The sequence below is a fragment of the Pinus tabuliformis genome, chromosome 2_1 (genome assembly GCF_031772625.1).
Source record: "Pinus tabuliformis cultivar Carrire ecotype Pingquan chromosome 2_1, CPIR1, whole genome shotgun sequence".
Lineage (NCBI taxonomy): Eukaryota > Viridiplantae > Streptophyta > Pinopsida > Pinales > Pinaceae > Pinus > Pinus tabuliformis.
Window position 1 is genome coordinate 752,344,750 of NC_142299.1, and position 144,179 is coordinate 752,488,928.

Here is a 144,179-nt window from a genome sequence, read left to right on the forward strand (position 1 = left end):
TTATCAACAGATGAAGCAGAAAAATGAACGTTCTAAAGTAGTTTCTACCATGAAAAAGAGGAATTTTCCACCAAACAAATATCCAAAAACCATGCATGGCAGAAACAATCGACAAAGAACTTTTCACTACAGTGTTGGGGATACAGAGAGGCACATTACTACAAAAACTTCCCACAGAGAGCTCGGACCGAGCAACTTTCTAAGATGCAACAAGACTCTACGGTAGGTGATATTGCAAGGAGCATGCCCAGGATCAATGCAGTGTTCGACGATCATCAGGCTGACAGTCAGCCCACCAAGATTGAATGCGAAGGTATGATTGTTGGTCAATCTGTTTCTATTTTATTTTACCAAAGCGCTAGCTTGAGTTATGTTAGTCCTAAAGTGGTAGAACAATGTCAACTGCAAAGCAGTAAATACAAATAGTTGTGGCTAGTTCAACTAACTACTGGTACGAAATGGAAGGTGGCAGCCAAAACAGAAAATTTCCCTATTATAATTTGAGGACAGCCTATCCAGGTGAACCTGAATATTCATCTCTTAGGCTCATACGATGTGTTAATAGGGATGGACTGGCTGGAAGTTCATTGGTCCTTAGTAGATTGCAAAGAAAAGTCCATAAGTGATCTTACTGGGTCGAGACAGTGGAAGGAAATTCAAGGAATGAAGAAAAATATCAAGTTGCGCCTTATTACAGCCAATCAACTCAGAAAATGTATTAGAAAAGGGTGCTAGATTTATGTTCTTCAGGTAGGGTACAACAATGATAAAAATAAGATGACCTCTTTGGAGAATATTCCTATAATACAGGATTTCTTAGATGTGTTCCCCGAATCTATTCCAGAATTACTGCCCACGCAAGACATTGACTTCAAAATTGAACTAATGCCCAGTGCAACCCCTGTTTCAAAAAACCCTTATCGTATGAGTGTTCCAGAATTGACTGAACTCAAGATGTAACTGTAGGAGCTATTGGATAAAGGGTACATATGCCTAAGTGTGTTTCCTTGGGGGGGCCCAGTGCTATTTGTATGCAAGAAGGATGGAACCTTACGATTATGCATCGACTATCACCACTTAAATAAGCAGACCAAAAATAACAAATACCTGCTACCCTGCATCGATTACTTATTTGACCAAGTACAGGGAGCTAACGTGTTCTCAAAAATCAACTTAAGGTTCGGATACCATCAAATCTGAATGAATGATGAAGACATCTATAAAAATGTGTTCTGAACTTTTTGCAGACATTACGAGTTCGTGGTACTACTTTTTGGCCTTACCAATGCACCAGCCACATCCATGAGCATAATGCACTGTATTTTCCAGCCTTTTCTGGATAATTTTGTATTGATTTTCATTGATAATATACTAATATATTCTAAGAACCAAGAGGAACATGAAAGGCATTTGAGAACAGTGCTACAGATTTTGTGGGAAAACCTACTGTATACAACGTTCAACAAATGTGATTTTTACAAAGATGAAATTCAGTACTTGGACCATGTTATATCAGCAAAAGGAATAGCTGTGAATCGAGAGAAGATGAAAACTATTATAGAATAGACTACAACGAAAAATGTCGCCGACATAAGATCCTTCTTAGGCTTCGTAGGGTACTACCATCAATTTATCAAGGACTTTTTGAAAATCACCTTCCCAATGACTTCACTTCAGAAAAAGGGATGGGCTTTCCTTTGGACAGTGGAATGCCAACAAAGCTTTGAGCAACTAAAAAAAATTCTCACAACTGCACTGGTGCTAAAGGTAGTGGATCCAGAAAAATCATTTGTAGTATGTACCGATGCAAGTAAACAGGGTGCCAGTGGAGTACCAACTCAAGAAGTAAAATCCATTGCATATGAGTCACAAAAGCTGAAGGATTATGAACAACGTTACTCTGCCTATGATTTGGAGTTGACTGCAATAGTACATACACTAAAGATATGGCAGCGCTATCTCCCTGGGAAGAAAGTTTTGATATTAACTGACCATAGAAGTTTGACAAATTTCTTTAACCAATCCAACTTAAATGCTTTCCAGGCCATATGGACTACATTTCTGACTGAATTTGACTTTGACTTGAAACACATCAAAGGAAAAGAAAACCAAGTAGCTAATGCTCTAAGAAGGAAAATACATTATGTCTATGAGTTACACTTCAATCATGGACAATCTAACCTACCAGAGGTTATCCGGGAGGCTCCCCTCAAGGATATGGAATATGCATTCTTATGGCGACAAGCTTCAGAAGCCCAGGAAAGAGGGCAAGAAGGTGAGTATGCAATTAATTCTAATAAAATGTTAACTTTCAGAAATCGAATTTATATTCCTAATCAGATTTTCGTGAAGTAGATGTTACTCGATGAGTTTCATAGGAAACCTTATGCTGCCCACCCAAGGTACCATAAATTGTATTCTACTATCAAGAGATTTTATTTCTAGCCTGACTTAAGAAAATATGTGGTAGAATATTTATCTAGATGCTTAGAGTGCTAGTTAGTGAAAGAAAAACATGAACATCCTGCGGGTCTATTACAACCACTACCCATTCGGGAATGGAAGTGGGAGACCATAACTCTAGATTTTATTACAAGGCTACCTCTACCAGAAAGAAACACAACTCAATCATGATGGTTGTGGAAAAGCTAACTAAGATTGATCATTTCCTCCCCATAAAATCCACCTACAAAACAATAGAGATTGTAGACATATTTATGAGAGAAATCTTTCAGCTACATGGGATACCTCGAGTGGTGATCTCTGATAACGATGTAAAATTTACATCCGCTTTCTAGAAAACTCTTTTTGCAGGACTGGGAACCCAAATCCATTTCAGTATAGCTTACCATCCATAGATAGATGGTCAAACAGAATGAGTAAATCATGTTGTGGAGGATATGTTGTGCATGTTTGTAATGCAACAACCACAGAAATGGGAGGATTACCTCCACTTGGTAGAATTCACCTACAATAATGGGCATCACGAATCTCTGGTTATGAGACTCTTCGAGATACTTTATGGGAAAAAGTGTTAAGTACCCATGGATTGGAATAGTCCAAAAAACAAATTAGCATTGGGTCCCAACATGCTAGTAGAAATGGAAGCTATAGTTAAGAAGGTTCATGAGAACTTAATAGCGACATAAGATAGGAAAAAGGTGTATGCAGATAGGAAGAGAAGTCATAAAGAATTTCAGCTAGGTCATCATGTGTATCTAAAAGTGAAACTTCGGAAGAAAACCTTGAAGTGGAAAGGTTGTGCAAAATTGGCACCCCGATACTATGGGCCTTTCCAAATTTTGGAACAGATTGGGCCTGTGGTATATAAATTAGCACTACCAGGCCACATCTGAGTACACAACATCTTTTATGTGTCCTTGTTAAAAAATTAAATTTACGACCCTCAACATATTATTAACTGGGAAAGTATTTAGGTAATGATGATAGAAAAGTAATATGATTAAAGGATTATTATTTTTGAAATGTTCTAACAATATAATGTGAATGTGTAGGTAGAACCCAAGGGAGAATTCATGGCAGATTCTCTTCATATCCTCGATCAGAGAGAAACCACCTTAAGGAGGTGAACCATCATACAAGTTAAAGTGCAATGGAAGCACGCTGGCCTAGATGAGGCTACCTAGGAGGAAGAGGAGATCATGCGAAAAGCTTATCCTGCAATGTTCACATACAGGAAGAACACCAGGGATGGTGTTCCTCTCGAGGGGAGGGAGATGTAACATACGACAAGATATCATGAGTTATTTTCACCTAGTTTAAAATTGCATTTATGTTTTTCTTACTACTAAACTATTGGGCCTAAAAAATAGCCAGAACAAATACTGTTATTTATTATTTTAAAGACTTTTGACATATTATTAAAAGAAAAAAAAAAGGAAAAACAGTTATAACAACTCTTGAAGCAGTTGGAAATAGTTGCCACCACTTTTCTCCAAAAAAAAAAGGAAAGGACAGCAAGGGGGTGGAAGGAATTTCGCATTGAGCTAGGTTGTGATACCAGTGAGAATATTTCATTTTGATGGCAAATAGTTGAGTGGGTATGGGATTTAAGGCTGGACAGTAGTCTTGACGCCCAAGATACCCGAGTGTGTTTATTCCAACTGATAGAAACAAGAAGTGCTCGGTGGGTGAATGTGGCCGTAAATGCTAGGTCCATGGATGGGTGGTGAAACCTTCCAGAAGGACTATTTATTTGCATGAAACAAACAACTAATAGAAAATAAGTAATCAAGGAGAAAATTTAATTACTTCTGACAGTTAAATTGGTATGCATTAGGCGTAATGACCTCATTTCTTGTCTTAAGCTAGATGTTGAACAATTATGGGAAATATTTGATTACCAGACTCATTCACATCTTAGAGAAGAAAATAGATGCATAGTATTCTGCTACTTACACTATTCTTTTTTTCTAAACCCAACAGTTCTATAGCACCTGAACTTATTTAATATATGTTGTATAAAGAAGAAAACTATTGTACTGAAGTAACTTGAATTTATTTAATATCTACTATGTAAAGAAGAAAATTAATTTACTGTAGAATTGTGGACTTATTTAGTATATGTTGTATAAAAAGGAACAAAACTACTACTAATATGACAATAGAGTTTCAGTTTCTATCCATAAACTGTCAAAATATAAATAACCCAGAATGGAAATAAAATTATACTATCTATACATTTATACCACTTTACTAAAAAAAGAATTAAACGAGATTACAATGCATTCCAAACAAGAAGGTCCACAACCTTATGTAGAAATATTTTTGTGGTTAACAGGAGCGATACCAAGAAATAAACTTATACACATTGATGCAAATACTGAGTATACTAATACTCATTCCGTGCTAATACCACTAACTAAATTAATATCACATATATGCCAGACCATTCATAGGTTTATTGCAAATCAAAAACAATTAAAAAATTATAATCAGGAGAAGTAGAAATCTAGGAGAAATTCAAGAACTGAGATAATATATATATTCTGAAGTATTTCTTTTTCCTAAATTTTGGGACTTCATAAAAACTAAAATAAGAATGTCATTACAGCCTACTGGGTAAGGGCCGAGGCTTGGCAGCAGTCCATAACCTTCCCAGCACTTATTACAAAAGAACAAAGTGTTCACAAAACCAGAATGGGCAATGAATGTCATAACCATGCTAACAAACAGTTTGAACAATTCAGAAGTACTCTTTAAGCTCTAGTTGTGAACCCAACTGGATGCATTAATTCTCTAACGTCCATTCTCTAAGAAACCCTCGCAAACTTCTGATTGTGGTGAGGGTTTGATTGTGCCAAAGGCCAACAAACTCTCCCACCCCATTTTGGAGTCGAGCAAGCATCTCAGACAAGTAGACGAACATTGGAGAAAAGGTAACCAATCTATAGAGATCAGATAGGCTTGGTTCAAGTTTATGACTCTCGAAAGACTCTTCAACCAACAACAGGATCAAACCATACCTGCGAAAACATCCAAATAAACTATTGAAACCAAACCTCAAGTTAAATAGCAATAGAGAATGCTTAGACAATAGAAAACCAAGGTAGGGATTTAGTACTTGAGGAGAAGGGCACCACTGTTGGAGCACTAAATGCCTAGAAAAAGAATAACCATTATCATTAATCACAAATCAGAGACGAGTCTTAAACCATAAGGGTATTCGAATCAGAAAGAACCTAACCTCAGTGATAGAAACACAATGTTGTTTGGCTCTCGGGGTAAGATTCCAAACTGTCCATCAGACCATACCTATACCAATGTTATATTAAGCTAGGAATGAGTAGGTATTTGTGTTTCCAAGAAAAGGGCAGAGTGGTTCACTTACCTCCTTGTCTTTGTATGAGTTGTTGCCTCTCGAAACAGAAAAACCTTCACTCAGGAAGAGGTAAAGCCTTACACCATTGTTCTTACCCTGCGCGCTAACAAAGTACTGTCTCCACCTCACAACTGTGTAGAATGAGATGAAAAATCATAATAGGATTTCATTTCAGATTAAATGCCTCTGCCAATTCACTAGATACTGCGTACCAAACTTACCATTGCCTTAATCACCAATCAGAGGAGCCATGACCTCTATCGAGGTGCAGTCAAGTGGCACACATGTACATGGCTTAAATCAGATTGTCGTGTAGGAACCATGTATGTCATGTAATCCCATTAACCGTGCCAAGCTAGGAGTCATTCATGACCCTTCCCATTCGTTTACACGCCACCTAGATTGGGTTAAAGTGACACATAGGTTGGATAATTAGGGAGGATAAGTAAAACTTTTTATTATTATTATTTATTAATTATTTCGGGGTGTTACAGTCAGTGTGAGTTTTCATTCGATACACTTGAAAGGAAATAGATCCATTAGAATGTCATGTGACAAGGAGACCTAGAAAAGGAATGAATGTGTATTCCACTAACTCCATGGTAAATTGGATATGTGAAGAGAGATTGTGAAAGTGGTTAAGGCATGAGAAATAAGAAATCCATGTGGCCAAAATATAAAAGTATTTTCAGCAAATCAATACCAGCATTTTAGCTTGTTATGCCACGAATAAATTTTCTTTTACATATTTCAAAATATTAAAATAATCCATATTAAACAGTAAATAAATATATTAGAACCTTATCTGAGAGACCTATTAAAAATACCACATCGTTTAATTCTTCACTCTTCTTACGTAAGATGCATTTTATTTACTAAAAAATAACTATAGGTTACATATTCATTTTATATTGATGTAATTAAACTTTATTATGATTTTATTTTGTCATCGCTATATAATCTTTTTCATCCTATATTTATTTAGTTAAAAAAGATCTAAAATATGAAAAAAACGGTTTACACTTCAAGAGATTTATTTCCTTTTGGAATTTGATAGATATGGGATTAGCCCCTCTGACACAGAAACACATGCATAAATAGAGAGCCTGTGTGAAATCCATGCTCATTGTGAAAAGGATTATAAATCCTCTTCATTTGTAATGACATAATAATAAAATGTTTTAACCATAAGAATATTTTTATCTTCATTAAATTTATATAAAACATACATAGTTCACAATGAAGTATTTTATTTAAGATCCATATGGTTCATCTCAATATTATTTTTTTTACTCTATGCAAGCTAAAACAAATTAGCTCATATAAACAAAAAATTCAGTACATAGTTTAGCCATACACTATCATTTAGATTTACAAAAAATGGTCTCAAGTATTTTTTACCATCTTCCTATAGAATAACATGTTCAAATTTTTAGAAAATGTAGCATTTGCAACATAGCTAGAGTATCATTGAAAGCATCAAACCACAAGAAACTAACAACAAACATTAATCAACTATTAGTCGAATGAAGTAATTGGTACCAGATCTTTTGCACTCGACCCCAAGGGTGCAGCTAAAGTGTTTATGCATGGGACATGGTGCTCAGGTTGAGCTATATAATTTCCCATAGTTTCCATTTTGAACCTCATATTTCATTACTTACTTTTCACGCCTGCAATGTTTGCAAATATAATGTATCGAACTTGTCTTTATATGAGAATTATTGCAGTCAAAGTTTTCATCTTCAAATAAGAGAACAGAGCTTCCAAGTACTATTTTTTCTTACCTCTAGTATGACCGGGGTTTGAAATCATCTACCCAAATTCCTCTAGTAACTTCGAGTTTGAAAGTGTACGTCTATCTCTAGCTACCATGTTTTCTAGCGTTTGAATATCACCACAAATATCAATGGGAATGGCTAATTTTAATGCTTTATCAATCTCCCATGATTGTTGTTTTGCACTATTGTGACCCTTGGACTCTCAACCATCCCCGTCTTCTCTATATTCTCATGCAGTGATGTTTCACAGTGACTAGATGAGAGGGGTTCGTCAAAAAATAGCCAACTCACATTATACTATGAAAGGAACACCAAGGTCCAAATCCCTACTGGAACCAAAAGAGATGAACTCTAGGATTGTCAACCAAACTAAGATAAAATGTGGAATAAGAGCTCAAAATGGAAAATACTAAAAACACGCATGGTTTGAGTACGCCGACTACTAGCCTACCCCAATGTTCAAGATCAAACTCTAACTAACCTTAGATCCCACAATTAAACCAAAACACCGAAGAAATAATCTAGGTCCCATTACCATCACTCAAAATTATAGGAAATCCATTGAACTAGACCCTAAGAAACAAAACAACTACAAGATAGAGGTGTCTCAAGAAGTTGTGAGTTAGCCTTGGGAAAGTGAGGTCCACCTTCTATGTGCAAGGAGTGGACGATGTTCCAAGAATTTCATAAATGATGACTACCCTCATACCTCTGCTCTCCTCTATTAGTGCAACCTTGAGGTTTCAATCCCTTTCTCCTAGTACTAATTTTCTGAGATGCTCGAAATCGTTGTTTAGATTTCTTATAATATAGAGATATGCTTGGTAGATATGATTTTTCAGGCCCTCACTTAAAGTTGGGAATCCACCACTATTATTAAACCAATTACAACTATCCCTTATGTTTAAGCTCCAATTTCACAAATTACATACCCAAATATTAAATCATTGATACGGGATTGATTCTCCACAAGGAAATCACTTAACTAGTATTGTCGCTCCCCCCATGGCTTCCTTTATCAATCCACCAACGCTCCTTAATAGCTTCTATTTGCATGGGGGTGGCCAAGACACCCCCATACATTAATGTTCCTCATATCATTCAGTCACCAGAGTCATGGACGTGGATAACCACACCACCATTGTTCTTGAGCCTCATCCACATCGAGGATAAATTGTCTTTATTAGTATATTTTATGTTTATTTGTGTGTTTGTTTTTGCATGCATAGAATAAATATATAAACATGAGATAAAATATTTATGTTTATATACTAACACTAAATTAGTTTTTTTATCCATATTTTTAAGATATTAAATGTTACATGTCATGTTAAGAATTCAAGAAATTACAAATGACTCTCATGGCTTGAATTAAAAGAGATAAGAAATCAATCTCTCTCTCTCTCTCTCTCTCTCTCTCTCTCTCTCTCATTTGTTGAAATATTTTTCCTTATTAATGATTTTTTATGTGTCATGTATCTACACATCTCTCTCTCTCACACACTCATTTGTTGAAATATTTTTCCTTATTAATGATTTTTTATATGTCATGTATCTACACATCTCCTTTACAATAAAATATGAAATATGGACATTGAAATATTTTCTTCATAACACGCATAAAAACACACACACCACATGTGAAGTGAAAAAATAATAGATTACACATCTTCCTCATAAGCCAAATTAGATATATTTTTTTAATTTTCAATGGAATTATCTCTGTAGATAAAGTTATGTAAAATTAAGGTGAAAATTTTTCAAAGAGAAAATTAAGGTGAAAATTGAAGTAGTTTATTTGTAAAAAAGACATTTAAATTTTTTATTACTATTTTTGAATTTTTTAATGTAAATTTTATTTTATTATTTTTAAATATAACTTTAAAAAACAATATCCCTTCCATTGGACTATAAAATACCACTTAAAATAATAATATTTATTTTAAAAATATATTACACCACATTAAATAGAATATATTACTACTGTGGCTTAAACACATTTGGGTCATGCTTTTTGAAACTATAAATTAACCCAAATTTTTACCCAAACTAACATATTTAAAAAAACAACAACCAATCTATATTATGCCTCATTATTAAATATATTAAAATAATATTCACAAAATAATATTTAATATATTGATTTTGTTTTTAAAATTACTCTAAATATTATTATTAATACTATAATAAATTATTGCCCCGCTAAAATTTACTATACATTTTCTCAATAATAACATCTAAAAATTGATACTAAAAACTTCAATTTAAATAAAAGTGATTTTACTTATTTAATAAATATTTTTATAGTTTATAATTAAATAATAAATTAAATACTTGAATTATGCTTTCATATTTTCTTAGGGATTAAAATAATTGAAATTTACAAAATAAAATCATAAAAAATGAATTTCATTAGTCATTTGTAATAAAATATATAAAATAAAAACAAAATTTTATTTAAATTTATTTTTATTAATTAATAATGATTTTAGTAATTTATAATTTAATCATTCAATTTGGGTTTGATATTTTTTAGCGAGTAAAATAATACAAAATTACAAAATGAAATCATAAAAAAATTGAAATTACTCATTATAAAATAAAATAATAATAAAAAATGGACTTGATTTCCGTACGAACACACTCGCACTGTCATCTATGGTTAATTTTCGTTCTCCTGACATTTCGAGACCCGGAGAGGGACCATATTAAAAGTCTCCAATAGTTGGTGTGTTTGCGGACGTCTTTATAAATATACATAGTCGTTTCTCTACATCATGGGGGGAAACCGTCAGTACAATAAAAACGGTGAGTGAGTGGGCAGCGCTGGGATTTGTCGACCTTACCTATATTCTCTAAACAGTAGGCGAGCTTTCTTGTCTGAGAGGCACTGAGAGCAGACACTGAAAGTCCAGAGATCATATGTAGAAACATTCAGAGAATCCATGGCTTCCAAGGGCGATCAGAAGAAGGATAAACCCAGATTGTTTGGAGTGGATCTAAACCTACACTGCACTAATTTCAGCCTTCACGAACACACAGCAACCTCATATTTAGCAGGCGAAATTCGTGCAAACGAGCAAGGTCATCAGGAGGTACCAGAGCTAACGGCTTCTGCTTCTAAGAGCACAAGCACCGCCCAGTGCCCTAAAGCCCGCGTCTTTTCTTGCCGCTATTGCTCGAAAAAGTTCTGCAGTTCTAAGGCACTGGGAGGCCATCAGAATGCCCATAGAAATGAGCGAACTGCAAGCAAACCGAATCCGATTTTGAAGAGCCCGCCAACTAACAGCTTTCAGTATCCTACTGTTGTAGGGCAGCAGCAGACTTTCAACCCCAGACTTTCTCACAAGTTTGAGCTGCAGAGAGTTGACCTATCAAATTATCGGCCTCACTTCGAGCAGTCGCCGCCCAATCTTCACGGAAACTTTTCGTCAAGTTCTCTATCTACTGTGAAATGGGCCAGAAATGGAATCGAATTGGTGTCCAGCTCAGTATCGTCTCTGAAAACGCCCAGAAATGGCCTCGAATTGCCGTCAAGCTCTTTTCCTTCTGTGAAAAGGGCCAGAAACGAAGATTATCGGCCCAATCTTCACGGAGAATTTTCGTCCAGTTCTCTTTCTTCTGTAAAAAGGGCCAGAAATGACATCGAATTGGTGTCCATCTCTTTATCTTGTGTACAAAGGTCCAGAAATGGCCTCGAATTGGCGTCAAGCTCTTTGCCAGAAACGAAGATCCTCGGCAGCATAATACAACTGATAATACAGAACATGCCGAGCTTGACTTGTCTTTGCATCTTTGAATCCTTCAAAATCTTATATTCTTTGATTACGTTATGGAACATTTAAAATTTGAGGTTCCATTCCACTACCCAGACTCGCCATGAACTCTTATATTCTTTAATTGCATTATGGAACATTTCAAATTTGGTGTTCCATTCCATTTACCCAGACTCGCCATGAACTCTGTACAGTGCGGTTGAACGTATTCTTTGTTATGATGATATAATAAGTTTATATCATAACCATATTCTTCATATCATATAGTCGGCTTTGCCATATAATCACTAACATGGGGCACTGGGATTTCAGAATACTCCATTTTCTGCATCGTCCCATAGATTTCTCTGAGTTTTGCCCATTAAAAGTTTTGAAATTCAATGTAGAAAATTTTAAAAATTGTCATTCTATACTTGATTTGTTTTAAACAATTCCAAAATTGAAACAATAGAAAAGTCAACTTTTACATTCGATTTTCCTTAAGCAATCCTAGATGGTTAATATGATATTGGTTATTTTCAATTTGCTTAATAAATAGTTAATATGATATTGCTTATTTTCAGTTTTCTTAATAAATAATAACGAGGTTGAGTATAGATTTAGCTGAGCTTTCAAAGCCTCCACCAAATCTCTATTTATTTTGGATAAGTTTGAAAATTGCTCCGAAATTTAGTTTATTTTACATAATTTTGAAATTTCATATTTACATATACTCGTTTATGAAATAGGTTCCTTCAGATTTGCTCAGCCGATCATTTTTAAAGTAAATAAGAGATTTTATCTTTCTATATATGAAAATTATAATATATATACACTTATCCATATATTTTATTCTTAAATTCATATGGATGTATTTTGAAAGAAAAAAAGTTAAATATTACTTACTATATAATATTTAATAAAAACTTGTAATATTTATCTTTTTATTAATATACAATATTTTGAACTGGTATATGTGTTTTTGTATAAAGACGTGTAAAATGGTTTTCTTTATAAATTTAACCTCTCAATTATTTTTTATCTTTTTAATTGTTTAATAAATTCGGTGTTAAGGTCGTAGAATAGTATAGATTTATATCCGTGATAAGGGTTTCTCATTTTAACTAGTTGAATAAAAAATTACTTTTAATTTAAATATGGATTTTTAATCTATTTAAAACGTAAATGAAAAGAATAAATGTAAATGGAATTACTTTTAAAATTAAATGTTTAAATTTTCTTTTAAATAAAAATTAGTTAAATTCATATCAAAATTTGCAACCTTATGCAACAATTACTCAAGAAACGGAGTTACAATATATTCTCATTCTTTTGAGCTTTTTGAATAGCTTTTATTAATGACACATTTAGAAAGAAAAACTAAGAAACCAAGCTCCCCCCAATAAGAACAAGGAGCATGAAGTTCCAAAACTAAGTATTTCATTTTTTATGCCCACTGCGACACAGGAGCATACTTTAACAAATTGGACGAAGGAGCATACTTTCACAAATTGCTTGCACAAAAAATGCAGAACCAAAACATTTCTATAAATTACTAGAAGATGGCCCATCTCTTGCCCCCCAAGATTTAGGACCACAATTCCTTCTTCTATGATATTTCATGCTTCTTACTGTGGGTGGAGAGGAATGCTTTGTTTTATGCACATTTGAATATGATGGAGGAGAAGAGGAAGACTTCTTCCTAGCCACCTTACCAGTTTCTTCATCTTTTAATGTAGGAGAGACCTTTGGGGGAAGCTTCCCTATCACCAGAGTTTTCCTTGGAGGGTAATGATGTGTTTCTTCTTCATCATTCAAATCAAGAGGAGCCTTTGGAATTAAATTTGGTTGATCCCCTTGGGCTTCAATATTCTCACCTTCTTCCTTTGAAACATTCAATACTTCAAAGCTATTCGTGGAAATTAGTGCATGCCTAGATTCAACCTTACATGTCAGTTGTTTTTTACTTCCATGCCTCTTATGTTTCCTTTTAATGGGAATGAATCCTAGTGTACATTATCCTTGCTCATTATTCAGAGGAGGGAGCTTTGAGCAGCTGAAGCTTTTACATATCTTTTTTCAAAGTGTCCATATGCATGGCATAGATTGTGTTATCCATGATAACTCCTAGAAATAATTTTTAGTTTCATTAGTCATCATAGATAGGGATTTTATGTCTAGGTTCATGTGAAACCTCTCATAAGGTACATTTAGTGTTTGATAGGGTCCTCATAAAAATAATAGGTCATAATTCCATTGATTTGAGGTTATCGTTTCATAATAGACTTGTATGACATTTTTACGAACTTTCGCAGCAACTCCATTTAAGCAAACCCAAAATTCGCTACGAAAGTCCCTAACACTTTCGTAGAAAAGTAGTCCATCCTTACACTTTTCTCGCTACGATAGTCTGTTGCTATGTAACCATTTTATTTTAAATGATTGTTAGTGATGTCAAAGTTGTACTGAGTCATTATACGCCTTTATTCGTGTGTCCTCTGCTCCTTTTCATTCACCCTTACCTCTCATTTTCCCCTTTATATCATCTGTTGCTATCAAAAAGTTCATAAGTGATGTCATTGAATAGGATTTGCGCTATCAAAACAAGTTTAGTCGTGGTCTAAGTGAGGTCTAGGTGTTCACAAATTGGTTTGCAGGTGAAGAGGAAGCAACTCACAAGAAGCTCCTGACTTGTTGATAAGCATGGCAACCAGAAAATAATACAAAGGAGGTGTTGTAGTACGTTATGAGCCCACAGATATGAAAGTTCTTGAAGAAGAGCTAGATTTTGTACAGTCATTTGCCAATGTGGGACGTTTAGGATTTTTCAAAAAATTCTATGGTTTTCATGCACAAATCACTAAAGACTTTGCCATCAATTTCATAGGGATTGGCACGAAGCTTGGCATCTTAAGATTCAATGTCTCTCTAGACACCATTGCTCATGCTACTAAAATCCCAAGGTAAGGGGAAACATGGTTTAAAGTCTAGAAGTTCCAACTACATAATTGTGATGAATTTTTGAAGGAAGAACATCAAAGGATTGGTATGATAGCAGGCATCTCCAGAACCTGCCTGAAGGAGCATTATTCCAAGTTGTTGATTGTTATTCAAAAGTATTTTACATGTGAAGGAAGGTTGCATATGGTCTACCAATACCAATTCAAGTTGTTGCTCCACTTCATAGGTAAACAACCCTTATATATCCCTTTCTATCTCTTAAGAAGTCTAGGAAAAATGGCTAACAAGACCTCTTATACTTTGATAAGACCATGATGAAAAACACAGGTACTACATGTATCTCTTAAGTAGACTGAACAAAGATTGTCTTACCTTTTTAATCTTAAGTGGGTGTGAATTAAATGTTGCTACCCCCTCTAGGATAACTCCTAAATCTAAATTTACAACCCCTAGAAAAGGAAAGAAATCAGCAGAGCAACAACTAGTGGCAGAGCAGCATGTAATTGAAGCTTCCACAAGTACTAAAAGGAGGATGACCAGAAGACAGAGTAGAGAACGGAGTACAAAGAAGGGCAATGTAACTGACATTCTATAAGCTATAGACACTGAAGAAATTCTAGTTGAACAACTTGTAGAAGTGACCCAAATTGAAACCAAGAAGAAAAACAAGAGAGCTAAGAAATTAGACTTTACTCAAGAAGAACATGGTTTCATTTTTAGGCCAAGGAAACCTGTCAGAAGATCAATGCAACAAGTTGAAGCGATAAGTGAAGCACCATTGGACAAAACAGGACCATTAAAGAAACCATCAAATAAAAAGAAAGGCACGGAGGTTGTTCATGAAAAAAGTGAAATAGAGATCCTACAAGAATAGTTAAGGCAGGCCAAAAAAGAAATTATCAAGACCAACCTTGATTTTCATGAATACCAAAATGAAGAGTTAAAATAGATAGATTTTCATGATGAAATTGTAGACAAATCTAAAAAGATAATAAGGACTCTGCCTTTGCACAGAATGCTGGAGGATATGTATAAAAGGAATAGTTGGTTACAAGAAAATAGAAAAAGCTTATAAGGAAAAGTCACAGTACTAGAAACTCAAATTGAAATGATCCACGTTGAACTCAAAAATAGAATCCTCAAGATTATTGTTAAAGTAAGTGCTACTCCATGATATGGTAAAGTTTTTGATTTTGTCTTCACTATAGCTAAATTAGTCAACTCAGACATATATATATTCAACGTGATATTAGGAGTCATAAGGAGGCATTAAGAATCATGAAAACTAGAAAAAATCAGAGTTTTGGAACTTTCATAGCAACTCCCCATAATGAAGCTGAGAATTTGCTACGAAACTGCTATAGCTTTCCATAAAGGTTAAGGCTGGTCTAAACTTCAACAGAGATAGTTCTAAAGGCCTATGTTTAGGTTATAAACATCAAAGAATACCTCAGAAATAGAAGAGAGAGAAAATAGGTAACGTAAGGGTGTTTTTTGAGGTTTCTACCAAAGTTTGCTACAAAACTGCTAAAAACTTTGTTTTTTGCTACGAAATCATAAAAACTTTGTTTTTCTGTCTTTTTGAAGATTTTGAATATCAGACATCCAAGCTCTAGATGGATTACAGATCATAAAGGGTGTCCACTTCATCATGTTGAACTCCTATTTTTCATGATGCCAAGTCAGCACATAGCCACATTAGCATAATAGCTAGCTCATTAAGATAGTCAACACAAAAGAAATTTAATTGATATCTATGAACATGTTGAAGGTGTAATGACAGTCCAGCAAATCTAGCATGCAGTTGGGCTTGGTTATCTTCATCAACAGAAAATGGTTATAGCTTTAAAGCTAGTAGAGTCCTAGTTGAATTCTAACTATGTAAAAATAGAAAATCCCTATGAGGACTCTGTTAGTTAGAAGAAAAATAGGAATAGGTCTCTTAAATAGTGGATCAAATTTGGCCCAAGTGGCAAGATAATGTAAAGAGATATTTTCTCTATAAATAAGTAGCTTTTCGACTTTGAGAAGGATTGATGGATAATCTGATGTACTGACCTTATGTAGATTTTGATCCTTTTTAATAGAAAATTTGCAGCAATTATGTTCTTGTACCTGAGATTCATGTCATGGCTTTCATGTGTTTTTATCATGTTGTTTCCAGCTTTACATAGTATCTTAATTACTTGGAAATCTTGTTAAACTGCTCCAATTTCCTTCATTTATTGTGTATGGTTGTGGATGTTAATTTGATATTAGTTTCAAAGCTATAGATGCCTCATCTTCTATCAAACATTGTTTTTGGCCATAATTTGTTTTAATTTGACTCCATGCCCAATGGTGGCAGTCATCACATTTTTCTTCACCTACAAAACCACAAAAAGAGATCACAGTTAATCATCTGTGGTTTGAATTGTTTCAAGTAAATTTGATAAGTGTTTTTTGAGAGAGCTCTCTCAGATTGAAAGGGCTAACTTCCAGTTCAAGTGGTATGAAATAGTTACACTAGGTTAAAGGTTGATATTAATATATTTCTAGTCCATGACTTGGAGATGAGACCAACCATCTAGATTTAGATAAATTTTCTATGGAGGCCTTTCGACAAAATCAATTCCCAAACATATTTAGGGAAACGAATAATTGTGTCCATGATCCAAATCATAGGATATAAATCTGCCCATTCTACCTCCAGTTTCCTTAAAAATTCCTTCACCTCAACAAAGGAGAGGGATAAACAAAAATAAGATCTACATAAGTGTGGATGAGATTCCCATTATAGGATTAAATTCTAGAGACCAATGAGTAATAAACAGGCCTTTTTTGCCCATGAAATAGGGATCTAACTCGCTCTATATCTTCCTAATTTTCAAAGAGCAATACATAATACCCATTTCCAACATAGAAAATGCTTTGTGATTCATGATTTTCCCAATTGTCAATGACCGAATCTTCAAAATCTTCAAAACTTAGCCACAAAACCATGAACCTTCCCATTAAGCCTTTTTCCTTCAAGAGCACCGCTTTTCTTCTGATTAGGGCATAAGCCCTAGTTTGAAAGAAGGGTATTATTTTTCCTTCTTCACAAATTTAGTTGGGGCTCACATTGTGGATGAACATTTCTAATAAAGGCACCGATAGATGATCACATATAACATCGACTAGTAGGTTCGTCTTCAAAGTGTAGAGAATGTAACTAAACAAATCCATGGATCTCACATTACCTACAAATAGAGAATTAAAGCTTCAATAGCTCACAACACCTAAAAATGAGATTCTAACAACGACAAGTGTTTCACTGCAAAATACAGAAAGTACAACTGAGTGAAAATTCAAACATCTATGTGAAAATTCAAACCCCTATGTGGCATTAAGAGTGAAAATTCGAATCAACCAAATGTATTTATCAATCAAGCAGGTTAAATTCCAATCAGATTACGTTGAAATCATATATACACTTTGGTAAATGATGGAACCGAGAACCCATAGGCAGAAGAATCTCTACTATGAAATTTTGTGGCAAAGAAGTTCCATAGAAGTCAGACTATACCTTGAAGGAACATGTGAAGAAGCAGGTCACATTAGAAGAATGGAAATATCTCTAAAGACTCATTAAGAGAAGATGCTGAAAATGGAAAATAATCAATGAAAAGTTCAATATCATTGTGAAGAACCACGGAAACCAAAATACTAAGCACTATAGGTAGGTATCCATGAGGTATGTATGATATTTTTTATTTTCAAGGGTCCATCATAAGATGTAGTAGGGTTGAAGTTATGGATTTCTACTTTAAGAAAACACTAGTATTTAGAAACCCTACTCTTAAGGTATTTGTTCCCTATGATATCTACGATTTGTTAGATTTTCTAGGGCATGGGATAAACTTTGGAATGACGTAAAGAGAAAAGAGTATTCCCTAAGGTTTGAACTAAAGAAAGCCTAAAATGACCTCTTGACTGCAAAAAACTCTAGAAAATTAACTTGACATCATGTTTTAGTATCGTATTTTGCTTGGAGTACTTGTTAATCAGTATTACAAGTACAAAAATTAAAAGATGGATGGGTTGATCCTTTGAAAGGCATGATGAAAGAAGGGAACTATATGGACCCTTAGAGACTATTCATGATATAGATGGAAAAAAATAAAAATAAAAGATGAAAGACCTCTGCCATGATTGAAGAATAATAGAATAAATCTTATTAAGAAGGTATCATGGTAAGCAAGAGCTCATGTCATAGCTGAAGTAAAAGTATACATACTGGTAGCAGTCATCATAGGACAACATAGCTCATGGTAACCTCAGTATAAGCAAGTCATCTAGTTTATATCCCATCATACATTATTAGAAAGGAGAATTTATAGGGTAAGGATGTTCAAGATCCTTCATAGGAATCTTCATGAGAAGGTTCATCTCTTTGAAGAAGCAAGTGTCTCGCTAAGAATACCACCTTGAATGGGATTCACTATTTGGACGAACGATGGTATGATGATAAGGGAAGGTAGCATGTCAAAGATGATTGAATCACTCTCAATCAAGGACAGGAAGCTATTGAAGGAAGTATAGATGATTAGAAGAAGAAAAGAGGTATGTATGCATATGTTCAATGAGTCAAGTCAGTTCATTATATAATCGATACAAAGAATCCATACTCTATCTCAGGAGCATGAACAAGGGAAAATAATCACTTTCATTAAAAGGATGCATGAAGGTATGGGTCACATATTAACTAGATGAAATCAACTTAGTATGTCCTCATAGGTAATATGAGATGGTTGAAAAATTCAAGGAACTGTGATTGGGATTTCCTAGAAAGTAATATGCGAATAAAGAGAAAGAAATATATCATGAATAATTAAACTACGGAGAAGGAAATAACCATCCAAGAACTAAAATGATTTAGCTATGATATCTCCATGGGAAAGATATTAATATCCCGATGAATTATAAAAAAGGAGACCCTGTACATTGTATATATTTTTTGAGATGTGTCAATATGTATGCACGATGTTGATGCAAACAAATAGATATCATGATGAAAGACCATTATAATGGTAATTTTTATTTAATGTTCATTTTATATTTTTGAACAGTATTTGGATGGGCTTATGTAGGGCTACAAGGGGAATGACAATAGAAGTCATCTACAATTGATATTCATGTGGTAGGATGAAAGAACTTGAAGGAAATCAAGGCATCAAGTAGGTAGCAAGGAATGAAGGAGGGCCAAATATGAACTAATGAATCACTTTATGATGAAATACAGATTAAATGACTAACATAATTCATGCTTGAAATTAATGGATGATATGTTCCCTATGAAGAAGTCCCAAGAGGATGTAGGTTCCATAAAAATGACGAAATTCATGATATTGAAAGAGAGAGTCCTATAAGTGGTTGGTTGTCCCATGATCTCCTCCTAGAGAGTTGTTGGAAGCAAGTCCCTAGCCAAGTGGGAACTTGGGAAATTCCTTGCTTAAAAGGGAGAATGGATAAATTCCTTTTATAGGAATGGGTAAAATTTCTTCATTAGAATGGAAATATCCTCCCTGATTGACAGGAAGATATAGACACATCATTCTTTTCCTCACATGGGAAGAAATAATGGAGGATTCGGTAAGCATCTAGAATCCAAAAATCTTTGAGGATGTGCTAGGGAATATAAGATGAGTAGTTGTGAAGGAAAAATATTATTTTAGGACTCGGAATCCAAGATAAATATATTCCTGGTGGAACAACCTCTGAGAGAACCCTGGTTGGGTATGCTCCAAGAGAGACAATAATAAGGGGTGTCTATAAATCATTAGTCTTGCCATCATTGTTCTTTGATCTTGTGGAGGGATAAAGCAGTTAGTCAAGGCCTTTCTATGTGACAATTCTGGATGATATGATGCTAAACAGATGGGTTACCAATCCGACTCTTCTTATGAGAATTCTTGATATTGAGAATGTCTACGTACCTTGTATGGATTATGAATACCTCCCTAATTAAGAGTGTGTGTTGAAATATGTAACTAGGTTTGGTCTTCATAATGACATATATAATCATGATTTATATAACTGATGTAAAGAATATATATATATATATATATATATATATATATATATATATATATATATATATATATATATATATATATATATATATATATATATATATATATATATATATATATATATATTAGTTTGTTATGCTTCAGCCATGGGTTTCATGCTGAAGGAATTTTATTGTGTAGGTTAAGCTACCATTGTGAGCTCTCTGGATAGGTCATTGAGTCATTTTCATGTATTGAAGACCCATTTGGGCATGTTACATATTGCATAGAATATTTTGTTTGAGTCAAATAGAGTCAAATGATTCTCCAAGACTAAGTCGAAATGCAAGCTACAAGTCAGCCTCATGACAATGATAATTTGGGTCAAAAGGAAGTGCCATGAAGACTATAAAAGGAGAGCTTGACCTCATTTGGCAGGGTATCTCTTACACTCAGGAAACAAAATTAAGAAATTTAAATTAGCGAAGAAAATAGAAGGACAAGTGAGGAAGAAAAGGCATCTATTGAGGACAGATTTTTTGGCAAAAAATATTTATACGTTCAGACTGTGGATAGGGAATCATCTATCATCAAGAAGAAAACAAAAGAATAAAAGGAAGCTGAGATAATTAGCTGAGAAGAGGACAAAGATAAAAATGTTTTGGATTATGCTTTTGGCTCAACCTATTCACATGTGTGAGAATGACATAATTTCATTTATTGTAACAGAATCATAAAGTTACAGTTATCATCAATAAATGAGTTTTGGGGTAAAAAGAAGTCTCATCTCAAGCCAAGTTGCCAAGGATGCAAGGTGAAGAAAAGCAAAGAAGATGGAAGAGGTAGTTGATCATGTTTTTCTCTCATGTACTATCCTAGGGTTTCTGAAGAGATAGAAAAGTTGCAGGAAAGAAGAAGCCGAAAGTTATAGTCAAGGTTCTTGTTGGGATATGGTACCCTAGGGTGAATTTTGGGGCAAAAGCCCAAGTTTTGGGGCCGAAAGCCCAAGTTTTGTTGTATAAAATGTGAAGTCTTTGCAAGTTGTGATCGCAGAGCACATAGATAGTTAAAGTTTCCTAAAGGGTTTTACCGTTATTTTATTTAAGTTAAGTCAGATTTTGAAAATCTACCCATGGTCCATGGACCATGGGATTGTATAAATAGGAGAGTATTAGAGAGCCTAAGGCACGGTAGGATGATGAAGACGAATGTAATGGGTCAGTAAGGGTAAGAATGAAGAAGTCTTAAAGTATAAGAGAGGCTCTACAACCATGTGTGCAGAGGCCTAGAGAAGAGTTCGCAGCTGAGTGCGTGGACGCTTGCAGCTGAGTGCGTAGGGTAGTCTTGAGTCTATAAGCAGAACTGAAGCATAAATAAAGAGATTATTCCAGCAATTCTTGTGTTTTGTCTATTTACTTCTATTTATATGAATGTACCTTATGTTATAATGGGTTTATGAAGTAATGGTGTATTAATGCGCAACTTTACACGATTGATATTGTTACATGAACACGATTACTATTAACTATTTGCGCGAACATTATCTTATTGTATGCGGAAGTTATTAACACTTAAGCTGATGCAAGTAATTACTGGTTTAAGAGTAATATTTGATGCGTGTTAGTAGACGATTCACATATTCAGGGTCCACGAAAGATAGTCGTGAACGTTCATGGAGGTATAGAAGATGATTAAGGGTAGTTATATCGATAAGCCCTAAAGGCTTATCGATCTGTGCAAAGGCAGATTTAAGGCACAAAATGACATCATGCTCATCTTTGGGTGCAGAAACTTGGTTCGAGAATCTGCCCATACTGCTTCGGTAGAGATTTTAGTCCATGCTCAACGAATTGCTCACAAAAGTGCCAGTAGTGTAGGGATTTGTTTGGCGAAATTTACTGTGAACCTGGTTTAGGACCCATTAAGCCAACAAATGGTTCTATTGTTGGGACCGAGATCTACATAAAAGAGATGTGTGATGTCGCATCATTGGAATTAAATAAAGAAAAAAATTGAGAAGTGGTTGGATAAAAAGATTCACGAATTCGTGGCACAAGAAAATAGAAATTCGCACCTGACGAAAGGATAGTGGTTGGATAGATATCTATACACAGAGATACACGAAATTTTCTATTGTTCCTTCCCGATCAAACTATATGAGTGAATCACTAAATTAGCAGATGGCCAAGGAAGGTGGAGGCTTGATAGTCCAATAGTGTGGACTCCAAAGCTAGTATGGAGATTGGAAGCCTCTAAACATAAGATCGCGCACAATGTTGATCACTGGCTTGATCGTGTCATAGGAGGATTTGAGACAGAATTCACGGCCGATACCTCATTTAGCTACAGTGAAGCAAAGTGAAAATTCTTCAAGGGACCGCAAGGTAAGTATTTAAGATCTTTGAATATTTGGATTAAGATGCTCTCGTGTGAAAAGTGGGTTATGCCATTACCTTGATGTTTGGAGCTATGCGAAGTTGAAAGTTCTTTAGGGATAGAGGGAGAACATGCCTTAAATATAGCCCGTTAATTGAGCCTCTTCCAAGTGCCGATGAAGGAGAAGCACATGCTTCATCATATACCATTGTCCAGTTAATAAGGCAAGGGTTCCCATGAATACCCCATTCGCCGACACCACCTCCACAACATACATCTTCTCCCACACCACCACCACCTCCATCGCCACTCAATATGTCTAATATGATGAAGTTGCTTGTTTTCAAGGGTTTGGAAAATGAGGACCTAGACCATTTTCGGTTTGTGACGAAGGCTGGTTGGAGAGCACATAATCTTACAGATGATCATATGAAGAATGTGCAGTTGGTTACCACTGTATAGGATCGCGTGTTAACATGGTACATTAAGTACTGCACAGATAACCTGATGGCATTGTTGGCAGACACTCAGACCGCGTTGAATAAGCAATTTAGTAGGCCCAAGCCTGAATCAAAATTAATCGTTAGATTCAAGGAAATCATGATGAGGCCGAGTGAAACACCCTCGGAGTTGGATCAAAGACTGAAGTGCCAGATCTGCGAAGCTAACATGAATCTCACTGAATGGAAGCACTGTGAATGGTTTGTAGTGTCACTCCTACCTCACCTAAGGGTTGCCTTATCATAGCAAAAGATTGGGACCCAGGTAGAAGCCCTAGATGTTGCGATGAGATTGCATGAGACACTGATTCAAGACGCTACTTTCGGAGTTTAAAAGATTCATGCAGAGTTGCGGAATCTTTGCCTATATTTCCAAATCTTGAAGAAAGATAGAGCAGCTCGGCCAAAGGCACGTGAAGAAGTTTAGTGCCTAAAGTGTAAAAGCTAGAGGCATTATAAATATCACTGCCCTGTCTTTGTGAATTCTATTGCAGGAGGAGGGCTAATGCCTCTAAGGCCAGAAGCTCAAGCAGGGCCAAGTATAGGGCCTGTGCTATGGTGTGCTATTTGTCAGGTAGCTAGAAAACATGTAATAGACAATTGCCACTTGTTGCAGAAATTTGTGAAGACATTGCAATAGCTCTTCTGCGAATTCTCTAAATCAGTGGGTCATGATGAGCATAACTATCGTAGCTATGAATTGATGATGGAAAGAATGATGGTGTATCGAATGCAAAAAAAAACTCAGCCTTTGGATCAAGGTGCTGGGGGACTGTGTGAAGGATATCAGGGGCGCGGACGAGACCAAGGAGGAGGAGGACCTGTGAGAGGTCAGGGACAAGATATTTGCTACAATTGTTGAATGGCAGAACACTACGCACGGGAATGTACGATCCAGACGTGCCTATTATGCCGATACTGTACTCATTTTGACCACGCAATATAAGACTACCCTGTATTAATAGCTAAGATGCAGGAGAAGAGGGATTTACCTCAGCAGCCCACCCAGAACCTACAAATGATGAGGGATGAACCCCACAAAGAGGATTTGAATGTAAATATCTTGTTGCAAAGTGAAATGAAGACTAGTGAAGATAAAGGAAAGCAACCGGAAGAAAGTGATTGGGTCTGCAAGGCTCCAAAAAAAGAGGTTGAGTTTGACTTGGAGTGCGTGAAAGAGACATTCATGGAAGGAAAGAAAATCTTCGTTGAGGCTTCTACCTCAAGAAGTCAGGACAATCTATCTGAAGAAGTTGACCCCTCCATGCTTACTACCTTCTTGGAGACCTGTATGAAGTTGCTACACGATAGCAAGGCCGTGAAAGGATTACAGGAGTTGATAAATAAGTGTGCTGGTAAATAAAATGATCCTGAAGGACCTCGCATAGTAAGAAAAATTGGTAATCATAAGGCGAGAACAAGGTGTGAGATGAGGCTCACTGTGCAAATAAAAGAGTATGAAATGGATCAAGTTATTTTGGATCTTGGGTCAGATGCGAACATTTTTCCTAAATAGACATGGAAAAGAATGGGGAGACCTATGCTGCAGTGGTCTCTGATTCAATTGAGGATGGAAAATCAATAGAAGACTATCCCTATGGGGAGATTCCAAGGATTAATAGTAGATATTGAAGGCGTAAGCACATTGGCTGATTTTGAAGTAATAGAGATTGTGGATGACAATAATCCATACCCCACACTCTTGGGGATTGATTGGGATATCAACATGAATGGGGTAATCAATCTAAATAAGAGTACAATGTCATTTAAGAGGAAATATCTCCACATAGTAGTACCTTTGGACCCTGTAGAAGGAATGTGCTATACTGAACCGGTCAATGATTATGAGGAAAGCAACAATGATTTGGACTTGATCTATAAAATAATAGGGTGAGATCAAGATTGGGTTAATCGAACTAATGATTGACGTATTGCATGGGACAGCGAAATTTTTGTTGGGTGTGGAGCATGATTATCTTCTGTATTCAAAGGTATTGCCACATTAGACCCTAGTTCGAAATGAGGCGGCAACGCCGCTCATAAAATATTCACTGCAAGGGGGGTCTAAGAGGGGGGCAGCTGCGACCTTTGGGGAGCCCCCCGTAGCGGGGGGTTTTGGTGGCAGCGCCCCTGAAGCTAAAAAATAGATGTAAAATTTCACTGTAAAAGTATAGTAATTTCTAGTCAATCTGGGCTGTTCATTAGGCGGATGATCTGATGATAGAACTTTTGTTTAGTTTAGGATTTTTTTTCCCTAGAAGGAAACCCCTATTTTTGTATGAGGGCATTGTATTGAGGCTGTGTAAGAGATGTGTATTCTGTGAGCGAGAAATAGAGAGGTGAGACTGTGAGAGAAAATAGAGGATATTACAGTGGATCTGCTGTAGGTTGTGTCTCTTCATTTTGCTGGATAATATAAAGGAAGGACTGGCTGTTCAGGGTGGACGTAGCCCAAACTGGGTGAACCACGTATATCTGTGTCTCTCTGGTTTATGTGTTTTTTCTGTTTATATTTATGTAATATTATATGTGTTCCATTGCTCTATAATATATAATTATCTAATAATTTCTTGTACATTAGATTCAGATGAGGTAATAGAACACTGGCAGAATAGTTTGCATGAAGTATCTACGTTGCGATATAATATGATGACTAAATCGTTGCGATGTGTATCATTGGAGGTAAGAATTTTTCCCTATTGTGATGGTCTAACTGATGTAGATAAATTTTTGGATTCATTTGAAAGGGAGGTGAATGAGAAAGATAAGCAAAAGAATTCAGTGTCGGTACGTGAGTCACCGAGGAAGCATGCCACTACATAGGCCTAGAGGAAAGAAAGCTGAGCGCGAAAGAGAAGGGGAAAGTGGTGGATATGGATGGTGAGGAGGGCGCGGAAGATATAGACCTTGAGGGGGTGGATCCCATCTCTAAGTTTCTTGAGTATATTCCTCCATGCAAGGGAAAAGTGAAGGTCCCTAAGGACTCGAATGCAAGATAGCTCCTCCTCAACACACCCTTGTTACCGGAGAACACAACCTTCAAAGGTCAGTGCTTGGCCCATATCTTGCACTTGAAGCAAGAAGATTGGGATTTGGCAGACCCTGAGTGGTTCCCCCACCTGGCTACATATGCCTACATGAAGAGGGTCTTCTGTAAAGAATCTAGTGTCACCATATTGGACCCTGTGGAATGGATTTGTGGAGTAAACATGTCAGGGTTGCTAAACCTGTTGTGGGTGCCCCACTACCATCACTCAAATGTTAACCTGATCGTCATTAAGTAGTTGTTGTGCTTGATGCATGATGGGTGCTTGTGGGTAAATGTGTCAATCCCCATCACTGATATGTTGATCCATCAGATCATGTTATTGCCACACTTAGGGTTAAATCTAGCCAAGGCATTTGGCATTAAGACGAGCGAGCACAACCTCGCTGAGAATATGAAGGAGAAGTTAAAACTAGTCAAAAACTTGCATGGGTACTGGATTACCTCAATTACTGACCCCACAGTGAAGGTTTCCACGCAGATTATATCTGGAAAAGGTTATGAAAAGTGTAATGTAGATGACATGTCGGCACCAGTGGTTTCCTTGGCAGCACAGTGCGCGGATGGTGCAGGTATGTGTGATTCCAAGAAAAAAGTGGTCAAGGTTCCATTTGAAATGAACTCGAAAGTCACAGAGTCAGAGTTTAAGTCACAACCTTCAACTCCGCTAGAGGTCAAAGAATAGTGCGAAGCCATTGTGAAGGATGGAGTCATAACAGTGGATGCCATGGTGTTGGATTGCACTGTGCTCTTCGAGAAATCCATGCAGGTAGTCACGACTCTGTAGGAAAATCCTAACCTGTAGAGGTTAAACACATAAGCCCGCCAATTTCACCAGTAGTATGATGAAGCAAGAGTGACAGTGCACACCATCGATATAGCACAACTATTGGCCAAGTTGCAGAATGTGAAACAACTGCTTGAAGGTCTACATTATTTTTGCCAACATTCAGGAGAAGTGGATGAGCCTGTGGAGCACGCAGCCGAAACTCAAGGAAGACAGTGCATGACTGGCAACATAGCAGCTGGTGGAGTAGATCAAACAGGTAGCCACATAGAGCGCGGTTGAAATACCAGTGGCACAAGTAGAGTTGCGAGGTCTCCGCAGTAAGATCTCCACACCAGTAAAATGACTCGAGGGCGAGTCACAATCTTTATGTTGGGGGCCTATTGGGATAAGGTCCCCTAGGGTCAATTTTGGGGCAAAAGCCCAAGTTTTCAGGCAGAAAGCCCATGTTTTGTTGTATAAAATGTAAAGTCTCTGCAAGTTGTGGTCGTGGATCACATAGATATTTAAAGTGTCATAAAGGGTTTTACCCTTCTTTTATGTAAGTTAAGTTCGATTTTGAAGATCTACCCATGGTCCGCAGACCATGGGATTGTATAAATAGGAGAGTCTTAGAGAGTCTAAGGCATGGCAGGATGATGAAGACGAATGTAATGGGTCAGTAAGGGTAAGAGAGAAGAAGTCTTAGAGTAGAAGAGAGGCTTTGCAGCTGTGTGCGTAGGGGCCTAGAGAAGAGTTCGCAGTTGAGTGTGCGGACCCCTACAGCTGAGTGCGCAGGATAGTCTTGAGTCTGCAAGTAGAACTGAAGCATTAGGAGAGAGATTATTCCAGCAATTCTTGTGTTTTGTCTATTTACTTCTTATTTATATGAATGTGACTTATGTTATAATGGGTTTATGAAATGATGTTGCATTAATGCAGGACTTTAAATGATTGACATTTTTACATGAACACAATTACTATTAACTATTTATGTGAATATTATCTAATTGTATGCGGAATTTATTAACACTTAAGCTAATGCGAGCAATTACTGGGCTAAGACAATTCTTTGATGCACGTAAGTAGATGATTCACATATTCAGTGTCCACGAAAGACAGTCATGAACGTTCGCAGAGGTATAGAAGTTGATTAAGGGTAGTTATATCGATAAGCCCTAAAGGCTTATCGACTTCCCTAATGGCATAGTTAGGGCATAAAACAACATCACGCTCATCTCTAGGTGTAGAAACTTGGTTCTAACAACCCCCCGTACTGCTTTGGCTGAGACTTCAGTCTACACTCGCAGATTGATGTCGAAAGGGCCAGTAGTGTAGTGATTTTTTTGGCGAAATTAACTCTGAACCTGGGTCAAGACCCACTAAGCCAAAAGTTCTCATATGAACAAATGATGTAAGGGAGAAACGTGGGTTTTCTTTTATGGAAGTCAAACTCTATAAGAAGAATTGTGACTTGGTCTTGGAAGAGAGATTTGGTCAAGGGTCTAGGTCTTGGAATTTGTCAATTGCAGATTATATGAGAAGAAGATATCCCGTAGGTTTTCCTCACAAATTGGAGGGGTTTTGGCCCTAGATAATCACTTACATCTTGTGGCCTTTTTCATATAGTTCTTTTTTGGTTTAGTTTTTGTTTAATTAATAATAACACTAATAATAAAAAAGTGAAAGAAGAATCTAATCTAAGAAGTAAAAAACATCACAATCAGTTATCAAAGAAGAGAAATCACCTAGACTTGCTTCCCCTACATTTCTCAAAATGGTATAAGAGCTAAGGTATCAAATCAAGTTAAAGCAACTTGAAGAGAGGAATCAAAAAGGGTATCAAAGAAAAATCAATGAATCAAAAGGAATATTGAAAATTCAAGAATAAGTAAGGACCAAGCTCAAGATGAAAGTTTGGGAAAAAAATTCTCAAGGTTTGATCTCAAAATAGTAAGGAAGTTATAGTGGACTTGATTTGTCCCTCAAGAAATAGAAAATAACCAAAATTTATGACTACAATATTCACCCTTCACCAAGCAAGTATAAATTCAAATTGTGGGCATAATAAAGTGATTTATGAAGCTTATTAGATCACTATTTCAAGAAGACAAAAACATAATTCAAATATTAAAAATAGCTTGCATTCACTGGTAAGAAGATCAAACATCTGAGTCTTGAAAGAAATGATTATTTACATTTTCTAAAGGGCTATCCTAATGAAGCAATTCCAGAGTCAAGTATCATGGCATCTTCAAAATATCCAATTAATAAATATAGTTAAGATATATCATATTCCTATCTCTTATTGCAAGACCTGAATTTATTAAAATTCATACCTCTATGTGGCACTAAGGTTGACATATTTGTTTATCACTCAACAAGGTTGACATTCCAATGGAATTGCCTTGATAATCATCTATACAGTTTGGTAAATGATGGAACCAAGAATCTACAGGAAGAAGATTCTCTAGTTTGAAATTATGTGGCAAATAAGTTCCATAGTAGCCATACCATACCTTGAAGGAACACGTGAAAAAATATCCCCCAACATAAGAATGACAATATATCTAGAGAATCATTAAAATATTATGATGAATATGGAAAATAATCAATTACAAGTACAATATCGTTGTGAAGAACCATGGCAGCCAAAATACTAAGCACTACAGGTAGGTATCCATGAGGTATGTATGATATTTTTTATTTTCAAGAGTGTTGTAGTGTTTTTTTCTCAATGATGTACGAAAAGAACCCACTTAAGATCGTGGATGACAAACAATCTCAACAATAAAAATGACTGCTAAACATTGTAGATCTGCAGCTATTGATAGAAACAAAGTCTGCCAAAATCCTAATCTATGTTGCAATCATAGTTAAATAGTAAAATGAAGAGTAATAACCCTAAAACATCCCATGGAAACCAAATTTGTAAAGAATGATTTTATTATAACACCTGTGAAGGGAAAAAATATATGTTACCAGTTCCCCTCTATGGGATGGGTTCTTGGTAATCCTCAAACGCTTTCAGCTTCTAGATATTCTCTCTCCTCTAGGGTAAAATTTAAGGATGGAAGTTTATCTTAAAGTTTATAAACCTTGGCGAATCCCACTAGTCCATCATATGGAATTTATAAAATGTTTGGAGATATTTTTGTAAAAATATTCAAATTTATAATATTTTTATATAGTCTATATATAATATTTTGGTTATTTTTAGGGTAAAATAATTTCACTCTATAAAATTTGGGCGAATCATTTTTACAAAAAAATGGAAATTATCGAATCTTTTTTTAGGAAAAAATATAGAAAATTAGCCCATGGGCAAATATTAGCCCCTAAAATTTTCCCTGCTCTCCTCTATAATGCATAAACCCATTAAAAATATGGTGTGTGACAATAAAAATAATCAGAGTTACAACAGTGAGTGCAACAATGAAAATGATCAAAAGTGAATAATGAATGGAAAACCCTCATATTTATAACAAAATATTGGGTTATCCTCGAATAATGAGCAATAATAAAATATTATTGATCCCATTCTTGGAATTACCACTTGGAATATTTTATTATATTGGTTTAGGAGGGAAAATGTATTTAAACTGTTATTTAGAAATAATAAATAAATAAATTATTTATTTATTATGTCAACGAATTAGTTAAGGAATAATAAACAAATAATGATTTATTTAATTGTTCCTAAGGGATTTAGTCAAACTTAACAAAGAATAGTAATTAATTCATGATTAATTAGTTATTCTTAGAAAACAATAAGATAAATAATGATTTATCTATTTATTTTTCATGTTTGGGTCAAATTTAACAAGAAATAATAATAAAACAATGGTTTAATTAATTATTCCTAGAAAGAAATCAAATAAATAGTGATTTATTTAATTATTCTTCGTGGGTTTAACTATAAGTTACTTTATAAATGTGGTTTATTAGGTAATTTCTCAGAGTGAAAGTAATTTTACTATGGTAAAATTGGCTTTACATGGTGTACCTCGATCCATCTAGTAAATTAGGCTAGATGATCAATATTTTGGTGATAACAGATTGCCCCCCAACGTACGAAAGTTAGGAGAAAAACATATGACCAAAGTACGTTGTAAAGGCACAATCTCTTAGACAATACAAGGGAGTCAAGGAGAGAGAGAGAGAGACCAATGAAGCTGAAGTTGAGAGAGGATAGTGACATAGGGGCTGAGACTAATGCCAGTCTCATTTTTTCTGTTGTTGTGGTACCAGACCTCAATGAGGCGGGGGAGGCATACCCATACCCACCGAGATAAATTACTACAAAAATAATGGTTCACCCAGAAATATGAAACTGAGCAATATAATATATGCTAAATGGTACATGACACGCTGGCATAACAGGGCCAGAAAATAATACAATGTGTCCGATATATGTAATGCACCTAGTAAAAACATGAGCGAGGACTGAATACAATAATATTTGAGTACATGAGATACAAAGTCCCTTCCCTCAAAAAATGGGTGGGAGGGAGGGTAGAACAATCAAAGGAACCCTGCTGAACAAGGAAGGCCTCTACAAAACTGAATGGATCATCTGGAGGAGACGTGCATGCTATTAACACTGCGATCGGTAGGAACCGAACCCATCAACTTTGTGGAACTGCATCTGAGGTTGTAGCATAGTAGATATGCATTTGGGTATGTGGGGGCCTATCTGAAGGGCCACCCCCTCATGAGGTCTGAAACATCTCACACACACCTAGGAATTAGCAGTACAATCCACTACATCACTGGACCATCAAGTTGTATGGATCATGAACATAAAATGACCAAGTCAAAGGGAAATAATGGGACCCTTTACTCGATCTAAGGTATCGAATAAGAATGGAAGTTGGAACCAAGATACACCACCCTCTAGGTTGTTCTTCTGGAATAGATGAGCTGATGTCGATAGAGTAGGGCCTGCAATAAATGAGGCAATGAGGATCCTCAACTAAAGCACGAGGGAAAATAGTAACGTGACTGATGGACTAACACCATGGATAATGGGAAAATGGTACTAAGGGAAAAATAGAAGACTACCCTTGTCAGAGCATAAAGTGCATGGTTGACCTGGTAGCAATTGACTCAACTCTGGAGGGGATGGGGACAGTATGACTAGGTGCCAAAATAGGCAACACATGATGGACGATATGTAAATATGGATGGAATATTGTGACATGATATGATGGGACATGAAATAGACTCCAAGGATGCAAGGGTGACTCATTACAGATGCTCTGAACAGGGGTGACTCGATGACGCTACAACACAGACCAGGCTTGATGGGGACCATGAAAACATGAGTAAAGGATGGTTACTCATGACAACAATCGATATATGGTATGGAAATTATTTAGAGGAGGTGGACCTCAAAGTGAAAGTGTCGCTTTATGATTAAATTCAATTTTGAGTCGCGACGAAGTGACCTTCTTGGAAAAATGGTTTCTTGGTGAAGTATCAAGTCATCTAAAATTGAATAAGACTCATTTTAGTGCTCGGTGAGAGCTTTCCAACAGTTTTGACGGTTCGTCAAACTAAGCTACGGTCTAGTCATAATGGGCAACAAAACAATTGTGGATTTTTCTATAAAAGGATGTTTTCCCTCCAATTTGGATTCATTTGCTAAGTGAGTTGTGGTGAATTTGGAGAGGAGGAAAAGGCCCTAAATCTTGTGGAGATATTAGTTGATAAACCAAATATCCCAATCAAGATCTGCAAATTTCAGGTAGGTGGTCTAACTCATCTCTTCAATTTCAGAGATTTATTTCGTGAATTTTGGCACCTGGCAACTCTCTGAGAGACCCTTGCCCTTGCTTATGGTTGCATCCCATTTTCGGGACCCAAAAGTGCGATCCGACTTGTAGGAAACAGCTGGAAACCTGGGAGATCACACTTTCTGGGGTGAAAACTGCGATTTGTGGCTAGAGGAAGGGTTGGTCTACTATCTTCATGGGGCCTGCAAGTTGATTAGTGTAGTTGGTTGTTTTCTTTTCTAAACTAAAAAGACATGTGATGTTTTGTAGATATGGCAAAGTTGAAAATCAACTAGCGTGAACGAGACTCGGATACTCTTCGATCCGAGATCTAGGGGGATCAGACGATTCGAGGGGCATTGGCTCATTATGGTGTTCTCACATTGGTAGAGAACCCACTAATGAGGGCAGGTAAGCCCTTGGTATCAATAATTATGAGATATTGGGATCTAGACCAAGAGGTCTTTGTCATGCGGGGGCATAAGATTGAGCTCACATTACAGTATATTTACTTCTTGACCGGACTGCCTCCCCTTAGAGTGGTGGGGGATATTCATTCGGTGTTCAAAATCTTATATTATTTAATTGCATTATGGAACATTTCAAATTTGATCTGCCATTCCATTACCCAAACTTGCCATGAACTCTGTACAGTGCAGTTGAACGTATTCTTTGTTGTGATGATATAATAAGTTTACATCATAGCCATATTCTTCATATCATATATTCGGCTTTGTGATATAATCACTAACATGGGGCTCTTGGATTTGAGAATACTCCATTGTCTGGATCGTCCCATAGATTTCTCTGAGTTTTTCCCACTAAAAGTTTCATCGTCCCATAGATTTCTCTGAGTTTTTCCCATCAAAGGTTTCAAATGAATATTCAATGTAGATAATTTTAAAAATTTCCTTTCTATATTGTATTTGTATTAAATAATTCCAAATTTGAAATAATATAAAAGTCAACTTTTAGATTGGATTTCATTTAAGCCTTTCTATATTATTTATTAAGAGGTCTTTGTTGTGAAAGAACCATGTATGTCATTTAATTCCATTAACCGTGCCAAGCTAGGAGTCATTCATGACCTTTCCCATTCGTTTACACACTACCTCAGTTGGGTTAAGGTGACACGTAGGCTGGATAATTAGGGAGGATAAGTAAATATTTTTATTATTATTATTTATTAATTATTTCGGGGTGTTACATTCAGTGCGATTTTTCGTCCAATACACTTGAAAGGAAATGGATCCATTAGAATGTCATGTGACAAGGAGACCTAGAAAAGGAATGAATGTGTATTCCACTAACTCCATGGTAAATTGGATATGTGAAGAGAGATTGTGAAAATTGTTAAGGCATGAGAAACACGAAACCCATGTGGCCAAAAAATAAAACTATTGTCAATGAATCAATACCAACATTTTAGCTTGTTATGCCACGAATAAATTTTCTTTTACATATTTTAAAATATTAAAATAATACATATTAAACAATAAATACATATAATAGAACCTTATCAAAGAGACCTATTAAATATACCACATCATTTAATTCTTCACTCTTCTTATGTAAGATACATTTGATTTACTAAAAAGTAATTATAGGTTACATATTTATTTTATATTGATGTAATTAAATTTTATTATGATTTTATTTTGTAATCACTATATAATATTTTTCATCCTATATTTGTTTAGTGTAAAATGATCAAATTAAAGTGAAAAGTTTCTAAAATATGAAAAAAACGGTTCACACTTCAACACATTTATTTCCTTTTGACATTTGATAGATATGGGATTAACCCCTCTGACACAGAAACACATGCATAAATAGAGAGCTTGTGTGAAATCCATACTCATCGTGAAAAGGATTATAAATCCTCTTCATTTGGAATGACATACTAATAAAATGTTTTAACCATGAGAATATTTTTATCTTAATTGAATTTATATAAGACATACATAGTTGACAATGAAGTATTTTATTTAAGATCCATATGGTTCATCTCAATATTTTTTTTTTTTCTCTATGTAAGCTAAAAAAATTATCTCACATAAACCAACAATTCAGTACATAGTTTAGCCACACACTATCATTCAGATTTACAGCAGATGGTCTGAAGTATTTTTTACCATCTTCCTATAGAATAACATGTTCAAAGTTTTAGAAAATGTAGCATTTGCAACATAACTAGAGTATCATTGAAAGCATCAAACCACAAGAATCTAACAACAAACATTAATAAACTATTAGTTGAAAGAAGTAATTGGTGCCAGATCTTTTGCACTCGACCCAAAGGGTGTAGATAAAGAGTTTATGCATGGGACATGGTGCTCAGTTGGAGCTATATAATTTCCCATATTTTCCATTTTGAACCTCATATTTCTTTACTTAAGTTTCACACCTGCAATGTTCGCAAATATAATGTATCGATCAACTTGTCTTTCAATGAGAATTATTCCAATCAAAGTTTTCATCTTTTAATACGAGAACAAAGCTTGCAAGTACTATTTTTTCTTACCTATAGTATGACTGGGGTTTGAATCATCTATCCAAATTCCTCTAGTAACTTCGAGTTTGAAAGTGCACGTCTATATCTAGCTACCATGTTTTCTAGCATTTGAATATCACCACAAATATCAATGGGAATGGCTAATTTTAATGCTTTATCAATCTCCCAGGATTTTTGTTTGGCACTATTGTGACCCTTGGACTCTCAACCACCCCCGTCTTCTCTATATTCTAATGCACTGATGTTTCACAGTGACTAAATGAGAGGGGTTTGTCCAAAAATAGCCAACACACATTATACTATCAAAGGAACACCAAGGTCCAAATCCATATTGGAACCAGAAGAGATGAACTCTAGGATTGTCAACCAAACTAAGAGAAAATTTGGAATAAGAGCTTGAAATGGAAAACACTGAAAACACTTATGGTTTGACTACGACGACTGCTAGCCTACCCCGGTGTTCAAGATCAAACTCTAACTAACCTTAGATCCCACAATTAAACCAAAACATCGAAGAAATAAGCTAGGTCTCATTACCATCACTCGGAATTATAGGAAATCCATTGAACTAGACCCTAATAAACAAAACAACTACAAGATAGAGGTGTCTCAAGAAGTTGTGAATTACCCTTGAGAAAGTGAGGTCCACCTTCTGTGTGCAAGGAGTGGAGGATGTTCCAAGAATTTCATAAATGATGACTACCCTCATACCTCTGCTCCCCTCTATCAGTGCAAGCTTGAGGTTTCAATCCCTTTCTCCTTGTACTAATTTTCTGAGACGCTTGACATGGTTTTTTAGATTTCTTATAATACAGAGATATGCTTGGTACATATGACTTTTCAGGCCCTCACTTAAAGTTGGGAATCCACCACTATTATTAAACCAATTACAATTATCCCTTATGTTTAAAGCTCCAATTTCCCAAATTACATACCCAAATATTCAATCATTGATAAGGGATTGATTCTCCACAAGGAAATCACTTAACTAGTATTGTCGGTCCCCCCTATGGCTTCCTTTATCAATCCACCAATGCTCCTTAATAGATTCAATTTGCATGGCGGTGGCCAAGCCACCCCCATCCATTAATGTTCCCCCTGTCATTCAGTCACCAGAGACGTGGATAACCACACCACCATTGTTCTTGAGCCTCATCCACATCGGGGATAAATTGTGTCTTTATTAGTATACTTTTATGTTTATTTGTGTGTGTTTGTTTTTGCGTGCATAGAATAAATATAAAAACATGGGATAAAATATTTCTATTTATATACTGACACTAAATTAGTTTTTTTATCCATATTTTTAAAATGTTAAATGTTACATGTCATATTAATAATTCAAGAAATTACAAATGACTCTCATGGCTTGAATTAAAAGATATAAGAACTCTCTCTCTCTCTCTCTCTATATATATATATATATACAATATTTTATCTATCATTTATTGAAATATTTTTCCTTATTAATGGTTTTTTATATGTAATGTATCTACACATCTCCTTTACAATAAAATATGAAATATGGACATTGAAATATTTTCTTCATAGCAGGCATAAAAACACACACACCGCATGTGAAGTGAAGAAATAACAGATTACACATCTCCCTCATAATTAAAGTATAAAGTAATTATAAGCCAAATTAGATATATTTTTTTAATTTTCGATGGCATTATCTCTGTAGATAAAGCTATGTAGAATTAAGGTGAAAATTAAAATATTTTATTTGTAAAAAAAAACATTTTAATTTTTTATTACTATTTTTTAATTTGTGGATGTCAATTTTATTTTATTATTTATAATTTTAGGGGACAATATCCTTCCATTGGACTATAGAATACCATTTAAAATAATAATATTTATTTTAAAAAAATATTACACCACATTAAAATAAAATATATTACTACTATAGCTTAAACACATTTGGGTCACGATTTTTGAAACCATAAATTAACCCAAATTTTTACGCAAACTAACATATTTGAAAAAACGTTAACCAATCTATATTATGCATCATTATTAAATATACTAAAATAATATTCACAAAACAATATTTAATTTATTGATTTTGTTTTTAAAATTACTCTAAATACTATTATTGATACTATAATAAATTATTGCCCCCGCTAAAATTTACTATACATTTTCTCTAATAATAACATCTAAAAAATGATATTAAAATTTTCAATTTAAATAAAAGTTATTAATTATTTTCTAGTTTATACTTAAATTATAAATTTAATACTTGAATTGTGCTTTCATATTTTTTTAGGGATTAAAATAACTGAAATTTACAAAATAAAATCATATAAAAAAAATATGATTTTGTAGCTCATTATCATTTATAATAAAATAAAAAGAAAATTTCATTTAAATTTATTCTTATTGGTTAATAATGATTTATTAATTTATAATTTAACCATTGATCTTGGGTTTGATTTTTTTAGTGAGTATTACAAAATGAAATCATAAAAAACAAATAGAAATTACTCGTTATAAAATAAAATAATAATAAAAAATGGACTTGATTTCCAACGAACACACTCGAACTGTCATATATGGTTAATTTTCTTTCTCCTGACATTTCGACATCCGGAGAGGGACCATATTAAAATTCTCCAATAGTTGGTGTGTTTGCGGTCGTCTTTATAAATATACATAGTTGCTACTGTACATCATGCGGGGAAACCGTCAGTACAATAAAAACGGTGAGTGAGTGGGCAGTGCTGCGATTTGTCGACCTTTCTTGTCTGAGAGGCACTGAAAGCAGACACCGAAAGTCCAGAGATCATATATAGAAACATTCAGAGGATCCATGGCTTCCCAGGGCGATCAGAAGAAGGATAAGCCCAGATTGTTTGGAGTGGATCTAACCATATACGAACACCCAGCATCGTCATATTTAGCAGAAGAAACCCGCGCAAACAAGCAAGGTCATCAGGAGGTGCCAGAGCTAGTGGCTTCTGCTTCCAAGAGCACAAGCACCGCTCAGTGCCCTAAAGCCCGCGTCTACCATTGCTGCTATTGCTCGAAAAAGTTCTACAATTCAAAGGCACTGGCAGGCCATCAGAATGCCCATAGAAATGAGCGAACTGCAAGCAAATCGAATCCGATTTTTAAGAGCCCGCCAACTAACAGCTTTCAGTATCCTCCTCTTGTAGGGCAGCAGCACACTTTCAACCCCAGAGTTTCTCACAAGTTTGAGCTGCAGAGAGTTGACCTATCAAATTATCGGCCTCACTTCGAGCAGTCGCCGTCCAATCTTCACGGAGAATTTTCATCAAGTTCTCTATCTACTGCAAAAAAGGCCAGAAATGACATCGAATTGGTGTCCAGCTCAGTATCGTCTTTGGAAAGGCCCAGAAATGGCCTCGAATTGCCGTCAAGCTCTTTTCCTTGTGTGAAAAGGGCTAGAAACGAAGATTATCGGCCCAATCTTCACGGAGAATTTTCGTCCAGTTCTCTTTCTTCTGTAAAAAGGGCCAGAAATGACATCGAATTGGTGTCCAGCTCTTTATCTTCTGTGCAAAGGTCCAGAAATAGCGTCGAATTGGCGTCAAGCTCTTTGCCTTCTGTGAAAAGGGCCAGAAACGAAGATCCTTGGCAGCATAACACAACTGATAATACAGAACATGCCGAGCTTGACTTGTCTTTGCATCTTTGAATCGTTCAAAATCTTATATTCTTTGATTACGTTATGGAACATTCTATTTAAAATTTGAGCTTCCATTCCATTACCCAGAATTGCCATGAACTCTATACAGTGCGGTTGAACGTATTCTTTGTTATGATGATATACTAAGTTTACATCATAACCATATTCTTCATATCATATAGTCGGCTTTGCCATATATTCACTAGCATGGGGCACTTGGATTTGAGAATACTCCGTCCCGTAGATTTCTCGGAGTTTTGCCCATTAAAAGTTTTATCGTCCTATAGATTTCTCTGAGTTTTGCCTATTAAAAGTTTTATCGTCCTATAGATTTCTCTGAGTTTTGCCTATTAAAAGTTTCAACTGAATATTCAATGTAGATAATTTTAAAGATTGCCTTTCTATATTGTATTTGTATTAAACAATTCCAAATTTGAAATATATATTGGATTTCCTTTCAGCAATCCTAGATGGTTAATATGATATTGGTTAGTTAATATGATATTGGTTATTTTCAATTTTCTTGATAAATAATACGAGGTTGAGTGTAGATTTAGCTGAGCTTTGAAAGTGTCCACCAAATCTCTATTTATTTTGGATAAGTTTGAAAATTGCTATCAATTTAGCTTATTTTACCTTATTTTGAAATGAAATGTCATATTTACATAGACTGGTTTATGAAATAGTTTCCTTTAGATTTGTTCACTCGATACTTTTTAAAGTAAATTAGAAATTTTATCTTTCTATTTATATGAAATTATAATCGTCAATATGAAATTATAATCGTCAACACTTTTAGCCTGCTCTGTTAGATCAAGTAAAACTTTTTAGTCAACACTTTTAGCCTGTTCCAGTAGATCAAGTAAGATAATTTCAACCGTTGTTCTGCACAATAAAATCAAGAAAGCCGGGAAAACTTTTACTCTCCACTTCACATCTGTGCGCCGAGCTTCCGGCGGAGTTCGTGGAGTTTGTGACACCCTAACTGAAGATAACATCAGCGGTCTTTCCAAATTCCTACATTGGTGATGCTTTCGAAGCAAAAATCTAGTGGCCTTATCTCCGTGTATCCGGTGGAAGAAAGGTGAGAGGTAGTTGACCAAGCTCTGGATCAAGTATCTGGAGGCCACTCTGAATCAAGATGTGGAATACTTCGACATTGATGCATGGACGGGCAACATCATGAATACTATCGGCAGCGACATTGTGGCTGTTCAGGATGCTATCAGTGAGAAGGTCAGTTAATCTTTTTCTATGTTCTCAACGGTTTCAATTTATGTCAATGGAGACAGCCAAAATGAACTGGTGTGTCTTACAAATGGTTAATTGTTTACTTAGCGTATGTTTGTTTGCTTGACCTTTTCCTTTTATCAGTCTACGACTGGTCTTAAAGAACTCATGAACACCCTTCCATTCCCCTGCTGCTCCTCTCTTTGGGGCCTTTTGAAATTGCTTATAAATCTCCTCTCAAGATTAGATTCTGGAAATTTCATTAACTTTGATGTAATTCGGTTCGCAGTTGGGCAATTTCATCCATTACATCTCTTGCAGTGGTGCGATTGATAGCCTTGTTTGGAGTCGTTCATACCATAACGATAACCAAGCTTTCCTCCAAGAGTCACGATGCATATGCAGAGGCTGGTAACATTGCAGAACAGGTGCTGAATTGTTTGATATAATCAACTCCCTTTTCTAGCGAGGAATGGGGCTAAATCTAACTCAATTCAACTTGTAGGCCTTGGCACAAATTTGCATGGTTTTCTCATTCGTAGGCGAGGAGAAAGTGCTGAAAGCGTATTCTGCGTCTCTATGTGTGGCTCAGAAGATTGGATATAAGAGTGGTCTGGTAAACCGATTTGGGTTGGGGTCAACTTATTGGGTGATATTTTTCTGTTACGCTTTGCTTCTATGGTATGGAGGATGGCTTGTGACGCACCATGATACAAATGGAGGATTGGCCATATCTACTATGTTTTCAGTCATGATTGGTGGATTGTATGTAGTATACCCAATTGCCTGTTTTCTCCTGTTTCTCCACAATTTGATTTGTAGGAAGTGATTTTACAATTTGAATCTGTTGTTGCAGAGCATTGGGGCAAGCAACTCCTAGCATGACAGCATTTTCAAAGGCAAAATCTGTTGCTGTGAATATATTTGGAACTATTGATCACAGGCCCAAGATTGATCAAAACTACTCTGCTGGAATTACTCTGCCCGCAGTCACAGGCCATGTCCAGCTGCGAAACGTGAGTTTTGCATATCCCTCTAGACCAGAGATACCCGTTCTCAGCCGTTTCTCATTGAACATTCCCGCAGGAAAAACAGTAGCTATGGTTGGTCGAAGTGGGTCGGGAAAGAGTACTGTAGTTGCTTTGATCGAGCGCTTCTATGACCCCATTGAAGGTATTGAATACATGATTTTACATGGCATTTTCATACCCTGAACTCCAGTTTTTATTTTAATGAATTGCTTCTCAAAAGTACTGTGTTTTTAATTTCTGTGAATAAAGGTCAAGTGCTACTTGATGGGTTTAACATCAAAACTCTGCAATTTAAATGGCTTAGACAGCAGATAGGGCTTGTGAGTCAGGAACCGGCATTGTTTGCAACAAGCATTAAGGAAAACATGCTATCGGGAAGAGAGGATGCAACCCAGGTGGACAGCAGATAGGGCTTGTGAGTCAGAAACCGGCATTGTTTGCAACAAGCATTAAGGAAAACATGCTATCGGGAAGAGAGGATGCAACCCAGGTGGAAATGGAGGAAGCAGCCAAAGTTGCAAATGCACACTATTTTATCACAAAGCTCCCCGAAGGATATGACACTTAGGTATGTGCTGCTTGTTGTAATAACTGAAAATTCTCCGTTGGAGAGATGATTGATTAGTTGTAAGTTGATTGTTTGTTGCAGAGATGGTTTATTAGTTGTTTGGTGATTATGCTTGTTTCCTTGCTCAGTTTTCCAGTCGCTCTTTATGACTTGTGTGTGTGAATAACAACAGTCTGATATGTTTACCTTGTCATCCTAGAATACCTTCTCCCACTATCAAGTCTCCTTCCCTTCCCTTTCTAACCCAAATCCCCAGGAGTTGAACTATATATCTATGGTTTATAGCACTTTTCTTCCATCTCACTGTTCCTTTTCTATATGTCAGAGTTGATAGTAGCCATGGTTATGATTTGTACTAAGTTGGGTCTGCAACTCTAGGTTGGTGAACGAGGTGGCCAACTATCAGGCGGACAAAAGCAACGCATTGCAATAGCCAGAGCGATGTTGAAGAACCCGACCATACTAGTTTTGGATGAAGCAACCAATGCTCTGGATTCTGAATCAGAAAAACTTGTTCAGGAAGCCCTTCACAAGTTCATGATAGGAAGAACAATAGTAGTTGTGGCACATCGTCTCTCAACCATTAGGAAGGCTGATCTGGTGGTAGTTGTTCAGTAGGAGAGCATTTTGGAGATGGGGACTCACGATGACCTTATCTCAAAAGGGGATGATGGGGCTTATTCAACATTCATCAGACTCCAAGAAACTACCCATGGGCTTGGTAACAATGCAAGAAAGAGCAGTGCCAGGTAAAGGTTTTATCCCACTATATTAATTCAATAATGGCACATTGTGGTTAACCTATGCAATAGTTTTCCCTCTAAAAGTTTATAGAATTGTAATTGTTTTGTTTCTCCCATAAATCCTCTCGCCTTCTTTATAAAATTGTAATTTTTTTGCAGTCCCATAAATCCTTGGGGCCTTCTCTATAAAGCTGTAATTATAATGCTTATCCTCAGCTTCTTCTTCATAAAATCTCGCCTTCTTTATAAAATTGTAATTTTTTTGCAGTCCCATAAATCCTTGGGGCCTTCTCTACAAAGCTTTAATTATAATGCTTATCCTCATCTTCTTCTTCATAAAATTATACTTGTTTTGTTCATCCTTAGATTAGCAGTTTGTGAAATTATTGTTGTTTTGTTTGTCTATAGATCGTGAGAGTTTTCTTTGGAAAATTATTTAGTAGCTGCCATGTTTTTCTAGTTTTATTACAGTGAAAGATTTTCCACCAAACTGTTTGGATGCCTTTTCATACAATCCTTCATTTTTTTTCCTCAAATTATAATGGTTTTGTTCGGTCCAGAGATAAATCTTTTTTCTTAAATTGTAGTTGTTTTGCTCCTCCCATTAACCCTTATAGTGTTTATTGGTACTTTAGATTTTACTGTGTAGAAGTTTATAGACTTTTACATTTTGTCACATTCTGAATGACCCACTCATTCATCACCAAGATAGAAAGGAAACTTGTTTTGTACCTTCCATAAATTCTCAGTGTTTATCAGTTTGAATGATCCAGTGAAGAAAGGGGAAATAGAATGAACATAGATTTGTATTCTCGTTTTGATTTTTTATTTGTTTTCCCATTTCCAGGCCCTCCAGCGCAAGGAATTCTGTGAGCTCGCCCATAATTGGAAGAAATTCTTCTTATGGCTGATTTCCCTATTACAAAAGGCTTTCAGACTTCTCAACTTCTGATTTCTGCACATCTATCGATGTCAACTTAGCACACAAAACAGAGAAAGTACCCTTCATAGAGCAGGCAGGGTCATAATAGATAAACTTGATTTTAAAAAAATCTTTATACACAACTTAATATTTAAATTTTAAAAAATCCCTATTAAATTTCAATCAAAATTGATAGAAAAGAAAAAAATGCCAAGAAAAAGACAAAAATTTCTACTGATTTTATGTTGCAGAGATAAATAAAAGGTTTATTTGTGCGGGATCTCAACCAATTAACATTTCATTGAGTATATATCTACAAATCAAGGATTTTGGGATCAAATACCACAAAGCAATTCTATCCTTGCTCTTCAAATTCCTTCAAGCTTTTGAAAGTAAAACCAATGAATTATCAATATAATTTTACAATAATAAAAAACAATTAGAAGGCCTTTAGCCAGCTCAAATTGCTCATCCGTTAAGCTTGAACCAACATCTCTTTTAGAGAAATTCAACAATTCTAATTTAATAATCCTATCGGCCTCTCTTTGTACCTTTTGGGACAATTGCTAGTTATATACTTGTCCATTTATTTTATTCTTAAATTCATATGGATGTATTTTGTAAGGAAAAGAGTTAAATATTTCTTACTATTTAATATTTAAAAACTTGCAATATTTATCTTTTTATTAATTTAGAATATTTTAAACTCCTATATGTGCCTTTGTATAAAGACTTGTATAGAGGGTCATGATCTATTTCTTCTTCATCATTGGAATGAAGAGGAGCCTTTGGAGTTAAATTTGGTTGATCTGCTTGGGCTTCAATATTCTCACCTTCTTCCTCTGAAACATTTATTACTTTGAAGCTATTTGTGGAAATGAGAGGATGCCTAGATTCAACCTTACATGTCCGCTGGTTTTTACTTACGTGCTTCTTATGTTTCCTTTTCCTAGTGCACATTCTCTTTGCTCATTATTAAGAGGATGCTTTGGAGAGCTTTGAGCCCCTAAAGGTTTTACATATATTTTTGCAAAGTGCCCATATGCATGGCATACATTTCATTTATAAGGAACCTACTTTTAGTCCATGACTTGGAGATCAGACCAACCATCTAGATTTAGCTAAATTTTCTAGGGAGACCTTTTGACAAAAACAATTCCCACACATATTTAGGGACAAGAATAATTGTGCCCATTATCGAAATCATAGGATATAAATCAACCCATTTTACCTCCAATTTCCTTAAAAATACCTTCACCTCACCAAACGAGAGGGATAAATGGAAATCTAATCTACATAAGTTTAGATGAGATTCCCATCATAAGATTAAATTCCAAAGATGAATGTGTGAGAAACAAGCCTTTTTTGCCCATGAACTAGGGATTCGACTTATAAATCACTCTATATCTTCCTAATTTTCAAAGAGAAATACATAATACCCATTTCCAACATAAAAAATACATTGTGATTCATGATTTGCCTAATTGTAAATCATGATTTGCCTAATTGTAAAGACCCAATTTTCAAAATCTTCAAAACATAGCCACAAACCCGTGAACCTTCCCATTAACCCTTTTCCCTTAAAGAGCACCACATTTTCTTCCATTTAGGACATAAGCTCCTGATTCAGAGACGGGTTTTATTTTCCCTTCTTCACAAATTTAGTTGGGGCTAACATTATGGACGAACATTTCTAATAAAGGCACCCATAGATGATCACAGATAACATGAGTAGGTCCCTCTTCAAAGTGTAAAGAATGTAACTAAACAAATCCATGGGTATCACACTACCTACAAATAGAGAATTAAAGCTTTAGTATCTCACAATACCTCGAAATGACGACAAGTGTTTCACCGCAAAATACAGAGAGCACAATGAGTAAAGCCAAGGGATCTCACACATTGGCAAAAAATGAATAAAACATGCAAAAATGAATGTTCTATGATAAGTAGGGATCCTAAAATACCTCGCCCCTCATGCAAGAAAAATTTCATTTTGTGTTTAGGGAAACACTAGTTGGAGAGGGATGGACATAGAGCACATCTGCTCCATTTTATATGATCATTTCTTTTAAAGTACATATTATTACTTCATTAAATATTAATAATATTTTCCAAGAACTCCAGTGGCCTTGCAAACACTTACTTCGAACATACTAATAGCTTAATGAAATAATACGGAAAGAGTGTTATTATTATTATTTATAATTTCAAAGAAAAGAGTAAAAAAAGCCATATAAAAATTCTCTTTTTTTTTTTAAATATCTATTCAAAATTTAACTTATTTTATATAGGAGGGAACTTATATTTAAACATTAGAGTATTTTAATCATGCCCTATATTGAGAGAAGACAAAGAGATCATGTTAGCAAGGCTAACTCATTAATAAATTAGATATTTCAAACTCCATATTATTTATATCATCACCATTTTTCTTGTTCTAAAATTAAAATAGAAGAGCTTTAATGTGGACACAATTATTAACCTTATAGTAATCTATGATATTGGATAAATTATTGTGTTGTCAAAGAATTCTATTTTTCTAAATAAAGAGAAAGGCTTGTGAGAATACTCAAGAAAATCATGTAAAAGATATAATTGTATTATAATGAAGTCACTTTTATATCATGGGTTTTATCCACGTTTATGTCAATAATGAAGTTTTTTTTCCTGTAAGTGCACTGTAACTTCTTCTTTCAAATATTATCTAACTATGATTTTATCAGTCATTATATGGACATTATTTCTTTCAAATATTATATAACTATGATTTTATCAATCACTATATGGACATTATTTTACTATATTAATTAAGATTAGTGTCAAGTCTAACACTTGTTCTTAAGGCTTATGGTATAACTAAGAACATTGACTAAACCATTCCCTAGATACTTCACTTTGACAAATATTTCTTGAACCACGTAGGGATCCATCACAATATTACATAAGCCCTGTAAAGGTGTAGCTACCAATCTAAATTCTCAATTTCTCATATTCCACCTCCGTAAAATCTTGAATTCATGGCATAATTAAGAACATCAGATAAATCCATTTTTAGATGCTTCTATTTGACAATCATCGGTTGAACCAAGTAGAGCTCTATCACGATATGACATAATGCTTGTATAGGGAAACTAACACTGTAAATTCCAAGGTTATTGGATTCCACTTTGCTAAACTCTTGAATCATGGATCTCCTCGATTAAATTACTGGATAACAAACCACATGCATCCTTCATAACCCTGTTAATAAGTAATAATTCCCAAAATCCATAAATTGTCGAAACTATTTGGGAAACAATACACATTGATGATCACCTACAAATGATCCCTTCCTTTCTTGATAAATTTGGACCTTTTAAATCATGAAAAAATCATATATTATTATTTTCCCCTACTTTTATTGGGGATAGTGCTAAAGGCTTCCTTGCAACATCAAAGAAGGCTAAGAGAAGGTCAAATATCAGATATTCCTATGGAATTATCTCAATCTATCAAGTCACCTCAACTCTTACCCAATTTAAAGTGTGTCTAGTTCTCTAGGAAGATATTATTCTCTAGGAAGATATTTTGGATGGATTCCCTCTATTCATGTCAACATTACATCTCTTGAAAATAGACAACAAAATACTAATTGTTGAAACAAATCCATTTTCAAAAAGTAATCCTACTAAAAATAGAAAAACTTTTGAAAACTAAATATCTCTTTTCTATAATTTCTAAGATGAAGATAAATCTAATGTAACCTCTATTTCTACCATCTCCCCCTTTTGGTAATTAAATAAGTCTATTGATATGCCTATGTACTTCAATATGGATTTAGAAATATATATCTATATATATATATATATATATATATATATATATATATATAGTATTTATTCTGGTGTCTTATATAAAATGGAATACTAATGCTACTTAGAATTTTAAAATCTATTAGAAAATTTTGATAATAATAAAACGATTATGAATCCTTTATCTTTCGAAATTAGATTTATTCATGCATCATGCTAAGTACATGACAGGCTATCAATAAGTTATGGTTAATGGAAACATGTGACAACCTACTAATTACAAGTGGAGAGATTATGTTGAGATATAAGTAGTGAATATGCACTTCCATTCCTTCACTGATATAGCCTATTAGTTATTTTAAGGTGTAACCATACGGTGTAGAAAATTCTCTTAAGTACTAATGGAATATGATTATTCAGATATGGTAACTTGATAACCATGGCATGAGTAATATTGGTTTCTTAGCTTTCAAACAATGTTTTAATTATCATTAAATCAAAGGTGCATATTTTAATAATAATGGCTTCCTTATGTTCCTCAATAGTTGAAACTTCTATACTTTTATTCCTCATGGTTCCTTCGTAGACTAGTTATTTACATTTATTTGGTTAAATAATTCTTTGTGAATTCAATTCCTATCCTTACTATTACAAACATTGTTTCACTCTAGTTGCATTTCAACTTAATTCATATTTACCTTTGCTACAAAAAATAAATCATATGGTTAACCACTAGGACCTTGATAAACATTCAAACCAATACAATGTAATGAATTGAAACATCACGAATTTATCTTCTTATTTTAATATTAATATAAGTTGCAATCAACTCATTCTCCCAATATTTCCACTCTAATGCCATATTATTTTTCCAAATGTGTAACAACCTCTGGTTGATTTTCCATGAAAATAAAATAATAAACAAGGTCATGGGACACATATTATAAGATGAATGGTGGGAAACCGTTATAGTGGGAATCAATTATGGTTTAATTAATGGTTATGAAATTGCAAAAGGCATTGGAAAAGGAAAAGAGGCAAGAACTAGCATTTAATTAAGGGAATAAAGAAAAATAGGAGACAAGGAAGTTGAAGAGACACAAATATGCATGCAAGGAAAATTAGAGAGAGAATGAAGGAAAATGATAGAAAAATGGAGACATTAATGGTAAAAAGGAATCAAAGAAATAATTTGTAGCTTTTTGACAGTTTTGGCACAACACTTGTTAATTCTGGGTTTCCTATACTCTTGCACTTAGAGCATCCTTGTAGCATCCTATTATTTACTTAAATCTAGTGAAAATAAGAAAGAAAGGAAAGGAATTGGTGGGCAGTGGAAAAGAAGGTTGGATGAACAAGTAGAACAAGAGAAAATTGTAGGTATCATGTTACATATATGGTTTCCTTGCTGATATTCGGATGCATGGTAGTTTCATGTGTTTCTTTGGTTATATTTTTCATTCACATAGAATTTTTCTGGATTGATAGGGGTTTCAGCCTTATCGTACCATTTCCTATAAATCCATGGTGTTGTGGGCGCCTTTTTTTGGTTTAATCTTTGGATGGTTGGTAGACTTTGGATCCTAGTGAGGTGGTATCAGGAAATTCCCTAGGGTCAAGGGTGGAGATGGGATTTCTCCTAGAAATCTTAACGGATGGGTGGAGATAGGAAAATTCCTTTGGAAGTGTTGGAGATGGTTAGAGGCATCCAAGATTGTTTTTTGTTAGTGATTTATGGATTGGTTAGGTGAGATCATAATGATTGAGGATTGAGCTGGTTTTGCCTTTAGAAGCCCTCGTTGGTCATATTTTCATTTAACCCATATGATCCCACATTTATGCTTGGAATATGGCATAATGGTAATTGGTTCAAAGAGAGAATTAATGTATCGTTAGGTTGTACAAGTAAGTCCTTGAATCAGTTGGATTTTTCATATGTTAATATAAGTTATTTTATATTGTGATTGATAAACACTTGTACTGATTATTACATTGATCTTGTCCTTGATTTGTTATGGATTGTATGTTGGTTATATGATGGCTATATGCATGATTATATGATGTTCTCTTGCTATGGATCTTATTCATGTTTTGACAAGTGATTGAACGATTGATGAATTCATGGGATAAAAAGCATTGTTGTGGCTACCTTGAGAGATAATTGGACCTTCTCGATAATTATTTGAGGTATTTCAAAAGTTTATGATGAGATATACATTAATGAACTATAGCTTCAATGTTTACTAGTTGCTTGATGAATTGTCCTTCATGTATTAGGCATGTATTGGTCAAGATATTTCTTGAGTATAGATTATTTATACACTTCTAAGTAGTGGCTTGAAGTCTAGCCCTGAAAAAGTGGCATAGATATTGCCACTACATCCACTGAACTAGGAAATTTTGGTCATAACAAAATCCAACCAGGCTTATGGGTGTGGTTGGAGTGTCATAACTACATGCATAGTGTGTTATGGGTGCATTTGGGGTGTCAAACATATGAAATTGATTCCAAGTTAGATATTGATCACCAGGGCTGGTTATCATGTTGTTGTGTGATCTAGTGTCCCTAAGGGGTGGTAGTCGGTGTTCCGTTTTCTAGGCCCCATTTCCATAACTGGAACTTGGAGGTTGGGTCATATCATAGTGACACTCATCTCATGTTTACCCTGGGCAGCTTGTACAAGTTGGTAAATGCAGAAGAAGGTGTTATAGGGTTGTATCAGACCTTCAAGGTTCAAACATTTGGACTGGATGGGCTAATTGTGTTTTTTATGCATGCATTGCTTTGGTTATGGTTATGATATTTATGTGAGAATTGATATGCTTGTGATATTGTATCATGTTAATCCAGATTGGTCTATGTAGATGCAATAGTCCCTCCTGATATACACTAAGCTATGATTTTGATTGTATCTTCTATTTTATTTATCTAACATGGTATGTTTGTAGAAAATAGAAGATAAACGATCAAGAGAAAAGTGGTGGAGTATAGTTCACATGACTCCCATTACAGGCTTCAGTGAAATCAATGGAATGGGAAAGTTCGATTGAGTAGGAAGGAGAAGAGTACTCTTCTGATTTAGTAGATACACTTAGGAGTTTGAGGCTAGATATTAGAAGTTGCAAGGTAGATAATATGAGGTTGATTGAGGCACAAGAAAGACTTGCAAAGGTTGAGGAAAAGAAAACCAAGTTTAATGTAGTGATTCCTCAAAGCCTTTCAAATTTGAAGTAGGGACAGATTGGGAAAATTCATGGAGATATGTAGTAGGAGAAGACAAATGGGGCATATGGTAGCAAGTCTTAGAGAAGATACATGATGGAAAAAGATGATAAGGTCAGAGGTGGAAGATCTTTTGATACACCTGACAGGTTGGCTAGCACTCATGATTATTCTATCTTCAATTCTAAGAGACATCATTATCATTACAACCATAATCCTTGTAGGAATGAGAGGGGGTAATTTCCAAATGAGTTCAGGAAAACAAATTCAGCTACTTTTGATGAGGAATTGAAGAAATTAGAAGATGAAAAATCATGGCTTCTTGGGATGAATAAGTTATTCAGATTGCATGATTATTTAGAGAAAATGAAAACCAACGTAGCTTTACTCAGTCTCAATGGAAAATAAAATATCTAATGGGAAGATGTTAAGTGGGTCAGATGCATTAGGGAAGAGTAGCTAATTTGAAATAAATTTAAAAGACTCTTTAGGAATAAGTACTTGTTTGAGAGGTATTATGATGGGGAGGCAAAGGAATTATATTAGATTAAGATAGGTTCAATGACAAATGAAGAGTACATGAGAAAGCTTTTGGATTTGTTCAGGTTTGTTCCCTACCTCAAGGATGAGAAGACAAATCTCCAAAGGTTCACTAGTGGACTGTAATTAGCATTCAAGGATTGGATTGAGTATGATGAGCCTCGATCATTGGAGGAAGTCATCGAGAATCTAAAGCATTGTTATGAGAAGTCTAAGTGCAAGTCTGAGTTGAAGCATGAATATAAAGGTAATGAGAAGAAAAAAGGAAAATGGCCTAAGAAGCGAGGAATATCTAAGTATGTTGGTGACAAGGAGAATGTGGGACCCCATAAGTAGTTCAATGTAGCTAAGAGACAACATGGGTATCATCCTGAGGATTAGTAGAATAAAGTTGATGACAAGAAGCCTTTGCGGTGTTGGACATGTGGTGGCTAATAAAGGAAAAATAAGATCGGGTGCAAATGTGAAGTTGGGTTACACTTTTATGAGAATTGACAACAAAAATTTCATAATCGTATTGCTTTAGACAAAATAATGAAATTTTCATCTGAACTGTTTAAAATTGTTCGGCCAAACTCTTATTCAATAGTTCGGTTGAATACTTGACCAGCTAGATTAATGTCAACCATTTAACATATTTTTTTCGAAGGGGAAAAAGTCGGCAATAAGATTTTTTGGCCGAAAAACATATTCAGCCAAATATTTTTTTTAGCTGAAAAAATGTCTATATATATGACTATCAATAGACCATTGAAGAATTTTATGCATTTGTTCGTTCATTATGCAATGCGGTTGGCCCGTCGGCCCATTATTTTCTCTGTAAGCCCCAGCTTTTGAATCGATTTGCAGGTAGTGTCCCCCCCCCCATGTTCTAGAGAAACTTTTGTCCTTATAAGTCATTGCTTATAATTCTCTCCCATTTTGTAATGGTTGGAATAGGCCATAGCTTGTGATTATCTATGAAGTTGCTTATACTACTCTAGCTTAGTTTGTTCATAGGTAATAAGGATGGAAAACTCATTGTAGTGGATCAATATTAACTAATGGTAATGCTTCTGTTATTTTGTGGTGCTTCAGTTTTAAGTCTTAGTAAAATGATAACAACAAAAGACCTGAAACCATGACATGCTAGCATATCTCCTAGTTATTTTTGGCATAGGAATATCTCTTAGTCAATAGCAAAGCATCCAAGATGTAAGCGGACATGTATATTTCTGCTTGAATACATTTGGGTGGTTGTCGATCCCTTGTTAATTGTTCCTTTAGCTGGTGAGCCAACATGTCGTACCAGTTGCATGCTTTGGCTTCTCTGGCAAGCTGGTCCAACGCGATCATGCAAGTCTGTGAGAAGGTTTCCGTGCTTTCTTGGCCATACAGTCGAAACGCAAAGATGACCAAGTATTGATACACCTTCTGCAATATCTTCATCTTGTAGACCTGGTTGGGTGCCATCTTGAATTTAGCTAGCTCCTTCACGTAGTTCTTCAAAATCTTTCTCAAGTTGGTATTGTTGTTGGGTATGCTGAAGGGTGTCTCCATGGTGATCATGAGCTTCAACATCTAATAGCAATCATTGTCCCACTGACTCTGCTCAATGTCATCATCTTGGGGTCAGTGTGCAAGACGATCCAATATATCATGTCCACACGTGGGAGCACAGGATAACTGCATGCAACCCATTACAAGTTAGACTTGTGGATGTCCACATAGACTTGGCGGTCTTCGAGGTCTTCCCTAAATGTGCCTGCAAATGCATCATTTACCTCTTTCCATTTCAGCTTTATGCCCTTGTCTACAATCAACTTTGTATCTTCATAGATCGACAGACTTGTAGACACTAGCTCAACTGCTGCTCTAGTTGCACTTCCGACAGTGTCCTTTGATCCTTCTCTCTTAGAGGCCATTGATCCTAAATTGCTAAGAGGTGGATGAACACCTGCTAGATCTAGAGACAAGGCAACATGTGTGGTAAGAAATATGTCAGCTAAAACCAAAGCAAACTTGAGGAATGACATGCAACATACCTAGGGATTGACTGGTAAGGATTATGCAATTTTTCTAGGAAGGTTGGGAGACTGGCTACCAGAACTGCACAAAAGGCAGTATGGTTTGTTTGGACTATCTGGGTAGGCTGAATGGCTGCTTGAATTGCATAATGCATATTCTAGGTTAGCCTACTGGCTGTTGGAACTTCACAATGCACAATTTAAGCTGGTAGTGGTTGCAAGCCCAGTGACTGCATTGCACAATTTTCTGGGCCATCGATCATTGTACCTCAAAATTGCACAATGCAAGATTGAAAGACAATCACTGGGAAGAAATACACATTTCTTGAGAGGAAGACAGAGCCTTCCCTCTTAGGATTGTTGTTGCGGGTGGAAACACCCTAGGGGCTTGTGTTGAAAACCCCAACAGAGTGGAAGAAGTGGTATTACCTAGAGGTCCTACATTTAGGATCGATCCCGCATGGTCCAAACCCTTTGCTCCTTCTGATTCCTTTAGAATTTGTAACTTATCCAAGAAAAGCGTATATAATAGCAGTAACGGAAATCATGTTCATGATATATGTATTAGATCATATAAGAAAATAAGCAATTGAGCATTAATATAAGATTTATAAACAAATCATAACAACGATCAATGCATAAACACAATAAATATCAGGAACAGAACAACATTTCTTTATTGATGAAAGCTAAATGAAATGTGGAAAACTACAACCTGAGTCTTCCTCTAGCTCCAAGTGGAACAATCCTCTGGATCCATCCTGCCTCGGCCTCAACAATCTTCCTACATCGATACACACAAGGATGTCATAAGAGGGATGAAAAACATCTCAAAAGAGGAAACAAAGGTTTCCTATAGCTTGGGAGCATAGGATTCGAGGGATTTCTTCAAACTCAATCGGGGATCAATCAACTATAATATCAATATCTCATCTCTTCTCCCCTTCGGCCTTCCCATGGAGGTTTATTTATACTTTTCCAAATTAGTATTTTCAGTTGAGAGATAGTTGGGCCATGGGCTGAGTAGCAGGTAAAACCCATAAACTCTGCTTTAATTTAAGGAGATTATTTATTTTTTCGTGTTTTAACACATATACATGAGTTGGGTGTATACTGACTTACGTGTACACCCTTTTAACACAGGGGAAAGTAGCATATGGGAAGTAAAAAACTATTTTTTAGAATTTGGACCAAGTATGGAAAGTAAGGATTTCCCGAGGCCATAACCAGAGCATCAAATCTACCAAGAGTGTTAAATGGTGCTATAATAGATGCCCCCTAATATATGAGGTCAAAAGGGGTACATGATGGCCGAAATGTATTAAGTGTATAAAAGGAATCATGCCGAGATTGGAGAGGAGTTCACTAGAATTCAGCCTGCCAAGCCTATGAAAGAGATCAAAAAGAAATTATTATCTGAGGTAGGCATACCCATGCTCAAAGATAATAAAGCATGTCCACATGTCAAGTAAAAAAGTGGATCCAATATGCATACAAGTATAAAGTAACTAAAAATACATAGTGGATCATCAAATCATATGCATATAAGTACATGTGTAAATATCACATAAAAAGAAGTGATCAATGATGTTGACGTAGAAAGTTGATCACTAAAGTCATAAAGCTGATCCAAAAGGTACTAAGTCAAAGCGGTAGGAAATGCAACATATAAGGTGGATGGTGTCAACTAGTAAAAACAGGAGCAACTGACAAGCGAACCAAGCAATGTTGATGCAAACCTGAGGTCTTCACCAACCCTTATGGTACATTTCTACGTAATGGGAATAAATGATCTGAAGTTGATAATGTGAGAAATCTTTTGATTACTGGTCATTGATGTATATTGTTAACAAATTCAAGACAACTCATCGATAATGATGATGAGAGTAAAGGTACCCAATACAATCTAACAAGTGCGAATAAATGAGTTGTAGTCAAACACTTGGAAGAATCTATCAATCAGGAGACAATGATGTTTTCCCACTGTCAATAGTGAAGGACTCTATCACTGATGACTGCAAACCCTAAGGTACTACCAAATGGACTCTAGATCTTGTTCCCAGTGCAGTGAGTTGAAATCAATGGGAAAGGATCCACTAGAAGGAAGGCCTTAAGGCATCCTTCATCAATCCAATGCGAGTGTAACCCGTAGGCCAATAATGTGGAAGGAATCAGACGAATAAAGATGTAGCAACCCAACCGAAGCACATTTACTGCATACACAATATGTAGCTAGTGCACAATAGAAACCCTCTAAGATGAATGGCATGGACGATAAGATGGAAGAATTGAAGATATATTTGAATAAGTTGCTACAAGAAATGGTCACTAAGTGTGAAAGGGTAGTAAAGGAAGCTCATGATGAGAATAAACAAAAGGTTAATCATGATTTCAAAGACTCTAATGTTGCATTGAAGACCCACCATGTTCCAAAAATCGATATGAGGAATTTTGATGGAAAGGATCCCGGAACATGGATACTACAGATGGAGCAAATTTTCCATCTCCATAATGTGCAAAACACACAAAAGGTACGTATTGCAACTTTATATTTGGAACCAAATCAGTTTGTATGGTATCAATGGATTTGCTATCGTAAACAAATTTTCGCTTGGGCAATTTTTACAGAAGAAATAATAGCACATTATGAGGATACAAAAAGCAACACATTTTTTAGCCAATTGATAAATCTCAAACAAAAGGGTTCAATGATGGAGCACATTGAGGACTTCCAAAAATTGAACATAAGGGTAAAAGATATTCTAGAGGAGCATAGGACTGATGTGTTCATAGGGACTTTAAAAAATAATATCCAACATGAGGTTCGCTTTTGGTAGCCTGACTCATTGGAGAAGGCATTCAAGTTAGCAAGAAAAATGGAAAGCAAAATTATGGCAACGAGGAAGCCTGCCACTCACAACTATAAAGATGGAAGTGTTGTTTCCCTAGCCTTCCACAACCTACAAGGTTGACACCACAACTATTGGAAGAAAAAATAGCAAAAGGGCTTTGTGACAGTTGTGATAGCAAATACACTAAATTGTGAAGAGGAGGAAGAAAAGGAACAAGAAATGTCAAAAGAAGAGGATATACTCCAATAACAAACACTAGATAAAGAAGAAATGAATCTGACCATATCTTGTAATGCATTGGCTAGAATTACTACTCATCAAACTATCAGGATAGAAGGACATATCAAGAAGAAAAAGGTAATAGTATTGATTGATTCAGGAAGTACCCCTAATTTTATTCGTTGTAAGATAGCAAAGGAATTGAATTGCTTCCTATATCCAGCACTAGAGTGTCAAGTGATGGTTGCAAGTGGAGGAACCATAAATTTCCTTGGAAAGTGCCATAATATCGAGCTATCCATGGGAGAATATGTATTGAATAGCCCAATGCTTTCCATTCCAATGGGTGGTGTTGATGTTGTACTAGGAGTCCAATGGATACAATCCTTGGGTACAATAGCTTTTAATTTTCAAGAACTTTTCATGAAATTTTGTGTGGAGGGAAAGGAAGTTGAATTAAGGGGTATTGCAAGGAAACTAGGAAATATAATCAGCTCTAACAGTATGACAAAGCTTCTAAAGAAGGAACAACGAGGTGTAATTGCACAATTATGTTTGCTAGAGGTTCCCACATTGAAATCATCTATTTCTCAAGATATCCAAAAAGTCTTGGATAATCATTCCAAGGTATTAGAGACTCCCTAAGGTCTCCCACATATTCATGATCATGATCATGCTATTCATTTGATTCCAGGAAGTGTCCCTCTAAACATCAAGCCGAACAGATATCCCTATGCCCAAAAGAGTGAAATTGAATGTATGGTTTCAAAAAGGCTAGAGGTTGGTACAATTCAAGCTAGTCAAAGTTCTTTCTCTGCTCCAATGGTATTGGTGCACAAGAAGGATGGATCATGGCGCATGTGTCTAGATTATAGGGAGCTCAACAAGCTCACTGTTAAAGATAAATTTCCCATTCCTGTCATTGATGAATTATTGGATGAATTGCATGGATCAATTTACTTCACCAAGTTGGATCTTCTTTCAGGACATCATCAAATCAGAATGAAGACTGAAGAGGTTATGAAAATAGCATTTAGAACTCATGAGAGTCATTATGAATTTTTGGTCATGCCTTTTGGCCTTACCAATGCACCTTCTACATTTCAAGGACTGATGAATTCCCTTTTCAAACCCTTCCTTAGAAAATTTGTGTTAGTATTTTTTGATGATATACTAATCTACAACAAGTCTTGGAAGGATCATGTTGAACATGTTGACAGGGTGCTCGAACTATTGAAGGAGAAACAATTATATGAAAATAGCTCCAAATGTTTCTTTGGAGTATAAGAGGTGGAATATCTACGTCATATTGTATCTCATGAAGGTGTTAAGGTAGACCCTAGCAAAATTAAATCCATTAAGGAATGGTAAATCCACACATCCATAATGAATCTGAGAGTATTTCTCTGGTTGACAGGGTATTATCACAAGTTTGTTAAGAATTATGGGAGAATAGCAGCACCTATAACAACATTATTGAAGAAAGATGCATTTTCATGGACTCCAGAAGCAACAAAGGCCTTCAAACATCTTAAAGAGGCAATGTGCCAAGCACCAATCTTAGCTACAACGAACTTCACAAAAACCTTTATTGTGGAATGTGATGCTTTAGGAAATGGAATTGGTGTTGTTATAATACAAGATGAAAGGCCCATTGCTTTCGAAAGTCATCCAATCAAGGGAAAGTATTTAAAGAAAGATATTTATGATAAAGAAATGTTGGCAATACTACATGTGCTTAAGAGATGGCGACCCTACCTAATGGGAAGTCACTTCAAGGTAAAAATAGGTCATGATAGTCTTAAATACTTTTTAGAACAAAGATTATCCTCTGAAGAGCAACAAAAAATGGGTCACAAAGATGTTGGGTTATGACTTTGAAACAATCTACAAAAAGGGGAAGCAAAATTTTGTGGCAGATGCACTCTCAAGGGATGATGAGGATATGGAAACATTGTTGTGCACCATTTCTATTGTCCAACAAGATTGGATAAATGAAGCAAGGAAGGAATGGAAGAATTATGAAGAAGTGTGGGCACTCATTCGAAAGTTACAACAAGATCCTAGTACATCTGATAGATTTAGCTAGAAAAGTTATTCGTTATGGTACAAAGATCGCTTATACCTATGTAAGAATTCCCAACTCAAACAAAATATTCTTATGGAATTGTGCAGTTTTCCCTTAGGATGGCAGTCATGATTTTTAAAGCCTTACCACAGGTTTAAGGAGGAATTTTTTTGGGATGGCCTTAAATCGGATATTCAACAGTTTGTGGCGGAATGTTTGGTTTTCCAACAAAATAAAGTTGAAACAATTAATACCCAAGGTATATTACAACCTTTATCAATTCCAAGCCAATGTTGGGAGGAGGTTTCAATGGATTTTATCACAAGTTTACCCAAGTTTGAAGGAAAGAGTGTCATCATGGTGGTAGTTAACAGACTTACCAAGTATGCACACTCTTGTGCATTATCACATACATTTAAAGCCAATACAGTTTCTACTGCATTTATGAAAACAATTCAAAAGCTACATGGAAATCCAAAGATTATTGTAAGCAATAGAGATACCATTTTCACTAGAAATTTTTGGACAAAATTATTTTTTTTGTCTCGGTACTCAGTTAGCTCATAGCTCATCTTATCATCCTCAAACTGATGGGCAAACTGATATAGTAAACAAATGTTTGAAAGTATATCTTCGTTGCTTTGTATCTATTAAACAGACACAATTGGTCAAATCGTTGCCTCTGGCTGAATGGTGGTATAACACTTCCTTCCATACTATAGCAAAAATTACCCCATTTATGGCACTTTATGGATATCATCCACCATCCATCACATCATATTTAAGAGAAAATTCTAAGGTTCAAGTAGTGGAACATCACATTGAGCATCAACAACAAGTTCTGAAACTCTTAAAGGATAACCTCACATTTGCACATAATAGAATGAAACAATAGGCAGATCAACATCGCAACAAAATAAGTTTTGATGTAGGTGACTGGGTATTCCTATGGCTACAAACATATAAAAAAATGTCCCTCAAGCAAGCTAATAAGGATAATAAATTATCACCAAGGTATTATGGTTCATACAAGGTGTTGCAAAAGATTGGTACTATGGCATAAAAATTAGAGATCCCTGCAGCTTCTCGAGTGCACCTCGTTTTCCATGTTTCATGTTTAAATAAGGTTATAGGTGACAATCTCCCAGTTCAAACAATATTGCCAGAACTTGGTGAGGAAGGAAAAATCATATTGCAACCAGAATTAGTCACAGAAACAAGAACTCAACAACTACGAAATCGACCAATTTCGGAGTATCTCATCAAGTGGAAGAACTTATCTGTTGATGATTCCATGTGGGAGGATGAGAATTTTATACAGAAGCATTCAGAACTACTCAAGCGTTGAGGAAAACGCTTTTCAGAAGGAGAGGGGCATGTTAGGCCCCTATAATACTAGTGATTCACCCATTACTATTGTTATTGTATCCCTTATTGCTATTATTGTTCCCCTACTATCCCCATATTGTTATTAGTATGACCCATAGAAACCCACTATTGTTATTTTTGTGCCCTTATTTTATTACTGTTATGTCGGCTTGATTACATTGTGACCCCTTAGACTCCTATATATAGAAGGGAGGTTTAGTCATTTGTATCATCCAAGAATTGTTCATTTGTGTAATGTAAAGGAGGTTGCCCCCTCGAAGAGGCTGAATTCTAAGGTGTTGACCTATCTTTTCTATATTTTTGTGAGTTGGTTTCCTAACAATTGTGCAGGAACCTTCTATGTCATTTGATTCCATTAACCACGTGAAGCTGGGAGTCATTCATGACCTTCCCATTCATTTACACACCGCCTAGATTGGGTTAAGGTGACACGTAGGCTGGAGAATTAGGGAGGATAAGTAAAATTTTTTATTATTATTATTTATTAATTGTTTCAGGGTGTTACAAATGATATCGGAGCCCAGATTTGTACATTGAGCACAGGGGCTCCATTGGGGGAGAAATACCATACCACATGGGTTCATATTGGGGGATATATATTGAGGAAAAAATGGCATCATATATTGGGGGTATATAGGGGGTAAAGGGTTTTTATATTGGAAGGTATAAAAAATTGAGTTCAAATTTAATAAAAAAAATATAAAGGGGTATAAAAAATGTTAATGAAAAAACGGATACCTATAATATCTAGTGGAAGTAGTGGTTTTTAAATTGGGAAGGTGTCTTGGGTTCATATTGGTAGGGGGTTAAATAATGTGATTTTTAAGGGTATTTTCCAATATGTAGTCAAATTAAGGGTATTGTTTAATATGTCGTGAATGCACGTGATAAGACAAAGGTTCATTGAGTGAAGTCCTCGTGAAACTGAGGCTTCTAGGTTGTTTAAGCTATCAATTAAGTTGTGATGTTCAGATATATATGTATTTAAATAGAAAAATAAACTGAGTTTTGACTAATTGTAAACATGGAGAAGAGAAAGAGAAGGTGAATTAGCATCAAGAGTACAATGCATAGGAGTCCTAGATCATCGAGCCAGCCAGAGGTACATTATGCAGAGGCCAACCTAGAATTATGGGTGCAATTAGGAGAAGAATTGAGACATGCTAATGCTGCCTTACTTGAGACAGTACAATAGCTTCGAGCAGAAATGATGAACCTTAGATGGGACAACAAACGTTTATGGAAGGAGCAGGAAAAGATTTTTAAAATTTTGTCGGATCAACAAACTCAAAGAGGAATAGATCCCAGTACAGAAAATAAGGAAAAGACCTCAACTTCTCATAATGAAGAATATCAGGCAGAATCTATGAGGGTCACAAAGAAGAATATGAAGGGCGTTCAGATAACATTTTTGCCCAGAAAAAGCCAAAAATATCAAAGATATAACTACAAGGTGAGCTCAAAAAAATCAGAACCTCACTATTCAAAGGAGAGTCAGAAGAAGCGGTAGAAGCCTGGCTGATAGACATGGTTAAATACTTCCAGATTTATAAATATATTGAAAAACTTAAAGCAAGGTTGGCAGTCTACCAATTACAAGGAAAAGCCACCCTCTGGTGGGAAGATATTAAAATCGTAAGAAATATTGATGAGGAGCAGGTGACATGGCAAGAATTCCATAAACACTTTAAAGATAAATATTTAACAGAACATTATTATGACAAGAAAGAAAAAGAGTTCCATGAATTGAGACTAGGAACCCTAACCATGGATGAATGCGTAGCACATTTTACTTCCATGTTGCATTATGTTCCATATATGCAGAAGAAAAAGAGAAGGTTCAATGGTTTATTAGCAGTTTGCCCAACTTCATGAAGGAGAAACTAGAATTCAACTACCCCAGAACCATGGACGATGCAGTCTAGAAGGCTCGTATATGTTATCAACATATGAAACAAAAGAATGAAGGTTCTAAAGGAGTTTCTACCAAGAAAATGAGGAATTTTCCACCAAATAGATATCCAAAAACCATGCATGGCAGAAACAATCAGCAAAGGACTTTTGGAAAGTTTGCAAGAAACCCGCCCAGGGCTCAAAAATTCACTGAACGTAGACAACCTGAAGGAATTAGCAGGATTGTTACTGAGAAGCCAGTGAAACTGCCACTGCAGTGTTGGGGATACGAAGAGGCACATTATTACAAATATTTCCCACAGAGAGCTCAGACTAAGTAACTTTCTAACATGCAAGAAGACTCTATGGTAGGCAATATCACAAGGAGCATGCCTAGTATCATTGCAGCATTCGATGATCATCAGGCTGAATATCAACCCACAATGATCAAATGTGAAGGTATGATTGCTTGTCAATCTGTTTCTATTTTATTTTATTGAAGTGCTAGCCTGAATTATATTAGCCCTAAAGTGGTAGAAAAATTTCAACTGCAAAGCGGTAAATACAAACAGTCGTGACTAGTTCAACTAGCTACTGGTACAAAAAGGAAGGTGGCAACCAAAACAGAAAATTTCCCTGTTGTAATTTCAGGACCACCTATCTTGGTCAACCTAAATATTCTTCCTTTAGGCTCATATGATGTATTAATAGGGATGGACTAGTTTGAAGGTTGTTGGTCCTTGGTAGATTGCACAAAAAAGTCTGTAAGTTATCTTACCAAGTCGAGACAACGGAAGGAAATTCAAGGAATTGAGAAAAATTTCAAGCTGTGCCCTATTATAGCCAATCAACTTGGAAAATGTATAAGGAAAGGGTGCCAGATTTATGCTGCTTAGGTAGGGTACAACAATGATAAAAACAAAATGACCTCTTTGGAGAATATTCCTATAATACAGGGTTTCTTAGATGTGTTGCCCGAATCTATTCCAGGATTACTGCCCAGGCAAGACATTGACTTCACAATTGAAATAATGCCCAGTGCAACCCCTGTTTCGAAAACCCATTATCATATGAGTGTTCCAGAATTGACTGAACTCAAGATGCAGCTGCAGGAGCTATTGGATAAAGGGTAAATATGCCCAAGTGTGTCTCCTTGGGGGGCCCCAGTGCTATTTGTACGCAAGAAGTACAAAACCTTACGATTATGCATCGACTATCACTCACTGAATAAGCTGACCATAAAGAACAAATACCCACTACCCCACATTGATGACTTATTTGACCAAGTGCAGGGAGCTAGTGTGTTCTCGAAAATCGACTTAAGGTCCAGATACCATCAAATCATAATAAAGGATGAAGACATCTGTAAAATTGTGTTCTGAACTCGCTACAGACATTACGAGTTCGTGGTACTACATTTTTGCCTTACCAATGCACCAACCACGTTCATGAGCATAATGCATGGTATTTTCCAGCCTTTTCTCGATAAATTTGTATTGATTTTCATCGATGATATACTAATATATTCTAAAATCCAAGACGAACATGAAAGGAATTTGAGAACTGTGCTGCAAATTTTGTGGGAAAGCCATCTGTATGCAAAGTTCAACAAATGTGATTTTTACAAAGATCAAATTCAGTACTTGGACCATGTTATACTAGTGGAAGGAATAGAAGTGGATCGAGAGAAGATCAAAACTATTATGGAATATACTTCACCGAATAACGTGGCTGACATAAGATCCTTCTTAGGCTTGGCAGGGTACTACCATCGATTTATCAAGGACTTTTTGAAAATCACCTTCCCAATGACTTCACTTCAGAAAAAGGGACAGGCTTTCCTTTGGACAGCAAAATGCTAACAAAGCTTTGAGTAGCTAAAACAATTGCTCACAACCGATCTGGTGCTAAAGGTAGTGGATCCAGAAAAATCCTTTGTACTATGTACCGTGTTATCACTCAGGTTGTCCTTAAGCTCCGGAAAAGGATACGGCCGAGGTAACCACAAACCAACTTTGGACTGTAGGTTCTAGCCCACTTGCAATCAGAGAGGGCTCTCTCTTTGGGATTTAGCTTTGTTTAAAAGGATTTTAGGCAATGATAATTTTAGGGGCGAATGTTCGCCCTTTGGCGAAATTAAGGGGTTTTAAATTTTTAGTGGGTGAATATTTTGTATTATAGTACATTTTAACAAATCACCTCAAATAACCCACCTTATTTTAAGGGAGAGGGTAAAAAAGGTAAATTTAGCCCTTGAAATTAGGACTTACAACCTTCCATTCACCCATTTTCAAGAATAGGTTTTATTTAAGTGAATCCATTCGCCCATTTTTAGGAATAGGTTTTATTTAAGTGAATCCTATGGGCCAAATACCATATTTATAAAAGAGGTATGGTAAATTACTAAAAATATAAATAAATGAGAGGTATGGTAAATAAATAAAACATTTTTTATATTTACTCCATAAGTCACCTTATATACATGTAAGGGTGTAAACAAATAAAAATATAAGTAAAGTGGAGGTATGGTAAATAAATAAAACGTCTACATGTAAGGGTGTAAACAAATAAAAATATAAGTAAAGTGGAGGTATGGTAAATAAATAAAACGTCTTTTTATACTTACTCAAAAGGTATGGTAAATAAATAAAAATATAAATAAACTAGACGTATCGTAAATAAATAAAACCTCTTTTTATATTTAGTCCATAACCCTTGTTCTATTTATGAAGGCTCAAGAAAGAGGTTTTATTTAAGTGAATCCTATGGGCCAAGTACCATATTTGTAAAAGAGGTATGGTAAATTAATAAAAATATAAATAAACGAGAGGTATGGTAAACAAATAAAACATTTTTTTATATTTACTCCATAAGTCACCTTATATTTACGAACACTCAAAAAATGGGTTATATTTAGGTGAAACCTATGGCCAAAATACTATGGGACAAATACCATGGACTAGATTGTTATTAATACCATGCAAAAAACCATTATTAACCCTAATATTAGAATTAATAAAAATAAAAATGGCACATGGTATTGACCCATGGTATTCACCAAAACGGCACATGGTATTGACCCATGGTACTCACCTGGAATGTAGCCTATTTAAATGGGGGAATTAAACCAGCATGTAGCCTATGCTAAGATTCACTAGGACTTTACAAATTTTTATTATTTAGTGAAAGACTCGCCAAGATCTTACAAGATTTTATAATTGAGTAAAATATTCGCCATGCCTGGTGAGAGATTCGCCAAAAAATTATATATACATATTATATTATTGATAAAATCGCCTTCCATTTTTCCTATATACCATGGAGATTCGCCCATTTATTATATTTATAAATTTAGGGGGGGTTCTTAAAATTTTCCCTAATTTTAGGCTAGCTATTGGGTTCAAGGGTTTTTTGTTCTGTTTTGGTGGGAAAATTGATGTTTCGGGTAGAGAGGCATAGCACAGTCTGAGTTTTTCAAACCATTGGGTGTGGAGTCGAGGAGGAGGACTGCTGGTGCATTTCTTCGGTTACAATAAGGGAAAAATGGAGCAAGATAGTTGCGCATGAAACAATGTTTAAGGTATTAATGACGAAAAGAATGCTAAGTAATGAGAGGCAGTTAAGAATCTCTCAATCAGCTTAACAGATGGAGGTAACAAAGCTCTACCTAGGGGCAGTAAAGAATCACTAGATAATTGGCAAACACAGGTGAATCGGGGTAAATATGAGCCAGGAGGAATTCATATTCATAACCAATTCATTCAGAGGAAAACATACAGAAATAGCAGAAATTGAGCATAGAGTGTTTTTAAACAAATTCTAAGCTATTCTTTCTTCCTGCTATTTACACAGTGGTAAACAACAAAATAGAGGTAAGATGCACTTATTGTTTCAGGATGCAGCACAAGGATTCCATCTTCAGGTCTTCAAAACATTCATTTACAACAAATAGTTTGCTCTCCAAGCTTCCAACAATCTTTGATTATAGAAAAACTCAGGTATACAATGCAAGTCTCTAGTGAAAATTCTCAATTGACCAACACTTAAAACAGTGTAGAGGATGGTATATATAGGGGAAAAACTCTCTACATCTACTTTTATTACATCTTGACCTAAACAGGTCATAAAAAATGATTAATTGACCTAATTCTATCAGAAATAAATGCATGAAAATATCTCGGGCTGCGCTGAGGGCGGCCATACCAAAACTGAATAAATTATGTTGTCCTCGGTGGCTTGGTGCAGTGTTTTCTGCAATAAATGTGTATGGGTTTCTGCTGCTTTGCTGTCTGTCTGGATTTAAAGCTTTAACTGTGATTTGAGGGCAAGGATGGGCTTATGCCTCTTAATTTGACTTTGCTGAGGGGGTTCATCAATGCTTAGGTGCTTCGAGCCCCTAAAAATCTTGACTGATACTCTTTGGCTCTTCTTCCTTCTCTGATACTCTTTGACAATAAATTGGGATGTTGTTCTGATGTGCTATGTGTTAAATCAGCATTTAATGGCCGTTGTTCGGCTCTGTCTTCCTTAAAACTGTCTTCGGCTCCTTTCTGAATGCTTCGCGAAGAAAAACGGGTCATTCGGCGCCTTTCGGGCCTGCTGGGGGCTGCATGATGAAACGATTCCCTAAAGATTCCCCATTTCGGCCTACTTTATCCAGCGATGAGCTAGGTGCAAATCGCTCATCAAAAACTGCCTCAAAAACTCATTCTGGGGCTCCAGAGTGCGATTTTCGCCCTTCGCGCTAAAATTGATGATGACGTCAGCATGATGGAACTTTGTACAGCGGGTGAAGTCAGCAATGACGTCAGCAAGATGACGTGGCGGGATGACTCGGCGGTACAGTGGCAGGAGGGCCACGTAGGCGGATGATGTGTCATGGTGACTGGGCAGGGGGTGACGCAGGCAGGTGACGTCATTGCGCAGGAGTGGTAAATGGTTTTGGGTGCACCGCCTTAGCGCCTGGGCGGTTTTGTCAGAGGGGGCTCTGCCACAGCCCAGAAGGTGACGCGTGGCGGGAGTACGGCGGCAATACCGCCCATCTCCCGAACGCTAACCTTCGAGTGCGTCGGGGGACAGGAAGGTCCGCCAGTCGTTGATCTGGGCGCAGGACGATCGGACGGCTGGCGGGAAAGACAGAGCGACATCGGGTTAGTGGGCGGGGATATCTGCGGGAATATTCTGATTTAAATGTAGCGCGGTGGGGGTTTTTAGACTTAGAGAAAGTGGGTTACAGGGTTTAATGAGCATGGGTTAATGTATCTATGCACAAAAAATTAGGATAAGGACGAAGTGTGGGTTTTTTGAGGGTTTTTAGGTCTTGGGGGGAGGTTATTAGCATGACCAGGTGTCATCTAACTCTTGCTATGACATGGATGGGCTAAAAATAGCCCCAGATGGACTATTTTTCCCTGGACATAGAAGAAATATGGCTATATTGCCAGGGGGGGATATTTACATAGGGGAGTTTTATATACATTTTTTTAGTAGGGGAAGGGGGAAAACTGATAGGGAGTTATATACTAGAGTTAGTAGTTAATATGGAAATGATAAGCAGGCGCTAAGGTGGGGGGCCTTAGGCTAATTTTTGAGGGAAAAGTGACTCATAGATGAGAAATCCTTGAGTGAAGCAGATCTTCACCAAGACAAATGACATGGAAAATGATGAAACTAAGAGGAATCAAGCAGATCTTGCCCTCTTTTGGGGAAATTAGTAAGTGACTTGGGGAATTAGAAGAAGGGGAAGTTAGTGATGTCCAGCTTGAGCTCCTTCAGATGAAAAACTGTCTGCACTGTGATCTGAAGAGATAAAACACTTTGTAACACAAAATTGATCATAAATCATCATTCTGCAACCTCACAACTACCTACCCAGCCTACTCACCTAACATTTTTTCTTCTTTTTGGTTTGGGTGCACTTGGACTTGCAGACCCAGATTTACAATTTTTTTCTTTTTGAATGCTTCCTATCTAGATCTACACTTATTTCGGCCAGGGCCCAAATTAAGCAGTTGGGTCCCTTTGATTCTCTACCTATCTACGGATCTGCCAAGATTAAACTGTTTGGTCAGATGCATTCTCTATATTCTAAAACAGGAAATTGAAACCTAGGGAGACCAAGATTAGACTGTTTGGACCTCCCTTAAATGAAAATTCTTCAAAACTGGAACAACTCATCAAAAGTGGAATACAGCAGTGCCTTTGAACTAGCACACTTCATGGCATCCTGTGGAAATATGGAACACTGCAGCCTGCAAAGTATGACATATTTGGCATGTAAAAGTGTCAATCATGAAAAATGAAACCCTGTTGCAACAGGAGGCTAACAGTGGCTCCACTTGCGGATGGCTTTTCCTTGTGAAAGGCCAAGAACAGCAGGTCAGACTGCCTTAGTGTTCAACTACTTCTGTATTCTAAAAAACTTTCCTTTGCTGGGTACTTTATTTATACACATGAAAGTACATTTGATGAGGTTAGGGCCTTCACTTCGGGCATCAACTGCATCAAATTGCTATACAAACAGAAAACTGAAATCCTACCTACCTACCCTAATCAGCACCTATTTGATGGTTAGGTAAAATGAAACAACCAGTGCAACCACTTTAGCATTTGTAGAAGAAAACACACTGTTTGACTGATAGTTGGTGAAATAAGAAACATTGTCTGGTCATGTGATCCCATACTAAAAATTGTGACATATGAAGGTATTTGCTGAATGTCCTGGTCTTCATAGAGAAAATATGTTGAAGATTTTGAGTTGAAAAGATTCTCCATGTAATCAACTACAGGATCTATAAAACCATTATGTGGGAGAGTTTCTTCTGGGCTTGCTTTGTCTGATGGAACAACTGCATCCTTAGTAACAACCTCTGCATCCAATACTTCATTCTTTCTCTTGAAAGTATGATCATCCTCAATCTGTATGTCAGAGGGTAATACAATTTCCTTATAACTAGGAGAAGGAAGATTTTGGAAGAACTCTTTAGGACTAGGAAAATCATATGACCGAATTTGAGAATGCAAAAATTCAATCTCATTCTCATGTTCTTCAACAACTAGGTCGAGGCAAGATATTCTGATTTGAGGCTGCTTTATGGTCTTGACTTTTAACAGCACAGATCTAACAAAATTTTCTTCAAGTTCATATTCTGATAACAACTTCTTGAATTGATTTACAGCTTGTTCAACCTCATCTCCCTCACACCTGGTCATCCTATCTGACTATTAATACTACGAAATGAGATTACTTGACTGTAAAACTGCTCAAAACTTTGAAAGTTTTTCCTTTGAAGTTCGCTCCTCCAGTGGAGTCCTAATTGTGAAGATGATGTGGAGTCGCCAGGTGGATGATCAACTTTGCAGTGCCTGATCTCTGTCCACCATCAAATATGAGAACAAATCTTGAAAACAGTTCTGAAGGTTTGGTTCTTCCCCAGCGGAGCTTTCTTATCTTCTCTGTGAATTTTTCTGAGGATGTTCCCCAGCGGAGTCGCCATTATGTTATCACTCAGGTTGTCCTTAAGCTCTGGAAAAGGATACGACCGAGGTAACCACAAACCAACTTTGGAATGCAGGTTCTAGCCCACCTGCAATCAGAGAGGGCTCTCTCTTTGGGATTTAGCTTTGTTTAAAAGGATTTTAGGCTAGCTATTGGGTTCAGGGGTTTTTTGTTCTGTTTTGGTGGGAAAATTGATGTTTCAGGTAGAGAGGCATAGCACAGTCTAAGTTTTTCAAACCATTGGGTGTGGAGTCGAGGAGGAGGACTGCTGGTGCATTTCTTCGGTTACAATAAGGGAAAAATGGAGCAAGATAGTTGCGCATGAAACAATGTTTAAGGTATTAATGACGGAAAGAATGCTAAGTAATGAGAGGCAGTTAAGAATCTCTCAATCAGCTTAACAGATGGAGGTAACAAAGCTCTACCTAGGGGCAGTAAAGAATCACTAGATAATTCGCAAACACAGGTGAATCGGGGTAAATATGAGCCAGGAGGAATTCATATTCATAACCAATTCATTCAGAGGAAAACATACAGAAATAGCAGAAATTGAGCATAGAGTGTTTTTAAACAAATTCTAAGCTATTCTTTCTTCCTGCTATTTACACAGTGGTAAACAACAAAACAGAGGTAAGATGCACTTATTGTTTCAGGATGCAGCACAAGGATTCCATCTTCAGGTCTTCAAAACATTCATTTACAACAAATAGTTTGCTCTCCAAGCTTCCAACAATCTTTGATTATAGAAAAACTCAGGTATACAATGCGAGTCTCTAGTGAAAATTCTCAATTGACCAACACTTAAAACAGTGTAGAGGATGGTATATATAGGGGAAAAACTCTCCACATCTACTTTTATTACATCTTGACCTAAACAGGTCATAAAAAATGATTAATTGACCTAATTCTATCAGAAATAAATGCATGAAAATATCTCGGGCTGCGCTGAGGGCGGCCATACCAAAACTGAATAAATTATGTTGTCCTCGGTGGCTTGGTGCAGTGTTTTATGCAATAAATGTGTATGGGTTTCTGCTGCTTTGCTGTCTGTCTGCATTTAAAGCTTTAACTGTGATTTGAGGGCAAGGATGGGCTTACGCCTCTTAATTTGACTTTGCTGAGGGGGTTCATCAATGCTCAGGTGCTTCGAGCCCCTAAAAATCTTGACTGATACTCTTTGGCTCTTCTTCCTTCTCTGATACTCTTTGACAATAAATTGGGATGTTGTTTTGATGTGCTATGTGTTAAATCAGCATTTAATGGCCGTTGTTCGGCTCTGTCTTCCTTAAAACTATCTTCGGCTCCTTTCTGAATGCTTCGCGAAGAAAAATGGGTCATTCGGCGCCTTTCGGGCCTGCTGGGGGCTGCATGATGAAACGATTCCCTAAAGATTCCCCATTTCGGCCTACTTTATCCAGCGATGAGCTAGGTGCAAATCGCTCATCAAAAATTGCCTCAAAAACTCATTCCGGGGCTCCAGAGTGCGATTTTCGCCCTTCGCGCTAAAAACTGATGATGATGTCAGCATGATGGAACTTTGTATGGCGGATGAAGTCAGCGATGATGTCAGCAAGATGACGTGGCGGGATGACTCGGCGGTACAGTGGCAGGAGGGCCACGTAGGCGGATGACGTGTCATGGTGACTGGGCAGGGGGTGATGCAGGCAGGTGACGTCATTGCGCAGGAGTGGTAAATGGTTTTGGGTGCACCGCCTTAGCGCCTGGGCGGTTTTGTCAGAGGGGGCTCCGCCACAGCCCAGAAGGTGACGCGTGGCGGGAGTACGGCGGCAATACCGCCCATCTCCCGAACGCTAACCTTCGGGCGCGTCGGGGGACAGGAAGGCCCGCCAGTCGTTGATCTGGGCGCAGGACGATCGGACGGCTGGCAGGAAAGACAGAGTGACATCGGGTTAGTGGGCGGGGATATCTGCGGGAATATTCTGATTTAAATGTAGCGCGGCGGGGGTTTTTAGACTTAGGGAAAGTGGGTTACAGGGTTTAATGAGCGCGGGTTAATGTATTTATGCACAAAAAATTAGGATAAGGACGAAGTGTGGGTTTTTTGATGGTTTTTAGGGCTTGGGGGGAGGTTATTAGCATGACCAGGTGTCATCTAACTCCTGCTATGACATGGATGGGCTAAAAATAGCCCCAGATGGACTATTTTTCCCTGGACATAGAAGAAATATGGCTATATTGCCAGGGGGGGATATTTACATAGGGGAGTTTTATATACATTTTTTTAGTAGGGGAAGGGGGAAAACTGATAGGGAGTTATATACTAGAGTTAATAGTTAATATGGAAATGATAAGCAGGCGCTAAGGTGGGGGACCTTAGGCTAATTTTCGAGGGAAAAGTGACTCATAGATGAGAAATCCTTGAGTGAAGCAGATCTTCACCAAGACAAATGACATGGAAAATGATGAAACTAAGAGGAATCAAGCAGATCTTGCCCTCTTTTGGGGAAATTAGTAAGTGACTTGGGGAATTAGAAGAAGGGGAAGTTAGTGATGTCCAGCTTGAACTCCTTCAGATGAAAAACTGTCTGCACTGTGATCTGAAGAGATAAAACACTTTGTAACACAAAATTGATCATAAATCATCATTCTGCAACCTCACAACTACCTACCCAGCCTACTCACCTAACATTTTTTCTTCTTTTTGGTTTGGGTGCACTTGGACTTGCAGACCCAGATTTACAATTTTTTTCTTTTTGAATGCTTCCTATCTAGATCTACACTTATTTCAGCCAGGGCCCAAATTAAGCAATTGGGTCCCTTTGATTCTCTACCTATCTATGGATCTGCCAAGATTAAACTGTTTGGTCAGATGCATTCTCTATATTCTAAAACAGGATATTGAAACCTAGGGAGACCAAGATTAGACTGTTTGGACCTCCCTTAAATGAAAAATCTTCAAAACTGGAACAACTCATCAAAAGTGGAATACAGCAGTGCCTTTGAACTAGCACACTTCATGGCATCCTGTGGAAATATGGAACACTGCAGCCTGCAAAGTATGACATATTTGGCATGTAAAAGTGTCAATCATGAAAAATGAAACCCTGTTGCAACAGGAGGCTAACAGTGGCTCCACTTGGGGATGGCTTTTCCTTGTGAAAGGCCAAGAACAGCAGGTCAGACTGCCTTAGTGTTCAACTACTTCTGTATTCTAAAAAACTTTCCTTTGCTGGGTACTTTATTTATACACATGAAAGTACATTTGAGGAGGTTAGGGCCTTCAATTCGGGCATCAACTGCATCAGATTGCTATACAAACAGAAAACTGAAATCCTACCTACCTACCCTAATCAGCACCTATTTGATGGTTAGGTAAAATGAAACAACCAGTGCAACCACTTTAGCATTTGTAGAAGAAAACACACTATTTGACTGATAGTTGGTGAAATAAGAAACATTGTCTGGTCATGTGATCCCATACTCAAAATTGTGACATATGAAGGTATTTGCTGAATGTCCTGGTCTTCATAGAGAAAATATGTTGAAGATTTTGAGTTGAAAATATTCTCCATGTAATCAACTACAGGATCTATAAAACCATTATGTGGGAGAGTTTCTTCTGGGCTTGCTTTGTCTGATGGAACAACTGCATCCTTAGTAACAACCTCTGCATCCAATACTTCATTCTTTCTCTTGAAAGTATGATCATCCTCAATCTGTATGTCAGAGGGTAATACAATTTCCTTATAACTAGGAGAAGGAAGATTTTGGAAGAACTCTTTAGGACTAGGAAAATCATATGACCGAATTTGAGAATGCAAAAATTCAATCTCATTCTCATGTTCTTCAACAACTAGGTCGAGGCAAGATATTCTGATTTGAGGCTGCTTTATGGTCTTGACTTTTAACAGCACAGATCTAACAAAATTTTCTTCAAGTTCATATTCTGATAACAACTTCTTGAATTGATTTACAGCTTGTTCAACCTCATCTCCCTCAAACCCGGTCATCCTATCTGACTATTAATACTACGAAATGAGATTACTTGACTGTAAAACTGCTCAAAACTTTGAAAGTTTTTCCTTTGAAGTTCGCTCCTCCAGTGGAGTCCTAATTGTGAAGATGATGTGGAGTCGCCAGGTGGATGATCAACTTTGCAGTGCCTGATCTCTGTCCACCATCAAATATGAGAACAAATCTTGAAAACAGTTCTGAAGGTTTGGTTCTTCCCCAGTGGAGCTTTCTTATCTTCTCTGTGAATTTTTCTGAGGATGTTCCCCAGCGGAGTCGCCATTATGTTATCACTCAGGTTGTCCTTAAGATCTGGAAAAGGATACGACCGAGGTAACCACAAACCAACTTTGGAATGCAGGTTCTAGCCCACCTGCAATCAGAGAGGGCTCTCTCTTTGGGATTTAGCTTTGTTTAAAAGGATTTTAGGCTAGCTATTGGGTTCAGGGGTTTTTTGTTCTGTTTTGGTGGGAAAATTGATGTTTCAGGTAGAGAGGCATAGCACAGTCTGAGTGTTTCAAACCATTGGGCATGGAGTCGAGGAGGAGGACTGTTGGTGCATTTCTTCGGTTACAATATGGGAAAAATGGAGCAAGATAGCTGCGCATGAAACAATGTTTCAGGTATTAATGACGAAAATAATGCTAAGTAATGAGCGGCAATTAAGAATCTCTCAATCAGCTAACATATGGAGGTAACAAAGCTCTACCTAGGGGCAGTAAAGAATACCTAGATAATTAGCAAACACAGGTGAATTGGGGTAAATATGAGCCATGAGGAATTCATATTCATAACCAATTCATTAAGAGGAAAACATACATAAATAACAGAAATTGAGCATAGAGTGTATTTAAACAAATTCTAAGCTCTTCTTTCTTCCTGCTATTTACACGATGGTAAACAACAAAACAGAGGTAAGATGCACTTATTGTTTCACACTGTAGCACAAGGATTCCATCTTCAGGTCTTCAAAACATTCATTTACAACAAATAGTTTGCTCTCCAAGCTTCCAACAATCTTTGATTATAGAAAAACTCAGGTATACAATGCGAGTCTCTAGTGAAAATTCTCAATTGACCCACACTTAAAACATTGTAGAGGATGGTATATATAGGGGAAAAACTCTCTACACCTGCTTTTATTACATCTTGACCTAAACAGGTCATAAAAAATGATTAATTGACCTAATTCTATCAGAAATAAATGCATGAAAATATCTCGGGCTGCGCTGAGGGCGGCCATATCAAAACAGAATAAATTATGTTGTCCTCAGTGGCTTGGTGCAGTGTTTTCTGCAATAAATGTGTATGGGTTTCTACTGCTTTTCTTTCTGTCTGCATTTAAAGCTTTAACTGTGATTTGAGGGCAAGGATGGGCTTACGCCTCTTAATTTGACTTTTTTGAGGGGGTTCATCAATGCTCAGGTGCTTCGAGCCCCTAAATATCTTGACTGATACTCTTTGGCTCTTCTTCCTTCTATGATACTCTTTGAAAATAAATTGGGATGCTGTTCTGATGTGCTATGCGTTAAATCAGCATTTAATGGCCACTGTTCGGCTCTGTCTTCCTTAAAACTGTCTTCGGCTCCTTCCTGAATGCTTCGCGAAGAAAAACGGGTCATTCAGCGCCTTTCGGGCTTCCTGGGGGCTGCATAATGAAAATATTCCCTAAAGATTCCCCATTTTGGCCTATTTTATCCAGCATCAAAAACTGCTTTAGAAACTGATTCCAGGGCTCCGGAGTGCGATTTTCGCCCTTCGTGCTAAAAAATGATGATGACGTCAGCATGACGGGACTTTGTACGATGGGTGATGTCAGCGATGACATCAGCAAGATGACATGGCAGGATCACTCGACGGTAGAGTGGCAGGAGGGCCACGCAAGCGGATGATGTGTCATGGTGACTAGGCAGGGGGTGACGCAGGCAGGTGACGTCATTGCGCAGGAGTGGTAAATGGTTTTGGGCGCACCGCCTTAGCGCCTAGGTGGTTTTGTCAGAGGGGGCTCCGCCACAGCCCAGAAGGCGATGCGTGGCGGGAGTACGGCGACAATACCGCCCATCTCCTGGACGCTAACCTTCGGGCGTGTCGGGGGACAGGAAGGCCCGCCAGTCGTTGATCTTGGAACAAGACGATCGGATGGCTGTCGGGAAGGACGGGGCGACGGCGAGTTAGTGGCCGGGGATATCTGTGGGAATATTCCAATTTAAATGTAGCGCAGTGGGGGTTTTTAGACTTAGGGAAAGTGGGTTACAGGGTTTAATGAGCGTGGGTTAATGTATTTATGCACAAAAACTTAGGATAAGGGCGAAGTGTGGGTTTTAGGGCTAGGGGGGGAGGTTATTAGCATGACCAGGTGTCATCTAACTCCTGCTATGACACGGATGGGCTAAAAATAGCCCCAGATGGACTATTTTTCCCCGGACTTAGAAGAAATATGGCTATATTGCCAGGGTGGGATATTTACATAGGGGAGTTTTATATACACTTTTTTAGTAGGGGAAGGGGGAAAACTGATAGGGAGTTATATACTAGAGTTAGTAGTTAATATGGAAATGATAAGCAGGCGCTAAGGTGGGGGATCTTAGGCTAATTTTTGAGGGGAAAGTGACTCATAGATGAGAAATCCTTGAGTGAAGCAGATCTTCACCAAGACAAATGACATGGAAAATGATGAAACTAAGAGGAATCAAGCAAATCTTGCCCTCTTTTGGGGAAATTAGTAAGTGACTTGGGGAATTAGAAGAAGGGGAAGTTAGTGATGTCTAGCTTGAGCTCCTTCAGATGAAAAACTGTCTGCACTGTGATCTGAAGAGATAAAACACTTTGTAACACAAAATTGATTATAAATCATCATTCTGCAACCTCACAGCTACCTACCCAGCCTACTCACCTAACATTTTTTCTTTTTTTTGGTTTGGGTGCACTTAGACTTGCAGACCCAGATTTACAATTTTTTTCTTTTTCAATGCTTCCTATCTAGATCTACACTTATTTCTGCCCGGGCCCAGATTAAGCAGTTGGGTCCCTTTGATTCTCTACCTATCTACAGATCTGCCAAGATTAAACTGTTTGGTCAGAGGCATTCTCTATATTCTAAAATAGGAAATTGAAACCTAGGGAGACCAAGATTAGACTGTTTGGACCTCCCTTAAATGAAAATTCTTCAAAACTGGAACAACTCATCAAAATTGGAATACATCAGTGCCTTTGAACTAGCACACTTCATGGAATCCTGTGGAAATATGGAACACTGCATCCTGCAAAGTGTGACATATTTGGCATGTAAAAGTGTCAATCACGAAAAATGAAACCCTGTTGCAACAGGAGGCTAACATACCGATGCAAGTAAAGAGGGCGTCAGTGGAGTACTAACTCGGGAAGGCAAAGTCATTGCATATGAGTCACGAAAGCTGAAGGATTATGAACAACATTACTCTACCTATGATTTGGAGTTGATTGCAGTAGTACATACACTAAAGATGTGGCAACACTATCTCCTTGGGAAGAAATTTTTGATGTTAACTGACTATAGTAGTTTGACAAATTTCTTTAATTAATACAACTTAAAGGCTTTCCAGGCCATATGGACTGCATTTCTGAGTGAATTTGATTTTGACTTGAAACACATGAAAGGAAAAGAAAACTGAGTGGCTGATGCTTTAAGCAGGAAAGTACATTATATCTATGAGGTAAACTTCAGTCGTGCACAATCTAAACTACCGGAGGTTATCCAGGAGGCTTCCCTCAAAGATTCATAATATGCATTCTTATGGAAGTAAGATTCAGAAGCCCATGAAAGAGGGAAAAAGGGTGAGTATGCAATTAATTCTGATAAAATGTTAACATTCAGAAATCGAATTTATATTCCTAATCAGAATTCCATGAAGTAAATGTTACTTGATTAGTTTTATAGGAAAACTTACGCATGTATTCTGCTATCAAGAGAGATTATTTTTGGCTTGGCTTAAGAAAAGATGTTGTGGAATATTTATCTAAATGCTTAGAGTCCCAGTTCGTGAAAGTAGAACATCAACATCCTGTGGGTCTGTTTCAACCACTACCCATTCCAGAATGGAAGTGGGAGACCATAACTCTAGATTTTATTATAGGGCTACCTCGTACCAGAACGAAACATGACTGAATCATGGTGGTCGTGGAAAAGCTAGTAAGATTGATCATTTCATCCTCGTAAAATCCACCTACAAAATAGTAGAGATTGAAGACATATTTATGAGTGAAATCTTTCGGCTACATGGGATACCTCGAGTGGTGATCTCTGATAGGGATGTAAAATTTACATCTGCTTTTTAGAAAATTCCTTTTGCAGGACCTAGGACCCAAATTCATTTCAGTACAGCTCACCATCCATGGATAGATGGTCAAACAGAACGAGTAAATCATGTTCTACAAGATATGTTGCGCATGTTCATAATGCAACAACCACAGAAATGGGAGGAGTACCTCCACATGGTAGAATTCGCCTACAATAATGGGCATAAAAAATCTCTAGTTATGAGCCCCGTCGAGGTACTTTACGGGAAAAAGTGTCAGTTACCCATGGATTGGAATAGTCCAAAAAAAAAATTAGCCATGCTAACAGAAATGGAATCTTCCGTTAAGAAGGTTTGTTAGAACTTAAAAGCGACATAAGATAGGAAAAAGGTGCATGCAGATAGGAGGAGAAGTCATAAAGAATTTCAGCTGGGTGATCATGTGTATCTAAAAGTGAAACCTCGGAAGCGCTCCTTGCAGTTGAAAGGTTGGGAAAAATTGGCACCTTAATACTATGGGACTCTCCAAATTTTGCAATAGATTGGGCCTGTGCATATAAATTAGCACTATCAGGCCACATCCGAGCACACAATGTCTTTCTTGTGTCCTTGTTCAAAAAATATATTTATTACGCTTGACATATTATTAACTGGGAAAGTATTCAGGTAATGATGATAGAAAAGTAATATGATTAAAGGATTATTGTTTCTCAAATGTTCTGACAATATAATATGAATGTTCAGGTAGAACCTGAGGGAGACTTCATGGCAGAGCCTCTTTGTATCCTTGATCGGAGAGAAACCACCTTAAGGAGGCGAACCAACATCCAAGTTAAAGTGCAATGGAAGCACTTTCACTCAGATGAGGCTACCTAGGAGGAAGAGGAGATAATTCGAAAAGCTTATCCTGCGATGTTTACATAGAGGAAGAACATCAGGGATGGTGTTCCTCTCAAGGGGAGGGCGCTGTAACATACAACGAGATATCATGAGTTATTTTCACCTAGTTTAAAATTGCATTTATGTTTTTGTTACTACTAAACTATTGGGCCTAAAAAATAGCTAGAACAAATATTGTTATTTATTATTTTAAATACTTTGGACATATTAATAAAAGAATAAGAAAAAGAAAGAAAAAATAGTTATAACAACTCCTGAAGAAGTTGGAAACAGTTGGAACCACTTTTCTCCAAAAAGGAAAAGGAAAGGGTAGAAAGGGGGTGAATGGAATTTCTCCTTGAGATGGGTTGTGATACTAGTGGGACTTGAGGTTGGATAGTAGTCCTAACTCCCAAGATACTCAACTATATTTATTCCAACCGACAGGAGTAGGAAGTGCTCGGTGGGGGACCATGGGCGTAATTGGCAAGCCCATGGCTGGGTGGTGAGACCTTCTAGAAGGACTATTTATTTGCATGAAACAAACAACTCATGGCAGATAAGTACTCAAGGAGAAACTTTAATTACTTCTCATAGTTAAATTGGTATGCATTAGGAGTAATGACCTCATTTCTTGTCTTAAGCTAGATGCTGAACAATTATGGGAAATATTTGATTACTAGACTCATTCAAATCTTAAGGAAGAAAATAGATGCATAGTATTCTGTGAGTTACATTGTTCTTTTCTCTAAACCCAGCAGTTCTATAGCACCTAAACTTATTTAATATCTATTGTATAAAGAAGAAAACTATTGCACTGAAGTAGCTTGAATTTATTCAATATAAAGAAGAAAATTACTTTATTGTATAATTGTCGACTTATTTAGTATCTCTTGTATAAAAGGGAACAAAACTACTACTAATATGACAATAGAGTTTCAAGTCTATTCGTAACCTTTCAAACTGTAAATAACCTGGAATGGAAATCAAATTATATTGTTTGTACATTTATACCACTTTACTAAAAAAGGAATTAAATAGGATTATAAAGCATTCCAACAAGAAGGTCCACAACCTTATGTAGAAGTATTTTTGTGGTTAACAGGAGCGAAACCGAGAAATAAACGGATACACATTGATGCAAAATTTGAGTATACTAATACTCATCTCGTGCTAATACCACTGAGTAAATTAATATCACATATACGCCATACCATTCATAGGTTTATTACAAATCACAAACATTTAACAAACTATAATTAAGAGAAGATAAATCTTAGAGAAATTCAAGAACTGAGATAATATATATATTCTGAAGTATTTCTCTATCCTAAATTTCAGGTCTTCATATAGACTAAAATAAGAATGTCATTACAGCCTACTAGGTAAGGGTCGAGGCTTGGCTGGTCCATAACCTTCCCAACACTTATTACAGAAAAAAAAATGGTTTCATAGAGCTAGAATGGGCAAGAATGTCATAACCATGCCAACAAATAGTTCAAAGAATTTAGAAGTACTCTTTAAGCTCTGGCTGCGAACCCAACCAGATGCTTTAATTCTCTAACCTCGATTCTCTAAGAAACCCTCGCGGAATTTGTATTGTGGTGAGGGTTTGAATGTGATGAAGGCTAACAAACTCTCCCACCTCATTTTGGAGTCGAGCACTGGAGGTTTGAAGTAGACGAACAATGGAGAAAAGGTAACCAACCTGTAGAGAGCAGATAGGCTTGGTTCAGGTTTATGACTCTCGAAAGACTCTTCAACCAACAACAGAGAATGCTTAGAAAAAAAAAAAGGTAGGGATTTAGTATCTAAGGAAAAGGGCACCACTGCTGGAGCACCGAATGCCTAGAAAATGAATAGCAATCATCATTAATCACAAATCAGAGACGAGTCTTAAACCATAAGGGTGTTTAGATCAGAAAGAACCTAACCTCGACGACAGAAGCACATTGTCGTTTGGCTCTCGGGGTAAGATTCTAAACTGTCCATCAGACCATACATGTACCAATGTTGGATTAAGCTAAGAATAAGTAGGTATTTTCATTTCCAAGCAAAGGGCAAAGTGGTTCACTTACCTGCTCGTCTCTATGTGAGTTGTTTCGTCCAGAAAAAGAAAAACCTTCACTCAGGAAGAGGTAAACCCTTACACCATTGTCCTTACTCTACGGGCTAACAGAGTTGTGTCTCCACCTCACAACAGTTTGGAATGGGATTAAAAATCATAATATGATTTCGTTTCAGATTAAATGCCTCTGCCAATTCACCGGATGATGCATACCAATCTTACCATCGTATTAATCGCCAAGCAGAGGAGACATCACCTCTATCGAGGTGCGATCAAGTGGCACACATGTACATGGCTTAAGTCAGATTGTCGTGCAGGAACCCTGTATGTCATTTAATTCCATTAACTGTGCCAAGCTAGGAGTCATTCATGACCCTTCCCATTCATTTACACACAGCCTCAATTGGGTTAAGGTGATACATAGGTTGGATAATTAGGGAGGATAAGTAATTTTTTTTTAATTTTTATTTATTAATTGTTTCTGGGTGTTACAATCAGTGTGAGTTTTCATCCAATACACTTGAAAGGAAATGGATCCATTAGAATTTCATGCGACGAGGAGACCTAGAAAAGGAATGAATGTGTATTCCACTAACTCCATGGTAAATTGGATATGTGAAGAAAGATTGCAAAAGTGGTTAAGGCATGAGAAACAGGAAACCCATGTGGCCAAAAAATAAAAGTAGTTTCAATGAATCAATACCATCATTTTAGCTTGTTATGCCATGAATAAATTTTCTTTTACATATTTTAAAATGTTAAAATAATTCATATTAAACAATAAATAAATATAATAGAACCTTATCCGAGAGACCTACCAAAAATACCACATCATTTAATTCTTCACTCTTCTTATGTAAGATGCATTTGATTTACTAAAAACGAACCATAGGTCACATATTTATTTTATATTGATGTAATTAAATTTTATTATGATTTTATTTTGTAATCACTATATAATCTTTTTCATCCTATATTTATTTAGTTTGAAAAGATCAAACTAAAGTGAAAAGTTTCTAAAATATGAAAAAAGTGGTTTACACTTCAAGAAATTTATTTCTTTTTGACATTTGATAGATATGTGATTAACCCCTCTGACACAGAAACACATGCATAAATAGAGAGCCTCTGTGAAATCCATACTCATCGTGAAAAGGATTATAAATCCTCTTCATTTGGAATGACATACTAATAAAATGTTTTAACCATAAGAATATTTTTATCTTCATTGAATTTATATAAAACATACATAATTCACAATGAAGTATTTTATTTAAGATCCATATGGTTCATCTCAATATATTTTTTAATTTTATTTTCTCTATGTAATCTAAAAAAAAGTAGGTCACATAAACCAACAACTCAGTACATAGTTTAGCCACACACTATCATTTAGATTTACAGCAGATGGTCTCAAGTATTTTTTACCATCTTCCTATATAATAACATGTTCAAAGTTTTAGAAGATGTAGCATTTGCAACATAACTATAGTATCATTGAAAGCATCAAACCATAAGAAACTAACAACAAACATTAATCAACTATTAGTCGAAATAAGTAATTGGTGCCAGATCTTATGCACTCTACCCCAAGGGTGCAGATAAAGTGTTAATGCATGGGACATGGTGCTCAGTTTGAGCTATATAATTTTCCATATTTTCCATTCTGAACCTCATATTTCTTTCACACCTGCAATGTTCGCAAATATAATGTATCGATCAACTTGTCTTTCTATGAGAATTATTCCAATAAAAGTTTTCATATTCTAATATGAGAAGTGGTCCTTCAAGTACTATTTTTTCTTACCTCTAGTATGACCGGGGTTTGAAATCATCTTCCCAAATTCCTCCAATAACTTCTAGTTTGAAAGTGCACATCTATCTCTAGATACCATGTTTTCTAGCATTTGAATATCAGCACAAATATCAATGGGAATGGCTAATTTTAACGCTTTATCAATCTCCCAGGAATGTTGTTTGGCACTATTGTGACCCTTGGACTCTAAACCACCCCCTGCCTTCTCTAGATTCTCATGCGCTGATGTTGCACAATGACTAGTTGAGAGGGGTTTGTCCAAAAATAGCCAACAAACATTATACTATCAAAGGAACACCAAGGTCCAAATCCCTACTGGAACTAGAGGAGATGAACTCTAGGATTGTCAACCAAACCAAGATAAAATGTGAAATAAGAGCTCGAAATGGAAAATACTGAAAACACGTATGGTTTGACTACGACCACCACTAGCCTACCCCACTTTTCAAGACCAAACTCTAACTAACCTTAGACCCAACACAAACACACTCGGACTGTCATCTATTGTTAATTCTCGTGACATTTCAAGATCCGGAGAGGGACCATATTAAAAGTCTCGAATAGTTGGTGTGTTTGTGGAATTATTTACAAATATACATAGTTGCTTCTATACGTCATGCGGGGAAACCATCAGTACAATAAAAACGGTGAGTGGGTGGGCAATGCTGGGATTTCTCGACCTTACCTATATCTTGTAAACAGTGGGCGAGCTTTCTTGTCTGAGAGGCACTGAAAGAAGACACTGAATGTCTAGAGATCATATATAGAAACATTCAGAGGATCCATGGCTTCCCAGGGCGATTAGAAGAAGGATAAACCCAGATTGTTTGGAGTGGATCTAACCCTACATTGCACTAGTTTCTGTAAATGTGTTAGAAAACCTGTATAGATGAATCTAGCTAGTAAAGGTTGAACACACAGCTTTGCAGAGCAAAAACACTAAAAGAAAATCTAAAGAACAGAAGAATGATTCATTAGAAAATAGGTTACAATGCTCATGATATAGCATTACTAGGTGAAGATCCCAAGGTAATGCACCATAGTGGTGATCAATGAGAAGACTCAACACCTGCAACAAGTTTCGGAGAGAACTAACCAGTGGCGGAGTGAAATAATGAACAAATTAGGGAGTAAATCATGCAGAAGAACTAACTAGTTGTGGAGTTAAAGAAGGAGCAAATCAGGGAGTAAATCATGCAGAAGAACTAACCAGTTGCGGAGTTAAAGAAGGAGTAAATCAAGGAGTAAATCATGCAGAAGGAATCTTGCATGTAGTCCCATGTTCTAACTAAGAGTTTGCATGTAGGTGTGTAGTATTTCCAACACCCCCCTTGAACACCACTATGGAGAAAAATAGAAAATGGACTCTAGCAACTAAGGCCAAAGGTCACCCAAAATACAGTGCAACTTGTACTAAAATTGAGGAAAGAGGGAAAACCTCGTGGGAAAACCCCCCCTCAAAATACAATGTAATCAAAAGAAAAGAGGAAGAAAAGACAATTGCTAAGCAACTATGTCCTTCACTCCAAGACGATCGCACAGAAAGCGAAACTTCTGCTCAGTGAATGTCTTGGTGAAGATGTTTGCAGTCTATTCTGCCGAAGGAAAGAACTAAAAATCAATGACCCAATCATGTACTAAGTCTCTGATGTAGTGCATATGGATCTCTATGTGCTTCGTCCACTGTCGTTGTACTGGATCCTTGCAAAATTTGAGAGTGCTCTGGTTGTCACACCAGATGACAATGGGCTGGTGGAACTGGATGCCCAACTCAGTAAGGAAGTGATGTAGCCACAGAGCCTGAATGGTGATGTTGACTACTCCTCTGTACTCGGCCTTATCTAAAGAGAGAGCAATAGCAGCCTGCTTCTTGCTCGACCAATAGATAGGGCCAGACCCTAGAATGAGTAAATATCCAGAGGTGGACTTACAATCAATGTTGTCACCAACCCAATCAGAATAAGTGAAGCCAAGGAGATTCAATGCAATGCCTACTGCATAGTGAATCCTGAAGGTGATGGTGCCCTGCACATATCAGAGGATGCGCTCGGCAGCATTCTAGTGTAGCTCATGCGGCTCCTACATGTATCTGGAAATTGCCCCTACTACATATGAAAGATCTGCTCTGGAGTGGGCGAGGTACAATAAGCTCCCCACTAGCTGTCAGTAGAGAGTACTGTCAACTAATGGAGTGTCACCTCCATCCTCAAGGTGGATTCCAGATAGAAAAGGAGTCGGTGCTGGCTTGTAGTCAGTCATATGAAATCTCTCAAGGAGATCCCGTGCATACTTAGCTTGAGAGAGTTTGATGCCTGTGGCATATTGGCTTATCTCAAGACCAAGAAAGAAGTGTAATGAACCCATGTTCGTCATCAAGAACCTATCATGCAAGGCCCTCTTGACTGCAGCAATGGCTGAAGCCAAGCTGCCAGTGATCAGGAGATCATCCACATACAAAACTAAGATAAGAAGAGAATCATGTGTCATGAGCATGTAAACATTTGGATCAGACTTACATCTTTCAAAGTTTTGTGATAAGAGAAAAGAATCAATCTTCGCATACCAAGCTCTCGGGGCCTGTTTAAGGCCATAGAGAGATTTCTTCAGTCTGCAGACCAAAGATGAATCTTGAATGAAACCATGTGGCTACTCCGTGTAAATCTCCTCTGATAGGTCTCCGTGAAGAAAGGCATTCTTCACATCCATCTGATGTACTTCCCATCCCTGGGCAGCCAAAATGGCAAGTGTAAGGCGTATGGAATCCATATTTGCTACTGGAGCAAAGGTCTCATCATAATTAATGCCATGCACTTGTTGGAAGCCTTTGGCTACTAGACTTGATTTTCCTCTAGTGATTTTCCCATCTGCAGCACTCTTGGTCCTGTAGACCCATTTGCATCGAACAAGTTTCCTTCCTGAAGGAAGGGGGACCAGATCCCAGGTCTGGTTCTTGAGGAGGGAGTTATACTTCTCCTCCATGGCAAACTCCCAAGATGGATGCCCAACGGCCTCAGCATAAGACTGTGGATCAGAAGACTGAACCAAATGACAATGCCAGGATGGCAATGGTTCAGTGGCAGTGAGGATAAGATGAGGCTCAATAAACTCTGAGCTAGTCCTCTACAGATTAGAATTATCCCCAATAAGACCATTTATAGCAGCTGGGTGGTCTTGTGCATATATCTCACGTAAGCCCCTTGTTCTCTAATTTATGATAGGGGAATTTGATTCACTTCTGGAAACCCGATCTGGGCTTGGATGTGGATCATCATATGCATGCACTGGATTTGTATCTGAAGACTCTGTCTCTGCATCTGCATGCTCTACCGTGGCATCTGCATGCTCTGTATCTGCATCTGAGTGTATTGAGTCATTATCTCAGACATGAGGTAGATAAAAGGTGTCTGCATGCAGCAATTGAGGTGCATGCAAGATACTTTCCTCAAATTTGACACTTTGCTCAATGATGAGCTTGTCCGTAGAGGAAGTTAGGAGTTGGTATCCCTTTGCACCATTAGGATATCCAACAAAGATGCACTCAATGCTCTGTGGATCAAGAGCTTTCCTCTTTTCAGAAGGGATCCTGGCCCATGCTCAGGAGCCGAAAACACGGAAGTGGGTGAGCCCTAGTTTAGTGCCACTCCAAGCCTTAAAGGGGGTCTGATCCTTGACAGACCTATGAGGAGATCTATTCTGGATGTAGTTAGCACAATTAAGTGCTTCAACCCATAGCTTATGAGGCAATGACTTAGCATGCAACATGCAGGAAGCCATCTCTTTGAGAGATCGGTTCTTTCTCTCAGCAACTCCATTTTGCTGCAGAGTGTATGGAACTGTGTATTGTGACTATATGCCGGACTGAAGGTAAAAGTTCTGAAGTGCTATGTTAACATATTCCGCCACATTGTCTGTATGGAGGGCCTTGATCTTTCTTTCTGACTATGTCTCAACTAGTGCTTTCAAATCTTCGAAGTGCGCAAAAACTTTAGATTTGTTCCTAAGAAGATACACCCAAGTATACCGTGAGAAATCATCAATAAATATAAGCACATACCTTGCTTTGTTGATGGAAGGATGAGGAAAAGGCCCCATGAGATCACTATGGATCAGATCTAGAGGAAAGGATGCTCTGTGAGTCTTTCCAGTGTCAAACTTTTCTCTAGGATGTTTGCCAAGGACACACCCTTCACAAACTCCTTTGGAGAAATTGATATTTGGCAAGCCTTCCACCATCTCATGCTTGCTTAGCTGCTGCATATACCTATAATTTAAGTGACCAAACCTCTCATGCCAAAGCCTACTACTATCATTAGCATGTGTAAGCAATAAGGAGGATTCAGATTCAATAAATTCAGAAAATGTATACAGTTTGGCTCCATTGTTTACCTCACCGGTTGCAATTTTGGAGCTGCTATGTAAGTCATATATGTTCACTGCATCTGGAATGAATTCTACATTTTTTTAGGTGCTGGAATGAGTAATCTGATAAACTGAAAGCAGGTTTACCGAAAGTTTTGGAACATGAAGCACATCTTCAAAGCTTCTGTGTAAAAGTTCCCATCTACCTTTTCCGGTGACCTCAATAAGTGAGTCATCTCCCATGAGGATGGGAGGTCCTTTGCAGCAGCCATATGATGTGATGCACCAGAATCTATAATCCATGCATCAGGGAAAGAATTAATTGTAGCTAAAGCATGAAAATTGTTACCTTTCCCATGTGGCAGATCCTCAGTTTTCTTCTTGGCGCCCTTAGGGATGTGGTCCCCAAGGTTGTGTTTCTGAAGGATTTCTACCATTTGGTCAATTTGTTTATTCATACAAGAGGATTCTAGATGGAATCCTCTTTGACAGTAAGTGCATCTATTTGCTTTCTTCCCTTTCTCATTTCTCGAGCCGGAGGAGTCATTGAAGTGCTTGGTGTACCCTTCCTTATTTGGATGGGAATGCGCTTTTCCCTTGTCTTTTTGCTGCTGATTTTTCTGATTTGAATCAGATCTGTGATTTTTATTATGGCTGCCATCATGCACAGCAAGTGCATGCGCTTTTGGAGGTTTGATTATCCCCATGCCAATGAGTTTATCTTGCTCAAAAGTAAGGGACTCCATGAACTCTTTGAGAGAAGGCATAGTGTAGGATTTACTTGTTGCGAGCCTTACTGAATGAAATGTAGACACAAAGACGGAGTATTCTGGTCCGAGCTTTGACATAATAGAGAGAACTTGGTGACTCTCCTCCTTGGATTTGTCAATTCCACAACCCTTGAGTTGCAGCAATAGATCATTATATTTGGTGAAGAAGTTTTGAATTCTATCATAGTTACGTGGATCCAATGATAGCAGCTCCACTTCGAGGAGATGTCCTTTCATCTCACCTTGATTATTGTAGAGTTCTTCAACCTTTTCCCAAATCTCATTGGGAGTATTGCAGGCAGATAGATGAAACTACAACTCTGGAAAGATGCACATGCATATGGATCCATGGGCCTCATCTATATGGTTGAGGTACTTGGAGTTTTCTATCGCTGAAGTGGGTTCCACTTCTGCAGCCATGGTAATCCTGTACAACCCTTTTTGACGAAGGTATCGAGCCATTTGGTCCTTCCATTCGTGATAGTTGTATGGTGTTAGGATCGATGCTTTGGGAAACTCCATTTTTTTGTCAATCTTCGATCTCCAAGTTGTAATACCTGCAAAATAAATTACTGGTGCGCCTTTTATCTAGCAACCTGTGGGTTCTGATATTATTTAAATGTGTTAAAAAGCATGCACAGATGAATCTAGCTAATAAAGGTTGAACACACAGTTTTGCAAAGCAAAAACACTAAAAGAAAATCAAAAGAACAAAAGAATGATTCATTAGAAAATAGGTTACAATGCTCATGATATAGCATTACTGCGTGAAGATCCCAAGGTAACGCACCATAATGGTGATCAATGAGAAGACTCAACACCTACAACAAGTTGCTGAGAGAACTAGCCAGTTGCGGAGTAAAAAAAAGAGCAAATCAAAGAGTAAATCATGCAGAAGAACTAACCAATTGCGGAGTTAAAAAAGGAGCAAATCAGGGAGTAAATCATGCAGAAATGCAGAAGAACTAACCAGTGGCAGAGTTAAAGAAGGAGCAAATCAATAGGAAATCATGCATAAGGAATCTTGCATGTAGTCCCATGCTCTAACTAAGAGTCCGCATGTAGGTGTGTAGTATTTTACGATCACCCAGCGACCTCATATTCCGTGCAAACAAACAAGGTCATCCGGAGGTAGCAGAGCTAACGGCTTCGCACCGCTCACTGCCCTAAAGCCCGCGTCTTTCGTTGCTGCTATTGCTCGAAAATGTTCTACAGTGGGAGGCCATCATAATGCCCATAGAAATGAGCTAACTGCAAGCAAATCGAATCCGATTTTGAAGAGCCCGCCAACTAGCAGCAGACGTTCAATCCCAGACTTTCTCAAAAGTTTGAGTGGCAGAGAGTTGACCTATCAAATTATCGGCCTCGCTTCGAGCAGTCGCCCCAGTCTTCACGGAAAATTTTCGTCAAGTGCTTTATCTACTGTAAAAAGGGCCAGAAATGACATCGAATTGGTGTCCAGCTCAGTATCGTCAAGCTCTTTTCCTTCTGTGAAAAGGGCCAGAAACGAAGATTATCGGCCCAATCTTCACAGAGAATTTTCGTCTAGTTCTCTTTCTTCTGTAAAAAGGGTCAGAAATGGCCTCGAATTGGCGTCAAGCTCTTTGCCTTCTGTGAAAAAGGCCAGAAACGAACATCCTCGGCAGCATAATACAACTGATAATACAGAACATGGCGAGCTTGACCTGTCTTTGCATCTTTGAATCCTTCAAAATCTTATATTCTTGGATTACGTTATTTAAAATTTGAGCTTCCATTCCATTACCCAGACTCGCCATGAACTCTATACAGTGCCGTTAAACGTATTCTTTGTTATGATGATATAATATGTTTACATCATAACCATATTCTTCATATCATATAGTCGGCTTTGCGATATAATCACTAACATGGTGCACTTGGATTTGAGAATACTCCATTGTCTGGATCGTCCCATAGATTTCTCTGAGTTTTGCCCATTAAATGTTTTGAAATTCGATGTAGATAATTTTAAAAATTGTCTTTCTATACTTGATTTGTTTTAAACAATTCCAAAATTGAAATAATATAAAAGCCAACTTTTATATTGGATTTTCTTTAAGGAATTCTACATGGTTAATATGATATTGGTTATTTTCAATTTTCTGAATAAATAGTTCATATGATATTGGTTATTTTCAGTTTTCTTAATAAATAATAATGAGGTTGAGTATAGATTTAGTTTCCAAGCCTCCACCAAATCTCTATTTATTTTATTTTGGATAAGTTTGAAAATTGCTCTCAAATTTAGTTTATTTTACATAATTTTGAAATTTCATATTTACATAGACTCGTTTACGAAATAGGTTCCTTCAGATTTGCTTACTCGATACTTTTTAAAGGAAATAAGAAATTTTATCCTTTTATATATATGAAAATTATAATATTTATATACTTATCCATTTATTTTATTCTTAAATTCATATGGAATTTTATCTTTCTATATATATGAAATTTATAATATTTATATACTTATCCATTTATTTTATTCTTAAATTCATATTGGATGTAGTTTGAAAGGAAACAAGCTAAATATTTCTTACTATTTAATATTTAATAAAAACTTGTAATATTTATCTTTTTTATTAATTTAGAATATTTTGAACTGATTATGTGTTTTTTATAAAGACGTGTAAATTTAAATATTATAAATTTATTTTTATTTTGAAAATTTCAAACATTTATAAATTTTATAAATCTCAATTATTTTTTATCTTTTTAATTGCTTAATAAATTCAGTGTTAAGATTATATAATAGTATAGATTTATATCAAGGGTTTTTCATTTTAACTAGTTTGAATAAGAAATTACTTTTAATTTAAATATGGATTTTTAATCTATTTAAAAGGTAAATGAAAAGAATAAATGTAAATGAAATTACTTTTAAAATTAAATATGTTTAAAAACATTTTTTTAATAAAAATTAGTAGAATTTATATCAAAATTTGCACAGTGCAACAATTACTCAAGAAATGAGTTACAATATATTCTCATTCTTCTAAGCCTTTTTGACCAGCTTTTATTAATGACACATTTTAAAAAGAAAAACTAAGAAACTGAGCTCCTCCCAATAAGAGGAAGGAGGATGAAGTTCCAAAACTAATTATTTCATTTTTTATTAATGACACATTTAGAAAGAGAAACTAAGAAACCAAACTCCTCCCAATAAGAGCAAAGGGGATGAAGTTCCAAAACTAAGTATTTTATTTTTTATGCCCACTACAACGCAGGAGCATACTTTAACAAATTAGACGAAGGAGCATACTTTAACAAATTGCTTGCACAAAAAATGCATAACCAAAACATTTCTATAAATTATTAGAAGATGGCCCATCGCTTGGGCCCCAAGATTTATGACCAAAGTTCTCTCTTCTATGATATTTCTTGCTTCTTATTGCGGGTGGGGAGGAATGCTTCATTGTATGCACATCTGAATATGATGGGCGAGAAGAGGAAGACTTCTTCCTAGACACCTTATCAGTTTCTTCATCTTTTAATGTAGGAGAGACCTTTGGGTGAAGCTTCCCTACAACAAGAGTTTTCTTTGGAGGGTCATGATGTGTTTCTTCTTCATCATTCGAATCAAGAGGAGCCTTTGGAATTAAACTTGGTTGATCCCCTTGGGCTTCAATATTCTCACCTTCTTCCTTTGAAACATTCAATACTTCAAAGCTATTTGTGGAAATTAGTGGATGCCTAGATTCAACCTTACATGTTGGTTGTTTTCTACTTCCGTGCTTCTTATGTTTCCTTGTAATGGGAATGAATCCTAGTGTACATTATCCTTGCTCATTATTGAGAGGAGGGAGCTTTGAGCTGCTGAAGCTTTTACATATCTTTTTTCAAAGTGTCCATATGCATGCCATAGATTGTGTTATCAATGATAACTCCTAGAATTCATTTTTAGTTTGATCGGTCATCATAGATAGGGATTTTATGTTTAGGTTCATCTGAAACCTCTCATAGGGTACATTTAGTGTTTGATAGGGTCCACATAAAAATAATAGGTCATAATTCCATTGATTTGAGGTTATCATTTCATAATAGACTTGTATGACAATTTTACAAACTTTCGCAGCAAGTCCAGTTCAACAAACGCAAAATTCGCTACGAAAGTCCCTAACACTTTCGTAGCAAAATTATCCATCCTTACACTTTTCTTACTAGGAAAGTCTGTTGCTATGTAACCATTTTATTTTAAATGATTGTTAGTGATGTCTGAGTTGTACTGAGTAATTATACACCTTTATTAGCATGCCCTCCGCTCCTTTTCATTCACCCTTACCTCTCCTTTTCCCCTTTATATCATCTGTTGCTATCAAAGATTTCACAAGTGATGTCATTGAATAGGATTTGCACTATCAAAACAAGTTTGGCCGTGGTCTAAGTCAGGTCTAGGTGTTCACAAATTGGTTTGCAGGTGAAGAGGAAGCAACTCACAAGAAGCTCCTGACTTGTTGATAAGCATGGCAACCAAAAAACAATACAAAGGAGGTGTTGTAGTATGTTATGAGCCCACAGATATGAAATTTCTTGAAGAAGACTTAGATTTTGTACAGTCATTTGCCAATGTGGGACATTTAGGATTTTTCCAAAAATTGCACTACTTTCATGCGCAAATCACTAAAGACTTTGCCATTAATTTTAATAGGTATTGGCACGAAGTTTGGCATCTTAAGTTTCAATGTCTCTCCAGACACCATTGCTCATGCTACTAAAATCCCAAGGTAAGGGGAAACATGGTTTAAAGTCCAGAAGTTCCAACTACATAATTGTGATGAATTCTTGAGGGAAGAACATCGAGGGATTGGTATGATAGCAGGCATCTCCAGAACATCCCTAAAGGAGAATTATTCGAAGTTGTTGATGGTTATTCAAACGTATTTTACATGTGAAGGAGGGTCCCATATGGTCTACTAGTACCAGTTCACCTTCTTTCTCCACTTCACAGGTAAACAACCCTTAGATATCCCTTTCTATCTCTTATGAAGTCTAGGAAAAATGGCTGACAAGGTTCAAGCTAAATGAGATACAAGTAGTACCTATGTTTTTCATCATGGTCTTATCGAAGTACAAGAGGTTGAAGATTTAAATAGATTGAACAGAGATTGGCTTACCTTTTTAATCTTAAGTGGGTATGAATTAGATGTTGCTAACCCCTCTAGGATAACTCCTAAATCTAAATCCACAACTCGTAGAAAAGAGAAGAAATCAGAAGAACAGCAACTAGTGGTAGAGCAACCTATAATTGAGGCTTCCACAAGTACTAAAATGAGGATGACTAGTAGACAAAGCAAAGAACAGAGTACAAGGAAGGGTAACATGATTGACATTCTATAAGCTATAGACATTCAAGAAAGTCCAGTTGAACAACCTGTAGAAGTGAACCAAATCAAAACCATGAAGAAAAACAAGAGAGATAAGAAATTAGACTTTACTCAAGAAGAACATGGTTTTGTTTTCAGGCCAAGGAAACCTATCACAAGATCAATGTAGCAAGTTGAAGGGATAACTGAAGCACCATTGGACAAAATAGAACCATTAAAGAAACCATGAAAGAAAAAGAAATGCAAGGAGGTTTCTCATGAAAAAAGTGAAATATAGGTCCTATAAGAATAGTTAAGGGAGGCCAGAAAAGAAGTTATCAAGACCAACCATGAGCTTTATGAATACCAAAATGAAGTGTTAAAATAGATAGATTTTTAAGATGAAATTGCATATAAATCTAAAAAGATGATAAGGACTTTGCCTTTACACAGAATTTTGGAGGATATGTATAAAAGGAATAGTTAGTTACAAGAAAATAGAAAAAGCTTACAAGGACAACTCACAGTACTAGAAACTCAAATTGAAATGATCCACGCTGAACTCAAAAAGAGAATCCTCAAGATTATTGTTGAAGTAAGTGCTACTCCATGATATGGTAAAGTTTTTGATTTTGCCTTCACTATACCTAAATTAGTCAACTCAAACATATATATATTCAACATGATATTAGGATTCATAAGGAGGCATTAAGAATCATGAAAACTAGAGAAACTCAGAATTTTAAAACTTTCATAACAACCCCACATAATGAAGCTGAGAAATTGATACGAAACTGATGTAGCTTTCCATGGAGGTTAAGGTTGGTCTAAGATTCAGCAAAGATAGTTCTAAAGGCCTATGTTTAGATTATAAACATCAAAGAATACCTTACAACTAGAAGAGAGAGAAAAAGGTAGCATAAGGGTGTTTTTTAAGGTTGCTACCAAAGTTTGCTACAAAACTGTTGAAAACTTTTCTTTTTGCTACAAAATCATAAAAACTTTGTTTTTCATGTCATTTTTAAGATTTTTAAAATTAGACATCCAAGCTCTAGATTGATTACAGATCATAAAGGGTGTCCACATCATCATGTTGAAATCCTATTTTTCAGCATGCCAAGTCAGCACATATCCACATTAGCATAATAGTCAGCTCATTAAGACAGTCAGCACAAAAGAAATTTAATTGATATCTATGAACATGTCGAAAGTGTAATGACAGTCCAACAAATCTAGCACGCAGTTGGGCTCGGTTATCTTCATCAATAGAAAGTGGTTATAATTTTAAAGCTAGTAGAGTCCTGGTTGAACTCTAACTATGTAAAAACAGAAAATCCCTATGAGGACTCTGTTAGTTAGAAGAAAAATAGGAATAGGTCTCATAAATAGTGGATCAAATTTGGCCCAAGTGGAAAGATAATGTAAAGAGATCTTTTCTCTATAAATAAGTAGCTTTTCGACTTTGAGAAGGGTTGATGGATAATGTGAAGTATTGACCTTATGTAAACTTTTGATCCTTTTTAATAGAAAATTTGTAGCAACTCTATCTTTATAACTAAGATTCATGTCATGGCTTTCATGTGTTTTTATCATGTTGTTTCTAGCTTTACATAGTATCTTGATTACTTGGAAATCTTGTCAAACTGCTCCAATTTCCTTCATTTACTATGTATGGCTGTGGATGTCAATTTGATATTAGTTTCAAAGCTATAGACGCCTCAACTTCCATAAAACATTGTTTTTTGCCATAATTTGTTTTAATTTGACTCCATGCCCAATGGTTGCAGTCATCACATTTTTCTTCACGTACAAAACCACAAAAAGAGATCACAGTTAATCATATGTTGTTTGAATTGTTTCAAGTAAATTTGGTAAGTGTTTTTTGAGAGAGCCCTCTCAGACTGGAAGGGCTAACTTCCAGTCCAAGTGGTATGAAATAGTTACACTAGGTTAAGGGTTCAGATTAACATATTTGTAGTCCATGAACTGGAGATGAGACCAACCATCTAGATTTAGCTAAATTTTCTAGGGAGGCCTTTTGACAAAAGCCATTCCAAAACTTATTTAGGGGCACAAATAATTGCACTTGTAATCCAAATCATAGGATATAAATCTACCCATTTTACCTCCAATTTCCTTAAAAATGCCTTCACCTCAACAAAGGAGACGGATAAATAGAAATAAGATCGACATAAGTGTGGATGAGATTCCCATCATAGAATTAAATTCTAGAGACCAATGAGTAAGAAACAAGCCTTTTGTTCCCATGAACTAGGGATCTGACTCGCTCTATATCTTCCAAATTTTCAAAGAGCAATACATAATACCCATTTCCAACATAGAAAATGCTTTGTGATTCATGATTTTCACAATTGTCAAGGACCCAATCTTCAAAATATTAAAAACTTAGCCACAAACCCATGAACCTTCCAATTAAGCCTTTTTCCTTCAAGAGCACCACCTTTTCTTTTGATTAGGGCACAAGGACCAGATTAAAAGAAGGGTATTATTTTTCCTTCTTCACAAATTTAGTTGGGGCTCACATTGTGGATAAACATTTCTAATAAAGGCACCGATAGATGATCACATATAACATGGACTAGTAGGTTCATCTTCAAAGTGTAGAGAATGTAACTGAACAAATCCATGGGTCTCACACTACCTACAAATAGAGAATTAAAGCTTCAATAGCTCACAACACCTCGAAATGAGATTCTAACAATGACAAGTGTTTCACTACAAAATACAGAAAGCACAACTGAGTGAAAATTCAAACCTAGATGTGAAAATTCAAAACGCTATGTGGCATTAAGAGTGCAAATTCGAATCAGTCAAATGTATTTATCAATCGAGAAGGCTAAAATTCCAATCGGATTTCCTTGATAATCATCTATACACTTTGGTAAATGATGGAACTAAGAATCCATAGGCAGAAGAATCTCTACCTTAAAATTTTGTGGCAAAGAAGTTCCATATAAGTCATAGTATACCTTGAAGGAACATGTGAAGAAGTGGATCAGATTAGAAGAATGAAAATATCTCTAAAGACTTATTAAAAGAAGATGATGAAAATGGAAAATAATCAATGACAAGTACAATACCATTGTGAAGAACCATGGCAATAAAAATGCTAAGCACTATATGTAGGTATCCATGAGGTATGTATGATATTTTTTATTTTCAAGGGTCCATCATAAGATGTAGTAGGGTTGAATTTATGGGTTTCTATTTTAAGAAAACCCTAGTATTTAGAAACCCTAATCTTAAGGTATTTGTTCCCTATGATATCTAGGGTTTGTTAGATTTTCTAGGGCATGGGATAAACTTTGGAATGATGTAAAGAGAAAAGAGTATTCTCTAGGGTTTGAACTTAAGAAACCCTAAAATGACCTCGTGATTGCATAAAACCCTAGAAAATTAACTTGACATCATGTTTTAGTATCGTATTTTGCTTGAAGTACTTGTTTATCAGTATTACAGGTACAAGAATTAAAAGATGGATGGGTTGATCCTTTGAAAGGCATGATGGAAGAAGGGAAAACAAGAAAAATAAAAGATGAAAGACCTCTACCATGATTGAAGAATAATAGAATGCATCTTATTAAGAAGGCATCATGGTAAGCGAGAGCTCATGTCAAAGCTGAAGTAAACATATACATACTAATAGCAGTCATCATAGGACAATGTAGCTCTTGGTAACCTCTGTATAAACAAGTCATCTAGTATAGATCCCATAATACATTATTAGAAAGGAGCATTTAAAGGGTAAGGATGTTCAAGATCCTTCATAGGAATCTTCATTAGAAGGTTCATCTCTTTGAAGAAGCAAGTGTCTCGCTAAGAATACCACGTTGAATGGGATTCACTATTTGGATGAACGATGGTGTGATGATAAGGGAATGTAGCATGTCAAAGATGATTGAATCACTCTCAATCAAGGACAGGAAGCTACTGAAGGAAGTATAGATGATCAGAAGAAGAAAAGACGTATGTATGTATATGTTCAATGAGTCAAGTCAGTTCATTATATAATTGATACCAAGAATCCATACTATACCTCGTGAGCATGAACAAGGGAAGATAATCGCTTTCATTAAAAGGATGCATGAAGGTATGGGTCACATATTAACTAGATGAAATCAACTTAGTATGTCCTCATAGGTAATATGAGGTGTTTGAAAAAGTCAAGGAACTATGATTGGGATTTCCTATGAAGTAATATGCAAATAAAGAGAAAGAAATATATCATGAATAATGAAATTATGGAGAAGGAAATAACCATCCAAGAACTAAAATGATTTAACTATGATATCTCCATGGGAAAGATATGAATATCTTGATGAAGTCTGAAAAAGAAGGAGACCCTGGACATTGTATATATTTTTTGTGATGTGTCAATATGTATAAACAATGTTGATGCAAACAAAGAGAGATCATGTTGAAAGACCATTACAAAGGTAATTTTTATTTAATGTTCATTTTCATTGTTGGAACAATATTTGGATGGGCTTATGTAGGGCTACAAGGGGAATGACAGTAGAAGTTATCTACAACTGATATTCATGTGGTAGGATGAAATAACTTGAAGGAAATCAAGACATGTAGTAGGTAGCAAGGAATGAAGGAAGGCAAAATATGGACTAATGAATCACTTTCTGATGAAAGACGGACTAAATGACTAACATAATTCATTGATGAAGTTAATGGATGGTATGTTCCCTATGAAGAAGTCCCAAGAGGATGTAGGTTCCACAACAACGACTAAATTCATGATAATAAAAGAGAGAGTCCTATAAGAAGTTGGTTGTCCCATGATCTCCTCCTCGAGAGTGGTTGGAAGAAATTCCCTTGTCAAGAGGGAACTTAGGAAATTCCTTGGTTAAGAGGGAGATTGGGTACATTCTTTTCATAGGAATGGGTAAACTTTCTTCATTAGAATCAGAATATCCTCCTTGATTGATAGGGAGAGATAGACACATCATTTTTTTTATCACTTGGGAAGAAAGAATGTAGGGTTTGGTATGCATCTGGAATCCAATAATATTTGAGGATATGCTAGGGAATATAAGATAAGAGTAGTTGCGAAGGAACAATATTATTTTAGGACTCAGAATCCAAGATAAGAATAGTCCTGGTTGAACATATTCTGAGAGATCCCATGTGGGGTATGCTCCAAGAGAGACAATAATGAGGGGTGTCTATAAATCATTAGTCTTGCCATCATTGTTCTATGGTCTTATGGAGGAATAGAGAAGTTAGTCAAGGCCTTGCTATGTGACAATTCTAGATTATATGATGCTAAACAGATGGGTTACCAATCCAACTCTTCTTATGATAATTCTTGATATTGAGAATGTCTAAGTACCTTGTATGGATTATGAATACCTCCCTAATTAAGAGGGAGTGTTGAAATATGTAACTAGGTTTGGTCTTCATAATGACATATGTAATCATGATTTTATATAACTGATGTAAATTATATATATATATATATCTACACACACACACACACACAGATATATATATATAGATTAGTTTGTTATGCTTCAGCCATGGGTTTCATGCGCAAGGAATTTTATTGTGTAGGTCAACCTCCAGTTGTGAGCTCTTCGGATAGGTCATTGAGTCATTTTCATGTATTGAAGACCCATTTTGGCATGTTACATATTGCATAGAATATTTTGTTTGAGTCAAATAGAGTCAAATGATCTTCCAAGACAAAGTCGAAATTCAAGCTACAAGTCAGCCTCATGACAATGATAATTTGGTTCAAAAGGCCGTGACATGAAGACTATAAAAGTAGAGCTCGACCTCATTTGGTAGAGTATCTATTACACTCAAGAAACAAAACTAAGAAATTTAAATTAGTAAAGAAAATAGAAGGATAAATGAGGAGGAAAATGAATCTGTTGAGGACAGAGTTTTTGGAAAAAAATATTTATATGTTCAGACTGTGGATAGGGAATCATATATCATCAAGAAGAAGTTCTATCAAGAAGAAAACAAAAGAATAAAAGGAAGCTGAAATAATTAGTTAAGAAGAGGAGAAAGATAAAAATATTTTGGATTATGTTTTTGGCTCTACCTATTCACATGTGCAAGACTGACATAATTTCGTCTATTGTAACAGAATCATGAAGTTACAGTTATCATCAATAACCGAGTTTTGGGGTAAAAGGAAGTGTCGTTATCAAGCCAAGTTTCCAAGGATGCGAGGTGAAGAAAAGTGAAGAAGATGGAAGAGGTAGTTGATCATGTTTCTATCTCATGTACCATGCTAGGGTTTCTGAAGAGATTGAAAAGTTACAGGAAATAAGAAGCCTAAATTTATAGTCAAGGTTCTTGTTGGGATAGGGTCCCCTAGGGTCAATTTTGGGGCAAAAGACCAAGTTTTGTTGTTTAAAATGTAAAGTCTCTGCAAGTTGTGGTCACAGAGCACATATATAGTTAAAGTGTCATAAAAGGTTTTACCCTTATTTTATGTAAGTTAAGTCACCTTTTCAAGATCTACCCATGGTCCATAGACCATGGGATTATATAAATAGTAGAGTCTTATAGAGTTTAAGGCATGGCATGATGATGAAGACGAATGTAATGGGCCAGTAAGGGTAAGAGTGAAGAAGTCTTAGAGTAGAAGAGAGGCTTTGCAACCGAGTCCACAGAGGTCTAGAGAAGAGTTCGCAGCTGAGTGTGCAGACCCTTGCAGCTGGGTGCACAGGGTAGTCTTGAGTCTGTAAGAAGAATTGAAGCATTAATAAAGAGATTATTCCAGCAATTCCTGTGTTTTGTTTGTTTACTTCTTTTTATATGAATATGCCTTATGTTATAATGGGTTGATGAAGTAATGGTGTATTAATGCGTGACTTTACATGGTTGATATTGTTACACGAATGCAGTTACTATTAATTATTTGCGTGAATATTATGTTATTATATGCGGATGTTATTAACACTTAAGTTGATGTGAGTAATTACTGGGTTGAGAGTAATCTTTGATGCGTGTAAGTAGATGGTTCACATATTTAGCGTCCATGAAAGATAGTCGTGAAAATTTGTGGAGGTATAAAAGTTAATTAAGGGTACTTATATCGATAAGCCCTAAATGCTTATCAATTTCCCTGAAGGAAGAGTTAGTGCATAAAACAACATTGCGCTAATCTTTGGGTGCAGAAACTTGGTTCCAACATCCCCCCATACTGCTTTGGGTGAGACTTCAGTCCACACTCGCGGATTGATGCCGAAAGGGCCAGTAGTGTAGGGATTTGTTTGGTGAAATTAACTTTGAACCTAGGTCAAGACCCACTAAGCCAACAATTCTCATCTGAACATGTGATGTAAGGGAGAAACATGAGTTTTATTTTCTAGAAGTCAAGCTCTATAAGAAGAATTGTGACCTGGTCTTGGAATAGTCATTTCGTCAAGGGTGTAGGTCTTGGAATTCGTCAATTGAAGATTATATGAGAAGAAGATATCCTGTATGTTTTCCTCACAAATTGGAGGGGTTTTGGCCCTAGATGGTCACTTACATCTTGTGTCCTTTTTCATATAGTTCTTTATGGTTTGTTTTTTTTTTAATTAATAAGAACACTAATAATAAAAAAGTGAAAGAAGAATCTAATATAAGAAGTAAAAAACATCATAAGCAGTTATCAGAGAAGATAAATCACCCATACTTGCTTCCCCTATATTTCTCAAAATGGTATAAGAGCTAAGGCATCAAATCAAGTTAAAGAAATTTGAAGAGAGGAATCAAAAAGGGTATCAATGAAAAATCAATGTATAAAAAGGAATATTGAATATTCAAGAATAAGTAAGGACCAAGCTCAAGATGAAAGTTTGGGAAAACAATTCTCGAGGTTTGATCTCAAAATAGTAAGGAAGTTAAATTGGACTTGATTTGCCCCTCAAGAAATAGAAAATAACCAAAATTTATGACTACAATATTCACCCTTCACCAAGCAAGTCGAAATTCAAATTGTGGGCACCATAAAGGGATTTATGAGGCATATTAAATCACTATTTTAGGAAGACAAAAACATAATTCAAATATTAAAAATAGTTTGAGTTCCCTGGTAAGAACATCAAACATCTGAGTCTTGAAAGAAATGATTGTTTACATTTTCTAAAGGGCTATCGTAATTAAGCAATTCCAGAGTTAAGTATCTTTGCATATTCAGAATATTCAATTAATAGATATAGTTAAGATATATCATATTCCTATGTATGATTGCAATACCTGAATTTATTAAAATTCATACCTCTATGTTGCACTAAGGTTGACATATTTATTTATCACTCAACAAGGTTGACATTCCAATGGAATTGCCTTGATAATCATCTATACAGTTTGGTAAATGATGGAACCAAGAATCTACAAGAAGAAGATTCTCTAGTTTGAAATTATGTGGCAAAGAAGTTCCATAGTAGCCATGCTATACCTTGAAGGAACACATGAAAAAATATCCCCCAACATAAGAATGACAATATATCTAAAGAATCATTAAAATCAGATCATGAAGATGGAAAATAACCAATTACAAGTACAATACTGTTGTGAAGAACCATGGCAGCCAAAATACTAATCACTACAGGTAGGTATCCATGAGGTATGTATGATGTTTTTTATTTTAGAGAGTGTTGTAGTGTTTTTTTCTCAATTATGTACGAAAAGAACACACTTAATATCGTGGATGAAAAACGATCTCAACAAAAGAAATGACTGCTAAACATTATAGATCTGCATCTATTGATAGAGACAAAACCTACAAAAATCCTAATATATGTTGCAATCATAGTTAAATAGTAAAATGAAGAGTAATAACCCCAAAACATACTGTGGAAACGAGATTTGTAAAGAATGATTTTATTATAACACCTGTGAAGGGAAAAATATAAGTTACCAGTCCCCCTCTATGGGATGGGTTCTTAGTAATCCTCAAATGCTTTCAAATTCTGTATAGTCTCTCTCCTCTATAATGCATAAACCCATAAAAAAATATGGTGTGCGACAATGAAAATAATCAGAGTTACAACAATGAAAATAATCAAAAGTGAATAATGAATGGAAAACCCTCCTATTTATACAAAAATATTGAGTTATCCACAAATAATGAGCAATAATAAAATATTATTGATCCCATTCTTGGAATTACCACTTGGAATATTTTATTATATTGGTTTAGGAGGGAAAACGTATTTAAACCTTTATTTAGAAATAACAAATAAATAAAAGATTTATTTATTATCTCAAGGAATTAGTTAAGGAATAATAAACAAATAATGATTTATTTAATTGTTCCTATGGGATTTAGTCAAACTTAACAAAGAATAATAATTAATTAATGATTAATTAGTTATTCTTAGAGAAAAATAAGAAAAATAATGATTTATCTGTTTATTTTTCATGTTTGGGTCAAATTCAACAATGAATAACAATAAAAAATGGTTTAATTAATTATTCCTAAAAGAAAATCAAATAAATGGTGATCCATTTAATTATTCTTCATGGGTTTAACTATAAATTACTTAATAAAGGTGGTTTACTAGTAATTTCTCACAGTGAAAGCAAGTTTACTATGGTAAAATTGGCTTTACATGGTGTACTTCGATCCATCTAGTAAATTAGGCTAGATGATCAATTTTTTGGTGATAACAGATTGCCCCCCAATGTACGAGTGTTAGGAGCAAAACGTATGAATGAAGTATGTTGTAAACACACAGTCACTTAGACAACACGAGGGAGTCAAAGAGAGAGAGAGAGAGAGAGAGAGAGAGAGAGAGAGAGAGAGAAATGACGCTGAAGCTGAAAGAGGATAGTGACATAGGGGGTAAGACTAATGCCAGTCTGCTTTTTTGTTTGTTGTGGTACCAGACCTCAATGAGGCAGGGGAGGCATACCCATACTCACCGAGATAACTTAGTGCAAAAATAATGGTTCACCTAGAAATATGAAAAAGAGAAATACAGTACATGTTGAATGGTACATGACACGTTAGCATAACAGGGCCAGAAAATAATACAATGTTTCCCATATATGTAATGCACCTGGTAAAAACATGAGCAAGGAATGAATACAATAAATTATAATATCTGAGTACATGAGATACAAAGTCCCTTCCGTTAAAAAATGGGTGGGAGGGAGGGTAGAACAACCAAAGAAGCCCTGCTAGACAAGGAAGGGCTCTGCAAAATTGAATGAATCATCTGGAGGAGACATGCATTCTATTTACACTAGGAACAGTAGGAACCAAACCCATCAACTTTGTGGAACTGCATCTGAGGCTGTAGCATAGTGGATATGCATTCACGCATGTGGGGGCCTACCTAAAGGGCCACCCATTCATGAGGTCTGAAACATCTCACACACACCCGGGAATCACCAGTACAATTCGCTTCATGACTGGACCATCAAGTGTATGGATCATGAATATGAAATGACCAAGTCAAAGTGCAATAATGGGACCCTCTGCTTGATCCAAGACGTCGAACAAGAATGGAAGTTGGAATTGAGATACACCGCCCTCTAGGTCGTTATTCTCGAATAGATGAGCTGATGTCGATATAATAGTGCCCGCAATATGTGAGGCAATGAGGATCCTCAACTAAAGCACGAGGGAAAATAGTAATGTGACTGATAGACTGACACTAGGGATAATGGGAAAATGGTATTGAGGGATAAATATATGACTACCCTTGTCAGAGCATAAAGTGCATGGTTGACCTGGTAGCAACTGACTCAACTCTAGAAGCCAAAATGGGAAATACAGGATGGATGGTTTGCAAATATGGATGGAATACTGTGACATGATATGATGGGACATGAAATAGACTCCAAGGATGTAAAGGGTGACTCACCATGGATGCTCTAAACAAGGGTGACTTAATGACACTGCCACACAGACGAGGCCCGATGGGGACCAAGAAAGCATGAGTAAAGGATGGTTACTCATGATGACAATCAACATATGCTATGAAAATTATTTATAGGAGGTGGACCTCAAAGTAAAAGTGTCGCTTTATGAAAAAATTCGATTTTGAGGGGCAACTAAGTGACCTTCTTGGAAAAATGGTTTGCAGGTGAAGTGTTAAATCATCTAAAAATGAAGAAGACCCATTTTAGATCTCAGTGATATCTTTCCAATAGTGTTGATGGTTCATCAAATTAAGCTATAGTACAGTCACAATGGTCAACAAAACAATTGTGAATTTTTCTATTAAAGGACATTTTCCCTCCAATTTGGATTCATTTGCTAAGTGAGTTGTGGTGAATTTAGAGAGGAGGAAAAGGACCTAAATCTTGTGGAGATCTTAGTGGATAAACCGACCCTCCCAATTAGGATCTGCGACTTTCAAGTAGGTGGTCTTACTCATCTCTTCAATTTCATAGGTTTATTTCCTGATTTTTGGCAGCTGGCAGCTCCCTGAGAGATCCTTTCCCTTGTTCATGGTCGCATCACACTTTCGGGGCCCATAAGTGCAATCTGGCTCATAGGAAATGAGTGGAAACCTGGGAGCTCACGTTTTCTGGGGTAAAAACTGTGATTTGTGGCTATAGGAAGGGTTGGTCTATTGTCCTCGTGGGGCCTATAGGTTGATTAGTGTAGTTGGTTGCTTTCTTTTCTGAACTGAAAAGACATGTGGTGTTTTGCAGATATGGTAGAGCTAAAAATCAACTGGCGTGAACTAGACTTGGATACTCCTCAATCTAAGATCTAGGGGGATCAGGCAATTCTAGGGGCATTGGCTCATTATGGGGTTCTCAAGTTGGTAGAGAACCCACTAATGAGGGCAGGTGAGCCCTTGGTATCGAGAATTGTAAGATATTTGGATCTATACCGAGAGGTCTTTGTCGTGCAGGGGCATAAAATCGAGCTCACATTATAGGATATTTACTTCTTGACTGAATTACCTCCCCTTGGAGTGGTAGGGGATATTCATCTAGTGTTACCTAGTCGGAGGAACATTACTGAGTTCATGGAGCACCATTATCGTCAGGTTCTATGTGTCAAAGTGCAAAATTATCCCACTTGTTGATTTAGAGAGGCTAGAGACACAGGTTGTTGCCATAGTTGTGCTATCAAGGTCTTGGGCAGCCAGGTATTCCACCACATCATTGGAGGGCAGATGATGTTAGTTGAGAGTGTTCTAGCTCAGACCTAATATGGTTGGTACCAGATGATGTTGTCATCGGTGAAACGACAGTTGTGTCTTTGTAGGAGGCAAGTGAATCATGATTGCGCTTTTGGCACAATATTGTCTCTGTTCTTCTTTGAGAAGATACGCACTATCCATCCTCATGTAGAGATCTGGGATGGGGGCTCACAGGAGCCCAAGATGCACTACTGGGGTCATCCACTGTGGAGAGGAGGAGGAGGGGGAGTTGGACGGGTGTTCCGACCCGATTTTTTCACACACTGGGACTAGATGCCCCTTTACACTAATGACTACCCTTATAGTGGGATGAAATATCAAGGGATCCTGACTTGCCACTTCCACCTGGGGGAGCATGGGGACCAGACGGTAAGTGTTAAGTTTCTATTTTTTTATGGTGCATTTATATTTCTCTCACATGCATGTGGTATTGAGTGTGAAATATGTTGTATGCAAACATAGCACCGATGAAGCTGGTAGGATATGTAGGCCGAGCCGCAACACCTAGCGCTGCAGATCGGGGAACATCACCATCACAACAGGGTTGAGAGGATATTGCACTTCTTACTAATTTGCATAGTAGGTTTGATGTACTTGTGACAGGGTTTCAAAGTGTAGATGGCATGACTTGGAGGATCGGTACACAGACGAGTGCACTGGCCTTCCGTCAGAGTGGTGATGTATCATGGGGTGTGTGTCAATGGTAGGACAGGCAATACATGATCTACATACAGTTGGAGTAGAGCCTTTGGCGTAAGATCTGCAGGACAGTGACTAGATGTAGGGACATGTGGATCCCTTTGATTGTGATTTATTTAACATGATGTGGGCATGTCAGACGTATTTAGAGCTATGGATCCAAAGACTTTTATGATACACAATATGATTATGCATTTTATATGACAATGATGCTTCACCATTTGTGTGGTTATATTTTGTGGTATACATGTGATAAATTCCAATCTAGAATGTTGTTTGCAATTGTATCTACATAGTGATTTTGGGCTCTAGGCACATGATTGAATGTAATGGTTTCAAATTCACTTACCAGTAGATTCACTCGTAGACATTTTCTAAATAGGACTTGGTTATGCACATGATACACACCATTCAAATGCATGACAAATAGCAAGGAATCTAAACGAACATGAAGATGAAGGATGCGATGAGCGAGGGCATTGACTAGCAAACCTATCACTACATCATATTCGACCTGATTATTCGTTGAAAATCCAATGCAAATGCCATTTGAAAGGACTAACATATGCAAGGGGGCAAAAATGGCCCAAAATGCCGATGCTAGATTCTGGGATAGGCGACTCGCAACATCGCCATGGCCGATATACATTATGGATTATGGATCCATCTAGAAGGTGAAAAAAACAATGAATGAGATGATGAAATATACCTAACTGTATGGCAGAAATAAATACATGCAAATCAAAGGGATGTGCTGTGAGAAACATTTTTGGAGGTAGAGCGCATTGAGAGAAATAAGAAGGAGATGGCGTTTGAAATCCTCATGAAGGAATGCCCCCTTACTCAAATGTAAGAGTAGTCAAGGGTAGCCATAGTTTCCATGGTGTCCTCATCAGGCTAAACAACCAAAGTATCATTAACAAATATATGCCATCATTCACAGAAAGAGAATATTCCATTGTCATGAATTATGTCTATTCATAACAAGTTCTTTTAATGTGAAATAAAGCAGTGTTTAGACAAATTTTAATGAGATTGAGGGTTTTTGTTTTCCCAAAAATTCAAGATTAAGTGTATGTTTTCAAGAACATGAATGTTTGTATAGAGGAAAATGACATAAAAGCTAAGCATGATGTCATTAGGGTCAATATTGATTGAATTGGATTTAATAAATAACTGGGAAGTATCCTTCATAAACGAATCATAAGAGCTAACAAAGGGTTGTAGTTTATCACAAGGAATCAAGAATCGAATGAGTATGGGTTGTAATGGAACTTAGCACGGGCCTTAAGGGGGCGTGCTTTTTATTAAAATCTTTGGCTCACCATATATTATATTGGTGACCAAGTGAAGAGGGATGAGCCATTTCTATAAGAGGATCAATGGACAAAGACTTTATAGCTTTAATGAAAAGGTACGTGACACCATTAATGAGATTTTTAAAGAGAAAATTGTAAGAAGAAGAGGACAGGAGCTCAAGAATTTTGGATTCATATTCAGATGCATTCATTATAATATAGGAATTCATTTTATCCAATTTAAACATTAAGATGCTAGGATTAATGTTAAGTTTATTAGTGGAAAACACCCCACTTTTGACAAGTTAGGCCACTAGGCTTTTCCACACTTCGAAATTCTTACACATTCTTGTCTAATCTCTTCCACCTCATGAGAATGTAAACTATTAGTAATGGCTTTGATGGTGCACCTAATGTCATCCATGGGAATTTTATTAGGGGAAAAAAAATAAATCATTTTTCATGTACCTTTATATTGGGTGGGGTCAAGGTGAAGCGAGGATAGATTTATCATTTGGAACCATGGTTTAAGGACAAAGAGGAGGTGTGAGGTTTCAGTTCAGTATTTGGCACAGGATCAAGAGATGGATTTAAACAAGAGGTGTTAGCTTTCAATTTAGGATTTAGGAAAGGAACGAGGAATGGCCTTAAAGAGGAAGAGGTATTGGGTTTCAATTAAGGATTTGGCATAGGTTCAAGAGAAGGGCTGAAAACGAGAGAGGGGAGGTTTGAGGAGGGTTGAGGCAAAGGAGAAGAATTTTATGACAAAGAGGAAGTGGACATAAAGGGTAGGATACAATTAGGGTTAGCATGTGAACTATAATGGGAGGAAGTAAATGAGGGAAGATAACTCTCAAATGAGGGAGGATAAGGAGAGCGTTCGATCAATAAAAAACTATGAAGGACATGAGGCCTATAAAATCAAATTTACATATGATTGATTGAACATGGTAATCATAGAATCGGTTAAGGTTTGATATGGTGAAATATGGACAAAAGGAACCAAACTGGAGCTAGTTCGCAGGTTATATTTTGATGAACAAATATTAAGAGTGAAAGAGGAAGAGGTTAAAGAGTAGGAATTGAGAGAAAAATAGGTATCAAACGAAGGAACTAAAGACCACTGTGGAGTTAAGTCACATAATAAAGGAGAATTGAATAAATGAGGGGATATTATGGGTTTTAAGGGAAGAATAGGGTTAATGGAAATGGGTACACAAGCCTCAAGATCAACAGGATTAGTAGTGGAGGAGGAATGTGGCTAAACCTAAGGAGAATTGAGGGAAATCCCAGTGAATCTAGATGTGTCAGATGATGATGTTTCCATTAATTCATTTGAGGACTAAAAAGAGCCATCTATGGATTGAAAAGTAACAAATAGAGACCCATAATTATATAGAAGTGAGAAGTGAGATCCATGAGTTTATAAAAGTGAAGAAGGAACCTATAGGAGATGACAAGTAGTTACCCTAAGATCATAAGCAAAATTCAAAGACTCTTGAAGATCATAAGTACAAATGATAGAGTATTGAAGAATGTCAGTAGAATCGATTAAGGATGAAGTTGAAGGGTTGGGAAAACAATGAAAACTGTAGAAGAGAGTGTTGATGATATAGTAAACTATTAAAATTGTTAATTTACTTAGTAGTGAATGATTGAAAACCATATGATATAGAGGAAAAAAACATACACTCAATTTGATTCTAGATATTCGAAGGAAAAATAACCGAGAGTTTTAAATGAAGCTTAGATAATGTATCTAAAAATTTGAGAGAGATCAAACACGATAAAATGATTTTTTTCCCGAAGTATAGTGAAACTAGTCCTGCAAACAGTTATATCAATGTCAATTATACATCGAGATTGATGGGTATGACTAAAGGAAGGAAATACCTAAGATTCACAACATCACTTCAAGAAATTAATATCAACCCCTTTTTTCCACATTTTTCCCCCTAACTTCTCGAATGTTTGAGTCTCATCCATGCATTCTTCTCCATAGACATTTAAAATAAAACTATGTATGTTTCCACAACTTGTCATAATATTGCTTGTAAATTTTATGGAGTTAATCCTGTATAATGTTTGTGATGGAATTGCCACCCATCATGAAGACAAAAGAAAATCTTAATAAATTGGAAAAATAGTGCTTAAAGATTGTATAGATAAGGTAAGTGCCAAAAAACAATGAATATTATTAATGTTGAAATTCTCAAATTATAAATTTTTGAAAATCAAACTAGTAAACATTCAATATTTTATTTAGGATCAAAATTACTAATTAAACACAAATAAATATTGAAATAATAATAATAATAAAAAAATATATTATTTAATTAAACAACGAGATATATTCAATTAAAATATAAACTTAAATGGATAATAAATTAAAAATTGAAATATTAAAATATATACATTTAGAAAATTAAAATATTCTACATTTTACCTATGATTAAAATAAATAATGTCAATAAGAAAATAGAATATATAAACAAGTTAAGGTAATTATATAAACAAGTTAAGGTAATGAATTAGTGGAGATTTACCTTTTACCACGAAAGGTATTTAATCAAAAGCAAATTGAACTAGAAATGAAGGAAACCTAATTTTTTAAACACAAGAATTATAACTTTTTAGTCCCTGCCATCTGGCAATGGCTAGGGACTATTGTAATTGATTTGTTCGGTTTTAGCATTAGTTCAACCTGCTTAACCTCATGAATAGCCACCTCCTATCGCGAATATCCAAACTTTCTTAACTTTTTTAACCGTATTCTTTTTCATGGTCTTATTTGGCCTCTTCCTGAGGCAAGAGGGCGGAAAGCATATGTTATATCATATTTTTGCTTCAAATTTGTAAATTTAACTTCAAACTAATGCTGGACTAATGCCAGCATTAAATCTAAGGCATTTTATGTTAATCAAAATATGTTTTGTATAATAAAAAACCATCTTATGATAGAGAAGCACCACCGCACTGATGCCACCACAACTGCCACAACTGTTAGGTGTCGCACTGTTCTTCTGTTTACATGACATGTCTTTGACATGAATTTTCGCATAAAAAAGAGACGGTAAAAGAAAAGGAGGAAGATACATACATCGTAATGGAACAACTCCTTGTTCTGAAACCGAACCCTGTAATGATTTTCCAAGAGGGAAATAGGCTGTCCAGAATTACCAAAGCCGGGTCGCCTCAAAATGTTAAGCTTTCTGCAATTCTGCAAGGGCGCCCTTTTCTTTCTTTCCTGCAAGGATGAGCGAAAAATAGGAATAAATGAGTCAATGGTATCTAGACGCTTTTGGTCATAAATTCAGGCGGGGCTGAGAAAGCTGAAGGATGCTCTCACGCTGCTGTTCGTATCGAATGAGTAGATTTTCCCTTTCATCTTCAAATTTGGAAAATATTTCTGCAAAATTCAAATCAAAAGGATCGTATGATGAGCTTTCTTTAGCGCTTAGAGATAATAACCTATGAATACTTAATTTACATGCATCTACACTGTACAAAGCATTCGATGCTACTTACACATATTTCTGGAAAATATTTATGCAAAATTCAAATGAAACGGATCGTATGATAAGCTTTATCGAGCGTTTGTAGACAATAAGCTATGAATACTTCTTTTACATAGATTTATAGAGCATTCAATGCTTCTTCTACATATTTACTTCTGAACGAATTTCGAATAATTTCATTTCCATAGAAATTTCGAGTAATTATAGTTGTCGAAACGTTTATTATTGGAAGACGGATGAACATGACAAGAAATCTAGAAAACTAGAGTACTTGCCTTTGTAAGCTTGCAAATGAGAAGCTTTCTCCTTGCAAAACTTCTCATAAGTTGCTTGAAACTTAGCCGACTCACTTTTCAGAGTACTCTCACACTGCAATCATTAGATTCTTCTATAATCTCCAATCTTCATATCTGCGAGTTTGGCATTCAACTACAAAACTACTGAAATTATTTAAAGTTCAAAAAATTTCATTCACAGTTACCTCCTTGCAGGTCTTGGTCGCAGCTTTTATGAAGATTTGCCTGTACGCGTATATCATGATAAGTATGCTAAATGTATTACACTCTTCATCGCATGAATGGACAACAATAAAGTGTATTATCACCTTTCTTTCTCGAACTTTAGTTTAGCCTCGTCCAGTGTGGACTTGACTTCGGATGAAACACTGAAAAACAGAACTAACAATCAAACCTTTTTGCCACATACAGAGAGAATACTGGAAAAAGGTTTTGAATCTGTCCTAACCATTGCCTCTTGCATATCATGAAAATGCCTCGGGGTATCTGCTCTCTGCCCATTCTGAGCATACCCTACAATCAATGCAGCCCATGCAGTCCATGATACAACGTCTAGTGGATGCATTTGGTTAAACAATTCAAAGGCTCTCTGAGCCCTCCCACATTTGGCATACATGCCTCGCACTGATACCCTAACTTATTACATTCTCATGAACTCCATACCCTGTTGCAGAGTTACTAAACCAGCGCCTTCCTGTGCCTGTGCACTTATGGCCTCTCAGTGTGGCTACACACTGAGAAACGGTGTCGTCGTGAAAATCCCTCAAAATTGGGCAATTCTGGCTCCAAAATAGCCAAATTATGGGCTACAACAGGATTAAAATTGCACAGAAACTAAATCCCTCTCAGCAGATGGCCCTGCATTCAGTTACAGCTGCAACATCATACTTGTGCCCTCGGCCTGCATGATACGCTGAGAATAGGTTGCTCACAGCGACGGTGATAATGGCAATGCGACTGACAACTTACAGCGAAGGCGATAATGGCTACGTGACGGACAATTCATTGGTCTTACTGAAGCCGATACCTGGGCATAGAAATCGCGGAGTTAAAGCTGGTTTGACATGTTACACTATCTGTGCATGCACCCAATGATTTATGTGCAGGTCTTATGCAATAGAAAAACATGCAGCCAATAAATTATGTGCACAGGTGTTATGCTCTGGAAAAACATGATAATTTGACAGGCGTCGGGTATTCTGCATGTTTCTTCGCCATGAGACGATTTACCAAGCGAAGAAAATCATAAAATTATTTTCGTTTGCACAATGTTCATTAACTTTCGCTGACTTATGCATAACGTTCACAAACTTACGCAATACGCTGTTATTTTCTTTTATATAATGTTCATTAACTTCCGTTGACTTATCCATACTAAGCGTAAAATGAAAAGGGAGGAAAAAACAACTGACCAAATTTTCAGTAAATCGGTGAAGTAAATTTGAAATTCCAAGGCTGGCGGTTACAATGCAACTGGAACCCAAATATTTATTCCTTTAGTTATTATAGGGCATCGTCTGACTGAGTGATGATTCGCTATGATAAGTGGCGACTATCAAATCAATCCAGTCACGCCAAAAGAGCTTCTGTTTGCTTTTCATATTTGAAGCCATTAGACTTTGAATTGTTTGCAGACCACACAAAGATGCCCTCTAATTCCCCCTTCTGCTTTAGCATCTTGCATGCCTGAAAGAACCCATGATCGGGCAAGAGACCTCCAGCGCCATTCTCTGTGCTAAAACTAACCAGTATTCTCGCTCCCTTGTACAGAGATGCCTGAGTATTGTAGTGCTGGATGAACTGAGAAACCGTGGTGCTGGAATCGTAAGCATAGAACTGGAAGTTAACATAGTCAATCACGTGCCCGTATTTGCCCCATAAGCCTGTGTAATGGGACTGCACAGCGCCCCTGTCTTCGAAGGGGGCGATGGACGCGAAGGAGATGACTTTGCTCTGCTTTAACCGCATGATCAACTGCCCGATGCAATTTATAAACGTGTTATTGTCGGCCTAAAAATGGTCGTAGTCGATGTCGATGCCATCGAGATGGTATTCTTTGATTATCTTCGACAGCGACGCGACAACGTTGTTAACCCACGAAGACACCGACGATGGCTTGAACTGGACAGGGTGACCGTTGCCCACGCTATCCCCGCCTAAGCTCAGCGCGACCTTCACATTCTTGTGTTGGGCCTTTATGACCTACACGGCCTTGGGAGTCAGGCTGCCGGTGTTCCAGAAGATGTTGAACTTTCTGTTTGTGGGAGAATGAAGTGGACCTCCACCGCCGGATTGATGGGCACATCTGAAAATTTCACGCCGTTTCTGAAGGCGCCTATGTATTCCCTTAAGATATGGCCATTCGCTCCTGCACACAGATGCACAAAAATAGAAGAATGTTATGTTATGCCTAATAATTTTCAGAAACAAAACAAGTTTAAGCAATTCTGGATTCCAAAAGCGCTTACATACCCATAGCGATAGGAAGCAGATTATGCAACAAAAGAACAATATCCAGAAGTTTGCGTATCTCCATGGAGGCCATTACTACATGCAGCGACTGCACTGAAAGGGTCAACTGAAACTAATTACAAATCTTTTGAATCTCATGGTATTTAGGGAATTTGAATCTGTCCTGAATGTTAGGTTACTAACCATCTGAAGTTTTGTCGTGAGTGTATTTTCAGGAACTATAATTATGGTGCGGCTGGAAATTACCTGGGCCTGAATAACCCTGACATTGTAGCTCAGGATGATTCAATCTCATGGAAGACTGTTGTCTGGTTTTGGATGTTGGATAGCAATTGCCACTCTGCTATTACATCCGGGCAAGGATTCGGGGCAACTATTCAAGCAATCAATTCTGGAGAATGCAATGGGGGTAACTCTGCTGCAGTTACTTCCCGCTTGAATTATTACAATAATTACTACAGCCAGTTTGGCGTAGATCCAGGATGCGATGTTAGCTGTTAGGATTAGCTGTTAGGATTACTTCAATAAACAGATTGAGGCTAAATATAATAGTTAGTATGGGCGGAGTAAGTCTAAAGCTAAGGTTGTTTCCTAATTTTTAACTTGATGCAGGGACTTGCTGCCTCGCAGCTTCCCTTTTTTATATACATGAATTTGAAGGGTGATAAATTAAATGTAGAAAATTTAGTTTATGAAGGAAACCTAATTTTTTAAACACAAGAATTATAATTTTTTTATATACATGAATTCGAAGGGTGATAAATTAAATGTACAAAATTTAGTTTATAATTTTTAATTTACGGTAGTAAATAATCTAAATAATCAAATTAAGATGGGGAATAATTTGGAATAAAAAATGAAGCTAAAAAAGGGAGTTGTCTTTAGTGTGACATTTTGGACTTTTCTGTGAAGAAATCCGGCAGAAAAAATTGAGGTGAAATCTTGAGTTGTGTTATTTAAAGTAGTTTTTTGATTGTATATATATGGATTTAGCACTCTAAAAAACCCCAGGGCACTTCGATTATGCAGAGATTACCCATCAAACTTGTGATTTCAATAAATTCCTGCAGGATTTTAGAGAAATTAGACCCAAAAAACTTCTAAAAAGTCGCACTAAAGACAACTCGCTAAAAAAGTGGGATAAATGTAAACTGGTAATTTGATTATTAAAAGTTTAAGCTTTTAATAAGGAATTAAATTATAAATTAATTAATAAAGATGATTTAAAACATTAAATGAATAAATGTACTATGAAAAATGATAAGAATGGTTAATAATTATAATTAGGATGGTTAGCAATGAAGATTGGTGTTTGTTTCGGATTTTTAATAAAGATTAGAGATTATGATTTTTAACAATTAGAGGTAAAAATAATAATTAAATAAAATGATGCAAAATAAAAGAAATGTAATTAAATGTAATTAGACTAGATAAATATTTAAAAATTATTAATAGGGGATAAAATAAAATATTCAACTAAAGATTATGATAAGATAGTCAATGAGTAAGCTTATAAATGAGGGAAAAAAGGTAGACGAAAATAACATTAATGACTAATCCTATGAATAAGGGGTTTTCAGGATTGTCTAAGTTTGTAATCATCTACCATATTGAATTTATTAGGGTGCTTCTCAATGTCAAGGACCCCGCGAATCCAAAAGATGGATTTGAATAGAGTAGGGGCTTGGATCTTAGCTTGATTAAAGCTAATGAGGTGGTTGGTGTTGAAGGAGTGTTCTTCCAATGCAAATCTGAGAATTTGACTATGAATTTGATGTACTATGTGCTCCCTAAGTCATGTTTTATAAGACATATCAATTTGTCCAATATATTATTTTCCACATGAATGGGGAATAAGCTAGAATCTGGGAGCAATAATAGGATCCATTATGTATTTGGGTGTTCTGAATAACTACGTGAGGGTTTTGTATGGTTTGAATAGGTTTTTAATGTTCTTCATAGCTAAGAGTTTTGAAATATAATTTGTGGTGCCTTTTATATATGGAAGGGATAGGACGCTTTGGGAGGGGGAATGGGTCTTTCGGAAGGTGTGAAAGAGAATATATATATATATATATATATATATATATATATATATATATATATATATAAGCTTTATATATTTTGAAACAACAATAATCATTCTTTAAAAGGGAATTAGTGAGGTGATCCTTCTCCAGAGATAAGAATTGGGGGTCAAAAATTGTGAGCTCCCTACTAAAGACGATCTTAAAGATAATAGATTTTTGATTTGGGTTATGACGAGAGTTCACATGAAGGTATTGGTGAGTGTGAGTTTTCATCCGATACACCTGAAAGGAAATGGATCCATTAGAATGTCATGCGACAGGGAGACCTAGAAAAGGTATGAATGTGTATTCCACTAACTCCATGATAAATTGCATATGTGAAGAGAGATTGTTAAAGTGGTTAAGGCATGAGAAATAGGAAAGGCATATGGCCAAAAACTAAAAGTATTGCCAATGAATCAATACCAACATTTTATCTTGCTACGCCACAAATAAATTTTGTTTTACATATTTTAAAATATTAAAATAATCCATACTAAACAATAAATAAATATAATAGAACCTTATCTCAAAGACCTATTAAAAACACCACATCCTTTAATTGTTCACTCTTCTTACATAAGATGCATTTGATTTAGTAAAGAATAACTATAGGTTACATATTTATTTTATATTCATGTAATTAAATTCTATTATGATTTTATTTTGTAATCACTATATAATCTTTTTCATCCTATATTTTTTTAGTGTAAAAATATCAAGTTAAAGTGAAAAGGCTCTAAAATATGAAAAAAATGGTTTACACTTCAAGAGATTTATTTCCTTTTGACATTTGATAGATATGGGATTAGCCTCTCTAACATAGAAACACATGCATAAATAGAGAGCCTGTGTGAAATCCATACTCATCGTGAAAAGGATTATAAATCCTCTTCATTTGGAATGACATACTAATAAAACGTTTTAACCATAAGAATATTTTTATCTTCATTGAATTTATATAAAACATACATAGTTCACAATGAAGTGTTTTATTTAAGATCCATATGGTTCATCTCAATCTTCTTTCTTTTCTCTATGTAAGCTAAATTTTTTAGCTCACATAAACCAACAATTCAGTACATAGTTTAGCCGCACACTATCATTCAGATTTACAACAGATGATCTCAAGTATTTTTTACCATATTCCTATAGAATAACATGTTCGAAGTTTTAGAAAATGTAGCATTTGCAACATAACTAGAGTATCATTGAAAACATCAAACCACAAGAAACTGACAACAAACATTAATCAACTATTAGTCAAAAGAAGTAATTGGTGCTAGACATTTTGCAGTCGACCCTAAGGATGTAGATAAAGTGTTTATGCATGGGACATGGTGCTCAGTTTGAGCTATATAATTTCCCATATTTTCCATTTTTAACCTCATATTTCTTTACTTACTTTTCACACATGCAATGTTTGCAAATATAATGTATCGATCAACTTGTCTTTCTATGAGAATTATTCCAATCAAAGTTTTCATCTTCTAATATGAGAAGAGGGCTTGAAAGTACTATTTTTCCTTACCTCTAGTATGACTAAGGTTTGAAAGCATCTGCCCGAATTCCTCCAATAAGTTTGAGTTTGAACGTGCATGTCTATCTCTAGCTACCATGTTTTCCAGTGTTTGAATATCACCACAAATATCAATGGGAATGGCTAATTTTAATGCTTTATCAATCTCCCAAGATTGTTGTTTGGCACTATTGTGACCCTTGGACTCTCAACCACCCCCTGCCTTCTCTAGATTCTCATGCACTGATCTTTCACAGTGACTAGATGAGAGGGGTTTGTCCAAAAATAGCAAACAAACATTATACTATCAAAGGAATACCAAGGTCCAAATCCCTACTGGAACCAGAGGAAATGAACTCTCTGATTATCAACCAAACTAAGATAAAATGTGGAATAAGAGCTCGAAATGGAAAATATTGAAAACATTTATGGTTTGACTACGACCACTACTAGCCTACCCCACTGTTCAAGACCAAACTCTAACTAACCCTGGATCCCACAATTAAACCAAAAAACCAAAGAAATAAGCTAGGTCCCATTACCATCACTCGGAATTATAGGAAATCCATCGAACTAGACCCTAAGAAACAAAACAACTACAAGATAGAGGTGTCTCAAGAAGTTGTGAATTACCCTTTGGAAGGTGAGGTGCACCTTCTATGCGTAAGGAGTGGAAGATGTTCCAAGAATTTCATAAGTGATGACTACCTTCATACCTCAGCTCTCCTCTATTAGTGCAAGCTTAAGGTTTCAATCCCTTTCTCCTAGTACTAATTTTTTGAGATGCTCGACATGGCTGTTTAGATTTCTTATAATATAGAGATATGCTTGGTACATATGATTTTTCAGGCCCTCACTTAAATTTGGGAATCCATCACTATTATTAAACCAATTAAAGCTATCCCTTGTGTTTAATGCTCCAATTTCCCAAATTACATACCCAAATATTCAATCATTGATAGGGGATTGATTCTCCACAAAGAAATCACTTAACCAATATTGTTTCTCCCCCCTATGGCTTCCTTTATCAATCCACCAGTGCTCCTTAATAGCTTCAATTTGCATGGGGGTGGCCAAGCCACCCCCGTCCATTAATGTTCCTCATGTCATTCGGTCACTAGAGTGGTCGACGTGGATAACCACACCACCATTTTTCTTGAGCCTTATGGATGACCACACCACCATTGTTCTTGAGCCTCATCCACATCGGGGATAAATTGTGTCTTTATTAGTATATTTTATGTTTATTTGTGTGTTTTTGTTTTTGTGTGCATAGAAGAAATATATAAACGTGGGATAAAATACTTCTATTTATATACTAACACTAAATTAGTTTTTTATCCATATTTTTAAAATGTTAAATGTTACATGTCATGTTAAGAATTCAAGAAATTACAAATGACTCTCATGGTTTGAATTAAAAGAGATAAGAAATCTCTCTCTCTCTCTTTCTCTCTCTCTCTTTATATATATAGAGTAATTATAAGCCAAATTAGATATATTTTTTTTAATTTTCAATGGCATTATCTCTATAGATAAAGTTCTGTAAAATTAAGGTGAAAATTGAAGTATTTTATTTGTAAAAAAAGATATTTAAATTTTTTATTACTATTTTTTAATTTGTTAATGTCAATTTTATTTCATTATTTTTAAATATAACTTATTGTCCCTTCAATTGGACTATAAAAGACCACTTAAATTCATAATATTTATTTTAAAAATACATTACACCACATTAAAATAAAATATATTATTACTGTGACTTAAACACATTTCGGTCATGATTTTTGAAATCATAAATTAACACTGACTTTTACCCAAACTAACCTACTTAAAAAAACATTAACCAATATATATTAGGCCTCATTATTAAATATATTAAAATAATATTCACAAAATAATATTTAATATATTGATTTTGTTTTTAAGATTACTCTAAATATTATTATTAATACTCTAATAAATTATTGCCCACGCTAAAATTTACTATACATTTTCTCTCATAATAACATTTTACTTATTTAACAATTATTTTTACAGTTTATAATTAAATTATAAATTTAGTACTTGAATTATTCTTTCATATTTTCTTAGGGATTAAAATAATTGGAGGTTACAAAATAAAATCATAAAAAATGAATTTCATTAGTCATTTATAATAAAATATATAAAAAAAAAAAAAAAATCATTTAAATTTATTTTTATTAGTTAATAATGATTTTAATAATTTATAATTTAATTGTTTGATATTTTTAGTTGAGTAAAATAATACAAAATTACAAAATGAAATCATTAAAAACTTATAAATTACTCATTATAAAATAAAATAATAAAAAAAATAGACTTGATTTCCATACGAACACACTCGAACTGTCTCATATGGTTAATTTTCGTTCTCCTGACATTTCGAGATCCGGAGAGGGACCATGTTAAAAGTCTCCCATAGTTGGTGTGTTTGCGGACGTCTCTATAAATATACATAGTTGCTTCTGTACATCATGCGGGGAAACTGTCAGTACCATAAAAACGGTGAGTGAGTGAGTGGGCAGTGCTGGGATTCGTCGACCTTTCCTGTCTGAGAGGCACTGAAAGCAGACACCGAAAGTCCAGAGATCATATATAGAAATATTCAGAGGATCCATGGCTTCCCAGGGCGATCAGAAGAAGGATAAGCCCAGATTGTTTGGAGTGGATCTAACCCTACACGAACACCCAGCAACGTCATATTTAGCAGGCGAAACCCGTGCAAACAAGCAAGGTCATCAGGAGGTACCAGAGCTAGCGGCTTCTGCTTCCAAGAGCACAAGCACCGCTCAGTGCCCTAAAGCCCGCATCTTTAGTTGCTGCTATTGCTCGAAAAAGTTCTACAATTCTAAAGCACTGGGAGGTCATCAGAATGCCCATAGAAATGAGCGAACTGCAAGCAAATCGAATCCGATTTTGAAGAGCCCATCAACTAACAGCTTTCAGTATCCTCCTGTTGTAGGGCAGCAGCAGACTTTCAACCCCAGACTTTCTCACAAGTTTGAGCTGCAGAGAGTTGACCTATCAAGTTATCGGCCCCACTTCGAGCAGTCGCCGCCTAATCTTCACGGGGAATTTTCGTCAAGTTCATTATCTACGGTAAAAAGGGCCAGAAATGACATCGAATTGGTGTTCAGCTCAGTATCGTCTTTGAAAATGCCCAGAAATGGCCTCGAATTGCCGTCAAGCTCTTTTCCTTCAGTGAAAAGGGCCAGACACGAAGATTATCGGCCCAATCTTCAAGGAGAATTTTCGTCCAGTCCTCTTTCTTCTGTAAAAAGGGCCAGAAATGACATCAAATTGGTGTCCAGCTCTTTATCTTCTGTGCAAAGGTCCAGAAATGGCGTCGAATTGGCGTCGAGCTCTTTGTCTTCTGTGAGAAGGGCCAGAAACGAAGATCCTTGGCAGCATAATACAACTGATAATACAGAACATGCCGAGCTTGACTTGTCTTTGCATCTTTGAATCGTTCAAAAGCTTATACTCTTTGATTACGTTATGGAATATTCTATTTAAAATTTGAGCTTCCATTCCATTACCCAGAATCGCCATGAACTCTGTACAGTGCAGTGCAGTTAAACGTATTCTTTGTTATGATGATATAATAAGTTTACATCATAACCATATTCTTCATATCATATAGTCGGCTTTGTGATATAATTTGAGAATAGTCCATTGTCTGGATCGTCCCATAGATTTCTCTGAGTTTTGCCCATTAAAAGTTTCAAATGAATATTCAATGTAGATAATTTTTAAAATTGACATCCTATACTGGATTTGTTTTAAACAATTCCAAAATTGAAATAATATGAAAGTCAATTTTTATATTGGATTTTCTTTCAGCAATCGTAGATGGTTAATATGATATTGGTTATTTTTTAGTGTAGATTTAGCTGAGCTTCGAAAGCGTCCACCAAATCTCTATTTGTTTTGGATAAGTTTGAAAATTGCTATCAAATTTAGTTTATTTTACATTATTTTGAAATTTAATATTTACAGACTCGTTTATGAAATAGTTACCTTTATATTTGCTCACTTGATACTTTTTAAAGTAAATAAGAAATTTTATCTTTCTATATATGAAAAGTATAATATTTATATATTTATCCGTTTATTTTATTCTTAAATTCATATAGATGTATTTTGTAAGGAAAAAAGTTAAATACATTTTACTATTTAATATTTAAAAACTCGTAATATTTATCGTTTTATTAATTTAGAATATTTTGAACTCGTATATGTGCCTTTGCATAAAGACTTCTAAATATAAATATTATAAATCTATTTTTACTCTCAAAATTTCAAACATTTATAAATTTTGCAGCTTAATTATTTTTTCTTTTTAATTGTTTAATAAATTCAGCGTTAAGATCATATCATAGTATAGATTTATATCAATAATTTTGTTGTAATAAGGGTTTTCTATTTTAACTAGTTTGAATAAGAATTTACCTTTAATGCAACAATTACTCAAGAAATAAGTTACAGTATATTCTCATTCTTAGCCCCTTTGACTGGCTTTCATCAATGACACATTTAGAAAGAAAAACTGAAAAACCAAGCTCCTCCCAGTAAGAGCAAGGAGGATGAAGTTCCAAAACTAAGTGTTTCATTTTTTATGGCCACTGCTTCATGAAACAGGATCATACTTTAGCAAATTGCTTGCAAAAAAAGAATGAAAAACCAAAACATTTCTATAAATTACTAGAAGATGGCCCATCGCTTGGCCCCCAAGATTCAGGACCAAAGTTCTTTCTTTTGTGATATTTCTTGCTTCTTATTGCTTCGTTTTATGCACATCTCAATAGGATAGGGGAGAAGAGGACGAATTCTTCCTAACGACCTTATCAATTTCGTCATCTTTTAATGTAGGAGAGAACTTTAGGAAAAGCTTTCCTACCACAAGAGTTTTCCTTGGAGTGTCATGATGTGTTTCTTCTTCATCATTGGAATGAAGAAGAACCTTTGGAATTAAATTTCGTTGATCTGCTTGGGTTTCAATATTCTCACCTTCTTCCTCCAAAACATTCAATACTTCAAAGCTATTTGGGGAAATGAGAGGATGCCTAGATTCAACCTTACATGTCCACTGATATTTACTTCCATGCTTCTTATGTTTCATTTTCCTAGTCTACATTCTCCTTTCTCATTATTGAGAGGATTCTTTGGAGAGCTTTGAGCCCCTAAAGATTTTACATATCTTTTTGCAAAGTGCCCATATGCATGGCATAGATAGCATTTATAAGGAACCTACTTTTAGTCCATGACTTGGAGATGAGACCAACCATCAACATTTAGCTAAATTTTCTAGGGAGACATTTGAAAAAAATAATTCCCACACATATTTAGGGACAAGAATAATTTTTCCCATTATCCAAATCATAGGATATAAATCAACCCATTTTTCCTCCAATTTCCTTAAAAATGCCTTCACCTCACCAAAGAAGAGGGATAAAAGAAATCTGATCTACATAAGTTTAGATAAGATTCCCATCATAGGATTACATTCCAAAGATGAATGAGTGAGAAACAAGCCTTTTTTTCCCTTGAACTAGGGATTCGACTTATAGATCGCTCTATATCTTCCTAGTTTTCAAAGAGAAATACATAATACCCATTTCCAACATAGAAAATGCTTTGTGGTTCATGATTTTTCCAATTGTAAGGACCCAATTTTCAAAATCTTTAAAACTTAGCCAAAAACTCGTGAACTTTCCCATTAACCTTTCTCCCTTAAAGAGAACCGCATTTTCTTCCATTTAGGACATAAGCCCCTGATTGAAATAGGGGTTTTATTTTTCTTTCTTCACAAATTTAGTTGGGGCTCACATTATGGATGAACATTTCTAATAAAGGCACCCATAGATGATCACAAATAACATGGACTAGCAGGTCCCTCTTCAAAGTGTAAAGAATGTAACTAAACAAAGCAAGGCTAACTCATTAGTAATTTAGATATTTCAAACTCCATATTATTTATATCATCACCATTTCTCTTGTTCTAAAATTAAAATAGAAGAGCTTTAATGTGGACACAATTATTAACCGTATAGTAATCTATGATATTGGATAAATTATTGTGTTGTCAAAGAATTATATTTTCCTAAATAAAGAGAAAGGCTTGTTAGAATACTCAAGGAAATCCTGTAAATTATTTTATTGTATTATAATGAAGTCACTCTTATATCGTGGGTTTTATCCACGTTTATGTCAATAATGAAGTATTTTTTCTACAAGTGCATTGTAACTTATTCTTTCAAATATTATCTAATTATGATTTTATCAGTCATTATATGGACATTATTTCTTTAAAATATTATCTAACTATGATTTTATCAGTCACTATATGGACATTATTTTACTATATTAATTAAGCTAAGTATGAACTCTAACACTTGTTCTTACGGCTTATGGTATAATTAAGAACATTGACTAAACCATTCCCTAAATACTTCTCTTTGACAAATATTTCCTGAACCATGTAGGGATCCATCACAATGTTACATAAGCCTTGTAAAGGTGTAGCTACCAACCTAATTCCCAAGTTCTCATATCCCACCTCCATAAAATCTTGAATTCATGGCATAATTAAGAACATCAGATAAACCCATTTTTAGATGCTTATATTTGACAATCATTGGTTGAACCAAGTAGGGCTCTATCATGATATGACATAATTCTTGTATAGGAAAACTAACACTGTAAATTCCAAGGTTATTGGATTCCACCTCGCTAAACTCTTGAATCATGGATCTCCTCGATTAAATTACTAGATAACAAACCACATGCATCCTTCATAACCCTGTTAATAAGTAATAATTCCCAAAATCCACAAATTGTCAAAATTATTTGGGAAACAATACACATTGATGATCACCTACAAATGATCCCTTCCTTTCTTCATAAATTTGGACCTTTTAAATATTGAAAAAATCATATATTGTTATTTTCCCCTACTTTTATTGAGGATAGTGCTAAAGGTTTCCTCGCAACATCAAAGAAAGCTAAGACAAGGCCAAATATCAAATATTCCTATGGAATTATCTCCATCTATCAAGTCACCTTGACTCTTACCCAATTTAATGTGTGTCTAGTTCTCTAGGAAGATACTTTGGATGGATTCCCTCTATTCATGTCAACATTACATCTCTTGAAAATACACAACAAAATACTAATTGTTGAAACAAATCCATTTTTAGAAAGTAATCCTACTAAAAATAGAAAACTTTTGAAAAATAAATATCTCTTTTCAATAATTTCTAAGATGAAGATAAATCTAATGTAACCTCTATTTCTACCATCTCTCCCTTTTGGTAATTAAATAAGTCTATAGATGTGCCTATGTACTTCAATATGGATTTAGAAAATATGTATATATATAAATGTATTATTTATTCTTGTGTCTTATATAAAATGGAATACTAATGATACTTAGAATTTTAAAATCTATTAGAAAATTTTGATAATAATAAAAAGATTATGAATCCTTTATCTTTCAAAATTAGATTTATTCATGCATCATGCTAAATACATGATAGGCTATCAATAAGTTATGGTTAATGGAAACATGTGACAGCCTACTAATTTCAAGTGGAGAGATTATGTTGAGATATAAGTAGTGAATATGCACTTAAGTAATGGTTAATGGAAACATGTGACAACCTACTAATTTCAAGTGGAGAGATTATCTTGAGATATAAGTAGTGAATATGCACTTCCATTCCTTCACTGATATAGCCTATCAGTTATTTTAAGGTGTAACCATATGGTGTAGAAATTTCTCTTAAGTATTAATGGAATATGATTATTTAGATATGGTAACTTGATAACCATGGCCTAAGTAATATTGATTTCTTAGCTTACAAACAATGTTTTAATTATCATTAAATAAAAGGCTCATATCTTAATAATAGTGACTTCCTTATGTTCCTCAATAGTTGAAACATCTATACTTTTATTCCTCATGGTTCCTTCGTAGATTAGTTATTTACTTTTGTTTGGTTAAATAATGCTTTGTGAATTCAATTCCTATCTTTGCTATTGCAAACATTGTTTCACTCTAGTTGCATTTCAAATTAATTCATATTTACCTTTGCTACAAAACATAAATCATATTGTTAACCACTAGGGCCTTGATAAACATTCAAACCAATACAATGTAATGAATTGAAATATCATGAATTTATCTTCTTATTTTAATATTAATATAAGTTGCAATCAACTCAATCTCCCAATATTTCCACTCTCGTGCGATATTATTTTTCCAAATGTGTAACAACCTCTAGTTGATTTTCCATGTAAATAAAATGAAAAACAAGGTCATGGCACACATATTATAAGATGAATGGTGGGAAACCATTATAGTGGGAATCAATTATGGTCTAATTAATGGTTATGAAATTGGAAAAGGCATCAAAAAAGGCAAAGAGGCGAGAATTAGCATTTAATTAAGGGAATAAAGGAAAATTGGAGACAAGGAAGTTGAAGAGACACAAATATGCATGCAAGGAAAATTCGAGAGAGAATGAAGGAAAATGAAAGAAAAATGGAGACATTAATGATAAAAAGGAATCAAAGAAATAATTCATAGGTTTTTGATAGTTTTGGCAGAACACTTGTTAATTCTAGGTCTCCTATACTCTTGCACACTTAGAGAATCCTTGTAGCATCCTATTATTTACATAATTCTAGAGAAAATAAGCAAGCAAGGAAAGGAATTAGTGGGTAGTGGAAAAGAATGTTGGATCAACAAGTACAACAAGAGAACATTGTAGGTATCATGTTACATATATGGTTTCCTTACTGATATTTGGATGCATGGTAGTTGCATGTGTTTCTTGGGTTATATTTCTCATTGGCACATAATTTGTCTAGATTTATAGTGGTTTCAGCCTTGCCGTGCCATTTCCTATAAATCCATGGTGTTGTGGGTGCCTTGTTTTGGTTTAATCTTTCAATGGTTGCTAGACTTTGGATCCTAGTGAGGTGGTCTTAGGAAATTCCCTAGGGTCAAGGGTGGAGATGGGATTTCTCCTAGAACTCTTAATGAATGGGTGGGGACAGGAAAATTCCTTTGGATGTGTTGAATAAGGTTCGAGGCATCCAAGATTATTTTTGTGTTAGTGATTTATGGATTGGTTAGGTGAAATCAAAATTATTGAGGGTTGAGTTGATTTGGCTTCTAGAAGTCCTCGTTGGTTCTATTTTCATTTAACCCATATGATCCCTCATTTATGCTTGGAATATGGCATAATGGTTATTGGTTCAAAGAGGGAATTGATCTATCGTCAAGTGGTACATGCAAGTCCTTGAATCGGTTGCATTTTTCATATTTTAATATAAGCTTTTTTTTTAATTGTGATTGATGAACACTTGTATTGATTATTATGTTGATCTTGTGCCTCGTTTGTTATGGATTGTATGCTGGTTATATGATGGTTATATGCATGATTATATGATGTGCTCTTGCTACGGATCTCATTCATGTTTTGACAAGTGATTGAATGATTAATGAATTCATGGGATAACAAGAATTATTGCAGCTACCTTGAGAGGTAATTGGACCTTCTCAATAATTATTTGATGTATTTCAAAAGTTTATGATGAGATATGCATTAATGAACTATAGCTTCTATGTTTACTAGTTGCTTGACAAATTGTCCTTCATGTATTAGGCATGTATTGGTCAAGATATTTATTGAGTATTGATTATTTAGACACATCTAGGTAATGGCTTGAAGTCTAGCCCTGAAAAAGTGGCATAAATATTACCACTGCATCCACTGAACTGGGAAATTTTGGTCATAACCAGATCCAACCAGGCTTATGGGTGTGTTTGGAGTGTCATAACTACACGCATAGTGTGTTATGGATGCATTTAGGGTGTCAAACGTATGAAATTGATTCCAGGATAGGTATTGATCACTACGAGTGGTTGTTATATTGTTGTGTGATCCAGTGTCCCTAAGGGGTGTTAGTCGGTGTTCCGTTTTGTAGGCCCCACTTCCATAACTGGAACTTGGAGTTTGGGTCATATCATAGTGATATTCATCTCATGTTTACCCTTGGCAACTTGTAAAAGTGTGTGAATTCAAAAGAAGGTGTTCCAAGGTGGTATCAGACCTTCTAGGTTCAAACATTTGGACTGGATGGGCTAAATGTGTTTTTTATGCATGCATTGCTTTGGTTACGGTTATGATATTTATGTGAGAATTGACATGCTTGTGATATTGTATCATGTTAATCCAGATTGGTCTATGTAGATGCAATAGCCCCTTCTGATATACACTAAGCTATGATTTTGATTGTGTCTTCTATTTTATTTATCTAACATGGTATGTTTGTAGAAAATAGAAGATAAACGATCAAGAGAAAAGTGGTGGAGTATAGTTCACATGACTCCCATTACAGGCTTGAGTGAAATCAATGGAATGGGAAAGTTCGATTGAGTAGGAAGGAGAAGAGTACTCTTCTGATTTAGTAGATACGCTCAGGAGTTTGAGGCTAGATATTAGAAGTTGCAAGGCAGATAATATGAGGTTGATTGAGGCACAAGAAAGACTTGCAAAGGCTGAGGAGAAGAAAACCAAGTTTAATGCATTGATTCCTCAAAGCCTTTCATATTTGAAGGAGGGACAAATGGGGAAAGTTCATGGAGATATGTAGGAGGAGAAGACAAATGGGGCATATGGTAACAAGTCTTAGAGGAGATACATGATGGACAAAGATGATACCGTCAGAGGTGCAAGATCTTTGGATACACCTAACAAGTTGGCTAGCACTCATGGATTATTCCAACTTCGATTCTGAGAGACATCATTGTCATTACAACCATAATTCTTATAGGAGTGAGAGGGGGTAATTTCCAAATGATTTCAGGAAAACTAATTCTGCTACTTTTGATGAGGAATTGAATAAATTAGAAGATGAAAAATCATGGCTTCTTGGGATGAATAAGTTCTTCAGATTGTGTGATTATTTAGAGAAATGAAAGCCAACGTAGCCTTACTCAGTCTCAATGGAAAAGAAAATATCTGATGGGAAGATGTTAAGTGGGTCAGAGGCATTATGAAAGAATAGCTGATTTGAAATGAATTTAAAAGACTCCCCAAGAAGAAGCACTTGTTTGAGAGGTATTATGATGGGGAGGCCAAGGAAATATATTAGATTAAGATGGGTTCCATGACAAATGAGGAGTAAATGAGAAAGTTTTTGGAGTTGTTAAGGTGTGTTCCCTACCTCAAGGATGAGAATACAAAGGTCCAAAGGTTAATCAGTGGATTGTAATTAGCATTCAAGGATTGGATTGAGTGTGATGAACTTCGATCATTGGAGGAAGTCATCAGGAATCTAAGTCATTGTTATCAGCAGTCTAAGTGCAAGTCTGAGTTGAAACGTGAATATAAAGGTAATGAGAAGACAAAAGGAAAATGACCTAAGAGGTGAGGAATATCTGAGTATGTTGGTCACAAGGAGAATGTGGGACCCCATAAGCAGTTCAATGTAGCCAAGAGACAAAATGGGTATCAGCCTGAGGACTAGTAGAATAAAGTTGATGACAGGAAGCCTTTGTGGTGTTGGACATGTGGTGGAGAGAATCGCATGAGAGATTGTCCATCAGATCAGAGTGTGTAATAGCCCCCAGTTAAAAGTTTATGTAATAAGAGATAATAAAGGAAAAATAAGATCGGGTGAAAATGTGAAGTTGGGTTACACTTTTATGATAATTTTCCACGAAAATTTCATAATCGTATTGTTTCAGACAAAATAATGAAATTTTTAGCCAAACTATTTAAAATTGTTCAGCCAAACTCTTATTTAATAGTTCGGTCAAAAAATTGACCATCTAGATTAATGTCAACCATTTAACATATTTTTTTCCGAAGGGGAGAAAGTCTGCAATAAGATTTTTCTGCCGAAAAACATATTCGGCCAAATATGTTTTTTCGGCTGAAAATTGTCTATATATATGACTATCAATACACCATTGAAGAATTTTATTGCAGCTGCTGGTTCATTATACGGTGCAGTTGGCCTATTGGTGCACTATTTTCTCTGTAAGTCCTAGTTTTTGAATTGATTTGCAAGTAGTGCCACCCGTGTTCTAGAGAAACTTTTTTCCTTATAAGCTGTTTATTATAATTCTCTCCCATTTTGTAATGGTTGGAATAGGCCATAGCTTGTGATTATCTATGAAGTTTCTTATACTACTCTAACTCAGTTTGTTCATAGGTAATAAGGATGGCAAACTCATTGTGGTGGATCCGTATTAATTAATGGTAATGCTTGTATGACTTTTTGGTGCTTCCACTTTAAGTCTCAGTAAAATGATAACAACAAAACACCTGAAACCATGACATGCAAGAATACCTTTTAGTTATTTTTGGCATAGGCATATCTCTTAGTCAATAGCAACACATCCAAGATGTAAGCGGACATGTAGATTTGTTATAGACCTATTTGGGCACTGTAACCCCAATCACATATGTTAATAAAACAAGGGCTCTCAAACCCCTAAAAGTGTTGTTTCAAACCCTAAAGGATCAAGGTCAACAGATTACATCATTTCCTAGAAGTTCTCCCTCAAAAACTACTCAGAACTGGTCAATACTAGACCATACAGACTGCTCAGTGCTAAGGGTGCGATGCATCTCACCTATTACACACAAGGGGTGTGATGCATACTGAAAAGCCCTCTTGTAGGGTGAGATGAGTGAGAGTAGACAAATGGCAGAGGTAGTTTGCTAGGTGGAAACTCAGAGAATCTTCTAGAAATTTCTCATATGACACTTGCCTCTCTGAATTCGCCCAAGGATGAGTAAGAGAACAATGAAATCTTCAAGTAGAACCAAGAACTATCAGTGAAGTGACATTAATAAAAAACCTAGAAGCTAACTCACCCCTCTGAAAATATCTATAAATGGATCCCTAATCTAAGAGATCTAAAGGCTGGAATTTTGCATTTTGGAAGGAAGTGTTGTTGGTTTCTATGTGAGACATTGTATTTGTTGGGTGATCTTTCTTTTCATGAGGTGAAGAGGGATTTCATGTTGGGAGGATGATGCTAGATCTGACAGCTAGGTTGTAATCCTCTCTCCTACTTCTACTATCAATAAAGCTATTTGAGTTTTTCTCTGGATATACTTGTATGTTTCTGAATCTTGTATTTGTGTATGCATTTGGATTGTTAATGTACATCTGATTCTACATTGTTTATGGTATCATAAATCTCTATGCTTTGACGGTATTTTGCTGCTTTGACTCTACATGTGTCCTTTGAAGTGAGACAAGTGAGAAAGGAGTGGCAAAGCTCTATCAAAGGAGAGAGGAAACAAGCAAGGAGCCAAGCAAAAGACTAAGGTTGGTGCTCTCTGCTTCTATCTTATCTATCATACATAAATGGAAACACAAGTTACTTTGAATTGTTTGTTTCTAAGATAGCTACCCGTCTTAGTGGGACTAGCAGATCTGAAAAGAGACTAGTTTTCCCAGAAACAAAATGGCGACTCCACTGGGGAGCAAACAGTTTGTTTGTTTGTTACTGTTGTTTTCTTTATAAACTACAGACGGAGCCTAGAGTTAAGCCAGTTAGCCTTCGAACTACTTTTGTTATCGAACTGCAAAGTAGATCAACGCTGCTTCAGTCAATCTCCGGGTTGGTTTATGAACTGAATATCTGACTTGCAAACATCCTCAGTACCCTAGGGGTAGCTCAATAACCTCATTAGATCATACCCCTATACTTTTTGTTTATTATCTATCATAAGCTTGGCCTAAATCCCTGAACTTAGCTGCAAACTATGGGTGAAAATGAAGCTCAGTCTCGTCCCTGGACCATCGCACTATCTCTCATTGGTAGTCTGGATGCATCGCACCTTCTGTATGTTGCAAGTGAGATGCATCCATGTTTCCGTTAAGGACAGGTGCGATGATTGAATGAGACTGTTTCTCTGTCCAAATTTTGGTTTTTTCTTCATTGTTTTCAACTCTATTCAGTACTTTTGTTGCCTATATGTCTCTCGATGAGTTAGTAAAGAAATCTAAAGATAACCCTTGGACTAATTTGTGCCTAGCTAACTCAAGTCCTACTCATGTCAAGATGATAGAATTTGGTCCAACTAGGACATTGATAATCAACCCCTCTCTCTACACATCAGGAAAAGGAGTTATGTGACATGCTAAGAGAGCATCTCGATGCCTTTCCCTAGAGTTATAAGGAAATTAAGGGAGTGCACCCTTCGGTGTCTACTCACCACATTTACATATAGGAAGGTTGCAAGCGAGTGCACCAACCTCAGAGGAGAATGAACCCATCCCTCAAAGACATAGTTAAAGAAGAACTGTATAAGTTATTGGATGCATGTTTCATTTACCCAATATCAGAGGGTGAGTGGGTGTCTCGTCTAGTTTTGGTCCCAAAGAAGAATGGAAAATGGAGGAGATGTGTGGACTATAAAGAGTTAAACAAATCCACTAAAAAAGACCATTTCCCTCTACCCTTCATTGATGAAGTCTTGGATGGTCTTGCAAGGAAGACATTCTTCTCTTGCCTAGATGGATTCAGTGGTTACATTCACATCCAGATCAACCCAGAGGACTAAGATAAAACCACCTTCACTTGTCCTCGAGGTACCTATTCTTATAGGGTCCTTCCTTTTAGATTATGTAATGCCCCTGCCACTTTTTAGAGGGCAGTTCTGAGCATCTTTGCAAAGCTAGTCCATGACTTTGTAGAAATCTATATGGATGATTTCACACCCTATGGGTGTGATTTCTTGGAGGCTCTCTCTAACTTGGGGAAAGTATTAAACAACTGCATTGAAATGAACCTATCCCTTAGTACTGATAAGTGTAAGTTCTTGATGAATGAGGGACTATTCTAGGTCACTCAATATCCCAAGAAGGACTAGAAGTGGACCCAAATAAAATTGCTATAATAAAAAGGGTCCCTACTCCTCAGAAGCAGAGGGATGTCAAAATTTTCTTAGGCTTAGATGGATACTATAGGAGATTCCTGAAGGACTTCAGAAAGTAGCCTAGCCATTGTTTTTACTACTGGCCAAGCACTTTGACTTTTGCTTGTCAGAAAGTTGCTAAGAGACCCTAGAAACCTTAAAGGACATGTTGACTACTACACCCATACTCTGAGGCCTGAATTGGGCCTTTCCTTTCCACATCCATGCTGATGTCTCTGACAAAGCTATAGGAGTATCTCTAGGCCAGATAAATGACAAGTTTCCTTATTCCATTTACTTCATTTGCAAAAGTACTATACCATAACTAAAAAAGAACTCCTACTTGTTGTCCATTCCTTGAACAAATTTAGACACCACATTACTGGTTACCAGACCTTTGTACATCCTGACCATGCTGCCATTAAATATTTGATGAACAAACCTAATGTGAATGCGTGAATTATTATATGGTTTCTTTTATTATAACAATTTGATCTAACTATAATTGATAAGCCTGGTAAAGAAAATGTAGTTGTAGATTTTTTGTCTAGACTTGTTTTGGATGCAAGCGAGGAAGGTATGGTTGATGATCAACTGCAAGATGAGCATTTATTTTATATTTCAATTCTCTCTCCATGGTTGGCTCACATGACACCTGATTGAGAATTTGTTGAGGTAGCATCAGATCAAACATAGGAAGTCAACTTCTTATCATCCTTAGGCTAATGGACAATTATAGGTTACCAACAGAGCATTGGAAGGCATTGTCACCAAGGTTGCAAGCAAAAACATAAAATATTGGGTTTCCAGACTAGTGAAGGCAACTTGGGCCTACAACACAACCCAGAAGAAAACAATTGGCTTCACCCCTTATGACTTGGTCTACAGAAATAAGGCTCTCCTTTCCATTGAGTTTGAGTACAACACTTTGAGAATGGAATCATAGTTGGATTTGGATGTTACAAAGGAACAACAGGAGAGGCTGCTTTAGCTCAATGATTTGGATGAATTCAGGATGCAAGCCCTCCTACACACTGAAGTTGTTCAAGTATAGAGAAAGGTTTGGCATGACAAAAACATCGAGGAAAAGGTTTTTCAAGGAGGAGAATTGGATTTGCTATATCACTCCAAGTTCAAGGACTTCAAAGGAAAATTGATGACTAGGTTATTGGACCCATATCTGATAGAAAAGTTCCATGACAATGGGGCTGTACAAATCAAGACTATTGATGGAGAAGGTATCCCCTTGCTTCTCAATGGATACAGATTGAAAGCCTATAAAGGACATCTATCAAGGAAGGAGTTCATTAGTACCAGTAGTAAGGAACTAAATGTGGTTGGAAGTGTCTCAACTTCTAGCTCACCAAATTCTTGAAGATTGTTTTTATTTTTGAAAGAAAAGAGAAAAAGGAAAAAAAAAGACAAAAGTAATAAGGGACCTAGGTGAAAACCTCTATGAGGCACCTGAGGCCAACTTTTGGGTTTAAAACCTCCTTGAGGTAGTCTAGGAGTGAAAAAAAAGAAAATACAAATATGCCTAGGTAAAAACCTCCCTTGAGGTACCTAGGGTAGGCAAACATCTGAAAAATTCCTTTGAGGTGACCTGTGTGTCTTTCCAAAAAAGAAAAGAGAGAAAAAGAGAAATAAAAATAAAGTGCCATGGCAGGGACCTCAAACCTACCCACTAATAAAATTATGTGATTTTGGCATGATTTTAAAGAGAACAAAGGACTCAGAGTTAAAGGGACAAAAAGCCAAGCATCACACCAATTCCTCCTTCATTCACTTCACATATTCCATGCCTACCATGTCTTAATCATCCATCCTAACTTCTAGGCATCAAAAACCATTTTTTATTCATTTTTCTATCTTCTACGATGTTTACTATAGTTACTATAAGAAGATCATATAGTCCTATAGGATGTCCTAAAACACTACAAGAAAGGAGTCCTGATTGGAAAATGATGATGCGAGCCTATTGTAAGTTGAAAAAGAGGACCCTGCAACTCACCATATCTCACCCAACACCATCTCATGACCATACCCACCTCTGTGTCGATAAAAAAAACTCAAAAAAACTCAAAAAAAAAGGAGAGGCCAAGTGACATGCAATAATTGGCCTCACTCACCTATCACTCCATCTAATTCATTACCATCTCTCCACTCCTACATCACCACCCTTCCCCCCTCCAAGTGAAAAAAATAATAATGAAGAAAAGACAGCTACAGGGTTTCCTGTAGTAACTACAAGATCCCCTGTAACGGCTTGTGTTATGAAAGGAGCAGATTATCTCTGCATTCTCCTTCACCACCCATGGAAATATAGAGCTCCAACATCGCTTTAGGCATTGTGATTCCTATGTAGAGCTCAGCAGTAGGATAAAATATCAAACACCCGCACACCATAGCAAATAATACAACTACATCAGCAAGAAGAAATGAACATATAGATGACCAAGGGAGAGCACTTACCTAAACAACAAAAAGCACAACAAAGTGACCCCTAGCATGCATCAACCAAGTGAAGGAAGGCATAGGTATGGCACCTCATCAAAACTCTTCTCGAAGTAAGATATAATAAAAGTGTAGGAATATGAAAAAGTTCATTTTTATAAGTTGGAGGTGGCCAGTTAAGTTGGCCACCCTCAACTCAAAGACAAAAAGTAAACTCCTAGTCAGCGTGCCACGTTGCGATGTCACATCAAGGAGTATCAGTCCAAAATGTGGTCGAGTTAATTTTTGTGAGAGTGGGTGATGATTATGAGGGCAGGTGCATGATAACCAACGGTGGGCTAATATTCCCAATGAGGAAATCCCATACACTTCCAGCCAACACAATGCTCCAAGGAATTGACCATAAATAACGAAAATTCCAAAATTTCATGCACCCATAATTCATTTCGAGATCAGGGAGTCCAGGACCACCATGGAGATACATTGTGGAAGCAAACTTGTTTTAGCCACCCTACAGGAAACAAAACTATAGGAACAACTACAGGAAACACAGAGAGTTGCAGGAAGCATTGGAAATTCACAAAGAACATTGTAAGGGGGTGCCTAGGGTCTAGTTGTTCAACAATTCTCCTATCCAAAGCATCACAGTGAAAGGTAGGTGGCCCATATCTCTTGTGTTTTGACTTGATAGCTAGGAAAGGGATAAGAGAAACAAATATAAATTTTCTAGTAATTACAGTGGGCATGGTGTTTAGAAAGAATTTTATTAAGTTAAAGAAAATTGTGTGGGGATAGAAAGAATTTTTTTTTTTTTCATTCAATCTCAAAAAATTCTGAACTATCAATCCCCCTAAAAAACACTAAAGTTAGCCCACCAAACTCCCTATAGTCAGCTCACCAGAGAAGAAAAATGATAGAAGGTGTTATCACAAAACCTAGTCCTGATAGGCTGCAGAAGAGGAAGACCTTGTGTAACTCTTTCAAGCCAAATTTTGGCTAAGGCTTAGCCTCCTCAATATGAGAGGGCTCTCTCACTAGTTTAAAGATTTTGATAAAGATTAGATGGCTAACTCTATGAAACAAGTGAAAAATATGAATGGTTGAACATGATCAGTAAACATCCATTGGGCTGATGAAGTCAAGAAATGCTTCAGTATAACAATTATATTAACTTTACATGGAAATCACGGCATCTGGAGTTCAACATATTAGTTAACACATAGAGACAAGTAAGAAACACAGTCTATAAATGCATGAAGGAAGTTAAAGAATTTCAATGAATTCTGAGTATCATACATTCATACTACTGCAAATAAGGAAAGAAGGACAAACATAAAACAAGCCACCATTGAACTCTTTCTGAATCCTGAGAAGTAAAGCCAAAGTTTGTATTCCTAAAACATGATCTTCTACAATGACACAATATGAATGTTTCTTTGAAATTTTCCAACCCTTGGTGCCTTACATCTTCTCCCATATAAAGGGTTTATTACATGACTTAGATTCCTTCCTCTAGGATGATGAGAATTTGAATTCTACCTGACTTGACACCTATTGACACTTAAAACCAACTATTTAATATAATTGACTATTAACTAGCAGTTCTAGAGACCTAAAAGAATTAGGAGTGTAACTCCTCATTATGATTACAACAACCTCATCTACGAATTAAACATTCATTTTCACACCTATACCTCCATGAATTCGAATTTGATGAAGCCTCCCATGTTGTCACCTTGCTGCTGATGATAAACCCTAGGAATTAGGGAACATGTTTCCCTCTTTTTAGGTTCAGGATCTTTGAAAATTATCACGTGGGACAAAGCCTTTATCTTCTCATCCATGACATATTTTACGAAATTGAAAGAAGTTTCTTTATTCCATGATGTCTAGAACAAAAACCTCTCTTTGTTTTTTAAAAAACTGCTCCATATCTCCAGAATCTGTCCTTGAAAAACACGTGTAAAACAAGAAAACTCTGTTTGTGAAAAACTGCACCTACAGCAGTTTCGTAGCGCAAGTTTAACGATAAATTTCTCCCACCTTATAACGCATTTGAATAAACTGAAAGAGGTTTTTGTATTTTAGTATGTTAGGAAGAAAATCCTCTTTAAGTTTTGAAAATTGAGTTCTCGGCTGTTCAGGAACCCCTCTGGAAGTTGACTAGGAAAAGCAGAAAACAGAGTCTTTTATGCAGGCTTTTTCAGTGGTTTCCTAGCACACTACGAAACTGCTGTGTGATTTCAAAAACATACTTTTATGCCAAAATTTGATTTCTTTGAGTTTTATTTCCTTTGAAATGGCTTTTCCATATGCCATAAGGCTGTTCAAAAGTGAATAAACTGATACCATTCTTCAAAGTAAACTTCAAAATGTGATGCACATCAACTTTAGGATTTAGCCTTACTTGCTATGTAGTTTTTCTTAGCTGAGTATGTCCTTCAGGCTGTTCTTCAACTGAACCTTGTCACACATTTTTCCTAGGCTATGAAACAGATAGAAATGAAAATCCAAAGATATCTTTCCAGTGAAATGAAGCAGAAGTTTGAAGTGATGGGAATACACCTTATGATACCTCCCTTCACAGTGCAAGTAAGAAAATTTGCATATGAATCCTTGACAAAGCTCCTGGGGACTGACTTTTTTAAGTTTGAATCAACAAACTTTGGCTTTAAGAATTCCTTGCAAGGAGTCATACCAAACTTGAAGTTTTTGAACCACCTCATCTGTCCCCTTGGACTTTCAGTGACTGCAAATATAGCCTGTGGAGAGATTGGTAATTCAAGCACTACAACCTTTGAATTTAATCCTGTGAAATTGAAATAAAATTCTTTGGTGACTTGTATGTTGCCTCCTTAATGTTTTTCACAAAATCTCCAACAGCCAACCTATTTGAAAGCTTGTTCAACTTCACTGTTCTTCAGGAGAACATCTAAACCTACAGGCTTATTCCTTGGACACCTGCCTGACCTATAATCCTTCTTTTCTGTAGACATCTCCATGGAATTCCTGCAAGATGAAAATTGAAAGAGCTTGCACCATCTTAATCTTGAACACTGCCTCGCTTGAAATGGAAAGGGAAGCTGCCTCGCTTGGACTTCAAATAATTCTGATTAAATGCCTGTCAATTTGCTTCTCATGCATGAACCCATACATAATCATAACTAAAAATACTTGGCTCCGTTTTTGAAATTTGCAACTTGAGTGTACCAAGACAGATAATGAACCTAATGATGAGAATGAGTAGTTGAATGTAATAGGCAAGGTGTATGGACTGACAATTGATGATGTAAGATTAGCGGATTCTGATAGATTTGACAGTTGGATGACATTTGACACAGATCTGCATGAATCCCTGATTTTGTAGTGCAGCCAGTGCAAATTCTGGGTTTCGCGCTATGAAAACTCCTAGACTGGGTTTTGCGCTACGCAAATTCCTAGATAGTTTCGTAGCGCATGAGAACCTTGAAACAATTTTGACACATGGAGTGATGTGGGACCAGTGATAGGCAAGAATAGAGTGCTGACCCTATTTGACCATACCAACAAGACTCTCTTCTAGATCTTAGACTGTAAAACAACCATGGAAAGACTAGACCAACTAACATCAATCCTTTGGAATCAAACTGATGCTCAGAATTTAGAAATTTTTTCTTAAGTGATAACAGAATGATTCAACAGAAAGGAACCCACAGACACATCCAGGATACACCTCCATCCCCCTGTGGTAGAAATATTTAGAAGGCATCACTATTTGGGATTCTTTGAGCTTATCATAGGGTATGATGATGATGTAGCTCAGGAATTTTCCATGGCACTCAACCCTTAGGCTAGAACCAATGCTACTACTGTGGTAAGAGGACTGTTAATTACAATTACCCTTGATGTAATTAGAATAATCACTTCACTTCCTCAAAGTGTGCAATGGAGAAAGGAGGATAAGGCTAACAACACTTTTGCTAAGAAAAATGTTTTCTTAAAATATGAAGAACCAATTGAGGACCAAAATGGGATCAAAAGGGAGAGCCTTCCGTATCCTTGGAATGAGGTGAGCTATCACATTCTCGAATATATTTCTTGTGAAGGGAGTATAGCCTAGGGCTACCAATTTAGGCTCCTACATGAGTTGAGATTTTGAGAGGAGTTACCCATTGATAGAAGACTCAGTGTACCCTACTTCCTATTGTAATCAATAATAGACATGAGCCTAAGGGTACAAGAAGGGAAACATCAACAATTGGCACATCATGGACCCATTAAGATAATACTAGAGGATGCCTTAAGCTAGTTAAGAATCACTATTTTATGGTCCACATTTAGAGACTTAGACATAGAGGTTGTAATTGATATCCAAGCCCTTGAATATGATAGAGACCCAACCTCTAGCAGTGAAGGGGAGGTAGAAGAAGAAGAACCAGAAGAAGAAGAGGCAGAAACAGATAAAACAGAGGAGGAAGAAGGAAAAGAAGGAGAAGAAGAGAAAAGTGAAGAGGAAGAGTAGAAAGAAGAGGCAAGCCCTAAACAACATACCAAAGAAGGGGAGGAATCTCCAAGGTTGTCCCATGAACCCACTGAGAGGGAGGCAGTTGCTACATTGACTGCCCTCAACATACCCATCAAGTCAAAAGGGAAAAGAGAGAGGCAGAATCCCCGTATTTCAAAACAAGAAGAAACATGAGGATCAAGCAGGGGAGGCCACCAACACCCACAAGGACTCCCATTATAATTTAGGAGTAGCCAAAAAATAAGAAAGAGCTAGTTTCCTTAGGAATGAAAGTTGAAGAGGGAGCATAAAAACAAGCTACCCCAAAGGCTCCCATCACCTATGTTAGGAAACCTGTCACCAGGTCAGCATCAACAAAGCAATATAAGGCACCTATGACCCCATTACAAAGAGGAAAAATACTTCTATAGGATCCTCAATTAGTCCTACAGGAAACTTTGCCAGTACTACAGGAAACATAGAAAATGCTACAGGAAGGAAAACAGGGAGAGAGGGGAGGCAAGGAAGCAACACCACCAGTGCAAGAGGGGACAACTTCTCCAAAAAGATCTAAGGAGGAATTCCAAGAGCTACAGAATCTTAGCCCATAGCCAATTCTAAGCTCTTACTATAAGTTCATTAAGGGAGGAAGAGTAATGCCATATAAATTTTCAATCCCTCTCTTCTTTGAGCTTGACAAAGAGAGAGGAAAGACACATTGTTGGATGAAAATTGCCAAGTCAAAGAAGGTAGAGGATGTGGGTCATGTGGAAGAGAAACTCCTAGAAAGGGGTATGGAGTTGAGTAAGATGAGATACATGGAACAAATTATGACATATGAACTATAGCCATAAAAACATGGCTAAGAAGGCATTTGCAGGAAAAATAGAGCCAATGGGTGACCATGGCAAGCCTCGCCATGGAGGCACTTCAGTCCGGGATGTCATCAAGATCATATGCACTATACCTCAAAGATCAATGGTTGTAATTTTAGATCAAGACACTAGCATAATAGGGGGCATTCCCTTTCCAAGACTATAGGCAGTTCAATGAACTATGTGACAAGAGAACCATGGAAGATAAGGACAAGATATAGGAATTTTACCTACACTACTTGGCCTTAATAGATTTGAATGTGTGGGACCTCAATGCAAAGTTGGGGGATTTACAACTAATGGCCCTCGCATCATGGATGAGTCATGAGGAGGCCAGGGCTAAGGAGGTGAAGAGAATATTGGAAAAGGAGGAAGGGGAGACCCTTTACATCAGAGCACAACAGATAAATTCAATGGATGTCATTAGCACCGACAACATCATCTCTAATGATGCCCAACTTGCACCAAGATACCCAGATACACAAGAAAATACCATCACCCACTTTGAAGACACCTTGAGGTTGATGGAAAATGAAAGCCAACAAGCATGCTAGAAGAGATGGAACAACCTACCACACAGTCTAAGGATCATAGAGTACCATTCCCCTAAGAGGTTGAGGAATGCACTGAAAAAGCACCCCACTATACATGAATGCCATGCAAAGACTAAAAAAAAATTGGATTGGGTTGGAACTTAGTCTACCCTTGTTTTTGGGTCTGACATAAGGTACAAAGGAAGAGGAGGAAAGAAGGTAGCGGGAAGAAATAAAGAAACATGTAGGGTTCTATCCTCAATAGGAAACTACATCAACAAAGGCTTGGGATGTCAAAGAGGCCACAAGGGCTATGAAAGATATGGACATAGACTAAGTTTCTCAGAGGATGAACAACACCTTCAATTGTGGGGTGATGATGAGGCTCATCAATAGGTAAATTATATGGGTCTTCATGCCACTCTCCAGCTTATTAAAATCAACTTTTCTCACATTTCTTTACATATTTTATTATATTTTTCTTAGTGAGAAGGTTAAAGGTGAGATTTTATGTCATGTACCCTAATATGTATTAAATGTAGGAATTGGAGCATTTTTGCGCTAATTTAAGCACAAGAAACATGAAGTGGACAAGCAAGAGGGAATTTAGGAGATTTTGTCTCCCTCCTTAACTCCTCAATCATTTGAAGATTCCTCCACTAGATCTCATCAGCTTGGAGTTACAAGTGGCCAAGCCAACTGAGTTCATTGGGGGCCATGCCAATGATAGTTGAAGACAAGTCAATATCGAGTTTGGTAGCTATTGTAGTGGCTACAACCAGCCTCCAAAATTTTTCCTTAGCCTATTTTGGAGCCTCACCTACCAACATTACATAGCACTTTGTGTTCCTTCATCAAGTACTCAAGCTTTAGTGTTTTCCTTTCACAAAGGCAGCCTGGCGAACACAGTTAATCCATTCCCCTCATAGGCTACTTACCCAGACTTGGTCCAACTGTAGGGTGAACAACTTCCCCATGAAAATTGCGCTTCTAGAGGGAAACTAGCCTTCCCTCCAGGAATTGTGTAATCCTCTCTGATAGCCTGTTGGTCTCCAGGATTGCGCAATCCTTCCAGCCAACTCTCCAAGTAGGATTTGCATAATTTTTCCCAGTAGCAGGCTGCTCAGCCTAGGATTTGCACAAATATGGGAAATAGTCAGCTGCTCTGCCCAAAAATTCTGCAATACCCTTAGGCACTTAGCCCAGATTATAGTCAGGAATGTGCATTTTTCCCAAGCAGTTGGGCACTAGCATGCATGGACAGTTTGGTTGACTAATTGCACCCGGGATTGAGGAAACTTGACTTGCATGCATGCATGACTTGATCTTCCTGGAATAGCAAGAGACAACATGAAAAAGGCATCCCATGGTTTAGGGAGGTATTTTTAGCAGTCAAGGGTTACATGCAAAGTTGTTTTAGAAGTTTCCCTCCAAGTGTTGCTTTTTCCTAGATTTGTGCATGCGTGTCTTGAGACCAAAATTATTTATTTGAAGCATCAGAGCTCATTCATTCACATCAATCATTGAGCTCTGAAATTTCACATCACATCCAAGAATCTTTAACACATCCAGGTTAGCTATTCACGGGTAAGTGGCCTCAACTTGTCTTTTTCAACATTTTTTGTTGCTTTTTGTGTATTCACTTGTGTGAGTGTTTTTTTCTTGATTTCTTCGAATGCCTATTTTTTCGTACATATATTCTAGATTTTCCTAGATCTCTTTCAATTTTCATTGCTATCTCACTGTTGTCACATGCATGAAACTGTTTTGCACAGACGTTTTCCCAACCAACAAACGACCTCACCCACATGCATGCTGATTTGTTTGCTCAATCTTCCATTCATGTTTTACATGCACTACTGATCACTTATGCTATCACTTAGTGTCACCATACATTTCATTGACTTACTTGCTTTCAATTGCCCGTCGACGAGTCAGGCCAACCTTTACCCAGTCTCTGCCTTAACCAAGGCTGCATTGCACAATCTGTAGAAGGAAGGATCACCTTCCTCTCTAGATTTACACATTCTGGCCCAACACTCGCCTCCTAGACTGAATTGCACATTTCTGAATGTCAGTCGCTACTTGGCCCAAAAGCTTGCGCAAATCTATCCTTGGGCCAGCAATCTTTCCCAACTGGAATTGCGCATTACGCAATCCCAGTAGCCAACTGCCCAACTGGATTGCATATTTCGTAGATCCAGCAACCAGTCCAACCTCCCAGTTAGTCCAAAATTCCTTTTGTGTAGTCCTGGTAGCCAGTCATTCAGCCTCCTAGTGAAATTTGTGCAATATTTCTAATCATTTCCCCAGGTATATGTTGTGTCCTTCCCCATATTTGCTTTGTTTTCACTGACATATATCTTTCCATGCATGCCGCTTGTTTCCAGATCTTTCAGGTGCTCATATGTCTCAATGGCTTCCAATAGAACAGGATCTCATGACACTAATGGTATGGAAGTTGGAGCAACAGTTGAGGAGGTGTCCTCTGCTTTGTCGATCTATGAAGACACAAAGACAAGGACATCAAACTGTAGTGGCAAGAGGTGAATGAAACATTCAAAGATACTTTTGGGAAGACCTTGAAGAATGTCAAGTGTACGTGAACATTCATATCTGTGGCTTGTACTGGATTGCATGCAGATACCCCATGTCCCCATGTGCGGATATGATTCACTGGATCATCTCTCACACTGACCCTGAGACCATGACCTTGAGCAGTGTCAGTGGGATGAAGCTTGCAACCTTCTAGGAATGAGATTATGATGAGATGTATCAGATGGATGTGCCCATGACTATCATGACCCCTACGTTCAGCTTTCCCAACAACAGATGCCACTCCAAAGACATTATGAAGGATTGGGTAAAGGAGCCATCTCGTTTCAAGATGACCCCTAATCAGATCTATAAGACAAAGATAATCAGGAAGGCATACCAATACTTGGTCATACTTGCATGTCGACTGAGTGGACAAGTGAGCACTGAGACCTTCCCTCAGACTTGGGTGGTCGCACTTGAACAACTGGCTAGAGAAGGAAGACCATGCAACTGGTCTAGAATACTGGCTCATCAGTTGAAGGAGCAAGGCACGAAGGCTTGATAGTCACCCGAAGGCATGCATGTATAGATTTACATGTCCACCTACATTCTAGATGCAGTCTATGCCCGACATGATTTCCCGAGCTTAGAGTGGGCATGGTCACTAGTGGAGACTATTGTGAGAACATATTTCAAGCTATTCTCCGAGTGTAGCTTTAGAGAAGTGATTATACAACTATATGACCATCTTGTCACCCTAGTGTACAGGTTCATATTCGAACAGGATCTGCCCTGCATGTCAGAAGAAGCAATGAGGGAATTGTTAGGCATTGCATATTGGTATGCCTCTGCAGATGTCACGTTCATCCAAGTGTTCAGTGCAGAGAAGCCTCCGCATGTTCTGCCAAAGTTTGCTTCGGATGTGTTTGTCATGCAGGAAGTAGCATATCATATCTCAGTAGGGTTAGTAGCTAGGCTACAGTGAAAGAAGAAGGAACCTTGGCCCACTCTTACGTTATATATTGGGTTATACGAGATCCTGAGCATCAAGAAAGTGGATTTCGAAGCTAAACAAATGAGGAGTTACCCGTTCGATCTCTGAAGCTTCAACTCATATGACCCACATTGCATTGTGAAGGATCACTGCATGAGAGTTCAGTTTAATTGGATCGATGGGGCATTTCATTGGGCCGAGAAAGATTCATGGAGGTATTGTTACCATTACCCCAGAGCCAATGAACAGGTCGGTTTCGACATAGAGTGGTTAGCAAGGTAGAATGAAGCAGCACCACAGAGAACAATAGTAGTAGCAGCAATAGCAAAGGCAACAGAGCCAAGCATACATGTGCACAAAAAAGGGAAGAGAAAGGTTGTCAACTGCATGGAGGAGGAACAAAGCTACATATTTCGAGCAGATCCACTTGTAGAACAAGCAGCTAAGGCTATTCAGGAAAAGAGGTAGTAGTGTGACAGGCGTATCACATGAAGGTAGAGGGAGAGCAAGAGAATGGAAGAAGTAGAGAAGGAGTGACACGAACTGAGAGAGAAACTTTGGAGAGAACAAGAGCTGCGCCAATAGGAGAGTGACGTGAAGTAGCAGAAGGCACTACAGGGGGTGCATCATTTGCAGATGGATGAAGCAAAGCCTGTATAGGTAGTTGATTCTTTTAAAGAGATGGAATCATGCGAACAGGTTGAGCCCTCATAGGGGAAACACTTTGCTCATGAGATAGAATAGGCTCTTGAATAGTTGGATGCAGAAATGGATCTGCAAGAGCTGGAATAGGATACTAACCTCATGCCTCACCACAGAGAGGTCGACTTGCCTACTTCAATGCATCGAGATGATGA

The 144,179-nt window shown here is 36.5% G+C and overlaps 2 pseudogenes; one reads left to right on the forward strand and one right to left on the reverse strand.

The window, feature by feature from the left end:
• The first annotated feature begins 38,169 nt into the window (after positions 1–38,169).
• Positions 38,170–88,826, forward strand: LOC149202762 (ABC transporter B family member 1-like; annotated as a pseudogene).
• Positions 88,827–111,976: 23,150 nt separating this feature from the next.
• On the reverse strand, positions 111,977–112,952 carry LOC149202763 (chitinase 2 pseudogene; annotated as a pseudogene).
• Positions 112,953–144,179: the final 31,227 nt, after the last annotated feature.